The 125000-nt window shown below is 40.9% G+C and overlaps 11 protein-coding genes across 22 annotated transcripts; 5 read left to right on the top strand and 6 right to left on the bottom strand.

Annotated features, from left to right (window-relative positions):
- Positions 1 to 23658: 23658 nt before the first annotated feature.
- ora2 (olfactory receptor class A related 2) lies at positions 23659 to 24701 on the bottom strand. Its single transcript, XM_072452875.1, has one exon. It carries the CDS (start codon positions 24699 to 24701, stop codon positions 23754 to 23756), a length of 948 nt encoding a protein of 315 aa, XP_072308976.1. The 3' UTR covers positions 23659 to 23753.
- A 2662-nt stretch (positions 24702 to 27363) lies between these two features.
- On the top strand, positions 27364 to 28314 carry LOC140365750 (olfactory receptor class A-like protein 1). Its single transcript, XM_072452311.1, has one exon. The coding sequence runs from the start codon at positions 27364 to 27366 to the stop codon at positions 28312 to 28314; it is 951 nt and encodes a 316-aa protein (XP_072308412.1).
- A 1162-nt stretch (positions 28315 to 29476) lies between these two features.
- phtf1 (putative homeodomain transcription factor 1) lies at positions 29477 to 34410 on the top strand. Of its 3 annotated transcripts, none has more exons than XM_072452203.1 (16): positions 29477 to 29560; positions 29718 to 29777; positions 29864 to 29933; positions 30111 to 30269; positions 30541 to 30721; positions 30885 to 30984; positions 31094 to 31261; positions 31325 to 31582; positions 31873 to 32001; positions 32089 to 32358; positions 32475 to 32606; positions 32675 to 32761; positions 32841 to 32996; positions 33082 to 33177; positions 33491 to 33616; positions 33936 to 34410. In XM_072452203.1, the coding sequence occupies exons 1-16, from the start codon at positions 29531 to 29533 to the stop codon at positions 33954 to 33956; spliced, it is 2043 nt and encodes a 680-aa protein (XP_072308304.1). In that variant the 5' UTR covers positions 29477 to 29530; the 3' UTR covers positions 33957 to 34410. The 3 variants fall into 3 exon arrangements, with proteins under 3 accessions (XP_072308304.1, XP_072308302.1, XP_072308303.1); XM_072452201.1 differs by having other exon boundaries at positions 31079 to 31261; XM_072452202.1 differs by having other exon boundaries at positions 31082 to 31261; positions 33936 to 34409.
- Positions 34411 to 36613: 2203 nt separating this feature from the next.
- pfkfb2b (6-phosphofructo-2-kinase/fructose-2,6-biphosphatase 2b) lies at positions 36614 to 43875 on the top strand. Of its 5 annotated transcripts, none has more exons than XM_072452204.1 (17): positions 36614 to 36725; positions 37263 to 37379; positions 37670 to 37795; positions 39013 to 39109; positions 39648 to 39714; positions 39786 to 39860; positions 39937 to 39993; positions 40131 to 40255; positions 40826 to 41033; positions 41370 to 41519; positions 41729 to 41833; positions 41901 to 42030; positions 42103 to 42165; positions 42244 to 42308; positions 42617 to 42805; positions 43225 to 43247; positions 43441 to 43875. In XM_072452204.1, the coding sequence occupies exons 2-17, from the start codon at positions 37292 to 37294 to the stop codon at positions 43508 to 43510; spliced, it is 1638 nt and encodes a 545-aa protein (XP_072308305.1). In that variant the 5' UTR covers positions 36614 to 36725; positions 37263 to 37291; the 3' UTR covers positions 43511 to 43875. The 5 variants fall into 5 exon arrangements, with proteins under 5 accessions (XP_072308305.1, XP_072308306.1, XP_072308309.1 ...); XM_072452205.1 differs by having other exon boundaries at positions 42638 to 42805; positions 43441 to 43873; XM_072452208.1 differs by lacking the exon at positions 42617 to 42805 and having other exon boundaries at positions 43441 to 43873.
- Positions 43876 to 46442: 2567 nt separating this feature from the next.
- On the top strand, positions 46443 to 49038 carry yod1 (YOD1 deubiquitinase). Its single transcript, XM_072452200.1, has 2 exons — positions 46443 to 46734; positions 47226 to 49038. The coding sequence occupies exons 1-2, from the start codon at positions 46527 to 46529 to the stop codon at positions 47921 to 47923; spliced, it is 906 nt and encodes a 301-aa protein (XP_072308301.1). The 5' UTR covers positions 46443 to 46526; the 3' UTR covers positions 47924 to 49038.
- Positions 49039 to 51919: 2881 nt separating this feature from the next.
- Positions 51920 to 53987, top strand: LOC140365653 (uncharacterized). The gene is made up of 3 exons (XM_072452199.1): positions 51920 to 52074; positions 52664 to 52862; positions 52934 to 53987. The coding sequence occupies exons 1-3, from the start codon at positions 51979 to 51981 to the stop codon at positions 53983 to 53985; spliced, it is 1347 nt and encodes a 448-aa protein (XP_072308300.1). The 5' UTR covers positions 51920 to 51978; the 3' UTR covers positions 53986 to 53987.
- A 1833-nt stretch (positions 53988 to 55820) lies between these two features.
- kif17 (kinesin family member 17) lies at positions 55821 to 62549 on the bottom strand. The gene is made up of 14 exons (XM_072452198.1): positions 62310 to 62549; positions 62045 to 62191; positions 61874 to 61975; positions 60985 to 61174; positions 59660 to 60112; positions 58821 to 58909; positions 58565 to 58730; positions 58203 to 58270; positions 58017 to 58129; positions 57482 to 57710; positions 56993 to 57251; positions 56684 to 56736; positions 56492 to 56615; positions 55821 to 56098 (listed from the first exon to the last, which is right to left on the bottom strand). Exons 1-14 carry the CDS (start codon positions 62538 to 62540, stop codon positions 55923 to 55925), a joined length of 2400 nt encoding a protein of 799 aa, XP_072308299.1. The 5' UTR covers positions 62541 to 62549; the 3' UTR covers positions 55821 to 55922.
- Positions 62550 to 63235: 686 nt separating this feature from the next.
- Positions 63236 to 68360, bottom strand: sh2d5 (SH2 domain containing 5). Its single transcript, XM_072452197.1, has 9 exons — positions 67922 to 68360; positions 67766 to 67846; positions 67480 to 67554; positions 67260 to 67406; positions 65624 to 65824; positions 64922 to 65105; positions 64428 to 64530; positions 63858 to 64017; positions 63236 to 63777 (listed from the first exon to the last, which is right to left on the bottom strand). Exons 1-9 carry the CDS (start codon positions 67982 to 67984, stop codon positions 63550 to 63552), a joined length of 1242 nt encoding a protein of 413 aa, XP_072308298.1. The 5' UTR covers positions 67985 to 68360; the 3' UTR covers positions 63236 to 63549.
- Positions 68361 to 68944: 584 nt separating this feature from the next.
- Positions 68945 to 74045, bottom strand: hp1bp3 (heterochromatin protein 1, binding protein 3). Its single transcript, XM_072452196.1, has 13 exons — positions 73911 to 74045; positions 73388 to 73464; positions 72704 to 72878; positions 72119 to 72181; positions 71859 to 72015; positions 71642 to 71785; positions 71496 to 71555; positions 71288 to 71415; positions 70997 to 71090; positions 70758 to 70917; positions 70567 to 70678; positions 70309 to 70449; positions 68945 to 70235 (listed from the first exon to the last, which is right to left on the bottom strand). Exons 2-13 carry the CDS (start codon positions 73452 to 73454, stop codon positions 69674 to 69676), a joined length of 1863 nt encoding a protein of 620 aa, XP_072308297.1. The 5' UTR covers positions 73455 to 73464; positions 73911 to 74045; the 3' UTR covers positions 68945 to 69673.
- A 282-nt stretch (positions 74046 to 74327) lies between these two features.
- eif4g3a (eukaryotic translation initiation factor 4 gamma, 3a) lies at positions 74328 to 109405 on the bottom strand. Of its 6 annotated transcripts, none has more exons than XM_072452189.1 (35): positions 108835 to 109405; positions 104233 to 104305; positions 102798 to 102917; positions 101950 to 102042; positions 101057 to 101089; positions 99866 to 99886; positions 98832 to 99008; positions 95854 to 95962; positions 95612 to 95772; positions 95325 to 95450; positions 93725 to 93929; positions 91768 to 92484; positions 91321 to 91412; positions 89119 to 89392; positions 88920 to 89044; positions 88048 to 88167; positions 87645 to 87800; positions 86912 to 87109; positions 81195 to 81338; positions 80861 to 81097; positions 80319 to 80423; positions 78269 to 78407; positions 77912 to 78024; positions 77584 to 77674; positions 77337 to 77460; positions 77033 to 77256; positions 76826 to 76938; positions 76571 to 76740; positions 76365 to 76490; positions 76181 to 76262; positions 75985 to 76080; positions 75754 to 75900; positions 75594 to 75675; positions 75378 to 75524; positions 74328 to 75246 (listed from the first exon to the last, which is right to left on the bottom strand). In XM_072452189.1, exons 1-35 carry the CDS (start codon positions 108981 to 108983, stop codon positions 75065 to 75067), a joined length of 5271 nt encoding a protein of 1756 aa, XP_072308290.1. In that variant the 5' UTR covers positions 108984 to 109405; the 3' UTR covers positions 74328 to 75064. The 6 variants fall into 6 exon arrangements, with proteins under 6 accessions (XP_072308290.1, XP_072308295.1, XP_072308291.1 ...); XM_072452194.1 differs by having other exon boundaries at positions 77033 to 77250; XM_072452190.1 differs by having other exon boundaries at positions 93725 to 93878.
- A 548-nt stretch (positions 109406 to 109953) lies between these two features.
- ece1 (endothelin converting enzyme 1) lies at positions 109954 to 119370 on the bottom strand. Its single transcript, XM_072452195.1, has 18 exons — positions 118996 to 119370; positions 117389 to 117527; positions 116189 to 116401; positions 115913 to 116037; positions 115686 to 115832; positions 115340 to 115405; positions 114993 to 115181; positions 114785 to 114927; positions 114536 to 114650; positions 113530 to 113640; positions 113353 to 113451; positions 113191 to 113268; positions 113002 to 113105; positions 112593 to 112703; positions 112453 to 112520; positions 111596 to 111786; positions 110822 to 110917; positions 109954 to 110740 (listed from the first exon to the last, which is right to left on the bottom strand). Exons 1-18 carry the CDS (start codon positions 119122 to 119124, stop codon positions 110564 to 110566), a joined length of 2301 nt encoding a protein of 766 aa, XP_072308296.1. The 5' UTR covers positions 119125 to 119370; the 3' UTR covers positions 109954 to 110563.
- Between the last annotated feature and the right edge of the window lie 5630 nt (positions 119371 to 125000).

The following is a 125000-nucleotide window of genomic DNA, read 5'->3' as shown; positions in this document are numbered from 1 at the left end:
CTGTTTGTTTCTTTAAAGTACAAAAAGAAAAAAACTAAATTGGAAAAATCATACAGACAAACACATACAAATGGTAAACATCTGAAACTACAATCTAAATGATAATAAAAATATGATTAAAAAGGTGGGCATAAACACCCTGATTCATTCAGATATCTGTAGATCTGTGTTGGGTATTGCACATTTGTTTTAATGTCCAGTTTGTTCTGATCTGAAATTACTCACTACAAATATCCAAGGGCAGTCGTGAATGAGCTTTCTTAAAGGCTATCACTTCTGCAGAGTGCCACTTGTGCGTCTGAGTTAAATCACAACTTAGCCACTCCACTAAATTACAAGAAACTCAGACTGTGTCTTCAAACCTCAACTCAATTTGTTTTGTGTAGTTTTACAAATGATGCCACTCAGGAGGAAAGAAGATAGTTCAGTTTAAGAGGGACAGGGTTTTGTCGCTGCTACTTGTAACCTTTAACTTTAAACTTTAAACCAGCTACAGATACAGATCTAGCTGCATGCTGGCTCTAGGCATTTAGTGGTCCTATACAAGATTTTGGTTGTGGACAAACACTAAAATCCAGAGGTGGAGTGGGAAGAAAAATGTTCTTCAATTTTTTGGAGAAGCAGGCTATTTAGTCATCAGAATTTACATTATTGTCTTTAATATTATACACACTCATGTGTAAAGGGGGGTTTGGGGTGCTCCCCGAAGAAAATGTGAATAAATCACATGTCATTTGCAGTATTCTGGTGCATTTTAGATGTAATATTTTTCCACTTCATTTAAATAGGCTACACAAAATATTATTCTCCTTATTCCAGAAGCCCGTCTGGGTGCAGCCATACTAATCCGGTTGTATTAGTTAACATAGGGCTGCCGACCTCGAGAGAAAATAAGTTCTACACAGACTAAAAAGATGTATTCTGGGCGGCCCAAGGAATCGGTGCATTGTTGACTTGTTGGTCACATGAATATTGAACATTTTACATGAATTGATCCACTTTATAGCAGATTTTAGTGGCAATGCTTTTCCCTTGTTTTCCATTTAAGGCAGGCATGTCTAAACCACGGCTAAATGCAACCCTCAGACCTATTTTTGTTGGTCCAATCAACAAAAAGTAGTACGTTTTACTGTAAAATTGAAATAAATGAAGAATTGTGAAGTTATACCAACCTAATATTAATGTTCCAAGTCTTATTAAAGGGGTGGAGGCTCATCGAAACAATGTCAAATGCAAAATTTAAAATGATTCACTTCAATGTTGGCTTGTCTGTGACCCTCTGCTCCGTATAAGTTTCAAAATGTGGCCCTCGGTGAAAAAAGTTTGGACACCCCTGATTTAAGGAAATGAGTTCCCGCCTGACTGGAAGTGCGATTACAACAGAAGTGCTGATCCGTGACAAAAAGAGGAAAAAGTGGGCCGGGAGGAATAATGTCAATAGGCTAATTCTTTATTGTACCAAGTATTGTGGAGCATACTATTTAGACAGTACATTTTAACTATGGCGTGTGTTGGGCACGAGTTACAAGTTTATGGTGTTAAAGACTGGGGCTCAAGAGAACCACTGCAAACTCTTAAGTTGTGACATCTGAACGTCTGTTTTGCAGCTATAACAATAATCTACGCTTTCGTTTTCTATAAACAAATTTGACTTAGTGTGGTTTGTGACAATCATTGAGGCAGGTTCTCTCTCTTGCTCTGGTCTGGGCACCAGAGCATGTGGCCCCCCTGGATGTGGCCTTTAACAATTGTTTAGTTTGTTTATGCCCTGACTTCAGTAGGTAAAGTGCTTTACCCTGGAAAAGGAAAGAAACAGAATGTTCACGTGCAATGTTCAAACCAATAACTTTCTGGTTGCTACTGTCACCAACCCCAGACTCTTAACAGGAACCAACATAAAAATGACATTTAAAGCAAAACAAAAAGGAAACACATTGGCGTTTGTGTGGGTTCATTATCTCTTGTCCATAGTTCCTCAAGTATCCACAGTCCTCAGAAAAATGGTTCTACTGCAGCAGGTACTTGTGGAGTTTCCTTCTGGCATTGTACTGTTCATTATTATCGCTCTGCTGTGGGCTTTTACCCGCTAAGACAGCACCTGAGTGGCGCATCCAGCTAAACACAATCTACTCCATGGAAATTACCATAACAACATGAAGCTGCAGTGGAAGGACCCGGCAAAGAGAGCCACATGCAAATACAAGATCCATGAAAAGACGGCTGGAGGCCCAATCAAGCTGTCACAGCCCACAGAATAATAACAAGTGAAAGCCATTAAAACCCCTCACTCTACACTATTACACCTCACTGTGTAAAGAAGGGACTGGAGAGACCCTCATCTGCCTCATTTTCCCATAGTCACTCCTACAGCTGGCTTTATTATACCACTGACATCCATCATCTCCCATCATAATGAGATATTCATCGGGTCTAGTCGTGTGCTCACAAAAACAATGATCAGACCTCTTATCGCTTGTCTCTGCCTTGCGATAAACACATTCACACTATTTAAGATAACACAATAATAATCCAGGTGCATCTATCAGATTGCACTGTAGTGTTTGGTGTGCAATGTTCAATGTGGTGCTTCCAACTCCATTACAGACTTAATGATGCAGCTGCCCATCTTTTTTAAATTACGTTTTATCATACCGGTATTATATTATGCTTATTTTACACTTTACAGTTTACAGTTACGCAAATGCCACAGCATTTCTAAAATCAAGGTGATGGCCCAAAAACCCTTAAAGGTTTGATAACTCCCTCCAAAAAGTGTCTGTAGTCTACGTATTCGAGTTCCCGAACTAAATCCAAGGTTTTTGGCCCAAAATTCTTGGAAATATGTCGGTGTAATCCCTCATTCGTCCAGGCGTGTTCCATAGTAGAAAAAGCTTCAGTTGTAGTCATCTGGACTCAGTTTGAAAAATAGACGTTTCGACTCTCATCCAAGAGTCATTGTCAATAAGTTATTGAGTTATTGACAATGACTCTTGGATGAGAGTCGAAACGTCTATTTTTTCAAACTGAGTCCAGATGACTACAACTGAAGCTTTTTCTACTATGTAGTCTACGTATTCAAATTTGCAATAGTTAATATTGTAAACATTTCAAACGTTTTAGTCTGGTCAGCAATGGTTGGATTCAGGCAAAATTTCCTTCCTGATTTTAAAGATTTTGTGAGGAGCTTTCTACATTAAAGAGATATATTGTGATTTGAATTGCTTGATTGTCATAACAACGAGGACTGTTGCCACAGCTTGAAGCTTGGTCCTTTCTGTGCAGAGTTTGCTTCTCCTTGAGTCTCAACGAGTTTTCAGAATCAGAATCAGAATCAGAATCAGAATTGGAATTGGTTTATTGCCATTATGAAGGAACAGGATTCACAAACGTAGGAACTTGTCTTGGTGATTCAGTGCAACATAAAACAATGAACAATGAATAAGTCAAACGAGAAACAATTTAAATCTGCTATGGGATAAAAATAACAATAAGCTATAAGATAAAAAATGAGAATAAAAATGAAAATAAAAATATGCTTAATATGTACACAAATTTACAGTTGAGTTTACACATGTAGTACAGAAAGTGAACAGTGCAGTGAGTGAGTAAATTATGGTTAAAGTGACAGTGTTTAAGAAGTGTTCATGAGTCCAACAGCAGAGGGAAAGAAACGGTTCTTGTGGCGGGAGGTTCTGGTCCGGGTGGACCGTAGCCTCCTGCCTGAGGGGAGTGGCCTCCTACCTGAGGGGAGTGGCTCAAATAGTCCGTGTCCAGGGTGAGAAGGGTCGGCTTCCGACCTGCTCGTCCCAGAGTCCTGGAGACGTACAGGTCCTGCAGAGATGGAAGTTCGCGGCCGATCACCTTCTCAGCGGAGCATACGATGCGCTGTAGTCTCTGATTGTCCCTGGCTGTGGCTCCAGCGTACCACACGGTGATGGAGGAGGTGAGGATGGAATCAATCATGGCCGTGTAGACATCTCCGCTGGCAGCTTGGCTTCCCTCAGCTGGTTCTCAGGATGCTCTGGTTTACCATCAACCTGAAAACATGCATCATGGGTAAAATCCGCCATCTGAGATCCTGACAACGCTGGGCTCAAGACTGTTTTTTGTGTGTAGGTGAAAAATTTGTATTAGCATTTAAATAATGCATACTAAATGAGTTTGTGTACAATTTCAGTTTCAAAGGTTTCAGGGTCAAAAGATTATTCTAAGAACTGGCAAAGACGTGCCAAACATTCATTTGACTTGCTTTGTTTACTCATTTTATTAAACTGCAAATAATAACAGAAACCCTAATCACAAATTCTTTCCCAGAATTAAACCAAAGCATTTACACATTTTCAAATTTTCCACCTCTGCAAGGTTTTTTTGTCTTTAAAAACTGTGAGGTGTTTAGTGTCAATTTGTAACTGAATTTTGGGGTATTTCACACAAATCTGTGCTGCTCAGTGAAATAGAATAATACATTATAATGAATGATGATAATGTGCGGTTAACAGCTGAATACAAAAAGGCCCTTGAGGATAAAAATACCTCTGAGGTTTTTTGTCCATGAAAATAATGAATTGACCTTTGTCTGTTTGTGGTTAGAATACTCTGTTTAAAGGTTCACCAAGGCGATTGCTAATGGGGATCCTAAGAAACAAACAAACAAACTATGTGTCAATTTTCTGGTATTTAAAATACCTTGAAAACATGCATTCTTACTGCGCAGGCGTCACCTGCTTGTCTCTATGCGGAAAGAAAAGTTACATTTATGTAGGATGGATGTTGCAAAGAAAAAGACAATATTTGCCATGTAAGATGAAATAGGACTAATCTATTAAAAGGAAGAAGAGATAAGTGGTGTCTGGACTTGATGCAAATCTCTCAGTAGCTTTGCTGTGGGTCATTACCTCAGTGAACAGGTGGACACAGACTGCACTGTCAGCTCTTTACAAAAGCATGCAGGGCAGAAAGTGCTCTTTAAGCCAAAGGACTCTGTAGAGATGCCCACAGCACTGTCTGTGCCTAGCATGAATGTGCCTTTGATCGATGGAGCAGGGCAATCGTAAGTGCCCAGCTCAATTAAAGGATTTCATTTTTGCAGCAAACAACTAGGTGAAAAGCCCGTACTTTGTGGCTCCATTCAGAAAACTGCACACCATCTCAGCCTTTCAGACACTATTATGTGAAACAGGACTTGAATAATGTTTAACCTTATTTACATTAAATATTTTGCATGCAGCATATTGGATATTGCAGAGGCCCTAAATAGGTGCTAGTTTGTCCTGGAGCTACTGTATTTTCCGTGTAGGCCACACCAGAGTCATACAGATTACAGAGTTTAAGCAAATATGCCTGCATTCACATGTCTACTGCTCTAATCCTGATGTAGTCATGGTTTGTCCAAGCATAGTTCAATATTAGTTCAAATTATGACCTGCAGTTTTTGTGAAAACAGCCATTGTGGTAAAAGTGTTGATAGTGGGGAGTTATAGAGGTAATAACATTATTTAATACTGTATTTCTGTGATGAAACATGTTGGACTACAACTGTTTTGAGCATGTTTGACAAGGGCTAAATGATTAAATCAGAGCCAAAGTTTTGATATTTGAAGGGTTGTGATGTTTGAGACCTCATCCATCGATCGCAGCAGATCCATTCATTCTAGTTTAGACCAAAATGTGTTTTAATACTGACAGCTCTAAAGGTTTTTAATCACAAAAATCTGTATCCACAGGATCCATCGCCGTTTGGTGGCAAGCACTATCTGTAGTAAAATACACATTCAACACAAAGCACAGGACACAGGCTAAGGAAACAAATTCAATTCAATTCAATTTACAGTAGTTGCCTCGGGGGGTGCAGCACAGCAAATCAAATACCAGGTAATAATAAACAAAAATAATAACAATTTTGTGTAATTATAATACAATAATATATGGACATGGTTACATTTAGACCCCCGTTCTCGGCCAGGAAAAACTACCAAACCCCTTTGGGAAAAAGTAGAAACCTGGAGATGTTTGACAGTGAAGGAGAGATCTGACTCCCTCAGACGGATGTGAGATAGACAGTGGAGCTGGACCCAGTCAGGAGGAGAACCAGTTCTTCCAGGCAGATGAAGAACCATTCATATGGTGTAGAGTGGAGTTTCTCCAGGGAGTTGAGGAGCATCTGGGTCCTGGATCGATGCGCCTGTCCCATTCCCGGCGGGGAAGTGGGAGAAGAAGAAGGAAAGTTAATGAAGGGATTGCAAGTAAAATTAAATGTTAAATATTGTTTGATAGAAAAAGTAGAAAGTAGTCAAAAGCAGAGGATAGTGCTCAAGCTGCCATACTTCCCCCAGCATAGTTGCTCCTAGGGAAGCGTAGCTAAAACTGTAGGTTTTTATTTCTGTTCTTAACTGGCCTGACCATTAGCAATTTCAAAGAGGAACGTTTTAAGCCCGGTCTTAAATGAAGAGACTGTGTCGGCCTCTTTGACATGGACAGGAGCTGATTCCATAACACAGGAGCTTTGTAGCTAAACGCATTACCTCCTACTGTGCTTTTAGAGACTCTTGGGACCACCAGAAGTCCAGCATTTTGAGAGCAAAGAGCTCTGTTTCAATGATAGGGTTCTATAGCATCTTTGAGGTAGAATGGGACCATGTCGTTTATGGCTTTGTAAGTCAGGAGTAGGATTATAAATTTGACTCTTAACTCAACAGGGAGCCAGTGAAGAGACTTGAGCACCGCCGTAATGTGCTCTCTTCTTTTAGTAATGTTAGTAATCTTGCTGCTGCATTTTGAAGCAATTGAAAGCAATTTAAGTAAATAGTCCTGTTCCATAAATATTTTCCTGGCCCTATTGAATGTTCAAGAGAATTATTGCATTCTACTGTATTTCTCATAATTTAACATTATTTAAACCAGGACCAGGACTTCTTGTCCCCAACAAATATAAAATACAGGAGAATAAACAACAGAAATACATTTATAGAACATTTTCATTCAGATGATAAATTGGACAAATTTACAAGCTCAACATATTTATGTTTATGTATACATGAGATTTAACCAATTTGCCTGACATATTTTTGTTTTCAAAAAAGTGTGTATATCTGCACTTTTTGTGTTGACGTTAAGTGTCAGACATTTTGATAGTAAAATGTGAAATAAAGTAGGCAAAACCATATTTTATCATGCGAATCAGTATATTAGTTTCAGAATAATGAAAATGTAGCACCACTGTAATAGCAATTAACAATTCATAACCAAACATTATATCTTTAGGCTGGGAAAAAATCCTTAATATATCACAAACAGGAAGCTGAAGCCCAAAAATACATGCCATTTTGGATCTAGCCTGGCTAATGTAGTCTGCTCTGTAGGAACCCAGGTCTGGTCTTTTCCACTTCAGGCCAACCTTAGACGGAGCTAATAGATTTTTAGAGTAATTTATAATTTAGAACAAAAATCTGACTTTTCAGATTAACAGTGTTTTTAGAGCAGGGTGGCCTAAGCTTTTCACTGATTAGTTTATATGCCATCCAATCACATCCATCAAACATCTGGCCAGAATATATGCGTCAGTCAGTGTCAGCTTTCAAAATAAGATGTACAGGACTTTTCTTGGGCCTTCTCGCTTGGTCAATGAAACTGTGTGAAGCAATCAGGAAAGTTGAAATGAGTATTATGTGGAACTCACTGAAGTTTTGATGAAACGCACGCTGTGTATTCAACACAAAGGCATGCACCTGCGGCTCGATCCATATTTCCTGTTTGTGCAGAAATAATTACCACTTTGACGGGTCTATTCATATCGGACTGTCATCTTCACACTTCCTTATCAGTTCATATCAGCTTAAATCAGCTTTGACGCCGGGAATAGCTGATATGATGAGCGCGTTTTGCCGAGGTGAGACTGTCATACGCAGTCACTTCTGGAGACATGATGACCTGCGCATGCTTCACTGAGAGCCCTAATAAGCTGGTTCACCTCCATCTCCCTTATACCGACCATGTGATCTGCCATGGGTCAGACGGGAGCCCTGTTTGATGAATGAATCATTTCCTCTCATCTGAAATATTCATTCCATGAGCGGATCTCTGGAGGATGTGGAGTGTAGAGAGAGATGGGAGACAGTGCTGCCGGGAATATATGAAAGTTTATACCTCCGGGACAAACAAGCAAGGGAGAGAAAACAAAGTATTTATATTTGACACTGTGAGAAGATTCAAGCGATGCTGCAGGCTTTCAAATCAAATTAGTAAATAATGCAACTGAGTTGGACAATAATGTATATGTGGTGACCAGGAGGTAGGGCTATAGCTTAGACTAATCAACAAATAGAAGACATCCTTTTTATAGAGAGAATAACCGATTTCATAGAGTCAAAAAAATACATTTTCAGATTTACAAACAAAAAAGGGGTTGGGTGCAGGTCTTGAGATAACACCTAAAAACTTACTGTATAGTATACTTTATACTCAAGTTGCTCTCCTATTGAGTGGTATAATTTACTAAATCGACTTAAAAAAATGAATACAATTATTATATTTTAAAATTACTTTTCCTGGTTATTACTTCATCATGTTGGATAAAAATGTGTGTGGTTATTAGTGATCTGGTGTATGTAAGAATTACGGTATGTAAATTGTAAATATTTCAATTTGTAGTTGAATCACTGAGGCTGGTGATTGGTTGTTGGTGTTTGAATGTTATATTTCATGGATTACCTGCAGACCGTTAACCTGCTTTGCCTCTGCCTTTGACTCTGCCCAGGGATCTGAGGAAAACATTTGCTTGTAGCAATCTCTGGTATATAATAATATATTTATAGTGCAATGTCCCCATCAATAGTAATGAGATCTCGACTTGTTTAGGTACCAAGATCTGACAAGATTGGGCATTGAAAAGTATGACCACATACATACACATACAGTGAGCTGGACATTGACTGACACTTGTGGATATTTATTACAAACTAGACTTTCTACAGTATCTACAGTAGTCATCTTGCAGGGTGCACTTTCAATCTGAAATTATAAGTAACATTTTCTTTTACTGTTGGATAACGTGATATCCAGTATCGTTCACCACCGACTGTTTACAAATGTTTGCTTAATGAGCTAACAACACGGTAGCGCAGCAGTTGGCGCTCTCGCTTCACAGCAAGAAGCTGTGAAGCTTCTAGGTGGTGAGGGGACTTGGAGTTTGCATGTTCTCCCCGCGTCTGTGTAGATGAATGAGACTGTGTTGTGAGGGTGAATGCGGGACAATGGATGGAAATTAGCATACGGCTAATCTGGTGTGTTTACATCATGTGTTTCATGTCTGTTCATTAACATGCACTGTCCCAACTAAAAATATATACATTTATAACAGGTTTGCTTGTACCTTGTCGTGTTGAGTTATTTATTTTTAATTGTGACAAAGACATTCTATAAATAGTTCCAATATACATTTTTGGCTGTAAGTTGCATGTCAATTTTGCTTTTGTCTCAGTGGGAAATACTAAAGAAAAGTCCCTTCTGTCCAACTCTCCAATACCCCGCTGTAGTTATTATTAAATGTGTGTGTATTTACCTTTTTTAAAGTATTTTTGGGCCCTTGGGCTTTATTGGACAGATCAGTGTAGTGAGAAATGAGGATGAGAAAGGGAAAGACATGCAGGAAAAAATGTCAGAGACGGATTTGAACTCACGACCTTGCAACCAGCTGCACGTTGGCATGCGTGCGATCCACTAGACCACGGAGGAGCATGTGCGCACGCCCGGATGAAAAAACAAGAAATACTACAACCTGCATGACCATCCAGCAGATCTTTTCTAACATCCACAGCAATTAACGAAGGATTAGATGTGTCAATGAGAGGATTTACAAATGGAGCCGCTTGTACTATTGCAAATCCCCATTTTCATATTATTCATTATAACTTTTATCTTCTCCCAGAGTATCTTCCATAACTCTGCTAATCCCAAAATCTCTCCGCTAAGAAGAGCAGGAGATTTATGAGAGGTTAAGCTGTCACCTCATGAGTCCATTGAAAACTATTTTGAGTTGTTTTTCTCCTTGCAATCTGATGAGTGGATTAGTTTCAACATTTTTAGCAAAGTAATTTTTTTACAAAACAAGACGAAAAAATAAAACCTTACACAACAATATGCACAAGTTGATCACCAGCTTTTTAATGTTGCCCATATTACATCAAATATATTAATAAAATGTAATATTTAACCTAGACATTATACATTAAAGATGCATTGCCTTACTTTTCGAGGGATTGGTCGAAATTAAAGACAAAGTAGAAGTGCTACCTGGCAAAGTTATAAGTCAGATCTGTGGAGAGGCGACCCCGCTCACGCACATGTTTTAAGAAAATCACTTCACACTAATGAAGTACCGGTAATTGCTACACAGATCTACCACACAGCGGAACATTCCAGGCAAAATGTTAACATCTCCATGAAGACAGCTGCCCCACCCTCTTCTAGAAAACTTAAATCACACAGGGCACTTTTAAATGAATAAAACAATGTATATGTTCAATTAAAAATAATCATCTGGGATTGCAGTGCTTTGTTAAACCTCTCCAGTCATACAGTTTGGTCACGTCTTTCCATAACCAGGCTTGAGACCAGAACTATACATTTTCGTCTTTGTGGATTTTTCTTTTCCATTTATTTATTTATTGGATGTTGACATAGCAACATTGGACAAAACATGCATTATTTCATTTTTTTCAAATGTACTAATTTTAAACACCTGTCAATTGGAGGCTTTTAACCCTTGTATGGTGTTCATTGTTTTGTTACTCAGCTGCTGTTCCGGGTCTGTTGGACCGGCTGTATTTTGGGGGTTTTAATTAAACCCAATAAAACAATTTTATGGTAACATACTCAACAGATGTTTACTTTGTCTCAATTAGAAGCAATATAACCATAAAATATGTTTAATATTAGCCCTCTAACTTTGTTATCACACATTTATGAATTAAAGTGCTACTCGTTTTTTTCCCCCGTAAATTCAAGGAAAGAGTGGACAAAATCAAACTAATTTACAAATGAAGCAATGTTTTTCATGGCGATATTACTTGAATTTCAATGAACTTCATTGGTAATCAGGTAATTTTAATAGCAAAACACAGTTTACACAACGCAAGCTGATCACATGCAGTGACCATGTCAGTCTAGAGCCATTGAACACATTGCCTACACAACACATGAGTGACACGGTTTGGTTGTGTGTCTGTTGCAAATGCATTTGTTGCACTTGATGCACGTATATTGGGTCTTCTGGTCCATCTAGGGCCCACATACTTCACAGCATCCCTTTTTCTTGCTGGAGGGGCAGAAACACAAATCACACACACGCGCGCACGCACACACACACACGCACGCACGCACACACACACACACACACACACATATACACACACACACACACAGGACCTTTTAGGTTCCCTGGGTCCAGTAGACCCGAACACCATGTATGTAATATAAATGTGTGGGAGGGTTACGGTGTGCGGTCAATGAAAATTTGGTCTGATATATGTTCTTCGCAGAAAATGAGCCAAGGCCAAGGAGTCTGAGTTTGAAAAAATATTGCATTGAATTATTTTTCTTTTGATGAAAACTGAAAACGGGTCCCACAGACCCGAACACCATACAAGGGTTAACTATCCAATAAAAAATAAATGAATAAAATATTGGCAAAGGTAAGTTGATAATATTACCATAACAACCTGCATTTCCCTCAGAATTAACATAGGTGTAATTCTGCCTTGACTTCATCCACAGTTTCAAATATTTGGCTCAGTCTGCGGTTTGAGGTCAGAGTTAGAGCCTGACAGCCGGACCAGAGAACAGCGGTGACACATGATTTGTGCTGATGTGAAAAGATTGTTTTTGTGTGCTATCCCAATGATCTGATAACGCAAGCAAATTGGTTATTTTTACTCAGACAAGGTTGTTTTGCTGTTATCAATTTCAAAACAAAGGATCATAAAGTGTTTGGAGAAAATTGGAAAAGGAAACCGTGGTGTGAGAATGTGCGAGTGACAAAGCAACATTCTCTGGGTCAGGCACGGTGCTAATTCCCCAAAAGGTCACACCGCATGAAGACTGGCAGCATTAAACCTGCTCCCCTCAGTTCCCTTTCCTCCTTTTCCACTACAATCTGCCCGATTTGGTTTCCCTGCGCTGCCTTTGTCATCGCTCACACCCCTCTCACCTCCACTAATGCCCCTCTTGACAAGCGAAAGGGCAGAAGGGACGATCTCGGTCACGCTCCTCATATCAAATGTTTCTTTAGCTACTGAGGCAAAAGCGCGAGCTGTGTGTAAATCAATGCAACTAGATTGAACATGAACAAGTTCCTATTACTTTTTATTACCTGAGGAGAAACTGTAGGTCGAGGATTTATTAGGGTGTTAGCGTCACAATGCTAAGGCAATTTGGCCATTTGGAGCAGTAAATTGGCTTGTCAGTTAAGATAGCGAAACCGAGAGAAACAGAAAATGTCACGGAGCACATTGAATTATGAATGATGTGAATTATATTAACATTTAAATGAGACAATCACGGTCCAGTGGGATTACAAGTTTTCAGTGTTTATGATGCAGAATGATGTATCACGAGGAAACAAGATATTTGTTTTAATGCTGTTTGTTACTTTGGGGAGTGTAATATGTGGTTATGCTTTAACAAGCAACAGTTTCCTGAACAGAATGTCAATGGAAATTAATGATGAATTCAATTAGAAAGATATTGTTTCTTCTTGATTAAGGAACCAACCCTATATATATTCTCTAGGTTCACTATACATGCAATTTGATCATACTCAAGTGAACAAAAATCCATGTCACAGCACTAATCAAGACAACAATGCAAATATGCTTTGAACTTGAAACCATAGATATCTGCAAAGACTACATATTATCTGCAAAGACTACATATATCCATGATGTGAGGCTGAATCCTTGTTTTGTTTTGTTTTGCTGGATGAAATGATTCTAGATTATGTAAATCTGGTTCGATGCCTGTAGCAGTCATTTCCAAACTGGGGGTTGGCATGGCATGTTAATCACTTCTATTAGGTATTTTATCATCTATACTGCTCATTTTACTAACCAGGAAATAATCACATTCTTCCTTATAAGTTATAGCTTCTCAACGTTTCCTCGGTTCACTATAATAGTTGGTCAATCATGGAATCTATTTGTAATATTAAAATTATAATTATAAATATCCCTGACATTCTCCAACCGTCAATTTTAATCTACACAGCCATTTTAATATATTTAGAAAATTATTGTAATAGTTTTGTATTGTGTTTGTCAGATTTAAGTTCATTTTTATTTAGCTGGCTTTTTTTTATCAAGCATGTTTCTATTCTCCTGCTGTCCTTGATCTGTGCAATGCAACACTAGAATTTCCACATAGTGGGACAAATAAAGGATCTCTTATCTTATTTTTTCTTATCTTATCTTTAATTACAATTATTTACCATAGTACCTCGTTCTTGACTGGACATGAACATGAACAAGAAAAACATCCCTTTATGTAACATCAACAACACACTGATATAAGACGGTGTTTGTCAATGTGTGAATATTTCTGCCGGATCATAAACTCAGATTTCCCCAGGCTCAGTATGAGCAGGTCATAAGCAATCACAGTGAAACGTGTCTATAGGGAACGGGGCCAGCGGAATGAAAGCAGAAGTACATTCTTTGACCTTTGCAGACTCCGAGCATGATAAATGTCAAAGGTTTTCTGTTTTTAATTTGTCAGACTTTCCAGAGACGCCTGACCTATGCTGACTCCACAGCCACACTGTTCCCATCACGCCAGTCGTTGAAGCGGCACCTCAAAACCTATTACTACCCGCCTTTGCCGAGGCTGGTGCTGTCAAAGCTGCAAATTAGCCTATTTGCAACCTTTCATAATGCACTGTAGCAGGGAAAAGAATTATTTTTTTCTCTGGAAGGAAAATGCATGCATGGAGGAGTCAGACTTACAACTAAACAAAAAAACAGAACAGGGCAAAAAAAAGCATAATATTATGTATTTTGAATTGAAGTGAAGTGAATTCGATCATCAGACAGTTTGACAGCAATCTCTGAAAATAATTTGCCCATTTTTGGTGCAAGTGCATGGAAAACGCCAAAAGTCCTGGAAAAATGTAATTTCAACTTGTTGCTTTTCCTGCCCTGAATGGATTTTGGATGTCTAGTACAATAGATTTAGTTTCCAGTGACATCTCAGCCAAAGCCTGGACATTTAAAGCAATTTTGACTTAATGGTTAAAATAGTTTATACAAGCTCGACAAACTGAATGAAAAATCCACCAAAACACAGAAAATGACATGTAATTTGTGCAAAATATCTTGGAAGAGGACCCCCAAGCCCCTTTTGCCTGATGACCCTGCTTAGTCCACCATCACTCAGTTTTAGGAATTTTAGGGATTTCAAAACCAAAGCTTAAACGATGTAGAACCACTGCAGAGAAAAAATATTGGCACTTAGATCCCAGTAGGGAATGATGAGCGATGAGCAGAAGGCGCAGAGCAGGATATGAGATAAGACTCTTCCCCCTGGCGCCTATAGTGGTCAAAATGAAACCTGAAAGAAAATTACTAAACTTCAGCAATAGGCCAAACGGCAATAAAGAGAAAGTATAGGTGGGATTTGACTAAAGCCGTTTAATAGGTCACCCCTGAGAGAGACACACACATGATAGGTAATCCAGTGTATGTGTCCCATTTGGTCAAATTTTAACATATTTGTCCATTGAAAGTAATCTTCTCCATTTCTTGCATGTATAATTATAATGTTGGTTCAGTCCTTGATTGTTTGAATTTGTGTCATCCATTATCTAGCGATGGCCTTTTGCCCTGCTGCCAGAAGAATGTCATTGCATTCATTGCAGGAGTATTGAGGCCCAAAGACATAGATCTGAAATCGAGTGGGATGGTGATGTCTGTAGCACTTTATTGATCTTTTTTTTTTATGTAAAACGTTTGGCTGCAAAGACATTAACTCAGTGTGCTTCTTAGGGGGAGAGACTGGCGCAGGCTCCATTTTATCTCCTGACAGTCAAAATATTTTATCACTTAAGATACTTCTTCTCATCAACACCGATGGCCACCCAAGAAGGCCTGTGTTAGTCAGATCAAAAACTTTTGTATGATTGGAATATCGGTCACAACTTTAAATGTGTTTACAAAGTCAATTACATGCAGATCAGACTTCCCGACATCAGCTCTCAATGTATTCTTCCTTTTCTAATGTTTACCTTCATCTCACACAAGGAAGAAAATTACCCCAATTTCAGCAGTTTTCCTGATGCTTTCTCTTCAAACGTTTCAAACACAAATCACAAAATAAGCTGAGTGGTGACTCAATAACAATAGCAACAAAAAATAAAGTTATTGAAAGAAAGAAGTCAATCCATGAAAAGTATTTCTGCTCAAAAAAGATATAAAAGTTTATTGTAGGATGCAAGAAGAAAGAAGGATGTGAAGAAACAAAAATGACACAATGTCTTAAACTGTGGCATCACACATTAGTAAAGTACAAACAGTGAAACTATAGTTCGTTGGATAAATTTGGTTCAAAGGCTGCAGTGAAATCATATGACAACAATATAATATTGGCTTACTTACAGTGAATTTTGTTCTCATTTGAACTCACACAGGTATATATGAATATGTCCGTGTCAGGTTTTGATCTATAGAAATGGCAGTGGGTCTACTCTTCAAAGCTTTCTACTGCTCAATCAATGAAGTGATCTTTAAAGAACTGGTCGATTCCTCATTGGTCTCCTCAGCTTTATCAATGCAAATACACCTCATCGCTGTCTCCAGATCTGCTAGCGGAGGTATCTAAGAGCTACATGTATTTTCATGTTTCAGAGTTAGGAACTGCAGTGCTCAGTGTCACCTTACGTTGTTGATAACTCGTTCGCTCTCCATAAATTAGAAGCAATAGCTGCAACACGAGCCAAGACAAATCTCAAAAGGTTCAAATACAAACAGTTTGACCTGTCAAGATGTCAAAGAGAGGATATTTCTTCAAAGATGGTGGGGAATAGAAAAGAGCAGTGTCTCCAAAGCAGCAGAGGTCTTCAACATGCAGAGAAGTGTGCGCTGCACCCGCGACCTTCCCCCCTCTCTCCCCTCATGCGGCGGGACGAGGCCGGACCGCTGATTCGGAGACGCTCCAAGGTTCAGGCAAAGGGCCAGGGTGAAGCAGAAGTGAGGTGAAGTGATTGATTGATTCCATTACACTTAACAATATTATGCTTTTCCTCTGGCGTGCATATTTCATGTTTTGAATGCTAAGTAATTTGAACTCACATCGACCAGTTCTTAGCATGCTCAGATTTGAAAGAAACAAAATAAAAGGTATAGGTTTTGACATCATTTTTGCAGAAGTGGCACTTTTGTCAGTTTCGTTGTACTGCTGTGCATCATACCTTTATGTCATGTCAAGGATAACAACTCAGAAAGCTGATTTGGCATGATTTATACCCAGAATATTGATATAATATAATGAATAATCCAATTTAACATTACATCATTTAAGGGTTGTTTTAATCACCAACGCAAACAAATACAACCTAATATTGTTAACCGCAAGCACTCCACAGTAGGGCTGGACAATAGGGTGGACAATAATAGACAATAGTAATATTGCCATTGCGCGATTCAGTCATCTCCTCTCGAATACAGCTATGCACAAACAGAAACCCTTTTTCCCACCCACGCATCGATAAGCCTCAGCAATACTCCATGTGTTTCAGCTTCCTGTTTACAGTAGGCGCCATTTTGAATCATATAGCTGATGAAATATGTTGTTTTGAATTGTCATTGGTGTGGCTTATTTCATCTCTGTGAAACTAATGGATAAAAGCACTGACCAGCCCTCCGTCCTCTATGACTTCTTCAGTTCAGAGGCAGATTCTTCAGCCACTCTGTTCATGCCCGCATCCATCCATTAAGGCCCCTTTAGCCTTGATAAATCCATAATATGCTTAGAATGCACTTCTGTTCATTTTGCTGAGCTCAGCTCACATCTGTCTTGAGGCCTTCACTGTCATGTTCACACTTTTAAATCTTACCACGCAATACACGCACATATCATCATTCATCATATCATCATCATTATAATGAATGCAAGTTGACTAAAACTGCATGGTTCTTGAGCATATTCCATGTTTTATTGGCAATAAAATAACTGTCGTCTGGTCCATGTATAAGCCAGGTGCTTCATTGATTGTCTGCGGTCTCAGACACCGGGTTAATATTTACTCAGGCATGCACAAGTGACACAGGAACATCTATGTGGGATCATGAGAATGGATTCAGTTATTGAATATATGTTGCTTTCATGTCCAGCTTGTCACTTCAGTAGCCTACACTAATACCAAAGTTATTGTCTGGATACGCGTTATCGAACCTCACAGAGGGACTATCCGCACATATAGCTCACACTTATAATTTATAGGAAGGTTTGGTTATCACAGTTTATCGAAATGTATCACAATTAAATCATAATTTAAATCATGATTATTCAAACTTTATTTTGCTTGGAGAGAATGTGGAGCACCAGCAAAAAAGAAGAGAACTATGAAAAGGATATGACGCCAATGCATTCTGTGATTCATGACAGTAGTACTACAAGTGACCATCAGAGGGCAGCGTATTCAAGAGCTGTGCTGATAGCAAATCTTTGGCATCTTTTGGGAACTGGCCCACCTCAGGACTAGAACATGTCTCATTCCTGTTACTTATGTCCCTCTAATGGTGATGAAAGCCTCTGTATGTTGAGTTTTTTCCAGGCTGAAGAACAACATGGACACTCGCTGGTTTGGAAATACCAGCGCAATAAATGTACATAGCCACTATATAATTTGTCATAGTTGTTCCACTTAAATGCTTTGAAGATGCACCATTATGAAAGATGTTCACATATGGAACATTAAGGTGTCATTTGCCACCAACTATAGTAGTAGAGGTAGAATGAGAATGTTCTCACACAGGAGCATTATTTCCATCTGTGGCTATAGAAGATGTGTGTTTGTCACCACTTGTTCACGTTGTATAACTTTACAAGCTTTGCTGCTTTGAGGCATGGATGCCAATCAACTGTAGTCAAGGTCTTTGCTAGTAATTTGGAGAACTAAAGCCTCCTAAAGACCACAGATAACCTCAAAGATGCTCAAAGCTGCATCCACTCAACATGTGTAAGTTAAAGCATGTTTTACTGCTTCAGAAACCTGTTATTAAAAGTGAGGGTGTGTCTTGTGTTTGTCATCTACAGGAACAATATTTAAAAAGGCAGAAGAACGGTCAACCTAGAAAGAGAGAATTAAAGCCAAGCATATTCGAATCACTGTAAGGCTGTCGTTTTTCCTCGAGCTCACATAGATAGCTTGTTGAATCTTTTTGTCAATCATAAATGCCCAATGGCTACAATGGCTGGAGTAAGAGCCCAGCAAAGCCTCCCTGCGGGGTGAATAAAATGACTGGGCAGTGTGGTCATTGACAGGCTTAACCCAGTGCTGGTGCAGAGGTGCGTCCTCCTCAGACCTGCTCCAGCTTGTCCGCATTCCTCAGTGTTCTTTGGGAAGAGCTGTGTGGAAAATTCCACCTCTGTGGCATTTAGGAGGGAAGATAGCAATGATAACAGGAAGGAACAGTGTCATTTCAGTAAAAACCTTCAATTTGTTACATTGTCATTTTAAAACTAAGAAGAATTGCATCTTGCTTGAGTGGGGTTGCCATGAAAACTTCATTGTATTTATATGTATGTATTAAATATCTTTCTTTACACATCCCTTTGCATGATACCTGAAAGAGGATAAAACACACCCAAGATACAAATTAGCCAAACATGCCAACGTATTATTAGTTATTACCATAATAAATCCTTGTGCATTCATTCAGTTGCTTGTTTTTTCAGTATTAATCTTCACTCTTGGCATGTTAGTCAAGGCTTGATGTCAAGTCCCGACAGAGCAGCACATATCTCACCTCAGATGTGCAGTTACAGCAGGGAGCAGCCCAGGGCCTCGGGTGAAGCCCTGCACCCTCCGTGTCCTCACCGATGCAGAGCAGGAAGTTATCAGCTTGTTGTTTCAGTAGAATGTAAAAGGAAAGGTGAAAGGTGATTTTGTACTTCGTAGAAATATATCAGCTTTCCAATCACACCAACACTGCATTGTGCATTGCCTTGCACAATGTAGAGCTTTATTTTTTATAATTAATTATTTAACAAGAACATCAGCTGAATGTTATATGCAGCGTGAGTGACACCAAAACAAGCCAAGCCTTTTTCCCAAAACACACGTGACGTTCTGCAAATTACATAAAATAACATGGAGGCGGTTGCTATATAAATTATAAGCATACGTTTCATTTTCGTTAAGTATATATGCCTATAAGTAAACTAAACAACAATGACATAATTTAATAACAGTTTTATTGATTATGTAAGTGTTGTATTGAAATCAGCGCCCCAAAACACGGCACTCCAAAATTCTTGGAGGCTGGAAATTGAAGTGAGCATAGAAGGTCATATTTAACAGTATTTTATGTTATTGTTTTTGCACATCCATATCCACAATTAAAAAGTATATTATTTTTTTCCTGGTTCCATTTTTAGCACCAAACCAACTCCCGAAACGCTACAATTCCCTGCATTTAGTAATAAAGAAAATAAGCCTTTTCTTCTGGAAATCAACATTGCAATTACAAGTCATTTAAAAGTACTGCCTCATGTTTACTGGGTTTGGTGTAAATCTGCAGCACTCCTTTCAGAGATGCACAGCAGCATTCCGAGGCAAGTTGAAACTCGACTGTGCATTGGTAGTGAAAAAAATCGGTAAAATGTGTTATTGAAACATCACACAACATTTAAACTGATTGAAACAGAGCATCACACAACATTGTCATTTGTGTGGTTAGAAAATAAAACACAAATAATCAAGGCCAAGTACTGGTCACCTGCTGCTGGACTCATCAGAGACATGCCATGCTGATTTTCAAACTGGGGTTATTTTTGCTCATTTACAAATGTCATATCCTTTTATAGTTAAAGTCAAAGTTACTTCATCCAAACTGGGAATACATGAAAGACAAAAACACGCCTTGGGTAACATCCTATTACAGGAAAGGAAGATGTTGTATCCGCAAAATAATGTTAATACTATATAATTTCAAATGAGGAAGCCCCAAGTCAAAAGAATCAGTTGAAAATTGCATCAGAAAGTTTCACTGGGGATGGGTGGATGAAAAAAAAGCTTTATTAATAGCTTTGCATGTCTCTACAATCTTTATTACCATATGGTTAACAGTGAATTTGTTTAATCATGTCATCATTCCAGACTTGCACGTAAACCTGCAATAGCCATTCATATGTCGCTGTAAGTGGAGATTCTTTGTTGAGGGGGATAGGGGCGGAGCACCCGCCAGTTCCTCTGTGAAAAAGGCCTATATTAGGGTGTGGAGGTGCAGATGTGGGCGGGATTTGTGACGGCTGCTGCGTTGCTATTGGTGGAGCCGGGTCACAAAAATGCAGGTATCTGGCCCAGGTAAACAGACTGACAGGAGAAAGGATGGAGACAAGAGAAGTGGCGGGATTGTTACTGCTGCAGCTGTGGACGCCCTTTGACAGCAATTTTTATTTAACTAACACATTTATTTTTATGTTTTTCACTCTTTTTTTTGTTCAGGTTTGTTACAGCTGCAAATCAATTAGATGCGTAAAGGTAGGATTTATTTGGTAGAAACAGATTTGTGAGACGCATGCCGTTTGCAAATACAGATAATAATTGATCTTAGAAAACAACTGTATTTGTACAGAAACTTCTTTTTTTTTATTTTTTTGTGACTAACTTTCAGTATTAGTTTTAGCTCAAGGGGCGAGGGCCATGTCTTGTGCAGGTATAGGCCTGTCTGGCACACCCTTCTCACTCGAGAGAAGATTTTCAAAATTGAACCAGTTTTTATGGACTAATCCTAGTTTTTTTCTCAACAGAACGACTGACATCACTGCAAGGGAGCACTCTTTGTCGACGCTGTCAGTTTGAATGAAGACCTTAATCTGTGTGATTTATCCTTCATTCCACCGGAGTCTGTGTCTAAACCATCAGATTTCAGTGGTGTGAAGGGTAACTCGCGCAGAGCTAGCAACTTTCATATAACCTTCCTCAACTGTGCTATTTGTGCTTCTACCAAATGGTGTACTGCCACTAGTAATACTACACTACTACTACATTTGCTGTTTCTCACTTTGGTTCATTTGTTCGAATACTACTTAATTCAGGAATTGTTTGTTGAAAAGTAAACCAAAGTATTGAAGTAATTTGTGTGATAATAGTTTACAAGAAATAAAAAAAGAGTTTTACACAAGCACTGAAAAGTCACCTCTACCTGCGACATCGCTCGGGCAGCACTTAAGACTGTGGCATCGCGGCGTTGGCAGCCATGTTGTTATGTCTTTTGGACTGCCACTCATCCAGGTTGTTATGTCCTCAGCCTGTCTCAATACCCTTGCTTTTCAAAGACATTGCAATTACAGAACGACTCTGAAAATCCTTGCTCTATCCACAACGCTCACCTGCTTTTCCTTCAAAACCACACAGACTGAAGTTGATGTCACTGAGCGTGCACGTCTGAGAAAATACAAAACTCATATACAATACTGTCTCTGTCAAGAAAGAGTTTAACTTTACTGTTCATGTTGTTATATATTAAAGTTGTTTAATGGGATGCAGCTAGCCCTTGCACAAAGTCATTTTTTCCATCAAAAATAAATACATTCCTGACCTTTAGAAAGAGTTTGTGTCAAAAGGAGACGCGCTAATAAACAAAGAGCAAAAAGCAGGATTAACAGGGATCCAAGTGTAGACTTGTTTCACAGTCGTTTATGTCAGATTAATTGTAGACAATTAAAGAACAAGGTAACTCCTTTCACACAGTTTCAGTGGTTCAAAACCAAAGGAAAAAAATTTACTCAAGATTAACTACTTATAGTATCAGTAACGCAACTGTGCAACTTTCTTGCACGATTTGATTGGCTTTTAGCTCCTTGTGGAAAGAGACAGATGATTTAACTAAATACAGTCAAACAAAATGATATGGCTAGTTTCATTATCACAATTGACATTTTTAACATATTGACACCACAATCAAAAATAACTGAGAAAACTATAGATCATAATATCTGCCTGGTTATAAACAATAAAAAGGTTTACTTAAAAGTACATCATCTTCAGTCATCGGGAGATTAAATAATTCCATTAATTTTGACAGGGAAACTACTTGGAATGAACTTGAATTGAAATCAAAGTCTCCACAGCACAAAACCCTATGTCCCTGATTGTGAACAGGGGTTGAATGCAGTAATCAAGAAAATAATCAAATAAACCAATACTTTCCCCTGCACATACAACATTGAAAACACTGATAGAGAGTGACTAGAGTGCTGTCACTTGTAAAATAATATGCTACAAAAAAGTAGTTCTGCTTTGAGTGAGGACACAGGAAAGTATATACAGTAATCATTGAACATATTACACCATAACACGGCTCCACAGAACAAGGAGACATACAAACAAGTACATAATAGATTGTGACTCAAATTCAGCAAACTGGAATTGCGCAAATTTGACAGTGTCAAAAAATACATAAATGATATTGATTATTAGCGCAGCTGATTAACTCTCATTATCATAAGAATTGTGCAAATTATGACTAAAGCATGAAATGTTTACCAGTGTTAGTACATACCATAAGCTCCATTTTAAGATCGGGAGGTAAGTCAGATTTGACCTCTGAGGTCCATAATGAGGTCCAGGACCTCAATAATTTTTTCACTATTTTGATGCAGTTTGTCTGTTTAGGGAAGCATATAACGGGTATGTTGTCATGTGTTAGTCCATTTATCATCTGGAGAGCCTTTATAAATAATCACAGGATGCAACCATGACAGAACAAGTGCTTTAAATGAGGTCAGTGACCTAAGATCATCTATGCAATCTTAATTTTCAATGTACACTAAACATAGTCTATAAACTTAAAGTAAAGTGAGTTTTACCTCAAACACATGTATAGTACACACCAGTACAAATAATACACACACATTATCCATATATATGCATAGATATTAAGGTGTCTGGGTGACACTGGGTGATATTTCTTAACTATTATGTTAAGGGTGTTGCACAACCCTTATTATTATCAATTATACACTTAGGATAGACTACGAAACGGGAAAAAAAGCATGTTATGGCACCTTTAAGGACCTCAGAGGTCAAATCCAGACATCTGTAAATAACTACACACAATGTGTGGAATATGTAGACACTTTTATTGGAACACAAATGTATGGTTTGTACATTAAAAAAAAAACATGTTTACCATTAAACAATGAGGTCAAACATTGATATTTTGCTATTTTGAGGTCCTGGACCTCATTGTGGACCTCAGAGGTCAAATCTGACTTACCTCCCGATCTTAAAATGAAGCTTATGGTATGTACTAACACTGGTAAACATTTCATGCTTTAGTCATATTTTGCACATTTGTTATGATTATCCGCCGTACTATATGCATTATTACATTCCACTTCTTTTTTGTTACTCTTTAATCTTACTAAAATAAATCAACCTTATTAATAATTTGGTAATTCAGAGCACAATCTAAAACAAAAGAGTTTAAATTTGAACAAAATATCCATCCAGTCCATTCCTCTTCTCTTCACTTTCTATACATTCACATTGTAGAGAGAGTTGTCGCCTTCTCAATTGGTTTCTCAGTCTTCAGACACCTGAGCTGTCCGTGTACCTTCCTGTTAGACACAATAATGACTAACGGGCTGAGGGCTGCGTAGAGCGAGGAGAAGAAAATACGCAGGTCGGACAGGAAAGCGGACTTCATTGCCTTTTTTGCAGTCAAAGTGTACACCCAAATCCCGTTATCAACCCCATACAAAACCACATAGAGGGTCACCAGAGCTACAACGGATTTGGCCGCACGTTGCTCTGCCCCGCCTCCACCGCCAGTGCCCCCACGAAGCCCCTTTACATGACGACTGTGCTTGTACAAGAAAATGAGAATGATCAAACTGGCCAGAGTCATAAGCACCATAGGTACCACGTCGCGCCCCACCTGGCCTGCACCGTTTGCCTGTATGGAGAGTTTGGAGGGGAAGTAGACGTAGCAGAACTGAACATTGATGCCGTGCTGGGCGGAGGCGTTCTGGCTGCCAAAGGAAAACAAAATAGCTGCCGAGCTCATGCAAGTATTAATAAGCCATAAGCAAAAGAAAACAAGACCGAGATACTTTGCGAATAGAGCACGTAAAGAAGCCCAGCGAGAACCCGGTGGGCTGATGCTCAAACACTGATAGGTACTCAGGACAAATGTTAACCAGATAGACAGCGAGCGGGACGTCCGGTAGACAAAAATCACTGTCTTGCAACCCACATCGGTGAGGACTTTAGTGACGTAGAAGGATTCAAGGGTTTCCAGAAGACAGCGCACACCCACAACTAGAAGGTTAGCACAGGCCAAGTGTAGGACAATGGCGTCGGCAGGAAGCAGGCGATTTTCTCGGTAGAGGAGTAACAAAAATGCCATTATTACCGCAACATTCCCAGGAACACCGACCACCGTGAGGGACAGGTAGAGCATGCTGCGGACAAACAATTCGGAAGGCATCGCTGTACAGCAGAGACAAAATACCTCACAAATTATGTCTTGCCATCTGTTGTAATATGTCAAATGCAAGCCATCTGACAGACCTTCTAGGAGGGGTGAGCTAACGTGTGTTTTATACAGGTAGCCTTGTTTGCCACGGTCCATTGATTCTCTTCCCTCAGCTTCCAATTACTTGAGATAAATCCTGATGACTGCAGCCATCTGTCACTTTGCTGTGTGCTAAACAGACAAGATAACGCACCCAAAGGGGATTGACTACGAGTCTAGAGCACTGCAAAAGCAATCGTGACGTGTTAACAATTGAAGTGTTGATCTTGTCACTGATTAAACCAAATCTCCTCTCAGTGACTAATGTCACTAAATGTACAGGTTATTTTTAGTTTAATCTGACTTTTCACTCTCAATTTGCCGCACAAGACCCAAGGAAGCCAGGACACAAGAGCTGGTTCCGTGGATGAGCTGTCGACACTGCGTTCAATTTCTGTTCTTCTGTCCTTTCTTTGTGGATTTGTTTCTGGCTGAGTTAAGGCTATTTCCCTAAAAAGATGGCACATTATACAAATATTCCCGACCGTGATGCAGGCCCAACATCTGAGGAAGGGCCCTTTAGCACTGCACTGTTACATGTAAACAAAGCTTCAGTGCATAAAACAGGTGAACTTTCACCTAAGTGAATTGTTCAGACGTCGTAATGAACAACCCTGAACTTATTAATGGATAAAAACATATTTACATCATCAAGCTGAACAGAACACATGTCTTAGCCACAGGGGAAAATGACCTGGATTTTTCAGCAGATAAAACTCCCTCCCTCGAGAGCAACATGCTTGAACATGCCATTTTAATTAGCTCTTGGAAAGTGTAAACATGTAAAAAAAAAAAAAAAAACATTGAAAAATAACAAATGATCCCTTTACTTATTACAGGAAAGATCCCATGAGGACCCAACTTCTCCTCAAACTTCTCAAAGTCCACTGTTAAAACTTTAAAATGGAATTGGTTAGCGGGGCACTGGGACACCATCATTTTAAAATAAAGACAAAAACATGTTACCACATGGGGAATGTCAGACGTAACGCATGTCAGTGATGAACATTGAAGACATGAATGAATAATGTGTGTCCCTGTGCCCCCAATTAGCACAGGCTTTCATTGTTACGGCCTAATTGCCTCAGTCCTCTGTGCCTTTAACATACTCCCAGGATGTGGAGGAGGAGGCCAGAGCACCAGCTGATCATCTAAAAGCCTCCTGATGGCTTATTCAAGGAATCATCAGGCTGCTTTGGCATCAACAATAACTGTACACTGCTGTCTCCGCAGGGGTTAGCTAACTCTGTGTTTATGCCACAGGACAGTGTAGTTTAATTTGTCTGAAGATTGACATCCTCTCATACAAAGGAAAATTTCAAGGACATTTCAGTCAAGATGTCTATTTACATAGATTTACAAGTGTTATAGCAATGGCCTGTCAGCGCTGCTGTCATGGACGTTATACATGTGGAAGTAGCTTGTTTGGCTTCATTATTATGGCAAAGAACATGACGTATAGAAAAACAAAAACATTGTTTTTGTGTATAATATTAAGCATATTTAGATGATGTTTTCCTCTACAGTCAGACAGAATAAAAGGGAATGAATAGGGAGTTGCTGTATTCCCAGCGACTTGACCCCTCAAGCTGTTCAAATGGTTAGAGCGACTTTATTTTACAGCTGAAATACATTTGAGACAATTTGTGGTAAACAAACTTCCAACATCAGCTAAAAATGATATGACAATGTAAGTAACCTTTCTGTGTTTTTTAAAGGATTTGTTTGCACATAGGCTTTATTACTATTAGGGGGTGAAATGGGGGTGAGAGTAGGGAGACATTCAGCAAATTGTCAGAGCCAGAACTCAATCTCACGACGCAGAGCCTGGCATATCCTGCTGCTTTGACCACTCGACTACCAGGCAGCATGGACAATATGATAATTAAAATGAACATTTATCATGCACGGATTTGTGTCTTGAATTACAAAGCACAATTAATTGATTGTGGTTATTTTTTTGTAGTGACTAATAGTAACAAATGTTTAATGTTAACTTTAATTTTTATTTTTAGAAATCCTACAAAGCAGTCTCAAATAAAACATACGTTTTGAATATTCCCATGACCCTCGGTCCGAGTACATAGTGCCTTTTTTCTGAGAACATTTTGGCCCTATTCTTCTGTGGGTTGAACATTTGAATACTTCCTGGCACTCTCATGGGAAGTGTTAGACTATATAAATGGAAATTACATGGCTCATTAATCTCTCTGCTTCATGCTTCATTGACCACTTCAGGTGAGGTTATTATTTTCAGTCATAGATATTGTTTTTAGAATGCAGATTCAGATTTGTGAAACTTCATAATTATGCATTTTTTCTTCAACACAATGAATTCTTCTGTGAAAAAAGGACATGATTAAAACAATAAAACAGAGTCCAGTATTTTTTTACTTTTTTAAATTTCACTCAATATGGAATATGTTTGTTTTTGGTGGTGTGACATTTATTTTATATGCTAAAGTGTAATTGGTAAGACCCTCATCCCCACTGCCTCTGTGTAATTAACAAATGAACGTATTTTTTTTAAAGTTTTGCCTGTTTTACTTATTATTGCCCTTGCAGATTTGGCATCATGGATCTTTGTGTGACCATCAAAGGCGTGTCCTTCCTCTTACAGACTGGAATGGGCATTTTGGGGAACTCTGTCGTCCTGTTGGCCTATGCCCACATTATCTACTCCGAGCCCAAGCTTCTCCCTGTGGACATGATACTCTGCCATCTCGCCTTTGCCAACCTTTTACTGCTCCTGACCCGCTGCGTCCCCCAGACCATGACTGTCTTTGGCCTTCGGGACCTCCTAAATGATTCTGGCTGCAAGGTGGTGATCTACGCCTATCGAATCGGGCGCGCCTTATCAGTCTGCATCACCTGTATGTTGAGTGTGTTCCAAGGTGTAACCATTGCCCCCGCTGGCCCTCGTATTTCCAGGTTAAAACCAGCTCTACCTTCTCTTGTTTTGCCCACATTTGCAGGCTTGTGGTTCCTAAACATGGCCATTTGCATTGCTGCCCCATTATTCTCCATGGCACCACGCAACGGCACTGTCCCAGCCTTCACTCTCAATCTGGGCTTCTGCCATGTTGATTTCAGAGATAATCTATCCTATGTTGTAAATGGCATTGCTGTATCTGTGAGGGATTTTGCCTTTGTTGCCCTCATGTTGGGGTCAAGTGGTTACATCCTATTTCTCTTACACCGCCACAGTCGCCAGGTCAGGGCCATCCGGCACTCTCAGGGTGCGGAAACCAGAGCAGCCAAAACAGTGGTGACGCTGGTAGTGCTCTATGTGGTTTTCTTTGGAATAGATAATGTCATATGGATCTACATGCTGACTGTGCCAAAGGTGTCGCCGGTAGTGGCTGACATGAGGGTGTTTTTTTCCTCCTGTTATGCCTCTCTGAGTCCATATTTTATTATTTCATCAAACAAGAAAGTTAAGGCCAAAATTATATGTGCAGCAGAGCAGAAGCAACCATCGGGCAACACAAAGGGGGCTAGTGAAGTGACAATCAGCAGTAAATAGTGTGGACTGTGACATTAAAATAAATACAAACTTATTTGGTTTATAAACAAGTCTACATGTTTTATGTCATATATACTACTCTTTTTAGTTGCACTATGCAACTTTACTGTGGAGGGCCAAATACTTGATCCGTGCAATGTTATTGCATTGCCTGTAATGTTATTGCATTGCCTGTAATGTTCCACAGTATGGCATTAGACTTCTGTCTTCATCTCTAGGCCAAGTTACAGGTCAGATCTGTAGAGATGCGACCTTGTTCATGCATCTCTAGATAAAGAGACTTTTCAGCAGTAAAAACACCAGTATTGCCTCAAATACTATGGATAACTATTTGAGGCAAAGCAATAGCATCCACCAGAAACATGACATAGTGCACCTTTAATATTAGGCTCGCAAAAATATAATTGAACTACGTGGCCAAATATGAACCTCACTAACCTGCAATAAATGAGCCAACTCATGTCCAATGTATATAATGTAGGGCTTGTATTTTATTTTATTGCAACAAAATGTTAAACTAGTTATCATTTTGATTTTCAAAGCTTAATGTTTAATAATAATAATACTCATACATAAATCATATTGAAAACAAAATAAAATTGTAACGTCTTTATAATGAGTGACTCTGACTGGTGTTTTGGCCCGAATATTGACCCCAATATTCATATTTAATGATTTTATTATAAGCAAACAGAAATAATAAACTTTAAATATATAAATATTTTGCAGCTATTAGCTAATACACACGCGTCTTCAGCATGGATCTGTCTTCAGTCACCAACGGGCGCGTGGAGCCTGGAGTACAAAAATGAGGGAAAATTCGACTCTATATTCTGCGAAACAAATCCCGGAAATGGGAAGTTGACCAGAGTAAAGTTTTTTAAATATAGAAAATGTATGTTTGAACGGTCACAGTGTGTATGTTCATGTATATGTATCGTTAATATCTCCATTTCCAAATTTCGAGACGATAATAGTCACATGAATGCGTTTGTGATGATTACTTAACACCGATTTCAAGTTTTGACATGCAACGCAAGCCCATTCCTGATCATCAGGTGAGTTACCGACGCTATTTCCATTTGAAGCTTTTTGTCTTCTAACTTCTATTGTTTCCGTCTTATTGCTACTGTCTTGATCGCTTAGCTGTTTTTATTTGCAGTTGAAATAGTCAGTCTCTGCTGTGAAATGACTTGAGCTCAAAGTGAAAGATACAATGGCCCGAATAGCCTGGTATCAGGAAAAGGTAAGCATTTTATACTTAATAGGATGTACTGAGCACGTAGAATTTAATTTGTAAATGTTTGTACAAATACAAATAATACAAATGTAATCCAGCTCTTCTGAGACTTGTGTCATTTGTACATCAGTACCAACGCTAGTTTACAGTGCTGTTCTTACAGATTGGTGCCTATGACCAGCAAATCTGGGAGAAGTCTTTGGAGCAACAAGGTGATTTAAAGGTAAGATAAACTTATTTTTAGTATGTCTAATCTCATTACGCTTTATTCCATGTTTGTGATACAAAGTACTTTTGTTATCTGGCCAGGGACTGGACACCAAACCAAAGAAGAACTGCCACATCAAACCAGACCTCATAGATGTTGATTTAGTACGAGGTAATTGTGTCTTATTTGTGGAATGTTTATTTTATTTTATTTAAAATGGGACAGTGCACATTAATCAACATGTGTTAGTTCAACATGTAAATGTGCTAGAGTTACCCATATGGGTTATTTTTCATCTGTTATGCTTTATGTGTTATGTGTAGCCTACTTAAGATTGTTTTATTTTAGGGTCAACATTTAGCAAGGCAAAACCAGAGTTTCCTTGGACGGCCTTGGCGAGGAAGGGTTTGGTTCGAGTGCTGCTTTTTCCTTTCTTCTTTCAGTGGTGGATCCAGGTGACCTCCAAGTCTGTCTCCATATGTATCCTTGCACTCTACTTAATGCAAGGTTTGTCGACAAAATCAATGTTTGAAAAGAGTCGGGACAGAATCAAAAATGTTATAACCGCTATCCCATCTATATTGATCACTTAATGCTAACTAATATTGTAATTGTTTTGGATGGATGCCAAAATGTGTAAAGATGATGATACATACAAATAAGCAAATTATCCTGTAAATGTGTTTATATTTCTGCAAATTTGTGTTACATTCATACTACGATATTGTCCGTGTAAAATGATCATGATCGAGACATTCAGTTGAGTTGCACTTTTCAGTGGCTACAGTGGTGCTGTATTTGGACGTCCCTGGGGCAAATGCCAGTGAGGTGTTTGGACCCATGTGTCTCATGCTGTTGCTTGGGACTGTGCACTGCCAAATTGTGTCGACTGAGTCCAGCCGGTCGCCTTCAGGCAGTCCAGCTGCTAGCAACACAACCAGCCCAGCTCGCAGAAGGAGGTAGGACGCCATTGTTGAGCGCTGAACACACATTTGCACTTGGCTCAGACACAAATCCACTGACTACACAAAAGCATTCTAACCCAAAGGCCTCAACCCATATAGTGTTCACAATACTCTGGCTTTTATTGTGACGTCATGAAATGTTTTCTTTCCATCTAAGGCCAAGGAAGAGCAAAGGTTCCAAAAAATCTGAGGAAAAGAATGACGGTGGGGCTGTCCCAATACCAGAGGGGTCAAACGGGACTGACAAGAAAAAGGAGGTGTTTACTGCTACTTGTATATTTTTATATAAATGAACACAATTTAAGGTATAATTCCTAATCACTGCACATTATTATTATTATTATCTTCTAGCAGAACAACAATAAGTGTGGCTTTGGAGCCTCTGATGAATTGTCCACTGACGAAGAATATGCGGTACAATCACTGGAGGGCTCTCCGTCACCGCCTGATCGAGAAGATGGTAAATCAACAAATACGTTTTCTGTCAGAAGAAGGAATGTAAAGTCTCACTGTAAACCTGCTGTGAGACCTCAGGTGTGTACAAATGTAACACTTGAATGTATTGTACGGCATTTCTAAATGCTCACTTCTCTTCAGAAACCTCAGGATAGAAATGTGTCTCCTGTCAACAAGAAACCCAAAGAGCTGGAGCGTCTTAAGCCAAACGTAGGCTCTCGTCCTGCCTCAGACACCGATGACACAATGTGGGAGGAGATTCTGCAGGGCCCAGACACTGCGTCCACAGCGAGCAGTGACAGTGAAGCCAACGCGAGGTACAGTGGAGGGGCCATGGCCCTCCAGGAAAGCTCCTCTCAGAGCAGCAATGATGAGAGCCTACATCAGAGCATCACAGGAGTAAGAATGATACTGTAATACTGTTGTTTTGTGCACTCTTAAATACAGAAGCATAATCACATGGGAAATATATGAAGCACGTGTTATTACATATTTAACTTTGGAGCTTATCAGCTTTTTAACAGCTTTAACCTTTGCTTCAACTTAAGCTTTTTTTTGTTAAACAATGGCGCCCTCAGCTGTTTGATTTGAGTAAATGGCTTTTAGTGCATAGTTGCCTCACAGTTAGTATTTAATTTATAGAAAGGAATATTATTCTGTGGAGTCTTACTTTTTTTTTTTCCTCTCAGAACCAACTGTCATGGCTTCAAGCTTGTCATCCATCAAAGGACAAAGTCAGCGCCATTATTTGGGAACAGGGCGAGTGTAAGAAAGCAGACATGTCCGTATTGGAGATGAGTGGAATCATCCTAACACGGGTACACACTTCAATAAAGAGACTTGTTTACAACAATGTATTTAACGTTATGCCCCTTTGTGTCACATATTTGCTTTTTTTGTAACAGGTGAAGACGGTGGAGCAGGGTGTAGGTTATCTGAGGTTTGGTGGAGGAGTTACAGTCATATTGGCACTGCTTCCATTTGCTTTTCGACTGGCCCAGGATCTAGACCTTTCCAACATCAGCGCTCTGTCCCTTTCTGAGGTTTTGGAGATGGCAGTGGGACCACCGGATGCCAAAGCCTATGTCTTTTACTTTATCACTACAGTTCAAAGAATCTGCCTCACTGGACTATTTTTCTTCATGATGTGTGTGGCTGAAAGAACATATATACAGGTGAGAGTTGGTTTCTACTAGCCTCTCCATTATTATTTTTTTCATATACACTAAACTCATTTTATATTTTCATGTTCATAACTTTCCTAACTTCTACACTTTTCTTTTGTTTACAGAGACTTTTATTTGCCAAGTTCTTCAGCCATCTAACTTCAGCTCGAAAGGCCAAAAAGTCAGAGGTCCCTCATTTCCGACTGAAGAAAGTGCAGAACATTAAGATGTGGTTGGCTCTGCGCTCTTTTCTCAGAGTACGTATCAACCGAATTCCACATTCTTTTCATGATAGCTCAAATATTTTAGCATTTCTCTATTGCAGAGAAGAGGGCCTCAGCGCTCCGTTGACGTCATTGTCTCCACCATATTTCTTTTAGCACTTTCCATTTCATTCATTGTTTGCGCCCAGGTCGGTGATGTAGTATATTTGACCTACAGTCTGTGTGGTATTGCTATGAAGACTAAATTTTGTGTTTTTATTCTTTTAGATTTTGCACAATCATAAGACGTACCTGGAGTCTCTAACAAATTGGGAGCTCGTTGTATGGGGCCCCTCGCTCCTCCTCTCTCTTTTGAGATTTGCTACTTTAGGCTCGGAGACAAATAGCAAGTACAGCAACTCCTCAGTTCTACTCACTGAGCAGGTGACAAACAACTCAAAACACCAGCTGCGTGAAATCATTACCGCTTATAATCATTGAATCGTTGAATGTGCTGCTGTTATTTCAGATTAACTTGTATCTGAAGATGGAAAAAAAACCCAACAAGAAAGAAGAACTAAATATTGTAAACAATGTTTTGAAGCTGGCAACAAAACTAATGAAGGTAAGCTTGGATTGGAAAATACTTAACATTTATATTAATATGTACCATTGACTAAAGGAGTGAGTCTCAAACGTTTCACACCAAGTACCACCAAAGATAATATTTGGATTTCCAAGTACCACTAGATTTAAACCCTTGAATACAATGGGATTAAATTAGACTAAACTGTGTAATTCTAAACTGTGATTAACTCAAAATTATCAATAGATTAATCTGTGAATAAAACAAATACCCAAGCAGCAGAAGGCCCTGTGTCCCACCACAGTTTAAGAAACACTGAACATTGTGCTTAAATACTGCGTATCTCTTCTAGGAGCTGGATACTCCATTCAGACTTTTGGGTTTGACTGTGAACCCTCTAATCTACAACATCACCAAAGTGGTCATTCTGTCGGCTGTTTCAGCTGTGGTCAGTGACCTGCTCGGTTTCAACATCAGAGTAAATACCTTTTCATATTTATTATTCAATGATGGGCACGGTTTTCAGAAATATTGATTAATATGTAAACCCAAGGCTTTTGTTCATTTAAAGAAGAATAAATAAAGATGCACAATGCTGCGTTAATAAATGGAATGGTTTGTTTTGAAATTATTTGAATAATAAATTCATTAATCTACATGTTGCATCTACAAAATGCATACGTTTTCTATGAAATTGAACAATTGAAATGAATTCTGTCTATCACATTACTAAGTGCTTTAAGCAGCATCTCAACTTATTTCTCTGTTAATATTTATAATGTGTTTTTGCTCCTCAGCTTTGGAAGATCAAGTCTTAATGTGAATCTGGCAAACGATTATCACTGGAGATGAGGGACCACATGTGCTTTTCATCACTCTATAAATGTGTGCCAACCTACTGACACAATGTCTGTGCCTTCCAACATCCCGTGACAAGACCTTGGACGATAACCACTCACATGACCCACTTCTGGCCGCTACGCTGGTGCACTTTCCATAACCAATGTCTCTAACCCCATGCATAACTATGACCATATGTTTGTATGTACATATGTTTGTATGCAAGTGGTGTTATAGCAGGGATTTGTTGCGGATTTATTAGTGTTTCTGGTTTTAAATTTGAATGTTTAAAGGTATATAATGTTATAAAAAGGAATAAATGTGCCAAAAGCTATTACATTGTGCAATGTTGTTATTGTTAATGTTATTTAGCTTGAGTGAGGATGCTGAAAGAAACACGAATACTGTATTTATTTTTTAATTTGATGGTACTTTATGAGTGACTTTAACTTGACTTTAGATGTCATGAATGCAAACTGGTTAAATAAAATATTTGACAAATGTTTATCGTGTATTCATTTATTATGCAGTTTTGACTTATGAGAGAAAAAGTGAGAGCCTTTCACTGAGCAGCTGTCTTTCCGTGCTATATATATATATTTAATAAATATAAGATAAGATAAGATAAGATATTCCTTTATTGTCCCACATGGGGAAATTTCATTGGTGCAACGCAGGTAGATACAGAGATAGATACAGAAGAACAGATCACTTATAGGAAGTCTGAAAAACACTTTCAGTAGAAGATCTCCTATAAATAAATAAAAACTCCCATAGACAAATAAATAAATAAATACATAAATACCATTGCATGTGATCACGACAGTAATTGCACATGAATATGTGTCACGACAGCACATAGATTGCACATGAATTTCACATGAATTGCACATGAATTCCAACAGCAATTGCACATATGACAGAGTTGCACATCAGTATTAGGTTAGGTCAGTATTGCGAGTGTTCAGTACTAACAGTTTTTGTTATAAAGTCTGACAGCAGCAGGAAGGAAAGACCTACGGAACCTTTCCTTCGCACATCGAGGGTGGATCAGTCTCTCACTGAAGCTGCTCTCCAGAGCAGAGAGAGTGTCCTGCAGGGGGTGACACTCATGGTCCAGCATAGATGTGAATCTAGCCAGGACCCTCCTGTCCCCCACCTCCTGCACCGAGTCCAGAGCACAGCCCAGGACGAAGCTGGACTTCTTGATGACTCTGTCCAGCCTCTTCCTCTCCCTCTCTGTGATGCTGCTGCTCCAGCAGGCCACACCATACAGGAGCTGATGCCACCACAGAGTCGTAGAAGGTCTTCAGGAGTGGCCCTGTCACTCCAAAAGACCTGAGTCTCCTCAGGAGGTAGAGCCGACTCTGGCTCTTCCTGTACAGTGCGTCTGTGTTATGAGTCCAGTCCAGTTTGTGGTTCAGATGAACACCCAGGTACTTGTATGAGTCCACTCTCTCAATGTCCCTTCCCTGGATGTTCACTGGTGAGGGGGCAGTGGGGTGGCGTCTGCGGAAATCCACCACCATCTCCTTGGTCTTCCCCAGTCCACAAAGTCCTGCGCCAGTCCTCTGTATTCCGCGTCATCGTCGTCCGTGATGAGTCCGATGATGGCAGAGTCGTCAGAGAACTTCTGCAGGACACAGCTGTCCGTGTCATGTCTGAAGTCTGCAGTGTAAAGGGTGAAGAGAAAGGGCGCGAGGACAGTGCCCTGGGGCGCCCCCACACTGCAGGTCCGAGTGTCAGACACACAGTTCCGGGCTCTCACAAACTGGGGTCGGTCTGTGAGGTAGTCCAGGATCCACTCTGCCATATATATATATATATATATATATATATATATATATATATATATATATATATATATATATATATATATATACACACACAATCAGGTTAGAACTAGTTGACTAGTTCTTTTTTCATTTTTATTTTACCATTTATTGTTATTTTGTAATTATTAATATTATTATTTTTTGTAATAGTAGTTCAATATTCATTCTTTAAGCTATAAAACTGGCCAAAAATGGCCTGGTTTGTACGCAGCATGGATCTGTGACATTAATATGTAGTTTTAGTATAATATAATATAATAATAATAATGGCCGTGGCTGGAGAGCCGCGGCGCGGTCAAATTGCCGCGCAGTTTCAGGGACCGCGGCATTTCCCTTATAGCCCGTTATAGCCTCATGGCTAACCCTAACCCTAACCCTAACCCTAACCCTAACCCTAACCTTAACCTAACCCTAACCCTAACCCTAACCTTAACCTAAACCTTAACCTTATCCTTAACCTCAACCCTAACCCTAACCCTAACCTTAACCTAACCCTAACCCTAACCCTAACCTTAACCTAAACCTTAACCTTATCCTTATCCTTAACCTCAACCCTAACCCTAACCCTAACCTTAACCTAAACCCTAACCTTAACCCGGCGTGGTCTAAAACGGCGCTAAACCACGGTCAAACAGCGGCGAACATGGCTTTTTCGGCCGCGCGCCGCGGCACTGCATACACTCCCAATAATAATAGATGAGGTCTACTGCTTTAGTGAAGTCTGGCTCTCACCTTTCCGCACTTGCGCAAAGGGGTGACTCTATTGCAAACATTACGGTAAAATGATCGTTGCACACACCTTCAGCGCGCGCGGACAGTGGTCACTCCGCAAGGACAGGCCGAGGTGTGAACTGAGCCCCGGGGACGCGCACTGCGGTGAAGAAGGACCCAAGACCACCGGGCAGGCTTCAGGTACAACCATAGCGCTGTATTCATATTACTGCCGCAGGATGTTCCACTGCTTCTGCGGAATATGACTGCGGGGCAGATGTACTACTGCATTCGGTTTAAACGGGCTAGCGCGTTTTGGACACTCAAAGTCAAACTCGGTTGCACCATTCGCTCCACAGCCCACACCGCTGTAGCCACGGCTGCCCTGGGGTAAACTTACCGAGTCTGCCAGTTTGCGCCATCGGCCCCTCCGACCACCAATCATTCACGCACGCGGCAGATTCATGTAGTGGGCATAATCCGGTTTGTGATAAGATCCAGTTCATGATTTTCAGCTTCCTGTTACAGTATATGCAACATTTGAGGGTTTTTCCTCACAAGACATTGTTTTAAATTGTTAAAAAAACGGTCCTTATTTGTCATAAATCTGGAACCCATAGATATCTACAGTTTTTGTCAGATCCTTGCAGATATATTGTCGCTAAGGGATACTAAATCACATATGATCTTGGATTGAACTGATCTTTGTTGTTATGTTGTTATATTCTTCTCTTTCAGATGAGAAAATGAACAGTTGAACCTCAGACATGTCCAACACTCACGCAGATTCTGGCCCCGCAAACTCCGTGGAGAGAGGGAAGAGAGCAGACATGAGAGTGAACGAGAAGAAATGTTGTAAGTGATTGGCCCCTTGATTAGATTTTACCAACCCGCAGGTGTATCTGACACTAGAGACTAGACCAAGCCTTGATAAATGGTTTTAAAGTGACTTATCGGTAGGGCACCTGCATTATTTACTTACAAGAGAGAGATTTGTAGACAATCACTTAAAAATGTAGGTATAAAACGCACTTTAATCGCACACACTGACCAGAAAACGCACGCCGAGTCCCGTCTATTCCTTCCCCACTCACACGTAAGAGTGTAATTCTTGTAAATGTAGGTCTTGCTTATGTCTGTTGTAGCCTGGGCGTCCTACATGACCAATTCACCAACTGTCATTGTGATGATCGGACTGCCGGCCAGGGGCAAAACGTACATGTCCAAAAAACTCACGCGTTACCTCAACTGGATCGGTGTCCCCACTAAAGGTAACACTGCATTTGTATTTATTTCATCAGTGTAACACAATGCCTTAAAGAAAGGGTTAAAGTTCTTCAAATGTGTTTTAACAATACCCATGATTTTCTCTGGTGAGCTACATGAAAAACAGTGTACCGTATTTTCATAGTTTTTGGCCGGGGTGCAACTTATACTTATACTTATATTTATACTTATACTCCGGAGTGACTTATATGTGATATTATTTGTTATTTTCACACTTGCAACCACATTTCATACTCCAGTGCAACTTATAAATGTCTTTTTTCTTCTCTATTATACATTTTTTGGCTGGTGCGACTTATACTCCAGTGCGACAGTGGAAAATACGGTAATAGGTTTACGCGAGTCTAAACTTTATAATTGTGTTGCGTGACATCCATTATGGTTTAAGTATAAAAAAAAAAACTAAAATAACACTATAAACCGGTGCAAGTGTCTAAACTGGATATACCGGTATGAGGAAGTAAGACTTTCATAATAAATGCAAATCACTCTTTTACATAGAGCAATTAAAAGAGAACAAAACCCAATGAACATAAAGAATAGAGACATAAAACCCCAGTTAAATAAAAGCTTGTCTGAATAAAAATGTCTTTAGCTGCTTTTAAATGGTTCAACATATAAAATGGCAGGGCGGTCCATAATTCCATAACAACAGCCTTTATCAACATCCATATTGAGTGTTATTAATTCATTCATATTACCACATTTTCCGGACTATAAGTCGCACTGGAGTATAAGTCGCACCAGCCAAAAAATGCATAATAGAGAAGACAAAAACATATTTAAGTCACACTGGAGTATGAAATGCGGTTGCAAGTGTGAAAATAACAAACAATATCACATATAAGTCACTCCGTAGTATAAGTATATAAGTATAAATGTAAGTTGCACCCTGGCCACAACTATGAAAAAAGGTGCGACTTATAGTCCGGAAAATACGAAAAGCATTTTTCTTGGTATAAACATTTGAATTAGACTTTTCTGAACGATCACATATGAATAGCTAGAGGACCAAGCGTATAGCCACGAACTGAATTTGGTATGAATGGAGAACAGGTTGTGCAATGTTATATTATTTACATTTTGTTTTCTGTTTGCATGTCCACAATATGCATCAGGGTTTGGTATTACAAGCACTTTTCAAGACGATTTCCGTAGAGAAGTAGATTGTTCACACCAGATTTGTTTTGTACTCCTGCAGTGTTTAACCTGGGCGTGTACCGCAGAGAGGCTGTTCGGGCTTATAAATCCTACGATTTCTTTCGCCACGACAACCAAGAAGCCATGAGGATACGGAAGTAAGTTGCATACATTGTGCAGCAGTATCCTCTCGCCCTGGGGTGATGATGCTGCTGTTCTGTGCTGTGGCATCAGTGACGAAGCTCTTTTGTTTTTTGGACAAGAATCAATAAGTTAGAGCGATTACCGTATTTTCCGGACTATAAGTCGCATAGTTTTGGACTTATATCTATACTTATATGCTTATACTTACACTCCGGAGTGACTTATATGTGATATTATATGTTTATTTTCACACTTGCAACCGCATTTCATACTCCAGTGTGACTTATATATGTTTTTTTCTTCTCTATTATGCATTTTTTGGCTGGTGCGACTTATAGTCCGGAAAATACGGGTACACGGAATCAGTGCTGCGGTTTTTGGCCCAGTTGAAATATTGTAGTCGGCCTCTTGACAGTTCCTCTCTGCAACGTCATGACCCAGATTTTTAGCGCGGCTGTTACTCTAAAGCTGGAGGCCCGTGAATCCTGCCTCAAACTGCAGCCAGGTCATAAATGCACAAAATGTTTAACTTTGATGAACCTCTTTTTGCAGACAATGTGCACTGATAGCGTTAAAGGACGTGAAGGCTTACCTAACAGACGAGGGGGGTCAGATTGCAGTAAGGGTAAACGCTTTATTTTCACCTTGACGTGGTTTATTTGTACTGATTGTGATTTGGGATGAATGAAGGTTTTTGATGCCACGAACACGACGAGAGAACGCAGAGACCTGATCCAAGCGTTCGTTCAGGAAAATGCTTTTAAGGTATGTGCGTGTTGGAAACTGGGACTTTGGTTATAATTAGCTGTGTCGGTGCTGAGCCGTGTGCCCTTTGTGACAGGTGTTCTTTGTGGAGTCTGTGTGTGACGATCCGGAGGTTATTGCTGCTAATATTTTGGTACGATCTTATGTCATGTACAAGGCTTTTGAATGTCACTTTTTGTTGAGGTCGGACTTATTTTTAGGAGCACAAAAGTGTTATGAACAGTGTTATAAACAGGCTCTGTGTTTGAATATTTGAAATTCATATTCCAGGAAGTGAAAGTGTCAAGTCCAGACTACCCTGAACGACACCGGGAGCGAGTGATGGACGACTTTCTCAAAAGAATCGAGTGTTACGAGGTGACATACCAGCCGCTCGACCCAGATGACTATGACAAGTAAGACACAAAAGCATTTCAGCGTCTATGGTGGCACAGGCAATAGTCATTGAATAACCTTTGGTGTAAGTAGGTCACTTATTGCCTCTGCTAATCAAAACCGGACTGATTAAAGATTAGATAAAGTTACAGTTTAGTAGTTTATATTTATAATAATAAGTACAAGTGTTACTTTTTATATTTAGATATCAGCTCAATTTGTTTAGTATGGGGGTGAAAACTAGACAATGGAGGGTCCCCATCGGCATTTTATTATTGCTCCTGCTTAAGGAAAGTAATAAGTTACAAATAGTGTATAATGTAACACACACACGGGTCTAACAAAAACATATTGAGAGTGGCATCCTTTGCCTAGTCACTTGATATGTTTGACTTATGACACAGAATCACCATTCTACAGACTGCAGCCTGAGTACTGCTCTCTCCATTGACTCAAGTTTACTTTATATTAAATTGCATGTAGTTTTTATTCTTTCTTAAACTTTGGCACACTAGTACTAAATGATTCTTATAATTTAGTTCTTGTGCTGCACAATACACAGCAAACAACACAATGCGTCTCTCCTGCAGGGACCGGTCTTTTATCAAAGTGATAAACGTTGGCCAGCGGTTCCTGGTGAATCGGGTGCAGGACTACATCCAGAGTAAGATCGTGTACTACCTCATGAACATCCGAGTGCACTCCCACTGCATCTACCTGTGTCGACACGGAGAGAGTCGCCACAACCTAGAGGGAAGGATCGGGGGAGACTCGGAACTGTCCCCGCGAGGGAAACAGGTACAGGAACTGTCATGGTTTACATCACTACATTGTATATTATACAGTGAATTCCAATTCTGATGACCTGATAGAAACATGATTCACGTGCAATCTAGCACCATAAATTCTAATTTACAGTAGCTTAAAACTGTTTTTATTTTATTGAAGTAACTAAAGGCTGTGACAACATAGCAGACTGCTGGATGTGCTCCTAATCAATGCAGTGATTTAAGTTATTTCACAGAAATGTTTCCTGAAACTAGTTAATTACAAAATGCTCACCCATTTATTTTGTTTGGATCCAGGTTTGTGTTTCTCTGGTCATTTTAAATAAATGGTCTCTTCTCTCATCAGTTTGCCCATGCATTGCGTGACTTTATTGAAGGAGGACAGACGTTGCCTGATTTGAAAGTTTGGACGAGCCAGCTGAGGCGGACCATACAAACAGCAGAGGAGCTGGGAGTTCCCTATGAACAGTGGAAGATACTTAATGAAATCGATGCTGTTAGTATTTTAGTTATCAAAGGTCCTGCATCACACAAAATCTACTTTTGTTATGTTTTTTCTTCATCAAATGCAACTAATAAACGTTGCCGTTAGCTGCAACTATACGCAAACATTAGCATTTGACTAAATATGTATTGTAAGTTTATTATTTTGTATTAAGGGCCTTCACATTGTAGTTGTGTGTGTTTTGTGTGCTCTGTTTATAGGGTGTATGTGAGGAGATGACCTATGAGATGATCCAGCAAACTGTCCCAGAGGAGTTTGCTTTGAGGGACCAGGACAAATACCATTATCGATATCCAGGCGGAGAGGTGCTTATGTCGGCCATATCAAAATATGGCCCCTTAAAAACTTATCATGTTTTTTTTCTTTCTTAAGTCCTACCAAGACCTGGTCCAGCGACTGGAGCCTGTCATCATGGAGCTGGAGAGACAGGGCAACGTGTTGGTCATCTGCCACCAGGCTGTCATGCGCTGTCTGCTCGCTTACTTCCTGGATAAAAGTGCAGGTCAGATACACATAACCTGCTTTTTATGGACATTTTTAACTCCTACTTATTGAGTAACTAATAATTCTACAGAAGATCTACCTTACATGAAATGCCCACTGCATACAGTGCTAAAACTCACTCCTGTTGCATATGGTATGAAAAAAGTCATCACGTCAATACTACACTAGGACATTGTAGTACTAGTAATTGGTCTATGATGGTATTTTTCAGGTTGCAAAGTGGATATGTCTTACTTAAATGTGGAGGCAGTGAACACACATCGCGACCGACCACTTGTAAGTCAAACCGAGTGGTGCTTCGGAGTGAAATGCTTTTAGTCTTTATTACTGTAAAAAAGGTATTTCCTAAATAAGTATTAAAGCTCAGATTTTGTTATGTCTGTTAGCTCCATGCATTAGCCGTGCAAATTCCTATAGTCACTGATTCTTAGAAAACGACCTTGGCCTTGGCTCTAACACAATGCCTAATGCTGAGCATGGCTTCTCCCTGCCTTGCTTTGCTCATATTATTTCCAGTCCCTATACTGTATATATATCTAAGCTTAAGGATCCCAGCTCTTCTGTATGCATGTTTTTAATCCCAGTGGTATCTCACTTCCTACCAGGGGACCATGCCAAGGGATCCTTCTCTCATTCACCGAAGGAATAGTTACACTCCCATGTCCAGTTACGACCAGTTCAAGCGTCCCAGGCTCTACAGCGCAGGGAACCAGCCCTGGCTGCCCCTGGCTCCCACCCCTGCCGCTCTGATGCCAGAGGGACGGCCAAACCAAGTTAGTGATAGTGACAGCGCTGTCATTGGCTCATATAATCAGTGCCACAGCTCCCTCTGCTGTCCATGTCGTTGTACTCCCCTAACTTGGAGTGATTTGATGATTTTACATACAACACTTGTGGAATCATCTCTTGTCTCAGGATGTTGTTTCATATTTTTGGTTTGGTGGTTTCCTAAATTTTTCCCAAATGTTGCATGTGGCTGTTTCTGTCGCATGAATTTGCCGTGTTCAACACACAACATCCCGCCCAAAAACAAAAGACACACATACATGAACATGTGTTCTATGTTCACATTGAAACATATCAGATCCAGAACAATGTCTTGTAGATTCATGGTGTCTTGTTTTGCCTTTGGTGATTCATGCTTCTCTTGTCCACATTTCTGTCTGTTCTGTTTTCCATATCTGTGTTACAGAATTGGATTGGAAGCTCTTGCCTGTGAGTATTTTAAAATCAGAATTGTTTTTGTTGTTTCTTTCAACTCACTTCATTGTATCCCTTGTAGCAATAGGCTATGGTCACTAGTGAGCCTATATTATATGTTATTTTGTTTAACTATATTTAATCCTTCTAATGACATCAGATGTGTTGATAATGATTTTGTTTGTCTTTTTATTTTGTTATTTTGAAGGAATGCCTGTCTGAAGGAGCCGACGGTGACAGCCCAGAAGAAGCGAGTGATGTTGTCTGCTTCTGATTGAAGAGGACAATCTGATGCCATAGAAACTTGTATTTTATTAATTAATGCACTAAATTGTTTTTATATGCACTACAGGAAATACAGCATAAGTAATATTGTTCTGAATGAATGCACAAAAACTATTCTAAATATTGCTTATCATTTTCTTTGTATTAAGATGTGTTCTCATTGTTATTAGAAACATTGACATGGCATTACAATTAGAAACATCAAAACAAAAATTGTAATAGTCTATTACTTGTATGCAACAAATATATTTTTTGTTATTGTTTTACTCAACCATCAGCTTCACGCATTTACTTTGGTTGACAGTAGGTTTGCAAAGGGAAGGCCTGCATTTTATTTAGGAGCCCTGAATACATAGCCAGATGTGAATATTAACTTATGTCTGTGTGTGAAGAAATATCTGATTTGGCATTATTCATTAAAAAATAATGGTAATTAATAAAATCACCAACACTGTAGCCTATAAATTGTTCTCCCTCGTTTTATTTTAGTTCATAAATTGGATTACGTCCTGAAAAAACATTCTAGAACTTTACGTGATGCTTTTCCAGGTTCCACTGCAGGACTTTACGTTTGAGCGTGTTTTTGACCTGATGACGTGACGGATGACGCACAATAGGAGAAAACTATAGACACTATAGAAGTAAACGGAAGAAAAATATTATACCATGATATAATAATAGATTCATGTTTAAGATGCACAACTACAGCAGATGGCGGTAAAGTAACACGTGGATAACAACCGCCATAAAACACCAAACAAGAAGAAGAAGAAGAAGTTGCCAAGTCCGTTTTTTTGTAGCAACCTTGAGCTTCTTATTTTGGCATTTCATACATCGTAAAAACAACAACATTTTTGCACTTTAATAGACCCAGTATAACTGACATACAAGATGTCAACGTTTTACAGCAGTTATTGATGTTGAATATGCTTTTAAAAAATAATACACATCTGATTAAGTTGCTCATGTTTGTGGGACTGGTGCATAGATCTATTATATTATCAGACTGGTGCATAGATCTATTATATTATCAGACTGGTGCATAGATCTATTATATTATCAGACTGGTGCATAGATCTATTATATTATCAGACTGGTGCATAGATCTATTATATTATCAGACTGGTGCATGGATTATTATATATTATATTATTGGACTGGTGCATGGATTATTATATATTATTACTGGACTGGTGCATAGATCTATTATATTATCCATTATATTATCGGACAGGTGTCGCTTGTTTTGAACGTTTCCCTGGGCTTGGTCGCGTGTTTCTTTCTGTAAACCTGGCGCCCCTGCGCACTGGCTGTTTATTGTTTGGAGCAGTTGTATTGCAGGTAGGAACTAAATAACTAACGATTAAACTATCCGTCATGGCAATCCACCTTTGAGTCAAACTGGTGCGAATACTTGGGCCCAAACCAAACGAAAAGCGGCTTGTTTTGGTGTGTTTGTGTCAGAGTTTGACCAGAGGATTAGCTTGCCAGTGTTAGCATCATGACAGACGCAAAGATAGAAACATTTCTCATTTCTGCTCGTGCCAGAAAGTTCCAGATTATGTTTCATGTGGTTGAGCCGGTCCTGAATGACACAGCCTGATGTCGGCTCGTTTCCCCGGTGTTTAATGCCATTAACTCTCATTGGGTTTTGCAGAACAATGAACAAGTACAAAGAGATTTCAGCTCCAGACTCTTCTGCTTCCATCAGCAAATGAATTGTTCTGTGTATTTTGCCCACAGGCGTCTTTGCCGTTACTATGGAGACAACACACTGTTTGGAGGGGTCTAGAATGTTACAGTGGTTCGGTTGGACTAAAATGGAATTATGTTGAATATGTTCCTGTTACATGCAACATTCTGAGGACTTTTTTGTCCTCCCAAAACATGATTCAAAATCTTTTGTCAAATGTGAATTGTTATGGCAACAAACCCACACATTCCCATTTCAGAATGATGGAACATTAGGTATGTTGCCATAATGATTGGCCATTTAAAGCAAAATATGACATGTTTTAAATGATATTAAGTCCTCTGAATGTTGCTTGTAACCTGAGGCCACAGCTATAATGGGATTGGGCAGCGTCATATTAGAACAATGTGATATTCCATCATCATGTTGGATATGGACCAGGGCTGCAACTGATATTTATTTGAGCGGTTCAGAGATTATCTATTGGATTAGACAACTAGTCAAACAATCATTTTGTTATAGTAAATTGAGTTTTTTTTTAAATACATTTCTAACCAAATAAAGATTGAAATATGGTGACTGGAAGCTTTTAGATTGAGCAAAAGGATTGTATTGTTGTTGATACCAAAAGAAGATTGAATTCTGTCAACTGGACAAATAAAGTCAAGGGTGGAAGAACGTATATATGAAAATCAGAAATACATTAGTCTTTTTTGACGTTTTGATTTAATGCTGCAGTTTTTGTTATGATGGTCTTTTAGCACATGTTTTAGAGTGTGTATAGTCCATATAATGAACAACCATCAAAACACAGCCACAATTACTTTAATTGTCGACTAGTTACTTATTCAGATGAATTGTTGCAGCCCTAGCAATATACTATTATTATTGTGATATTTAAACCTGCAGTAATTACAGGCTAAATCTACTACTAAATCTAGTAAAACACATTTTACATGTTTATATTTGTAATAAAATATAAACCTCTGCCACTTGACTTTAGCTTTACCCACTACGATATTTCATTTATTGTGGTATAAAAGGCGAATGGTCATTTATTTAGCACTTTTCTAGTGTACGCTGACACTGGGAGTGAGACGGGTCAAGTGTAATGCCCAAGGACACAATGACCCTATGCATTGGTGGCAGCTGGGACTAAACTACCAACCTGCGGGTCAGTTTATTGGACTGCGCTATCTCAATTAACACTGGGTTAAATAACATTGTGTAGCCTAAGTCTGAACCATGTAAACTAAGTCATTAAACTAAACCCTTAATTGTATTTGTCTGCTAATGTGTTGTTGAAATGTTACAGGATGCTAAAGCTACGCTGTAAGACCAAAAATGGGAGCCATATAATGCAAGGCTTGACTCACCAATCATGTGTGCAAGAGTTGAAGAGCAAAGTGGAGGAGCTGACTGGGATACCGTGTGATGTGCAGAAGATAATGCTGGGTTATCCTCCATCCAACCTGGATCTTCGAGATGGAGACGCTCACCTCAAAGATTACCCAATCAAATCAGGTCAGCCCCCCTCCTCATCACAGTTCTGTCAAGATCCGGTTAGCTATCCAGACCCTGCAGTTTGTCCAATGCAAAGTCCTGTAACTAGTTTATATTAAGACAAGACGATGCAGGTGAGAAACTTCTTGTGTAGTTTACATTACATAAATTACAGGGGGAAAAAATATTGTAAGTTTTTCGTCATGCAATGTTTTCACATAAAGGCATTTTATGTGTAAAAATAGCCTAAAATGTACATTAATGTGACATAAATCTGAAAAATTGACATAGACGGGTTTACGTTTGTTGGTACATTTTATTAACATAATACATTTTATTTTTTTCATTTCTTTTTTGAGTTAAAACTAATCAATTAGGCTTTAATTAATTAGATATTAATTCTTCTCAATGATCCATCAAAATTGTGTTATGTACAATTGTAGAGTCTGGTGCTACTTAAAGGCTCAAAAGAGTTTTTCCTGTAGTTTCTTAACTGCTACTGTTCTTTCCAGGAGATACACTGATTGTTGAAGAAGAAAAGAACAAACCAAAACCTCAGGATCATTCTACTGTGAACAAAGCCCCTCGCCTGGACGCCACGCCTGTGCTGGCCCGTAGAGTCGTTCCCGCCGACAACTCCTGCCTCTTCACCAGTGTATACTACGTGGTCGAAGGCGGCGTGTATGACCTCGCCTGTGCGCCCGAAATGCGTCGCCTTATCGCCCAGATCGTGTCCAGCGACCCCGACATTTACTCTGAAGCGGTTCTGGGCAAAACCAACGAGGAGTACTGCGCCTGGATCAAACGCGGCGACACCTGGGGCGGAGCCATCGAGGTGTCCATCATGTCCAAGTTTTACCAGTGCGAGATCTGCGTGGTGGACACTCAGACTGTGCGCGTGGATCGCTTCGGGGAGGACGCCGGCTACAACAAGCGCGTGCTGCTGATCTACGACGGCATCCACTACGACCCGCTGCAGAGGGAGGCGGCCGGCTCCGACGCCCCGCCCCAGACCGTCTTCTCCACCACAGACGACGTGATCCTGGCACAAGCGCTCGAGCTGGCAGACGAGGCCCGCCGCAAGCGCCAGTTCACAGACGTTAACCGCTTTGCCCTGCGCTGCATGGTCTGCCAGACGGGCCTGGTGGGGCAGAAGGAGGCACGGGAACACGCCAAGGAGACGGGCCACACCAACTTTGGGGAGGTGTGACGCCCGCTTTTTGGAGTTTTCAATACAACCGCCACTATCTCCGTGTCCATGTGTGACAGTTTTCATGGTCCGTTTGCTTGTGCGGTCCACTACCTCACATTGTTCAGCCTCTGGTCTGTTCAGTATTCACTACAAATGAATTAGGAAAACTGTGTCACCGGTTATTTTAGATGTTGGGATCATGGAATCAAAAATAATGGACAAATTACATGCCACTTTATCTGGCAACAATCTATCACACTTATTTTGTCTTAAATGATATGTTTTGACTGTTATTGCACAATTTTAAGTAGCAAATCCAACTTATCAAGGATATATCAGTCTTCAATACACCAGTGTTTTTTTTGGTATAGCTAGAATCATGCTCTTTGACCAAAAGTAGATGTAGTTTTCGAATACATTGAAAGTGCATTTCAGACTAAGACGTGCGTTTACTAAGAAATCTGCTGTGCATATTTTAGCTTTTAAATTTTTTTTAAAATAATGGTGCTTGATACATTTTTAGTTTTTAGCCTAACACATCAATAAAACACACACTTTGCTTTGCTAACATCTTAATTTGACTGTGTCATTAAAATGTACTTTGGTTTGATTGCAGTATGTTATAACGATGCAGTACACACATAACTTTTACTTTTGCTTGTTGGTTAATACATTTAGTATTAGTAGTGTGAGTGTCCAGTAGTTTGGTCTTAAATGAAGCATGTTTTGTTCAGAACTAGACCTGGCCTTGACAACACTGCACCGTGCACTTAAAAATCACAACTACAACTATGTAATGCTTTGGGTGTCATCATGGTTATGTACAGTAACACTGTGCCTCACCGTGTGCATAAAAGTGTGTGTTTGCCAAAAATGGTTTTGGGTGGTGACGAGTGAATAAATGCATTTTTTAAATTTTGAATGTGAACTATAAAGTATATAATTTTCCTATCATGTTACTAAAGTGGTTTACTTATCATTTGATCTTGATTATTACATCTCAAGGCTATGGAAATGACTGATGTATTTTGTATTTAGTTCTCACGATTCTTAAACAACAATGAATGTTCAGCGCACATCACGACAAAACCACTGGAGTTACTTTATTCTGTGTCATTAAAAACTAAAGTAGATGTCATCGTGTCTGAGGCATTTTTGTATCATTTGTTTCATCGATATGAATTCATCCATCCTTTATTCAATTACATTTATTTTGTAGAGCCCAAAATCTTAAAAACAGCTATTGCCTCGCAGGGTTTTACTAAATTATAAACAGTTTAGAAAATCAAACTATGAAACAGCCATGGATCAATAAAACATTATTTATCAACCAAATTAAAGTTTAAATATGGTGACTGAAGGCTTCTAGGTGTAGCACATTTACAAAGAGTATTCTTGATTATTATCTTAAATAGCTTACTTTTTTGACATTTTGGTTTCGTAAAATACAGGGGCATTAGAGTATTTGCATGTGTGTTTGAGTGTCTGTATTGTCTAAAATACAACTACAATAATTTTTTATAGTCGACTATCGTGATTCTTTTTTGCAGCCTTATTAACTTTTACAAGAAACAAGCAAAAGGATAAATATGGGCATCTTTTTTGTCAACAACAAAAAAGATTTTAAAAATGCATGAATTAGGCATTGAGAAAAAATCTATTATGTTGTTTTAATACTTAATCAATACTTCATAAACCAAAAAATGTATAGCCTAAAATTTTGATTTGATTTGATTTACTTGCCATAAAGTGCATGAGCATGTAATACATAAACATAACATAAACAAATGGTTGTAAACATATATATATATATATATATATATATATATATATATATATATATATATATATATATATATAAAATCACATGTAAATACAATTTAAAAAGCCAGGATAACACAAAAAAGCGCAAGCACTTATTTCCATTGTGGTCCTTGTATAATAAAGTAGAAAGGAAATGTAAAACATGTTAAATACATACAAGTTTGATTCCTGGCTATTTAGACATTCAAATAAAAAGGTTTTGACAAGAGATTTAAAATGAGACTTATTTTGAGCATTCTGTACAAGACTAGTTAATTGATTCCAGGCTTTTATTCCAGTGTATAAAAAAAGTGGATTTGCCAATAAATTGCCCCCATTTAGCAGACTGAGAACGTTATTGAACAGCTGGCCAAATCCAGTGGTCAAAGTTGCGTTGTATTGTCTGATAAAGTGTATATATAATGCAATAGCTGAACACAAAGTTGCCTGGGCCGCTGGTTAGTTGCCTGGGCCGCTGGTTAGTTGCCTGGGCCGCTGGTTAGTTGCCTGGGCCACTGGTTAGTTGCCTGGGCCGCTGGTTAGTTGCCTGGGCCGCTGGTTAGTTGCCTGGGCCGCTGGTTAGTTGCCTGGGCCACTGGTTGGTGATGTAATCTGCAGTAGTAGTAGTGTCCAGAGAGCGTCTCGTCTTTAGCAGAAGCGCGCTCTCTGATTGGCTGAAGGCTTAGCGCACAAAGTCCTGGCGCAGGTGCAGGAGGCGAGTCTGCGGCAGGACAGGAGCCGCAAACAACCAACACAGGTGCGTCACGTTTTCTGTTTATTTCACCTTTATTTGAACAGGTAAATCGAAGGTAGATCGACTGAGAACGAGCTGTTCCAGAGGCAGTAGCACTTAGTTTCACTTAGTTTGTCTTTAGTCAGCTCTGGATGCAGTGCCAACACAAGATTCTGACCTTTTACGTTATTTCACAAGAATAACCTTACTAAAATGACCGAAATGCACTGATAATATGGTAGTTATTTAAGTATAAATGCAGATAAGTAAAATGTGAAGTGTTTGGATGCACGGCAGACTACAATAGACTTAGAAGTAGTCGTAATGAAAAAAAATCAAGACAACAGACACTTTTGCATCAAAAACCATTGACATTACATTTACCCAGTGGTTCACAACCTTTTTTCCCCTTTAAATCCCGGGCAAAACTGTAGCCACGACAAATGCCTTACATGATGAAGAAATGATTAGTAACAAGCATTTATTTCAAACAAACAAACAAGAATAGTCATGTTTGTATTCACACACACACACTTCTCACACACTTTAAGTTGTATTTAGTTTAATTTGCACATTTTACTTTGATGACTTGACCCTCTGCCAGACAAACCTCTGGGGGCCCCTGCAATCTCTGACTCAGACAATACGACCCAAACTCAGCTAAGACATTATATTGACTTGTGTGTGATGTACTGATAGTTTCCACTGCATTTTGATTGCAGGGATTTACAGACTGTAGTCAAGTAGCCAAGACACAAATAGCTATAAATAGTCTATAGGATATTTTTTCAGATGTTCAAACTAACTTTAAACTAACTTTTGGATCATACTACAGGCAAAAACCGAAACCGTTTTGAATCCCTCCTAGAGTAAATTCACTCTGCTATATTGTCATTAATAATACACAATATGTAGACAATAGTAACGGACAAAAACGTTACCAATTTTCACAAAGAAGATATCCATTTTTGCAAAGGAACTCTTCAATGTTGGCCTAACATAAATGACCAGGTTCAGCAACATAATGTAGAGCTACAGATCACACATTGATGCATAGAAGTACTACACTGGGCTACACCTTTATAAAAACGACAAACAGTATAGGCTATTCTTCCACTGTCGTATCTATTAAAGGTCCCTTTACACTTAGAGCTAATTGGGAGCCAGAGTAGTTAAACAGCGTGGTCAGAGGAGCAGCTATCGAGTGTCCCGCTGCCATATATTCCAGCAGATTATTTATCGCGCCCTCCACTACCTCCTGAAACTGATCCCATTCAGGAAGATTAGGAGTGGCGTGTGCACTGTAATCCGAGTCACATGCAGAAGGACCACTAGTGAGAAAGATATCTGTCACGCATTCAGGGAGGCTCGAGCTTTAACTCTGTGTTGTACCGTTAAACATCCATCGTGTACATCCATTTACCCCCGGCTCTGTGGCTTTTGATGCAAAGTTGTATGTAAAATTGTGTCCATGTTTGACGGATAAAATGTCTGCGTCATTCGTGCATTTTTGTTTCTGGTGAAAAGGGTCCGAAAGATGCCCAAAAGTGACACATGGCCGGGTGGCACTGGACTGGAGGCCATCGACAGCTCCGGCAGCTGTGACAGTGTCCTGAGCACCAACTCTGGATTTGTAAGTGTGGCTAAAGTAGAGTTACACTTTCTTTACAGTTAGAATAAACCAGTTTTGTCAGTTTAATTACTTTAAAATGTCAGTTTTGTTACTTTAACTAGTGTTACTTAAAGTGCATAGGGGAGGTTTTCATGTTTTTCTGTTCATTACTTTGTTGTACTTGTAGTGTCATAGTTTAAATCAGTCAATGGCGGTTTGTTAAGAATAGTTGATCGAATATGATGATGAATAGTTGTTTTTTTTATTACAGGAAGTAAAGTGGGGTTCTATTGCACAAAATTTACACACATTTTTTTTTGACAGTTTAAACATTAATATAACAAAAATAAAAAGGTGTTTTCATATATTTCTGTTTGTCAAATAATATCTATTGTGTAAATTAGACAATCTTTGGCTTTTACCATGTAATATGTATTGAATAATGAATTTCTGCCTATGATTAATCTAATCCATGTCAAACCGGGAATTCAAATGATTACTATACGTGCACTTCAACTTAAGAAGGGCATAATTGTGAAATCATTGCCAATCTATTATGCAAATCACTGACTGGATGCTAATAATTCACATTTCATCTTCTTCCTTTCAGAGTGATGACAGCCTGGAGTATCTCTCTGCTGAGGAGAAGGCCTGCCTCATGTTTTTGGAGGAGACCATCGACTCTCTGGACACCGAGGACGACAGTGGACTCTCGAATGACGATGAGACTGAACAGAAGCCTGGTCCTGGAACTGTGGCCAGCAAACAGGCCGAACTGACCGCCTCTTTCAACAGGAACGCCACCAACAGTGAGCAAACGCCGCCATCTCCGAGGTGATAAGATGTTGGCTTGTGCTGACGATTCTCTTCTGTCTTTTAGGTGAGCAGAAAGCAAGCGCTCAGCACTCTGTTAAAACAAACGTAGAAAGAAATCTCCCAAGCTACCTTGTTCCTACGCCCTTCGTCGTCGCGAACAGTTCTCAGTCGTCTACAGCTAAACCAAGTGTTGCGCCAAAAAAGAACAAAGTCTCCAAACCGACATGCGACATTTCTGATAAAGAAGTTGGTGCGAAAATCTGTGCAGCGCCTCCTCCAGTCCCATTAGAAGTCAACGTCTCCATTCCTCCTAAAACACAACAGCACTCTGGGAAAGCGGTGGATGTTTCTTCACAAAGAGGCCCTCTATCGTACGATGCACTGGTTTACTTGAGGAAGAACGCGTCGGAAAAGAAAACGCCACTATGTCCTTCGTTGGATCACACCGTAGAGTCTGTAAACCGGCACACTACGACTGCCGGGGATAACGGTCCCGTCCAAAGTAACATATCAAGATTCGATCGATTTCACCCCGAGTTCTCACAGTCAAGGACCATTCCGCCTGCGGTGCCTCCAAAACCAAAAAGGACGCCCGGTAGCTCCGAGACAAAAAGCACTTTAAGTTCAAGTCATTCATTCAGTGTCAAGCGCACGCCAAATCCTGAAATAGTGAGACAAGAGGCTTTGCAGAAACTGGGCCTCATCGAAGAGTCCAACGAAACGCCTGCGTCTACGTCGACAGCAAAAGCTCAAAATAGCCTGGCACCCGCTCGCAGCAGGTTCGGCAAAACTCCGACCAGCAACAGCCCAATGAGGGGCCCGTCGTTTTGCGTCACTCGTTTGCCCAGGAGCAGGGGTCTCCAGAGCAGCGCCAGCTTCCATCACGCGTCCCGACCCGACGCGTCTTCTGCAACGCGTCATCGAACCAACGGACTGAGCAGCAGCAGGAACGGGCCGCATCGTCCTGTCCAGGCTGAGCCCCAAAAAGGCCTAAACTCTGCCCAGTCATCGACCCCCAAACCGTCCAGCGCAGTGGGCTACACGGTGATGGTGGTCCCTGGGATGGGCGCGGACAGGAGGGAGGCGCTGAGGAAACTGGGGCTGCTCAAAGACTGAATCAAATCAAGATGTTTGCAAGGCTCAGGAGGAGTCCAGCGGATTAAAGGATTTAAGAAGAATTTAGCACTTGGCACTTTGGCATTGGCATAGTAAAACCAAGAGGAGTATAAAGGGCAAAATATACATCTGTTCACAGGATGTGTATCGTGGCACTGAAAGTATTTGGCTGGTATTGTAGTTTTAGTTCAAAACAAGTAGGGCTATAACTTTTCACGTTTAAAAGCAAAACAGCAGGTTTTCTAGAGGGTATTTTAATCTACTATTTTGTTCTTACTGTACATAGAAAATTGGATAATGTCACCAATAAGAAAAACTATTAAAAAGGCTGCAAAAAAGTGTTATCAAGGAACATGAACTTAAAGTGCAACCTTCCAATCAAAGACAAAGTGATATTTCTGCATTTTGTGGTTAGTTTTACAGTCCGTTCTCATTTAGTGCGAGACTTGAATTGCAATAATATCATCTGAACATTGTCATTGGGTCTGAAAAACAAAACACAAAATTGTACAGCACTGTGTATTATTTGTGACTATTGCCCACCCCTATTTTTTTAAGTATCAATCCTTTTATTGAACTTCTTAAAATTCTCTACATTCTTTTGCCTCTTTTTGCCTCTCTACAGCATCACTCACAAAGTGCCTTCTATAGAAAGTATACAAAGCCTCAGATTTGCTGCTGGACAAATTGCACAAATGTTTTACTGAATCAAATGTTTAGTTTAATACAACTAATTACTTCAATTGTTTGTATGAATGCGGCCTGAAAAGCATTTTGCTTTTTTAATGGAGGTAAACCACTGTAGATGTGCAGACTTTTGAGACGTGTTCTCTTTTTTTCATTTGAATTTTAAACTATTTTGCCACAACAAAGAGCCCTGTGATGCAGTTGCCCTTCCTGTAAACCTTTAGTCAGAGTATCAGTCATACAAGCGCTCATCTTACAGTCCGCACACCACTCGTTTTACAGACCACTCAAGTGACGCAGCCCACTCAGCTTTTCGTTCATCATCTCATCCTCCTCAGCCCCCGATGTCCCGTTCATGTCCCATGTTTACTGTCCTTGCTGTGTTTTTATATTCTCTATTGTTAATGCCTTCTACTGAAAGAGTTTGTGTGACAGCCTTAATGGCGCCGGTGATCGAGTGGGTTCAAGATTTGGCTTTAGAGCAGATGATTTGTGCAGTGAGGCTCTTGTGACAGTGTCGGTGTCTGATGTCTACGCTCCAGCCAATTACAGCGTCACGTTTTGACTGAGAGACAAATCCCGTCAAACAACGGACAAAGGAAATCAGACCACTTGTGATACTTGGCCTCTGCTCTTATGTGAAAAGGACCAGCGACTCAAGCCACCGATTGTGTTTTACTTTGTGGATCGTCCCAGAGAACTAGGCAGTGGGAGTTGCCTTTTGCATCCAAATGTTATTCAACTTCATCTGATACATGTGCGGGATGATGAGAAACGCTGACAAAGCACAGCGTTTTAGTGTGTTTGGTCAATGAGTAAAATACATGAAATAAAAATATCAGTTTCTTTACCGATCATATCATATTTGTGTTAAAATTCCTTATGTAGTTGTATGTAACGTACACCTGTAACTTAGACCTCACTTCGTCATGGCAACAGGCTCCACCCTCTTGTGAAAAAGACAACTGATGTTCATCCGTTCCATTTTATTATTAGACAAAGGTTATGTGTCAATAAATATGTGCATAGTTGTTTATAGTAGTTATTATTAGAGCCATTATTAACAAAGTGTGCAAATTTTGCATAATTAAATATACATTTAAAATACAATAACACTCAGCTTTTTAAAAAAAATAAAAAGGTACTTTGTAGACAAACTGGAAACCTAAAATATATACTTTTTTATGTTATAAATCTATGCAGGTGATCATGTGACATGACTGAAGAAGCAGATTATCACATAGAAGGATTTAAATGTGAGACTTTCCCTTTTTCCGTCTGACTTTACCATTCGAAACAGAGACGTCCAGAGACTCCAGGCGAAAGGGGCGGGGCATCACAGAGTCCGGGCTTATGGACGAGTTCAAGGGGGGGCTGCTCAGACTCAGGCGGGACGTCCCATTATAGAGGCCAGTGGCGTGCATGACTACACAAGACACAGCCCTTTCCAGTTAAACATCAGAAGGAAACGGTGACGTGTGGAATCAACCAAATGTATTAACGTTTAACGGTTAAAGAAATACTTTTCTGGGGAATGGTTTGCTACCTGCTTGTCATGTCACCGCTTTGCCCGGAATGTTCCACCATATGGCGTTTAACTTCTCTACATCTCCATGGAGACGAGCAGGCGGTGCCACTTGGCCAAGTTACTGATCAGCTCATTGTATCAACTTATTTAATTTTTAAGCAAAAAATAGAAGAAAAAAAAAGCAAAACAATTAGGTTAATGCTATATTTTGAAGGATTCCAGGCAAAGTAATCAGACCACCACCAGAAAAGTTACATAATGCACATTTAAGTAGCAGATTTGGCCTCTTACCGTGCCCCTTGCTTGGTTCAGCTCCCAGCAGCTGGACCGCTCTTTTGGATTTAAAATAACTGCTGGCTATGTTTTCACTGTCACTGCGGTTGAGCATTTCTTTAAATCGGTCGCCTTCCTCCTGCTTACAACACAACACTGGCAGCACATGGATGATGGTGGCCTTTCATTTGCATTTTTGTGTAAACTTACTTCTTCTAAATCTGCAGAAGAACCTCTTCTAAGTGGCAGTTTTTGAGGGACAGCTATGAATAGAAAGACAATATGAAATTAAATAAACGTTTGGGTGATCACAAATAAACCTGCTAATATCTGAATGTGTTAATGCAATGAAAATAAATACAGATCTGATAATATGAGGAGGGGAACTAAAAAATTATAACAAAGGGAATAAAAAGAGGACAACAAACTGATGGTGTTTCCTTTCTCGGTCCTGTCCTAAACTCTTCTGTCGTACGTTCCATTATGAAGAGAGGATATAGTAACAGAAGCTGTTCAAACCTGAAGGTAGTGTCGTTTTCTGCACCATGACATCAGGTAGCCTCCAGGTGGCGCTCTCCTCATCCCAAACAGCTTCCTTTTTCAGTCGGTCCAGGTTGCTGTAGTTGCAGTCCCTCCGGACCAGTTGGACCATGCGCTCCAGCAGACCCCTCATGAGCTGGCCGTCCCGCTCCAGTCGGCGGATCGTGGCCAGATAGTCGTCTCTCTCCACCTCGAACTCTCCCTGAAGGTCACGGATCTCCAGTTTTGCTGCTTTGAGCTGAAATATGCACAAAGTATGAATCAAAACACAATTTTAACTATGGTAAATTAAAGTTGACATAAATTGTATTAGTATTTTTTTCTTCTTCAAATGAACACACTCCTTCTGGCAGAGGAGTTGCCATGGTAACTCTGCACTTTGATCACAATCCTGAATCACTTATTACTTTTTTTAAACACTATTCTATTTATCAGTGCATATATTGGTCAAACTACTGCATTACTGACCTTTCCCTGAACTTTGAGCAGCATTTGGCTCTTGGCATGAACCTCCTCCTGAATGGAGTTGTACACGTTGAAGAGCACATTCTCACTCTGCTCACTGTCCTCGGACAGCGCCTGGACCAGCTGGACTTGTCTTTGGTCGGCTAGTTTTTTCCTCTGTTGATGCCTCCGCCTCATTTCCTGGTTCCGGGCCTGTTCTCCTCCAACCACAGCCTGTTCCAGCTGCTGCAGCCTGGAGGGAGGTCACAAGGTCAAATGAGTAACGCCAGAGGAAATGATCAGGTTTTAGGATTGTCAGAATGATTGTAAAAACAGATATTTTGTTTATTTTCTGCATGAAAATTACAAATATAATAACAATACCACAAATCATCCAACAATAACATTCATAGTAATAATAATAATACAAAAATAATAAATAATTAAAAAAAAATTAAAATTAAAATAAAAACAAAATTAAAAAATTAAAAAATAATAATAATACAAATACTACTACTAATAATAAGTAATATTAATGATAATAGTAATGATGAGTGACCTTTCTATAATGTCTTTCTGGTCAGATTGTGTTGAAGCTCCAGCTGACTCTGTGACCTTCTCTGCGTCAGAAAACGTTGCTTCCACCTCAGTACCTGGGCTTTTAGTTCCTCTCTGATACCAAAAACAAGAACAGCTTTACAATCACTGATCTTTCGACTGTAATACTTGTTAATGTCAGAGGTACCGTGTTGTTACTGCTGAGCTCATGTGAATCCTCTTCCACAGAAGTGTGCTTGCTGCTGCTGTGACTCACTAAATGGAAAATGCACAGAAAATGTAAATTAATCACAGTGAGGTTTGTGTTTGAATGCATGACTTGTTTTGTAGCCTGTAAAAGTTGAATGGAAATAAAACAATAAAACAGAATTGAGCATAAAACAGTGACAAATGTTCCTAAAACTATTGGTTTGGCTGCTATTGCTCATGGCTGTCACCAAATTCTGGCTCAAACCTGCTGACAAGGCAATCACACAGCACAGAAATAATAACGTTTGTATATTTTAGCTTGTTACTAACTGCACTGTCAGGTATTAGGATCTGGCCTACCATCGTTTGGCTTGGCACTCCCCCTGGTGGTAGGAGCCTTCTCAAGATGCGACAGCTTTGATTCATAGGACAATCTTAACACAGCAATGTCTTCCTGCAGCTTTGCTTTGGATTCTTGCTCTGCGTTGTAGTCAGCCTGCAGCTTGGCGAGTCTCCCCTCATAGTCCTGTGGTGAAAGCAAAGAACCTCGTAAATCCCCTGCTCCTACTGAGAACATGTGGAGGTGTGGAGTGTGTGAACAGGAAAGTTAAAGTGCCTCCTTAATCTTGTCGGTCTCTGCTTCAGTTTGACTGGACAGGGGCCTTGAGGAGACTGGAGACGCCACAGACTGAGCCGTCATCAGAGCTGCAAGAGCAACGAGCACAAGACATAAGAAAAGGCAACATTCTGTAGAAATCTGTTATAAATAATACTGCGTTAATTTTACAATGCCTGGTTTGTGAATGATATGTACATTTTAGAATACAATGAAAATGTCCTTGTTGTCAGTGAATGAGGTCAATGTAAGACCAAATGAAACAATCCAGTTATGAATACATAAGAATTAAAGATTTTTTTCAATCTCACTGGGACTATAAACCCTTTAAAATATCATGTCATCAGATTCAGAAATGGAGGCGGCTGGAGGTGAAAATAAGTAGAACATTAAATATATCAATGATTAAGTGACATCAGACCCCAAAGTAATGGTTTTAAATCTTTACAACAAAAAGTGAACAACGATTTTCAATTTCCAGGGTAGAATTATCACTTAACTTTTCTACAAAAGACAAAGGATGGAAAAAATACTATGTTCTTGCCTCAAAATTGTATAATTTGTGGCATGTCATGTCTGTAGATAAAATTAATTAAATATCGGTCTGGGTATTGCCCATTCGATATCGATATTTTGAGTACAGCCCTAATTAGAGCCCTTTGTCTATAATGAACTCCTATTAGATAAACAAATACTGCAAAATACAATGGGTGACACGGGATATCCACAGGGTTTGAGCTCCGAGGGGGTTTCATTTCTAATACTGTGGTTTTCATAGTTTGTGATACTAAAATGGCATTATGTTCCACTTTACTTTCCCCTACAACACTGGCACTTACTCAACAAGTCAGTGGGTCCCAGCCGGCCCGAGACGATGGCCTTTAACTTCTTGATCTCGTCTTGGTACTGCCTCAGCAGGGCGTCTTTCGGGTCCTCGTTGATCCTCGGCTTGTTCTGAATGCTCTTGGCCCGGTTGGCATACCTCAGCGTGCTCAGCGTCTCCTCGTAGTTGTAGTCGGCCGGAGACAGGCAGGCGATCATCAGGGTGCGCGTGTTCCCCCCGAGCGAGTCCTGGAGCAGGCGGGTGAGCTTGGAGTCTCTGTAGGGGATGTACTTGGAGCGCCCGTCCACCAGGGCAGAGATGACGTTCCCCAGCGCGGACAGGGACAGGTTGATCTTGGTGGCTTCGCGGAGGCGCTCGCCCGTCGCTCCGGTTTTGGACTGGCGTTCGCTCCCCGCCAGGTCCACCAGGTTGAGTTTACCCGCTCGCAAATGGTCCCGCCCGTCGTCATCTGAGGGAAGAGGGTGCAAACGAGCAAACGAGATTGATGTTCGATCATGCTGGTCAGGGATGCGTGTTGTTGTGGAAAAATATAATCTGGCCCTTTGCTTTTCAATTTTCAATTCTATTTCAATTTGATTTAGTTCTAACACACAAAGTCACAGCCTGACACAACTCCTCTTTGCCTGGAAATGTACATGTCTGGACATCCTGGAGTGAGTAGGAAGTCCCAGAGCTAGTTCCCCGTTTTTTTTCACACTAGGACAAAGACAGCAAGACCTGTGAATTGAATTAATGCAAATGTTATCTACTGTCTCCTTCTTTAAGCCCCTGTTCCTTTGTCTTTTTGTAGCCGAGTGACTGGTAACTTTCCGTGTGTGTGGGGTCATGTGACTAATGTGTATAAATGAGGAGGACCTGGTACGAGGGGGAGATTCTGATCATGTAATGTACCAGAGAGAAACGCCTGATTAAATCACCTTAACATTGAGACAAAGCAACTTCCTGGCCTTACTTCTGCCATTACAGTGTGTATGACGGATGAAGAGTAGCATTGAGTGGATTATTTTAGAAAATCAATTTAATCCAATTCAAATGGCACAAACGTCAAATTGTTTTAATTTCAAGTGTCTAAAAAAAAAATTAAGTTTATTTTCCATTTGATGAGCAATTTATGAAATCTGTAATATTTCTGCAGTTAGGTTTGAAATGTGTCTTTTATGCCATTTATATTGTGATTTTACATTGCGTTTTTGAGGCATTTGTTGTGATTTTTAAGGTATTTGAATTGCATTTTGTTCAAACTGTGCTCTTAAAAAAAAAAGCACATTTTGATTGATGTGTTTGATTCGACATCGGTCCCGTTTCGGAGTGACCTTTGACCTGTGGTGCAGATCTCCAGGTGGATGGTGAAGATGGAGTGAGACCGGGAGGAGTCCTTGTTCATCAGAGTGTAGCCCACGGCTCTGTTCCTCCAGCCGTGCTCCAGGATGGCCTCGCACTCTCCCACGCCGTGCACCGTGTTCATGGAGAGGTCCCGCACGTACACGCCGCGCTCGGGGTGCTCCTTCAACTGAAACACACATCACACACACACGGCAACAAACGTGAACATTAAGACAACTGCGGCTAAGACAAACATTCTGCACATTAATGACAGCGACTCATGAGAGATGAAGGAACTGATGAAGGAACCGTATGTTGCCTCTTACTGTTCTAAAAATGAACCAGAATAACTCAACCACAACTGGATTGAAGCTTTGAAACTGACAAGCCAAAAGAGAGACTTGTGTGAGGCTCATTCTGCTCTCTGATTGGATAATCGTCCTGAAACCCAAAATACCAAATGATAAACAGATTAGACATCACGCCCAATGCTTTTGTATAAGAATAAATCAATGCTGCAATAGTCATCAGTAAAAGCAATATTTGTTTTTAAGTTTGAAGGACACATACACGGTCATGTATATAAAATTTAAAATCAAAATCTTGAATACGGTTCCTTCAATTACAGTTTTAGTTTGTTTTAATGACAACTTAAAAGTCATGTGGTGCTGGCAGATGTGGAAGTAGTACTCAATTGTGTTACTTAAGTAAAAAAATGATAATAAAAGTAAATGTGGCTAAAAAATTAAGTAAACGTTTAAGTATGTGAAACATTTTAAAGTTGCTCCCCTTTAAAAGCATTCAATGTGGTGATTTCAACAGTAGCAATTAAAAACGATCAATTATTTCTTAAGTGTATTTTCTGTTCAAATATATAATGTCTTACCTCCAATTTATTCTTGGCTTCACTTCCCAAAAGATCCCTTATTTCTTCATTGTAAATCTCCAAGTATGAAGCTCTCACCAGGAACTTGGTATTTTCTGCACACTGGTTCAAACAGGGGCTTTAATGTCAATGTTTCGGGCTTAGAATAACCAAAGTCATGACGTCACACACCTGTATAGTCTCAAAGATGTGCTCGAAAGCCCGAGGAATGACCCCCCTCTGACCTGCAGGTACTGGGGTGCCCTGCATAGTGAAGGATTTGCCACCTCCAGTCTGACCATAGGCAAATATCGTGCCATTGTAGCCTTCAGTGACTCCCTAAGCGGAGAAAAGAACAACAAAATGACTAAATCATGAGTTTTGCAGCATTTAGAAATAAGATCTGCAAGTGTCAAGTGTCAAGTGGCGTCTTGTGTTTTGCATGATCAAACCTCACCTCGACCAAAGGATACGCAATCTCGTTGTACATTTGCTCAGTGGTGTGGTCAGTGAAGTACGTCCCGTCAAAAGTGAACTGTTTGGGAGGCTCGTCCACGGCCCCGGGTTTGTCCAAGAAGCACTGGCAGCGCTGCAGGTCCACGGACAGCACCATTTTGCACTGCAGAGACTTCTCCCGGTCACTGAGCGGCCGACAGCGGATGACCACCTTCACAGACTCGGACCCCATCCCGCTCAAGTCACATTCCAGGGATGTAACTCACTAAAGTCTCAGTTACAATGCGCTGTACAGCAGTTACAGAAGAGCAGCGGTCATTGTTTTGCAGTCGCGGCGTTAGTAAATCGCTTAGCAACCGTCAAGTCCCGTTCACGTCGCGATATCTGACCTGAGCGCTCACACCTGCACGTACAGGTGAGGCGGCACTGCAGTGACCTCTAGCGGCCACAATGTGACACACTGTGACCACACACTGTGACCACACACTGTGACACAATGTGACACAATGTGACACACACTGTGACCCACAAAGCCACTAAAAAAAAGCTACGAGTGGCTTAGTTTATAGTTTATTTTATATTTTGTTTAGTGGGAAAATGTGATTATTTCTTCCTTTAGTTCACTCTACATTATCAAATGGTCAGAGTGAGATTCATAGAGCGATGCAGAAAGACATACAATTATATCATATAATAGGGATATATGCATTATCTTGATAGCCTGATTGTGGCATTATATCCTTCTGTTTTATATGGTTCCTAAAGAATAATCAAGAACAAATGATGCAACTAAAACAAAATGACCTTTTAACTTACATCGACGAAGAAAATCAATAGGCTGAAGGAAGCTTGCCTTTTACGTTTAGATGTGTATTAACATGTATCCGACCACTTTAAACAAACAGTCAACAATAAAGACCAACTGTTAGCAATTGGAACAAATATATTTGCACACATCGCAAATTAAAAATATTCATGGCATCAGTCAATAGAGGAAAAATAAACACTGTACAAGTATAGCCTTTAAGACACATAAAAACAGACTTAAAATACTAAAAAGCAGCATAAATATTTTAACCATTTAAAATTGTTGACTAAAGTACCTTTAAAAGGGAAGTGCTGACATTTTTAACACCTCGTTTCAAAGTGTGCAACAGACCACCACCAAAAAGACCTCAACACAAGAACTGTTGAAGATACAAGTGCAAAAAGAACAACATTAATCCAAATAACATGTTCGGTCAAAGCTTAAACATGAGTCCAGTGTCAGCCCTTAAGTGGGTACTTTTCATCCTTGTTTTGTTGATGCTGTGGAGAGTTTTAAAAGCTTGTTGTGGTTTGCTGGCATCTTCCTCCCACTCGTAACAGTGATTCACTCGGGCACAGCTCAGCACACAAGGAAGCTCATCCGAAGTCTCAGTGTAGTGTTCAATTAGTTCAGCCAAGGATGTGAACTCCTGTTTACCCTTCTGTAAAAGCAGCACATGACAACTGTTCACACCAGACCATTAAAAACAACATTGGTCTAAAAATACAAACAAGCCGTTACCTCAAGCAGCAGTTTTCCTTTACGGGTATTTTCTATGAGGTGAGTAATCAGGCCGGAAGGGAAGCGAATGATCAGACTGCCACATTTGGATTTTTTCGGATGTGGACACATGAGATATGCTCCCATGACGTCGTCTGCCAGGAGGGAGTAGCTACTATCACTGCAAAAAGAAGAAGTCACACTATATATACACTATATATCCACCAGCACAGCACTAACTACAGCAGGTCCAGTTGGTAGATTGCAATTTACGCTGTATCCTCATAGAAAGCTTTGTTATAGAATATTATATTAGTCCTGGTTTGGGGATTTACCCTGAGCTCTGTGGAATATTGGGATGAAAAGGCCTGGTCTAGATAGTTATTGACAAAGGGTCTCGCGGGGTTCAGGGTCACAGGGTCATGTGGGAGGAAAAGGGGATTCCACACAACTGCTCTTTGTCGCAGCAGCAGTATCTGAACCATCTTTAGTGAATCATTAAGACTGCTCTTCATTGCAGATAAAAGAACTAAAGACCAAGCCCTGAAAAACCGGTGCTGCAAGTAACTGCCTGAAGTGTGTGGCACTCACGTCGCGATTCCAGCCCAAGACCACACCGCCTGGGCCAGCGCTTCTTCCGTTTCGGCCAGACTCGGGGCTCGGGACCTCTTCTGTGGGGCTTCGATTTCCTTTGCTGTTCATCATTGAGGAAAAGAACATTGAACATAAGAATACTAGTAAGGATTAAAAATACTTAAATATGATCAAACCTTTCCCAGTGAATGCAGTGTACTCAAACAATCACGTGACATTAAATTGAGGTGCATTTATATTATGCTTTTGTGTGTTTCTGAAATACCGTGGTATCAATCTTTCCAAGCTGAAACCAAAGACACGCAAAAACTCAAACAAAAACTCCACCGGTGTGAACATAAAATGAAAAGTGTCCATCTTATTCCCATTCTCGTGCACCAAGCTTAGGACCCACACACACCGCTCTTTAAGTGCAGCCCACCACTGAACACAAAAACTTTACCTAATCAACTCTTTGAATCTGGACAGCGCCCTCTGAACCGTTGGCCCACCTGGTGATGACTTTAGCTGCTCCTGAACCATGCGCTGTTTGAGAGGGGTAAAAGTGAAGGAGCGGTAGGCCCCAGAGTGAAGGACTTTGGTGTGGATGGCTTTCTGACGCGTCAGTGACGGGGACAACGTGGGGAAGACTTCCTCCTGGCTGTTCGGCTGGTCATCGGAGGATTTACCATTCTTCTACAGGGAAAGAACTGTTCATTTGTGCAATTTTAAACACTTTTCTGAGGTTTATCCCCATTTGAGTGTTGCTCCCTTACGAAAACCTTGACTTTTGTTTCATTCAGTCCAGTCCGGGCCTTTTTGTATGCAGAAAAAGCTGTGCGGAACTGTTTTTAGGTGTTACAATATAATAGAAACTTTTTGCTCACTTACGGTATGGACAAAATACTAAAAATGCCAGTATTTTAAATTAATCTATGTAGAATAAAAATAATAATATTAATAAATTGAATAAAAAATAAGGCTGTGCAATTGATCAAATTTCCAGAATCAAGATCCATTGACCAGCTTTGGGGCGAATGCCAAGCAAAGCTGTTCGAAGCAAAGGAAATCAATTAAAAACTAGCACTCATTATCATGTTGATGTTCACAGAATTAAGATTCAAATACATGTTTTATGCCTCATAACCCAGCTCTACAAAAATATATGAAAAAAAAAGTAATGTAAAAATCAGACAAAAGTAGGGCCACTGCACCTTTGAGCCGGGCAGCCACCCTCTAAAGGGGGCTCTTCTGAAGGACACCAGCGCACTGACGCTGAGGGGGAAGCCGTGGTTGAGAAGAGACGGGTTTCGGCGAGGGGCGGGGCCAGCGGAGTCCTCCTGGGCCTCTTCTGGGTGCTTCTCCAAATACAAGAGCTGGAAACATCTGCACAGGAGCAGGTTCAGGAACTGGGCCTGCGGGACAGAGACTAAAGCTTTGGACTGGGCCTGCGGGACAGATACTAAAGCTTTGGGACAGAGACTAAAGCTTTGGGACAGAGACTAAAGCTTTGAACTGGGCCTGCGGGACAAAGATTAAAGCTTTGGGACAGAGACTAAAGCTTTGGGACAGAGACTAAAGCTTTGAACTGGGCCTGCGGGACAAAGATTAAAGCTTTGGGACAGAGACTAAAGCTGTGGGACAGAGACTATAGCTGTGGGACAGAGACTAAAGCTGTGGGACAGAGACTAAAGCTGTGGGACAGAGACTAAAGCTGTGGGACAGAGACACAGAGACTAAAGCTGTGGGACAGAGACTAAAGCTGTGGGACAGAGACTAAAGCTGTGGGACAGAGACTAAAGCTGTGGGACAGAGACTAAAGCTGTGGGACAGACTAAAGCTGTGGGACAGAGACTAAAGCTGTGGGACAGAGACTAAAGCTGTGGGACAGAGACTAAAGCTGTGGGACAGAGACTAAAGCTGTGGGACAGAGACTAAAGCTGTGGGACAGAGACTAAAGCTTTGGGACAGAGACTAAAGCTTTGGGACAGAGACTAAAGCTGTGGGACAGAGACTAAAGCTGTGGGACAGAGACTAAAGCTGTGGGACAGAGACTAAAGCTGTGGGACAGAGACTAAAGCGTTGCACACATTAAAGACAATTAAAAGGTTCTGTTTTTTTGCCTTGAATGCTCCACAGTACGACACTAACATTTCTATCGCTATGGAGACAAATGACACCAGACCAAGTTACAGGTCAGATCTGTGGAGAGGTGACCCCGTTCACTGCATGTTTTTACATTTTAGCAGTGGAAAAACTAATTCTTCCATAAACACACAGTAGATAAGTCTAACGCTTTACTGTGGAACATTGCAGGCAATAACATCTCCATGGAGACAAGCAAGTGGCCGACACAAGCAGAAAGGTTACACTGTGCACCTTTAACATTTGTGATACAATGACAAGCCAACGCTGAGATATGAACTGCTAAACTAATGCAAGAGTCCCATGAATTTCAAAGCATTTTTGTGGAACTCTAAATGTTTTTTCTATACATTTCCCCCCATAAAGACAAGGATATTCTGCCTATAGAGACATTCCAGCAGCATGAATATAAATATAGAAGAATAATAAAGAAGACTGAGTTACAACTATAAGTGGGGGATGTATCGATAATATGCAATCGTTCCTTTGAATCAATGCAAAATTATAATATTGATTACACCGTCTAGAATCAAACGTATTCAAAATGACCTCAAAAAGAGATAGAAACGTGGTGTAATCTGGCGCGGCGTGAATGTCTCTCCTTTTGTGTTTAATGTTACGATCCGGTCCCATTTTGTTCCATCTTGAACCTCAACAAAGACATTTAAGTGGCGTAAATATCGTCTGAACGTGGTGATAACTTACAGCCCTGGCATGTCGGGCTTTGAACACGTGACAGTAGAGCTGTGCGTCGGCGCTCCCTGGGTTGTGGGATACGAAGGCAAACTGGGAGTTGGCGGGCCGAGCGGTGGACAGGGACACTCGGCGAAGGGCGTGGGCCATCAGCAGGATCTACAGGTGAGGAACACGTGTCGGGTGAATGAGACGCGCCCGGACACCAAACCACCCGAACAATCGCACTTACGGTTTCATCCTCGTCGTACATTTTCACTCCTTTGATGGAAAACTTGAGCGAGACGAGGCGTTTTGATTTGTATGCCTGGTGGAGACAGGTGGGAGACAGAGGTGGGAGACAGAGGTGGGAGACAGAGGTGGGAGACAGAGGTGGGAGACAGAGGTGGGAGACAGAGGTGAGAGACAGAGGTGAGAGACAGAGGTGAGAGACAGAGGTGAGAGACAGAGGTGAGAGACAGGTGAGACACATCATCAGAAGAAGTGTGGTAAAACTACATGCACATTTAAAGTCTTACCCTGAAACATTTGAGCTGTGCGTGCAGTTGTTCGATTTGGTCATCCAGGCAGCTGTCATCAACAGGAAATGACCCCACATACTGAGCAAAATGGTCAAATATGTCAAATAATCAAGCAAATTAAATTAAAGACACACTTAACGTCCTGGGCCTTACCTCAGCTGTGCGCGTGACCGTGCCCTCTCTGTCCGGTGCCTCCCCCATCATCATTTGGTGCATTTATCTCAAGAAAAAAGAACCTACTGCTCACTACGTTTCAACTGCTGTGCCAAAAACAAAAACGTGTCCAGCAAGAAGTATCGGACTCGAAACGCGTTGTCCTACAGAGCCATAAATCAGATCATAAACCAAAGCGGTGCGTCCGGTACTGAACCGAACAGAGGTCAAGTTCTGCAGCGCGTTGATCTTTACCAAATGTCAAAGGGTCCGAGGGGAGAAGAAGGCTTTTCACACTGAACTTAACTTTAAAAATAAAACAGTCAAAACGTACCTCCTGTCTGCGTGTTGGAGCGGGTTCCTCCTCTCCCGTGTCGCGCTCCTTCACCGGGCTCCGGACTGCGCTCCGCGCCGCTGATCCAGGACCAGGTGTGCGCCGTGACCCGAGGCGGAGCTTCAGTGACGGGGGCCCTTAGTGACGGGGCCTCTTAGTGACGGGGCCTCTTAGTGACGGGGCCCCGGGGCTGCAGGAGGAGGAGGCGGCGGCGCGGGAGCTTTAGATGAGCACAAATAACATGAACTTTCTGCTCTTCTCAACCCGGGAGAGTGATTCAGATTCAGAGTCAGTGCGCCTCCCCCCGTGTCTGTCTGTCCCGTCCCAGAGTTCCTTTCCACACATTCCTGAACATTGCGAAACGTCTTCCCCGCGTGCGTCCCACCCACTGCACGCCCTTTGTGTCTGATATGTGCAGTGTCATTACTATCAAGTCTCTCTAAACACTATTAGACCGACTATCCCCAAAGACACGCGTTAGGTCCAATTGGCAACTTTAAATTGGCCCAATGGACACGTGTTGATTTAATTACATATTCTGCTGTAACACTTAAAACATTGTATCTGGTTCGTCCAATGCTATGTCCTTATATAAATCAATATTAAGATGGCACAGTCCAGTCATATGTGCCCAGGATTGCCATATGCGACTTTGATGACGGTCATTAACAAAAACAGATGAAGACATGTTACAAATATAGCCATTTATTAATGACTTAAGAGAAAAAAGATGAACACCACAAGGTATACATGCATGCAGAGTATGTATTAAGCTCTTGGCCTCCTCCGAGTTTTCATATTCACAACACACACTTCTCAAAGTTTCTACGGTGATCCACTGAAATGACATCTTGTTATGTATACATGTTCCAACACATATAGAAAAGACATTTCCTCAAAGCCATAAAATTAATACTGACTTTCGAATTTAAGTCAATCACCCGGCACCTGCAGGCACACATTTTTTTTCCAGGGGTAATGTTTTAAATAAACTATTCGATGCTTTTACAAGACAAAACATTAAAATGACTAAATATAACTAAATCACTCTGGACAGTTCCAACAGAAAATTAACTCATTTCCCAGTGAAATTGTGTAATGTTTGCGGATGACATCTAAAGGGTGAAGGGAAGTATAAAAACAGAAGTAACCTCATGTCTCTAGTTACATGTTGGGCCGCGCTACATTTTCTCCACCTGTTCATAGACCTGTTTTATAAAGCACTAACTGAGCTTTCTACGCACAGAGATTAAGAAACACTGGAAACTCTTGATGTACAGTTAACTTAAAAAAGTAATCTACTCTACAATAGAAATAAAAAAACTGCTGCCTCGTTAAAAAAGACAGAAACTGATCAAAAGAGCACTGGTACAGATGCAAACTGCTGTTCTTGTAGCGTGGCTCCCTTTTGTGGACGTTTAGCGCTTTCCTCTCTTGGACTTTCGACCCGACTGAGCGCTACTCTTCGCCCCCTTTTTGGCGGCAGGTTTGGACCGCTTGGGCGCAGCTCGGGAAGCCCCTTTGGTCGCATGTTTTTTAGCTGGCGGTGCAGGAGATTCTTCTGGTTTAGAGCGGCTAGACCGTCCTTTTGCGGCCTTTTTAGGGGTTTTCACCTCCTCTTCTTCCTCCTCCTCCTCCACCTCCTCTTCTTCCTCCTCCTCCTCCACCTCCTCTTCTTCCTCCTCCTCCTCCTCCTCCTCCTCCTCCGAGGACAGATCTCTGGGTGCGGGTCGCTTGGCTGCTCTGCTGGCCATCTTTTTAACAGCAGGAGTTGCAGGCTTTTTTGCAGCAGACCCTCTCTTCACAGGGGTGGCCTTTTTCACAGATTCCTTCTTGGAGGCGACTGGTTTTCTTGCCACTTTCTTGGACGAAGCCGCTTTCTTGACTGGAGACTTCTTGCCGCCTGTGGATTTGGAGCGACTAGTGCGTCGGGATTTACTTGGTGGAGGACGTCGGGCCTTGGGTGGAGGTCTCTTACTGCTCGAGACAACAACAAAAATAGTTTCAGTGGATATGTAGGGAGGTCAATAATAAACAAGTAAATGCTACCCACCGGATCTGGACTTCATCTTCTGACTCTTCCTCTTCTGACTCTTCCTCTTCCTCAGACTCGTCGTCAGATCTGGCCTTCCTTCGTTTTGGAGCTGGCGTTTTTTCAAGATCTTTAAACCGGTCTGGATACAAAATCGTTGGACTGCAGAGCAACACAACATTAGTAAGACTTGACTTCCTGCAGTGCGCTCATTCCTTCAGTGCTACATTTGTCTAGGGTATAAATGCTCAGACTCGCAGGTCCAAAGCCATCACACACCTCGGGTGGTAGGGGAACGAGAGCCGGTAAGTCCCTGTGAAGCCGTGACCACTGATCTGCTGCATCCAGCCAAGTATTTTGCACTTTGTCAGAGTCCTCCTCAGAGAAGCCACTATTAAAAGAGAAGAGCAATAAAAGGTCAGTAAAACATCATCATCAGCAGGTTTAAAGAAAGACGGACAGCACGTTACCCAGCATGTGTTCCTTCTGGTCCTTGTTGGCATCTACGAGGTGTTTGCGTAGAATAGTGGTGCTGCAGGTCTTAGGTTCATTCATGGCTGTGATTGCAGCTACAATGGCATCATCCAGTGTGCTGCCTTTCAACTGGATTGGGTTGCCAAGCCGCTTCAGCTGTAAAAAGGAAGTGGATGTTTAAAATAAAGGTTAAGAGTAAGAAAACAAGCAGCGAGAGTTTTAAATTAATATATACCCGAAATGTTCCAGTCGCTCCTTTCCTCGTGATCCGTTTCAATTGGCCCTTTTCTATGGCTTTTGCCAAAGCTGCTTTAAGAATATGGTCAGATCTGAAAGCACACATTTTCATCATATTATGTAATAAAACATTCCCTTTGAAAACATATTTCATCCTGTAAATGTGACTGTTGTAAATGTGGCCACACACTGAATGATAGTAAACAATTCACCAAACACCCAGGAACAGCCTGCTCACCAAAGACTAAATCTTTAATGGTAGCACATATAAAATATAATTAAAAAGTACCTTTTCTCAACATTGAGAGCAGGAAAGTGTAGCATCAGATACTTCTTAATAAGAGAATAAGAGGCTTCTTTGGGCTCACAGAGGCGTGTGATGATGAGGGGCAAGGCATCTCCCAGAGACTCTGCATTCTGTGATGTTTTTAAATGAACATTTACATGACGTCACACAATGACAACAAATACACAGATCATATCAGAGTAACACCTACCTTTGATGCTGGTCCCCCTTTTCCAATGGCAAAGGTTCCTGAGAGGCCTTTACCCTTCAACTGTGTAAAACAAAAACAGAAAGATGAATCAAGGCGATGGGAACAATTCACTGCAATTCTTTATTGACCATTTAACAGGCCGTTACCTGCTTGATGGCACCATTCCCCAACTGTTTCTTCATGGCTTTTTTGATAAGAAATTTCTTTTTGTCAACTTCAATCCAAGGGTATTTTTGAAGAATATATTTAAATAGTGACTGGTATGAAACGCCAGATCGGGAGTTGAAAGACTGCAAACGAACAAAGCATGTGTTATACTCAGATCTGAAAGCAAGAGTTAATAGTTCTCAGATTAAAACACACCTTTATAGCTTCAACAAGAATGTTATCCAGTTTGTGATGCGTCCCTGCATAGTTTGTAACAGGGAGCTTTTTTTTGGAGGCAATGCTTGCCCAGGTCGGAATGGTCTTTTTCACCTTCTTCGCTTTGGACTTTTCATACTTGTATCCATCCTTCAGCCTGTCGCCAAAATGAGCATATATGTTTGAGTTATGCTTTGTAATAAGTTGAAAGCGATATTTCACTGTGATTGTTACCACCCTTATCTTTATCACATCCTCACCTTAGTAGGAGAACATAGCAGTGTGTGGTGCAGTGTCCAGCCAAGCAGTCCTTGCATTTGTCACTTTGTCCATGTGTCAGCGCCGGGAGAGACAAAATGACAATTCAGAACATCCGTCTTCATGAGCAGCAGTAACTGAACTACACTAGTCAAGTTCTTTTGTGTAACAAGTTTTATCCATTCATCAATTCATCACACACATCTCAGCCCAATGGCCAAATTTCACAGTAAACCACTAATGTATTCAGTTCCGTTATACTCAATTCATCAATTTTAAAGACGTCAAATGCAGAGGACAGATTTCCCAACAGGGACAATAAAGTCTACCTTAACCGTAACCGTATTTAAAGAACATCTATTCACCCAGAAAACCATACTATTGACTTTGAGACTGCCACACAGACCGTTACTTCTGCATGCACTTGAAGTCTGAAGCGTCATGTATTTTGGGGGAAATTTGTTGTAGTCATGAGGCTAACGGTGAACTGTTATCCAGCAGAGGCAAGGATAATAAAAACAGATAAAAGTGCTATCAAAGTGAAATATCGCAGAGCTCAAGAGTTGGACAGATCTAACAAAACTCACGCTTTGTCGTCTTTCCCGTCCTCCGTCGTTCCTTCTTCGGGATCCTTCTCCCCGTTCTCTGTTGGTTCAGACTCGTCGGTGGATTGGCCCTCCTTAGCCTCAGCGTCCGGGGCCGATGACTTCACTGGACTTTTATCGGCTGGCGCGGATTCTTCTTCTGGTTTTGACTCGTCGTCTTCTAAACGAAAACGGACATCTTTCAATAAACGATGCATAGTGTAACCAATGAACAAACTCACAGTTAGAGAAGTACCATTTTTCTAGAGACGCTCACCTGCACGATTCCATGGAAAGTTAAACCATACTTTGGAACATTCTTCATGGATATACAGTAGGTGTGTTTTATGCCATATTGAGGCTTATAATAACCAAAGGAGCATTGTTTCCATGGATACAAGCAGGCGGAGGAGCCAGTTCACAGTAAGGACACAGGTTTGAAATATACACATTTAGTGCCATAAAACATAAGAAAAAACTATAACTTGCTCTAATGTAAGTTGATTTTATTCTTAGCTAAAAAGTAACACAGCGGGTGTTTTAAAGTAGACAGGGGCACGACACACAGTCATAAGTGGGTCTGGAGTGATCTTAGGGAAACATCTTGTGACCTTCGGCCCTAAACAGAGCCGTCTCAGGGCTCGTGCGCCGTGAAGGGCCCGTTCCATCTGTGGCGGAGGCCTTTACCTTTCTCCGCCGCCGCAGAGGGGGGCTTCTCCTGCGGCGGGGTGGCTGCTGCTCGGCGAATCGGCATCACTCCGAACCTGACCTGGGTAAAGACAAGAACATCCCATTTTCACGACGATGAAGAAGAAGAAACGCGCGTCTCCCCCGCTGAACCCAGATGAAGACAAAAGTGCTGCAGCCGAGCCTCGCGCCGCCTCATTCATCGGGTTCAAACGGGACCAGACACAAACCGCGCGCGCGCTTCGTTATTTACTCTCGGCGGTTCCACTCGGGCCTCTAAGTGCTGCAACCGACTGTATTTGGGACGAGCCCTGCATTATCAGCGCGGCTACAAAACGACGAATTGTATTTTCCCCCCCAAAATTTCGCCATTTTGTCGTTTGGCATTGCACACACAGTAATGGCGTCGCACGAGCCAGATACACAAAAAAAATGATTTCGAGCGGCTCTTCGCGGGTTTTTCCATAAACGCGCACATGCAAACGCGCGGTGAGTCGATACGTTACCGATGTGCAAACGAAACGAACCTTTCTATTGTCGGAAGAAAAGTAAAACACTTTGAAGTAAATTTCTGCAGCGATCCTTTATTTAGATTCGGCCGTTTGCGTGCCCCGCCCCACTTACGCGGAGGAGCGTGACGTCATTACGTCAGGCAGGAGGTTCCCACAGTCCGTTTGAAAGACGCGGAAAGACGGTTCCAGCAAGAAGCACTAAATGTTAGAGGTCATTCCTTTATGCTACTATATACATCACTGCAGTACGTTAGTGCAAAATCACTCTAGCGGGAAATGCAAAGAAAATTGAACATGAAAATGGCCCCTGATTTTTGCATCTTAATTTCTCAGAGTAGCTAAGAATAAGGATGTAGTTAATATACTTGCCTGAGTCACAGCAAACCAGAAGAAAATGCGCAGGTGACAAAGAACACGTTTGAAACAACTTAGCAAATAGATTTTTAGTCTTTATTTACAAGGTTTTCATTTGCTCTTAAGTATTATAAGCATATGTTCAGTAACCCTGGCCATGTGATTTAAATGTTGCTTGCTGCTCATTTCATTTGAATGCAGTTTGTCCTTCTGGAGGGCGACACTTCTGACTTGCTTCACTTCTTGAATGCTCTTCTGCATCGCTAAAAACGTTAATGAACATTTCACATACAGCAAGTCGAGCCGAGAGAGCAATTTACGGACAAGTTTGCGTCTTTCATTTATACTTCCCCTTAATCCCCAAATAACTTTGGTTGATCCTGTTTTAAATCAAACAGTGTGGAGTCCAGGGAAGCTATTTTTATAACAATTATTATTTTGTTATTATAATTAATGTTTGTTTTCAGGTTCTCCTTTGAACATCTGCAAATGTTAAATAACTTTCATATTTGCAGTCCTTAAAAAAATAATAAATTAATGAGTCCAGGACCTATGTATTTACGTCTTTCTTAAAAAGTAATAAAACAAAAGTTAAAATTTAAAACAAAAATATTTTCTATGTATAATACAAGTATTTAGTGCTTGCACCGTACGAATCCAAACTCAAAATGGCGGCATGTGTCAGAACCGTACCGCAGAAAATAAATTCCAGCCGTAATCATGTTGTCTTGCTCATACACCCATTTTGAATTTAGTTTGTTCTGTTGAAACAATTAAGTTTGACTATTTCAAAGTCCATGGTTGCCTCTTGTCAATTGTCTTCTGACTCTTCTTCGGCTTCACGTAACCAGGTAAAAAATGCAGTCACAGATTTGAGGGCCACGCCTTTGCCCAATTGCTCTGCAGGGTCTTTACTCGACTCCCACTTGTAAAACGCATCCTCAGAGATGACGTCCTCATCATACAGACAGTCAAAGAACATCCGGAGGAGATCTGAAATAAAAAAAAATAAAAAAATTGGATCAGAGAGAAGCTTCTCGATAAAAAAAAGAAAACTGCAATGTTACAGTGCTAAATACATGAGAAAGTGGGTCAAAAAGAAAATGCAAAGTTTACAAACTTACTTGGTGGCTGATCGAGGGACACTATCAGTGCCTGAAGTGCATAAAGTGCTTGAAGCTGTCGCTCTGTGTCTGAGTTAAGGTACTTGAGTAAAACAGGAAGTCTTCTCTGGATGGTGTCCGTGTCTACACGACAGTTAGTGTTCTCATCTGTCCATCACAACATAGGGAGGTCAGTTAAGCCATCTCATTTAAACATAGGGTTTGTGCACTGATTACCTTTGACAGCTGCTTTACACACGGCCGTCATTAAAGCCCTCAGGAAAGGAGACGAGCTCATCTGAGAATCATCCAGGTTGGCCTTTACAAACCAGAACAAACAGCAAACACATTAAAAACGCAATTTTTGATTCCATCAGTGTAATGAGCCAACTCCTACCTCAACCCAGTCAAAGATCTGCTCATCACTGGCCAAATCCTCCAACAGCAGCTTCTCAAACTGTCTGTTCAACTCAACTGGAGAAAAACTCTTTGTCGATGTGGGTGACTCAGATAGAGATGCGTCACACGTGACAAACTGGAGTTTCTGTCGGTAATGAGCACAGAAGAAAAACATCCGTTACCAAAAAGCCGTGATAGAGTAGTTTATTCTTTTTTGACTAGGACTAACCTGCTGTGAGATAAATGACTGAACATCGTCTCCTGGTAGAAAGTCTGCCCAGCTCAGACCGGATTCCCTCCACAAAGACCCCACCGACCTATGGCTCTGTAAAGACGTTATAATTATACGTATTAGAAAATGACTTAGTGACCACAAGCACATCCTTACTATCATAGCTCTTCATAATATTTGTATAATTGCTTACCATGTGTTTGCATAGTAAGTGCAGTATTTCAGAAATTAGGATCCCAGCTCTTCCCACAGGAAGCAGAGGTTTGCTTAATTCACTGTAAACAGACAAATGACAGTTCAGCAAGTAAGAATGATTTGCCTTCATTGAACAGGCCTATGTACAAATAAAAAGTTGTGAATGACAAACATTCCTGTACCTAAAGAGATCTCTCATAGAGAAGCCTCCATCTTTTAGCATTGGGCAGAGCATTTCGGCAAGGTACAGCCAAATGTGGGGAATGTCAATGGCCATGTCATCTGTCTGCTCCAGCGTGTCTGAAAATCTGTGAACATGACACAAAAAAACAAGGTTACAACAGGTTTAAGGAATAATGAAAGTATATATTCAATATGTTCTACTGACCCTTTATAGACCTCAGATTTGGGCAGGATCCCCTGATGCACAAGCTGGAAGAAGAGCTGCCCCATGTGGTCCCGTGTGATCTGACTCCGCTCTAGAGTCGACTCGACCCCGACACGAACAAAGATGTGCAGCTGAGAGGAGTCCAGTTCACCCACACACTGGACCGCCTCCTGCAGAACACAGATCCAGCACGTTAGCATTTGATCACCGACTTTAAACCAATTAACAATCATTCTTAATACTGTAAACATTTACTTTGTAGTCATTAATGTGCAGAAACTCATCAATAATAGCCTTGGATTTTCTTTCAAGCTCTTCCTCGGACACGCCAGTCGGCTCTGGCGCAAGGATCACAGCTTCAGGCTTAACTGTAAACATATAATTTAGCATTTACAAGTGGAAATGTCCTTAAACATTGTAATACAATATGTGTACAGTTGGTGTATTATTGCATTTGCCCACCAGGATCCCCGATTCGGTTGCGCTCCTGCTCGGGTTTGTCCTCAGTCATACTGAGTCTTCTGGGCTCAGTGCTCTCTCTGTCCCGATCTCGCCGAGGCTCCTCTGAGGCCTGGGAGTCCTGCAGCTCTTTGGAGCTTCCTCTTCGGACAAACGGACTGGAGCGGGATGATGGGCCGGGGATCAGTGGCTTGTCATTACGCTCTCTCCCTGACCCTGTGCTGCTTCTACAGTAAAACAAAGTCCATCAGTCATTCCCTTAAATCACTAATAGATCATTTATTATTCAACAAAACAGTAGCGTTACCTTCCTAAAGATCGCCTTGAATCAAAGTCTTGGTTCTGGGGTGGTGTGGTGGAAGACTGGGCTGTGGGTGTCGGTTGCAGAGCAGAGTAACGATTGAGGCTAGTGTTCGACGCGCGTGACATTTCTGTTAAAGTGAGAACAAAACAATACTGAAAATGTTTGGATGGGGGGGGGGGGGGGGGTGACTTACTATGAGTTGTTTGTTATGGGTTATGATAAGATGTAATGTAAGATGCATATAGTTTACCTGAGTCACTGGCCTTGGCACCTCCGCTGCTGCCTTTTACCCATGTGACTTGAGCCCGTGGACCTAGTTGTATCTTTTCATCCATCTGCGGCTGTACATGGAGAATAAAAAGCTTTAACAGATGACAGACCTTGGCTGTAAATAAAGCAGTAGAGTGTGCAGCAGTGTGTGAAGGAACAGTTGTATGTGTAGCACTACCCGTGAAGTCCACTAGAGGGTGCATGTAACATTTTGAGCCCTAACACCCCAAGTCAGGTTAGGTCAGGACAAGTGTCACAATGTTTGCATTTTGATGAACTGTCTTCACTATTCACAAAGGCTGTCTGACCTTGGATATCTTTGGGATCTTTGTGGGGTCGATAGTCCTGCTGTTCTTTGTCATTGGCACAGTGTTCCAGGTCTCTTCTCGCTGCATGCGCTGATCCCTCTGTTCTCTTGGATCTGTACAACAAAAGAACACAAGAAATATATAAAATAAACAGTTCGAACATTCACAAAAGTCCCATCAGATACTTTTACACAGATGATTCTATATCTAAAGTACTATGTGTGTCAGTCACATGTACTGTGAAAGGAGTATTCTGTGTGGGCATTTCAGACAGGAAGTGGGCCCGATTGCACACCGACTGAGTGTAGATGTGCTGATGTGACTAAGCCTTAAAGAGGATTTGAGCGCTGCACTGACCTGGACGTCGCTTGTTGTCCTTGGAAAGCAGTTGCTGGTGTACTTTCCTCTGTTCTTCCTGCTCCTCAATTTTGGCTTCTTTGTGGATCTGTTCAATGGTTTTGGGGCCCTGGTCAGCTCTCCGGGACACCCAGTTGTGCTAAAAACAACAAGCACAAATTGATACACGTAAAATGCAATACGAAAACACATTTTAATCTTCAATTAAAGTAGTTGGCATTACTCCTGGCTTGTCTGTATCTGATGCATTTGAGATTAGAAATGGTAATGTTCAAGTAATTCAGCAGTAAGTACAGCATGATGTCGAACGGGATCGACCAGTCCATCTCAGAGGGGGTCGATCCCAAGCCCTGTTTATCTGAACTTTATTGTCAGACTAAAAGTGACCAGGGCTTAACACGCTGAATGACCACGAAGGTTCACACGGAGAGAACGTCACCTGTGCTGGGGACCACGAGGAGAAATTCTACCAGTTCACGGTTTTGTCCTTAAGTCCTTGCGTTGTGGACGTGAGTCTCGAGCCCAGTTACCACTAACAGAGAGAGCCTAAAAGCATAGCTACACCTGAGGCGCTGGTAGTTGTGGCCACTGTATTTGATTAAAAATCAATCAATCAATCAATCAATCAATCAATCAATCAATCAATTGTGTTTAAGGGTAGGCATCTTAATACTTACTTTTTCTCTCCTAGTTTAAATTAAATACAATTTTATGAGTAGTATATTAAAGTAGGCCTATATTGTGTTGCTATTGCCTAATTATGTTTAATTAATAATAAAATCCCTGTTAAACAAAAATAATAATGCATGATAATATGTTTTGGGGTTTTTTGCTCAATAAAAAAATATTAAGAGCGAGAATCCTACAGAAATTATCTTGTGCTTTTAAATTTGACCTATAAGTTATTGTTAAGAAAATGTACTGGAAAAATATAGTGCGATAGTATTGGCTGCAGGTGTTTGTGATGTCAAACGTCATCTTAGGCCTTAGTTATTTTATTACTTGGTTTACGGATCCGCAGCACTTAGATTATTGATTTCTACTGCAATTACTGTGAAATTCATGTGCAATCCATGTGCCGTTGTGACACATATTCATGTGCAATTACTGTTGTGATCACATGCAATGGTATTTATGTATTTATTTATTTTTATCTTCTACTGAGAGTGTTTTTCAAACTTCCTATCAGTGATCTGTTCTTTTCCTCTCCATCTACCTGCGTTGCATCAATGAAATTTCTCGATGTGGGACAATAAAGGATTATCTTATAAATAAAATAAATTATCAATTTTTTTTTATAAAGTACCGCCGACAAAGCAAAATAGCTTCAAATGAAATATAAAAAGCGGTATTAAGTCAAAAGATAAGAGCGCGTGAAGCAATTTTTCGTCAAAATCCTGCGTGAGAGCATAAGACGCACGCGCCCGTCTCTCTGTCTGCTAGGCGCAGGGTTAGCAGACACTAAACACTGAAATTGAAATTATATTTAGCCCGCCTGTTCAATATATTTCATTTAAAAATCAGTAAACCAAGTAATAAAATAACTGCGGCCTTGATAGAAATAAATACTCCTAAGGAGTGTGGGAACCCAACGTTAGTGATGTTCTTTATATTTTGGACACATTTTTACTGCACCATTGTGGATTTGTTTGTATTGTACAATGGTTTGGCCCAACATATGATCATTATGACTGATTGAACTAACCTCAAATCACGGTGCATTGTTTATTGGCTTCCAATAAAATTTTTAATAGTTTATCTCCGATACCGATTTGATACCCATCTCAATCAGACAGACCCTCCTTATTTTGAGATCTGACAAGATTGGCAATGACAAGTTAGTGTGGCCGAGTGGTATGACTGGGCAGAATGGGATTGAAAATCCCGTCCCATTCAGGTCTCTACATACTGTATATATGAGACTCTGTCTGGACAGTCCTAAAAACTCCTTCAAAGAACAGATTTCATCAGCTCAGTATTGATGAACTATGAATTGACCCAGAGAGGGTTTTACTAAAAGGTATTAAAAATCTAAATATAACCAACTCACCAATCTTAGGTCTATTATATCCTGAAGCATAAATCGTATTCTGGATGATGTCTTTCTTTCCTTGACTATTTTCTCCATCTGATTGAAATACTGATCCATTCGAGGCTGTAGAGACAGAGGTTATGAGTTAAAGGTCATAGTGGTATTTTAGATGTACAGTGTGTGTGTGATCAGGACTGTTATGTTAACAGGATTCTGTAACCATAAATATAATAGTTGTAGCTCAAATATTTATAAATGCCCAATACTATGACAAAGGTAATAATAGAACACAATATAAGGAGAGGCATCGCCTCAATAACATAATCATTTAAATAGGTAATTTTACTATAAATGTGGTACTTTGGCCCTCATTTACCATTGACACAAACTAGTGTAATGCATTAAGTTAGCCATTAGCTGAGCCTGATTGCATCCAGTTCATGGATTGAAACCTGTATTAGACTAATTGTTTATCAAATGCTACATGCAACTGCATTCATTAAAAGGATGAAAGGATGTGTATTTTAAGAACTATTTAATGGCATTTGCAAACTGCGCACCTTGGCCTTTTCAAAATCCAGGTCTTTGCCGATGGTGGTGAGTAACCTGCAGAGGCACTCCAGGGACTCCTCGTCGTGGTTCTTGAGAAGCTTAACCACGCAGTCGTGCATAATGGCCTCAGTCAACATCTTGAGTTTGAAGAGCTCCCCTATAAATTTAATATTGCCAATGGAGCGCCGTCGAGCTTTGTCCTTGGCGTCCTCCAGCTCTTCTCGTAGCCTCTCACGCTCTGTTGTCTAAAAGCAAACAGAGAAAATATTCCAACTATAAAACTGACCACATCAGCAAAGGATATTCCTGTAGAAAACGACATTGAAATGTAGTGTGTCTTACCGATGCAGCAGAGTCCAGCTCTTTTTGTTTCCTTTCAAATACTACATCATCAACTTTGTCCTTCTCAAACTCTTTCTGGCACCGGTTAAGAAGTAGTTTGCGAAAGTTCACTGTAGTGTTGGGTTTGTCTGTAGGCACTCTAAGCTGGAAACACATTAGATCAAATTGAATTTAGATCAAGTCAAACAAAGGTCAGGTCAAACAAAGTATACATTACATTTATTGTGGTTTATATGGCAAGTGGAATTAAGAAGCGTTATTTGTAATCTCATGAGCCTTTAAACCGGCACTAGAATATTGGTTAGCAAACGTAGGATCTGACCTACACAGAGCGCAGCGACATGGACACAGACTGACCCACATCCTGCCCACGCAGCAGGAGAACAGTTGTGACCGTCAGAGAGCTTGTCAGTGAACCAGGTTCAGACTTATGTCACCATATGCAAAATGTCATAAACACCATTACAGTAGCTTAAATGTATAGATTAAGAGCTTATTTCTCAACATTCTATTTGTAGTCTACGCAGACACACACACACATGCGAGCGAACACAAAAGGGCAGGGGAGGTGGGGGTGTAGATTGGGTGACCCATAAGAAAAAGTAAGCAAACCAGATTTTTTCATGTTTAGAATAATGCAGGTTTAGAGAATACTCCTTATAGTGCATCGGCTGCACTCACTCTGCTTGGATTTGACATTAGGACATCATCTACAGCACGGGTCGCCAACCTTTTTAGGGTCGAGGGCTACTGGTCAATTAGCCTAAATGGGCCTTTAATGACATTCCGAACCAAACTACATAACTAATAAGCTGTGAGTAACTATTTGATGAATGTGCTGGGCATTTATGTGTATTTCTCATGGGCAACAGAGGCTACAGCGTTGGTGAATCATGATCTACAGGTAACACAGTGTGAACGACCAATGGAAAAAAACAAATAAAGTTATCAATTTAAGCACAGTTGTAATGAACACAAATTAATGACAAAAAATAAATCTATATATGGCCTTAAAAAACTAGGATTTCTACCTGTGACACATCTGAAACAAATTTAAACTGAGCTTTCCAGCGTTCAGAGCATGATGACCTTGTAAACAGGATTAATTAAAAGCTCAAAAAAAGTAAATTTAGCAAGAAATATCCCCTTAAAGGAGACATATTATGCAAATTTGACTTCTAGGACTTTAAACCATATAATTGTTTTTCCTTCTCTTTAACTCACTCAAAGTTGTATTTAGATTCATGCATATTTGAGGAATCCCTCTTTCTGCCCTTTACTTACTTTTACAGTTTTATTTTCTTAAGGATTAAGAATATTCAACAGCGTTGCATAGCCATTTTGGCACATACAAACAATCTGCTGCTCGCTATTGTGAAATGCAGCTCTCTGTACGGCGACAACGTAAAAGGACGGAAAATGACCACAATTTTCAACTCGGAAATAAGAGGACTCATTCTTGTTGAATTTTAAATGTCCAAAATCCATGGGTGTCGTAGATTAAAACTATATAGCAGACAAAAGCGCAATAGGTCTTCTTTAATACAACTTTTATGGTTAGCAAATACGTTATGCAGCAGTAAACATGATAAAAGATCTTAAAAAGTACCTATTTAACATGCCATGCATTAATTTTCATTCAAGAAATCTAGTTTGGTCACCTAGGTTTGGCAGCATTACTGGTAATTTTAACACATTAATAATAGATAAACTTAAGTCAATCCCGACTGCTTGGGGCCAGAGACAGGGCAGATCAAAGGAAGAGTTAACAGATTCCCTGACAATGACTATTCACGAACACATTTATCTATGCTGCAACATTTAGGTTTATACTGCAACTAGGGGTGGGAGGATTACCCATATTAAGGCATAACGTGGTATTCAAAAGCCATGGTTCTAATATTGTATGCATGTGCTTTTGACTGTATCGACAGTTATTTCCCTGGGTCTGTGGAAAAAGCAGCACTCCTCACAGCTTAATGAACAGATGACCAGAAATGCAGATTTAAACCAAAGAGCAGTCCAAAAATACATTTGAATCCATGTACAGTATGCCTATCCTAGTATATCGGCATTGTAGGCTTTATGAAGGATGTCTTAAACTCTTATGTGATTTCTGTCAAGTCTTTGTAATTTTAATGCATTTTTCCTGTTGTGCACTTTGAATTGCCTTGTGTACGAATTGTGTTTTACAAATAAACTTGCCTCATCTTATGTTTGGCCTAATAACTTTTAGTTTTCCCAACCAAGCAGCATATCAACACCTTTTTAGTTTGAAATGACAGTGACACCTGGAGAGGGGTGATCGGGAAGAACGGCTTCCCCGATCTGTTATTGGACTTCTGTGCTAGCCACGGATTGTCCATAACGAACACCATGTTCAAGCACAAGGGTGTTCATCAGTGCACATGGCACCAGGACACCCTAGGCCGGAGGTCAATGATCGACTTTGTTGTCGTGTCATCAGACCTCCGGCTGCGTGTCTTGGACACTCGGGTGAAGAGAGGGCCAGAGTTGTCAACCGATCACCACCTGGTGGTGAGTTGGATCCGCTGGCGGAGGAGGAAGCCGGACAGACTTGGCAGACCCAAGCGCATTGTGAGGGTCTGTTGGGAACGTCTAGTGGAGCCCTCTGTCAGTAGGGTATTCAACTCGCACCTCCGGGAGAGCTTCTCCCATGTCCCGGGGGAGGTTGGGGACATTGAGTCCGAGTGGACCATGTTCTCCGCCTCCATTGTTGATGCGGCTGCTCAGAGCTGTCTGTGATGGCAAGGTCTCCAGTGCCTGTCGTGGCGGCAACCCCCGAACCCGGTGGTGGACACCGGAAGTAAGGGATGCCGTCAGACTGAAGAAGGAGGCCTATCAGGCCACTCTGGCTTGTGGGTCTCCAGAGGTCATCGACAGGTATCGGCAGGCCAGGCGAGCCACGGCTCGTGCTGTCGCAGAGGCAAAAACTTGGGCCTGGGAGGAGTTCGGGGAGGCCATGGAGGAGGACTATCGGTCGGCACCAAAGAAATTCTGGCAAACCGTCCGGCGCCTCAGGAGGGGAGGCAGTGTCTCACCAACACCGTTTACGGTGCGGGTGGAGGCCTGCTGACCTCGACTGGGGATGTCGTCGGACGGTGGAAGAAATACTTTGAGGATCTCCTTTAATCCCTCAGTCACGTCTTCCGAAGAGGAAGTAGAGACCGGGGACTCGGAGGCTGGCTCATCCATCACCCAAGCTGAAGTCGCTGAGGTTGTTCGCAAACTCCTCGGTGGCAGGGCTCCGGGGGTGGATGAGATCCGCCCTGAGTACCTAAAGTATCTGGATGTTGTAGGACTGTCTTGGTTGACACGTCTCTGCAACATCGCGTGGCGTTCGGGGACCGTGCCTCTGGACTGGCAGACCGGGGTGGTGGTCCCTCTGTTCAAGAAGGGGGACCGGAGGGTGTGTTCCAACTACAGAGGGATCACACTCCTCATTCTCCCGGGTAAGGTCTATTCCAAGGTACTGGAGAGGAGAATCCGACCGATAGTCGAACCTCGGATTCAGGAGGAGCAGAGTGGTTTTCGTCCCGGTCGTGGAACACTGGACCAGCTCTATACCCTCCATCGGGTGCTCGAGGGTTCATGGGAGTTTGCCCAACCAGTCCACATGTGCTTTGTGGATCTGGAGAAGGCTTTCGACCGTGTCCCTCGGGGTGTCCTTTGGGGGGTGCTCCGGGAGTACGGGGTCCGGGGCCCTTTGCTCAGGGCTGTCCGGTCCCTGTAAAGCTACGTACAGACCGCCGCGGCCTAATCGCGCCCGACGCAGAATTTGAGTGCGTGTACATTTGAAAGGTTTACGCACCGGACGCGCGCTATCGACGCCCCGGCCACTGTACACAGTGCGGCGCTTGAGCTGTCTGCGCACATGCGCAGTAGAGGTGTTGTCGCATGAGCAGTGGAGTTGTTTGTTCATTGTGTAAAATGGCGGATATCAAGAGCGTTTTTGGTTTTCAAAACTCTCACACGGAGGCGCCGGGCTCGTTTCTGTCTCTGTATTCCAACGTGAATACATCGTACAGCTCCTTTCTCCCACAAACAGCCACAATCAGTCTTTTGTCTGCCATTGTTGACGAGCAAGGAAAAAGTGGCGCTTCTTGGGGAATTCCACGGGGAATACCGGAAATGCGAGGGGCAATACGTACGTACGTCACTGGAGCGACAGCTCTGATTGGCTGCTGCGGCTGCTGCTACGCTTCAGCTGCCTGAGACCTCAACATATTTGAACGCGTCGCGTAGCCGCTTTCGTCGCCTCGGCTGCCTGATATGCGCGCTCAAAGCGTCGAGAGCGTAAAAAACGCACCAATCGCGCCGCAAAAACGAAGAAATCTCGCCGCGGATAACGCACTACGTGCTCGACGCGCGTTTACCATAGACTTTGAATGTAAACTGGACGCTTCGGCCGCGGCGGTGTGGACGGGCCTTATGACCGGAGCAGGAGCCGTGTTCGCATTGCCGGCAGTAAGTCAGACCTGTTCCCAGTGCATGTTGGACTCCGCCAGGGCTGCCCTTTGTCACCGGTTCTGTTCATAATTTTTATGGACAGAATTTCTAGGCGCAGTCAGGGGTCGGAGGGTGTCCGGTTTGGGGACCACAGGATTCCATCTCTACTGTTTGCAGACGATGTTGTCCTGATGGCTCCATCAAACCCGGACCTGCAGCATGCACTGGGACGGTTTGCAGCCGAGTGTGAAGCGGCTGGGATGAGAATCAGCACCTCCAAATCCGAGGCCATGATTCTCGACCGGAAAAAGGTGGCTTGCCCTCTTCAGGTGGGTGGGGAGTCCTTGCCCCAAGTGGAGGAGTTCAAGTATCTCGGGGTCTTGTTCACGAGTGAGGGAAGGATGGAGCGTGAGATCGACAGGCGGATCGGTGCAGCGGCTGCAGTGATGCAGTCGCTGCATCGGACCGTTGTGGTGAAGACGGAGCTGAGCCGAAAGGCAAAGCTCTCTATTTACCGGTCGGTCTACGTTCCTACCCTCACCTATGGTCATGATGAACTTTGGGTAGTGACCGAAAGAACAAGATCGCAGATACAAGCGGTCGAAATGAGTTTCCTCCGCCGTGTGGCTGGGCGCTCCCTTAGAGATAAGTTGAGGAGCTCGGCCACACGGGGGGAGCTCGGAGTAGAGCCGCTGCTCCTCCACGTCGAGAGGAGCCAGCTGAGGTGGCTCGGGCATCTGTTCCGGATGCCTCCTGGGCTCCTCCCTCGGGAGGTGTTTCAGGCATGTCCCACCGGGAAGAGGCCCCGGGGAAGACCCAGGACACTCTGGAGAGACTATGTCTCCCGGCTGGCCTGGGAACGCCTCGGGATCCCCCCGGAGGAGTTGGAGGAAGTGTCTGGGGAGAAGAAAGTCTGGGAGTCCCTGCTCAGACTGCTGCCCCCGCGACCCGGCCCCAGATAAGCGGCAGAAAATGGATGGATGGATGGATGTTTATAACTTACATTATTCGAGTATATTATTGATGAGGAAAAACAATGGTTAAAAGCTCAAAAATATATATTATACATTATAAGTCAAACGGTGGTGTTTTTGGTCACATTAGCTATTAAAAAATCATAGCGTCCCATCCCTAACTGCAGCCTTTAGAGGAGAGCAGACATGTAAAAGACCACTCAGGACAGTTAGTACATTAGAATGCGTAAATTATCTTGGGCCATGACATAGTTTACGAAATTTCAAGCTTACCATGGCAAGACAACGGCACATGTTTCCATAGGCAACGGAGAAGCTGGGCTCGTCTATAGCCTTCTCAAAGACCAGGTCAATGACCCCTTTAAGCCTCTCTTCAGTGTCGATAGTCAGGTCCGTCACCTGTTTCATCAGCTGGTTGAACTTCTGAGGCGTGAGTTTGTTCAGGATGCTGCGGACCTTCTTAAAGAGCTCCTACAAGAAAATAAGAATTAAAGGAATAATTGAGGATTTTTTTGCAGATTTGAGAACTCGAGCAACTGTTAGTCCCTTTTATTAAAAATGCGCATGTGCGCACTCATCCCCCACCCTCCTGTTCTTTCTACCATCAAACCTCGTGCGGAAGCATGCTACAGCTCCGCTGCTACAGGTGCGTTTGTTTATTAGCGTGACGAATCGCATCTCTTGTTCCCGCAGATTTCCGTCTCTTCTGAGGAGCTCGAACACAATCTTTCTGTGTCGTCCCTCGGCCATTTTCGTACTGTACTCGCTGCTCGCTTTACTAAACACACACCAGCATATCGACCACGCATGCGCAGCCAGGGAAACGTGCTGCGATCCTGGGAACGAGGCAGCAGGTGTGCCGTAGCACGCAGGGAATGATTGACATGTGGGAGAACTACTCGGCTGTCCATGCCACGAGGAAATGAGATTCAGATTTGGCGCAAAAAAATCTTCTATTATTCCTTTAAATATGGTGACAAAAATTCAAAAATGGCTTTTTGTTTACCTGTGTATCAAGTGTATCTGGGTTATCTGGGGGGGCCTCTCTCTTCATACCAGGTTTCCAGGCATTCTCAGCCTTTTTCAGTTGTATATCATCATTAACCGACACGTTCATGATGATTTTCCTGGGAGGCGGCCGTCGAGAGCCAATGTTCATGAGCTGTAAAAAGAAGTCATACGTTTGAAAAATACAAGAGCAATGTGCACTATTCTGAGCATTTACCCACAGCAAGAGTGTTTGCCTCAATAGTCAAATAAACCTGATGTTTACCATGAGAATATAATTATGTATGAGGTACAGAGCAGGTAAGATTTTGTGTTTGTGATTCATTGTATGAAAAAACTGAGGGTGATAATAGTTTTTGTAACTCGTGATGAGAAAGCTGTTGTATTTGTGTGTCACTTACAGCGGCACCGCGGCCCCCACTCATCTGTCGGCCAAAATCTGCAAAGGCGGGTGTAAAATCTGGTCCTCTGGAAATCACCCTGGAATCCACCACTCGAGTTGGCAACTTATTTTGGTTCATCTGCAACATGCCACAGACAACGTGCATATCATCATCATGGACAGCAGGGGGAGCAGTGAGCTAGCCCAATGGGTTAATAGGACTAGAAGTACCAGCAAAGACACAAGCATATTTTCTAAAGTGCACTATGTAACTTTTCCACCACCAGCTTTTCTCCAAGAACCTGCTGTTGCTTTTCCTGTAAAAAAAAAGTGTTTATCCCTCCACCAGAAAAGTTACACAGTGCACATTTAACAAGAAAAATGTATTTCTATAAGTATGGAGATTATTTGGGGGAAACTGATGAAACTTCATGTCTTTTAGTTGTGCGTAACTTGAAAAATGAAGAATACGTGAAGTGTACACCGGCCCCATTTGCTGGAGTGCTGGTCTGGTTGTCCTCTTTACAGATGTGGGGGTGGGGCAAAAAGTCTTTAGCACTGCCAAGCATGACATAATAGCAGTGGGATTTTAATCAAAACAGTATTTCTACTGGCCATAGACTCCACCCTAAGTAGTGTGAGCCAACCAAATGCATCTACATCTCACAAGACATTTTTACCAAATCATGGGTCAAGAGCCTGAAAGTACGGTAGGTCAAAGTTTCACCGCACCAACTAAAACAAATTGTGGTTTGTTTTTTAAAATGAAAGTCAATGTAAAATGTGAGTAAATTCTTCAGGGATAAAAATAGGTTAGGAAAGCAAGTAAAAGACAACTTACAACTGGAAAACTTACTATAGTCCAATAAATATGCCCTAGAACATACTCACCTTGTCTAGAACAACATCACTGATTGGTGGTAGGCCCTCAGGTTTCTGTACACATGCCGGCATAAACTGGAAGCCTAATAGGAAATCTCTGTTATACTGTCGCTTTCCAGTGGCCTCAGTCAGGTCTGGGGGAGTTAGAAGGTAGGTTTAGATAAACATAAACTGTACTGTAAACTATTTTAGCACAAAGGACACCCACCTTCTATCTCTGGAGGAGCCTCAGTGGAGCTCTCCTTTTCCTCAGGTGTCATTCCACTGTCGCTGCTCTCAGTTTCAGATATGTGGCCTGCTCCGTTCCTCATTGGCTCAATTTCAGCGTTACCATTCTCCTCCGGACCAGCAGGGTTTCCATCAGGGTCTGGGCTGCAGTCGCAGGGGGTAGAGTCAACGACTGATGGTACTGGGCTGCTGCTCAAAGTATCCGACCGCCCGCTCTGCTCTCCAACAGACTCCTCGACTGGGCAAGCTTCATCCTGTGTGCAGAAAACATCCAATTACAGCCTTTCTGGTTCCATTTCTGTTTTTGCAACGCGGCAAAACAAGTATCTAAGAACAAGAAATGTAACTTTTAAAAGGTCACTGGTGATGCACGGAGAGCATTGGACCTGGATCCAAAGAAGCCTTTATTCTCAGACATGAACAATATCCACCACACAAATGCAACTGTACCCGTCATCAATTGGAAATACTTCATCCAAATAATTAGTTGTTTAAAGTGAACAGCTAATGATCTTTCCTCATAGTTGGGGACGTAGCAATATGCAAATCTCACTGTATTAATTGTACTACATGCATTTTTTGTTTCTGTCTGCACTGAAATGGAGCAAAGGATCATGGTCACTAATAGGCAGACTCTGGTCCTGATCCAGACCCAAGTGCAGCCCCAGTTTTCGTGTTTCCTTCAAGTCCTCTCTCTCTCCCTCTCGCTCCAAACACGCAGGAGCCCGGCCCGCGCCCATGAGCCCGGCCCGCGCCCATGAGCCCGGCCCGCGCCCATGAGCCCGGCCCGCGCCCATGAGCCCGACCCGCGCCCATGAGCCCGACCCGCGCCCATGAGCCCGACCCGCACCCATGAGCCCGACCCGCACCCATGAGCGCAGCACAGACTGATGACAGTTGCAATAATAAACTGTTACGCTATTTAGAGCAACGAGAGGAATGCAAAGGTTTTGCATGTAACAGCAATCAGCCAATCACATCGGCGCATTGTGGTTGCAGAAGAAAGTCAAGAGTCCAGTGTGTGATGTTCTGTTCAGAACAAAAGCAGAATTCTGCTCCACATCTCATGTCAGATTTATATTCTACCTTAAATCAACTTTAAAAAGAGCAAAACATTTTTTTTTATTCATTTTGAAATCATCCTTAGACTATTTGATATATTACATAATTGGTCAATTGTGGAAAATAACAAGGCTTATTATAATACTCTTTACGTATGTTATAACATAAAAGTGGCAGAAATGCCATGATCTGGGCTTTTGGAAATTTTCTCTAATTGGACCTCGTTACAATGCGACAAAGTGTATACCGGTGATCTACTATATTGTAAAAGCCTACAATATTACTCTGCAACATCACAATATTTCTGTCACTATTACATCCCCACTCATAATACAAAGCAGAAGAAAGCTAATAAGCGTAGCATCATTATTTGTTAGTGGACATTACTTTCATAGTGAGAAACCCCAAATGGAGACCAGAGTGGTTGACATATAGGGGGAGCAGGGAGACGATGGATAAGTACTTGTGTAATTCCTGGACAATAACACCCTCAAGTCATTTTTGAGCACTCCCTTCACCATACATGTGGAAACGGTTTCCACATTAACCATTCCCATTGTGTGCCATTAGTCTGCTCAACGAAACCTCCATTCTGTCTTTGATCATCTGGTAAAGGATTCATTCTGTGAATTAGACAGGCTTTTTTATGTGGTGATGAACAGACAAACACATATTACAATGTATACTTAAAGGTGGAATGGACGATTTTTTTCAGCACATTTTTGAATCATATTTCCTCGTGGCGTGGATAAATCATTAGTCCTGCCACGTACCAATCATAAAACGCACCTATCGCTCACCTGCAGCCGCGCGCGGTTCGTCCCCACGTTTCCGCGTGCCTAAGCGCATGGATCTATCATAATATAGTTCCCTAAGTGTACGGGGCAAAATGAAGATGAGAAAGACAGTTCGCAGAAGTGGACAGAAATCTACGGGAGACGAGCGATGCGATGCGCTCCGTTGCGCTAATAAACAAACGCACGTGTGTTCTATCAGTCCGCACGGGGAGTGCGGATGCGCACTTCCGCCTGCGTTCTCAAATCACCGAAAAATCGTCCATTGCGCCTTTAATTAAAGAAATGTATTTTCTCTGGTGGTTTGAAATAAATGTTTTCCTTACGTCCTCTTCATTCTCAAGTGTCTCTGCTGCTGTAGAGATGCCTTCATTTGGTTTCGTCCAGGTCTTTGGTATCGTAGAAGTAGTCTGAATAACTAAAGACAAGTATTGCATTTAATATGGTCAGTGAGGCTCATTCAACACTCTTTGAATTCGATAGGTCTGTAAATCTTAAACAGCTAACACGTGCCAACAACTCAATGTCTATCTCATCTTGTTGCATGCTTCTTAACTTAAAATATGGATATTTAAGATTAAGTTATTGTCTCACAGTAATTAAATTTTATTAAAGATAAAAGAAAACACGTTGATGCCAATCTGTTCCTGGAAAAACACACGTGTTAGGATTTTCTTAAGTGTACTTTTATGTGCAAGTGATAACACAAATGAACAAAAACACAAAAATAATCACTTTGCTTTGGCAAAAGTGATACTGGAGCAGGCTTGTACCTGTTATGGGGCTTGTCGTGGTGGTAACTTGTGGCTGGAACTCTGTTTTGCTTTCGGAGATACTGTTGCGAGCCTCTGTACCCACTCGAGGGGTCACGTCTTTGGAGTCCAAAGGCTGGCGAGGTCCATCTGCCTCTGACGTGGCCTGCACAAGAGGTGGTAGGCCCGGAGGAAGCATCATGGGTAGAACAGGGGAGGGGCTGGAGGTGACCGTGACTGGCACAACAGACACCGGTGCTACAGGGGACAACACAGCAGCCACAATGGGAACCTCGGGCCTCACGTCTGGGGGGAGAATATCAGAGGAGGCCTCTCTGAAGTCTGGGGCTGCAAGCTGAGGTGAGAGGACTGAAGATAGAACCGGCTCATGGGCTGGCATGTCCTCCTCAGCCACAGGGTCAGGAAGGCCATTTAACGTTTTAGGAAGAGGAACTGGAGAGGGCGTCAGAGTCCGTGGAGGGTCTGAAACTGGTTTGTCTGTATTAGGGATTTGTTTGGGTTCTGCTCCCTGGGGTGAGGGTGAGTGAGAGAGACGGCTGTGGGAGGCCGTGAGTGAGACGGTGGTCTGAGGTGCGGGGAATGAAAGCTCAAGTTGCACCGTTGCAGACTGCTCAGGTACAGGAGCATTAGCTTCAAGTCTTTCAACAGAGACTTCAGACGAAACGAGCGATGGTGAGGAAGACTTCTGAACAACTGGCTCCAGCTTTGACGTAGCATCTGGGGGTAATCAGAATCAGAAACCGCAAAGTGTTTATTAACATCGACAGTGAACAGAATTCACAAACTAGGAACTTGCTTTAGCATTAAGGTGCAACATACAACAGTGAATAATAGTATCAAAATATATGAAAATCAGAGGTGCTCCGATCGATCAACCGTTGATCATGATCGGGCAGATCTGGGCAAAAATCACATAATCGGGTTATCTGCCAAATGGGCCGATCAGACGCATCGACCACACTTTAAATTGCCATCACATTTGCTTTGTGGTAGATGATCCGTAAGTTATTGCAGTAGCGTTGTTTAAGCTCCTTATAAAACCCTCTTGGTTAAAACGCTCTGATGTGGTCCTTTAAGTCTCGATGTATCCACCGCCTGCTCCCGCTCACACCTTGCCTGCTCCTGGAGTAGACAACAACACAGAGCACCCGCTTGTTTCTGTAAACACACATGGAACTAGGAGCTCTCCTACTTGTCTTCTAGTTAAAAACATGGAGGTTCAGCGCCAAATGTGTCGTCTATCAGCCGTATGTAGTTATGCACTCAGACTGAGCCAAATGGTTTCCCATTGTATCCACAGAATGCACGTCACTCATTTACAGGTACGCACACACGCTGGTGATTTACTAATTAAAAAGTGACCATTTCATGCGTGCCTTAATGTAAAAAAAGCCATGGGCCAGTGAAAGTTCTTGCGTCTTATTTTGTGGAAGAAATGTGCTTTTTGAATGGTTGCATAAGGAAAGTTAAAATGCAAAGCACTTAATGATTTTTGTCAACGGTTTAAAAGTGGCACCTCACAAACCCTGTAGTTATCCTCGCTGCTCTCTTCTGCACGTTTCCCTTCCTCACACTGTCCAAACTGCTCAGAGAATGAAAGCCTGCTCCTGCATCCACTCTGGCTGCACGCTGCGCCATATGCGCACTGCTGCATGACGCACGAGTATTCATTTAAAGGCTGGTTTATGCTTCTCCGTCAAATCCACGGAGACCTCCCCAACAAAAAGAAAGCCGGATGTTTTGCAATTGGCTGCATCGGGTAGTTCTGCGTGGATTTGACGGAGAAGCATAAACCAGCCTAAACCCATGCGGTTGATTGATGACCAGACATTATCAAAAGCCCCTTTTCTAATAAATGATGTATATTTAATACATACATAATTGCATAACATAATGTGAAATGTTAGATGAAAAAAGCATAATGGGTCTTCTTTAGAAGTAAAGATTTGAGTCAGACCTGGGGTTGTTTTGACATCTGAAGCTCCAGAAGCCATGGGTGTTTGAGGCCTTGGTAAATGTGGGGAGTCCAGCGTGAAGCCTCCAGAATGGGCCTGCTGCGGCTGTGAGGGCTGGGACTGCTGCTCCGGAGTCTGGCTGTTGCTCGGCTGCTGCTGTGTTTTGAGGTAGAAAATGTGAGGATAATGAGGATGCGGCCATAAAAACTAGCAACACAGAAAACCAGAACGATAGGCACAAAGATGTAGCAAGTGCAAGAACAATGTTCAAGCAAGCCCAATGCCCAAGATAGCAAACAATAAGGAGTCCAATGAGGTATGGGACAAGGAAAAAATTGTAAATAAACAACAACAGAAGGAAGAAAAAGTCAGAACAATGCCAAAACAGAATGAAAATAAATAAATAGAATAAAGATAGGGTAAAAGAATAGGAAAAGAGAGGAAACACTGTTAACATCCACAGACAGAGGCAAAAAGAGATCACTAGACCCAGCATAATATTACTCCACTGTGTCGCCACCTTTATGAAGTTATTAGGATTTAGAAGGATTTATTTAGAGCTCCAGACTAACTTTTGTTTTAGTTACACTTATACAGACACTTTGCAGCGGTTTCGAGTTATGAATAACGACAGGACTTGATATTACGCTGCCCATGATGAAACAAAGCTAAGGGACAGTCACTGGCAATTGCTCCCAAAGAATCCAAAACAGAGGCGAGTTGGTGGGGCCACGGTGCAGGCTGTGCTCTAGCGCAGCACTGGCTGGGGAAATGAGGAGGTTGTGACAATCCATAACGAGTGACAGTAGAAAGTTTGAGCTGGCAGTGCAGCGCTGGGCTGGTAGCCAGAGTCTATTTATTTATTCTTTATCTAACCAGGATAGTCCCACTGCGATTTTGAATTTCATTTTTTAGGGGAACCTATACAACATCAATGGTAGGGGATAGGAATTCATTTTTTCACTAGGTCTATGGAAACAGCATCACTCCTCATAGCCTTAAGTTAACAGATAAGAACATGGGTTTTCCCAGTATTGGCATCACTTGTTTTGCCCCGATAATGTATTGTGTTTTTCAAAATCTTTGCAAAGTGGTACAACTAAGAAGCATATGAACACTTTTTTAGTTAAAAGTACTTGTTTTAAGCATTATAAAATACACAAACTTGGTCAAGGTTATCATACCATGAAGATTTCCCCAATAGGGGAAACCTATGCAGACATGAGGAGAACATCTAACCTCACACAGAAAGCCCTCGCAACGCCTTGGAGTCGAACCAAGGACCTTCTTGCAGTAAGGCGAGCGTGCTAACCATTTTAAACCGTGCGGCCAGCATTTAGACAAAAACGCACACTGACAGTCACCCACAGCATATGCTAACAAGGTCAAATCTTAAGATTTAATTTAGTCGCACTAGCCTAATTTTTGGTGCCACACTCTGGTGCCTTTATATTCTAAAGAATGTGTCACTCCGCTATATGAAACTTGGATGTGATATTAAGAAAAAAGTAGCAGCTGTACTGGAAATCATGAGGTGTTCCTTTGTTGCTTAAGATATATTCTGTTGGATATGACCAACAGTCATTTTAAGAACTTATGTACCTGTGGAGGGGTTGGGGTTGAAGGTGGTGGACCAACCGGAGGTGTTGAATTCCTACTCCCTGTGCCTCCAGCCATGATCTCCTCGGTGATGTCCCTGCCACCCTGATTGGGGTCACGGATACGGATCTGGGAGAAAAATGGAACAATAAGCAGAACTCAATAAAGCTCCAAAGTCTTAAATAAAAAATATCTAGTGTACTGTATCTATACTATAAGTATATTATTACAAATGCCAATTGTGTCAATTCATCATATTTTAATTATTCAGAAAGGAATAAAATACTCACTGTTTTCTTCTCTCGCTTAGCTGGTGGAGGTTGCTGTGGTGTAGGCACTATAATGGGGGGCGAAGGGGGGTATACAGTCTGTCCAGGGTAATAGGGGGGACCCGCGGTGGGCACAGGAGCAGGGACCGAGGGTGAAACAGGCGGATGATACCTGAGGGGATCTGCTTACGAAAATGCAAGAAAACATTCTGTTATGATTGGACAATACAGTGTGTTAGGTTTCATAATATTAGTAAACTCACGGTATGGGGTAGAGTACTCCCCTGGCCCAGGACCAGGATAAAACGTGCCGGACCCTGGAGGCGGTACAGAATACTGCTGAGGTCCCACATAAGGCGTACTGGGGCGATACTAAAAGAAAGAAAAAACAGAAGGAGAGCAAATTAATACTTGCCCCTAGTCCAATATTTTTAGCTTTTTACTATGTTATTCCTTCATCTAAAAACAAACTAAATTAATTTCAAACAAATGGCCCTATAATATATGCATGGAATAATATCACTTTCATATTTCTGACAGCATGGGCTTATGCAGCTCCCTCAACCACAAAGAGCATTGGTTCACTTACAGCCAAGCAATTAAAACCGTGGATACCAGTTCTAAAAGCTTCCGTCATATATGTTTTCTCAATTAAACTTTCAAATATTTTAACAATCTGGCTACTGAAATGAGTTATGAAAAGCACCTCAAATCAATACTAGAAAAGCCCACAATTTTGGACAGTCAGCCCTTTACTATCAAAGCAGTAAGCTGAGAACTCACAACCACTGTTCCCTCTATTGTTCCTTGTGGGCTCCGCGCACAAATTAAAAAATCCACTCTGAATTGAAAATAAACTAAACACATTAAAATCTATACAATGTGATTCAGTGAGTGACAGATAAGGACTAGACCCTAACCCTGGCATACAGGGATTTTACTGGTGGGCTGATGGCTAAATGGGCCTGTGTGGGCCGAACTGCGCCGCCGGGCCCCGTCAGCCCCTGCCTTAGCTGTGTCGGCCCTGACTAGAGACCTGTGGCGGCTGGGATTGCCCACAGGATCAGGCAGATTTGCGTGGCAGTGCGCGCGGTGTATGCGTGACCACTCGCAGGTGGAGATGGGAGGAGGAGAGCTCTGCATCAGGTGGGTGTGTTATCACAGGACACTTGAACCATGTGAGTAGAACAACGCTAGTGAAACTTTATGAATGAGTGTCATACATTTCTCGCTCCGTTTCAGTGGGATTAGTTCAATTCAGTTTATTCATCTAAAGACAGTCCCGTGCGGGTCTCTAGCTCAGAGCTGTCTAAACATGGGCCATTCCCAGACTCATTGCAGTAATGAGGGCCATAACCCTCAAATACTAGGCCTATTTGAAGCTGTACTCTGTATTGTGTATGTTAAAGTCGGTTTAAAGCAGTGGTTCTCAAACAGGGAGTAGGCTATAGGCCCACAGAACGTTAGGCTCCTCAGGTGAAATGAGGCAGTTTGATGATTAAGGTGCACCATGTTAGATTTCTAGTTGAGGGTCCTTCACCTGATTTTCTCATAAAATTGTTCTTGCTTTGTCTGGAAGATTCCATAATATGATATAAACTCATCTATCTTTCATTAATCTAGTTAAAGGACATTATACAGGATATCATATAACTCTGGCCAACCAAGAAAAAGTTAATAAAATATCCTACATTATAAGTCAGGAACAACGCGGACACCTAAATAAAGGACCCCAAGATGGCTCCTGCCAAGAGACCATGGATCTATTATATTATTGGAAGAGACACGCTTACTACGCAGACTTTAAACTCTGGGCCCAAGTGGCCCGAGCTTTCACGAAGGCCGGAATCATCACTGAACTGCCGCGTGACTCGGAGATGGATCCTGGGATGTACTGCATCTAGCCCAACTGTTAAACTTGGACACTGAAGATGAAGAATTTGAGGGATTTGTGGACGAGGGAAGAACTGAAAAAGTGAGTGTATTGTGTTGTATTTTACATGTTATAAGTGAGCTGGTCTGAGAATGGTTGTGAATACGCTAATGTGTCTTTTAGCGACATCAGAGTGTGTTAAGATGTTGAACAATGTTGATCTGATGTGTTTAATAAAGCTCGACTGACTTATCCGTCTGTTGAAAAACAAAATTGAAACATCAACGCAACCACTAGTGACGAGCGGGTCTTTTTTTTTTTTCAAACTCATGGACCCCACAATGTTTGAGTTCTCTGACCGCTTTGCAACATAGCATCCGTTTTATCAACCCACCAGCCCTGCAAATATTAAAATGTTTAACTATGTTATTGAAATGCAATGTAATATGGACAACAGGTTTGAATCGGTCTGAAAAAGTACATGAAAGCTCTTAAGTGGTGTAAGAAAGATCCACGTGGAGCGTGCGATACGGACAACACTAGTCCTGACAGTCCACTGAGCGAGTTGTGCGGCATCTGTGCAGCATCTCCGCACATACATGCCTAGGTGCACGTGACCTGCTTGACAGCGCAGTGTCTATTCTATGCACTTCCAACTTCTTCCTCTATTTGTGCGAGAAGAGTTCTGAGTGAGAGGTGGGGCAAGGTTGCCAGGCGGCACACACAGGCACAGAACTGCACTGCGACCAAGCGTATGCATGGAACAGGCAGACAGTGGTCAAATACGTGTACCGTACTTTCCAGACTATAAGTAATAATAATATAAGGCCAAAGTTTTGGCCAGGGTGCGACTTATACTTATACTGCGGAGCGACATATGTGATATTATTTGTTATTTTTACACTTGCAACCGCATTTCATACTCTTTTCTTCTCTATTATGCATTTTTTGGCTTATACTCCGGAAAAGTAAGTGTTTCCAGTAAAACATTTCACCAAACTGCTGTAAAGATGCAGAAACACTCCAATATTGTTGGTCCTGAATTGTGAATGGAATCAGGAATCAAGAAGCCTTAACAGGGAGTTGGGGACAGTGCATTCATTTTATAGCTGGTTGCACCACTTTTTCAGCACACATAGTTTGGTCTCATCCTAAAATGTAACATGTAATGGCAATTCAAGCTCTTTCTTCCAGGGTTACGGTATATAAATGCTCTAGAATTGGATGTAAAGCACACTGATTTTGTCCCAAAGTGCTGCTTTTACAATACATTGTATATTGTAAATTGGGGAACACAAGGAAAAGGCTCCAGCTTCAAGCAGAGTTTGCAAAAGTCAGTCAACTAATTGGATGTTGAGTGAAACTGACCTGTGGGATGTAGTACTGTGTTGCTTGTGGTGAGGGGAAAGGCATAGGTGGCATGGTCATCATGATGGGCTGATTGGTGGGATAGACTGCAGTGGGAGTTTGCGAGTTGGGCCGTATAGAGGCTGTGTTTGTGGGTATGGTAGGCCGTGTACTCTGCATCTGAGCCCTCTGGAAAAACTATAGGAGAGAGACAGACAAAATACTGATTAGAAATCATTGTTTCATTGTGATTCTTATAAACACCAACTCTATATTACAGTACACAAAATAAATGGTAAAGAACGTATTTATCGCTTTCTGAACAAATACTTGGTGTAAATGTCCAAACTGAAGTGAACAGAATATAGAGAAATTCTATTTATAAATTGTAAAATTTTATAAAATAGTATGCCTTGCCACCACAGCACGATCCATCTGGTGTGACTATTACATTGCGACTCAAGTGGTTTATTCTATTGTAGAAACCACTCTCTACAGAGTGAAAACCCATAAATAGGGGGTTCAATCTTATCAGAATGAACTAATTTCATGTAGTTTGAATCTTTAAAATAAGTCACTAAAGCCATCTGCTGCTTCTGAAAGTTTGTGCTTCATTGTTATTGTAGAAATTAACCTTATTCCAGGTGTGGAGCCGGCAGTTAAGTGCAGGGAAAAGCATTACACCGAAAGCATTGAAAATACTGCTGTACACTATATACACTAAATATGATAATATCACCAAAATAGGTGATTGACAAAGGGCCCAAGATCACAAATAGCTTTTTATTGCCATATCGCCCATCCCATAGATATGTGTTTTTCTTGTGTTCATTTCATGCGCATAAATTGGCTACAAAAATGACCCAAAATATTAAACTAATTATGGCCCTACAACACAGTGAACATAGGAATATGACGGTAACAACGGCCTCTTTGAGCGTACACTGACTGTAGGAGCAATGAGTGGAGACAGGGGTGGTTTAAACAGGGTCATTTAAGGACAATTCCCATCATGCCATGCACATCTGCAGAGATTTGAGACAGAGATGAGTTACCTGGATGGGCCTGAATCCTCCCTTGTGTTATGAAAGCAGGAGAGAGAAAAGAACCAATAGGAGACTCTGGCAATCACTCAAACATTACGACAGGAAACCCCTCAATTATTATTTCAAACTATTTGAAACAGATACTGGGGTCAGTGAATGTGCTGATCAAAGAGTTTAAATAACACAAGGCAAAATGCTCTAAACAATTGTTAGATTATCTCAGTGTGGGCAGTTGAATAAAGGAAGCTTTCAACAATGAACAATTATCCATCAAAATGTTGATATACAAATGCAACTCTTTCTTGTGAGACTACTTTACTAAAAAGACTCTTTGCAGCGACATTGGACCAAGTCGCCACCTCTAGGGATGACGTGGCAACTGATAAATCTACAGGCAGCGGGTTGCTCCACATTCTTGTTATGAAGCTCTGTGTGTAAGCTAAACTGAGTCTAGTCAGCTCTGTTAGAGAAATACAAAAATTATCACAGGGTTGGCACAATACTACAAACAAATGTTATGTGCTGTGACAGTAATTCATTTCCGCTGGGTTTGCCTTTTATATATTGAATGCAGACTTAACCAACCGCCATGATGACGCTTGTAAAATCGGAGTTGTGTTTGAATTGTTACAATTAATTTCAGCTTTAAAGTCGCCGCTTTGCATTAAGTGCAATTCATTGAGACAATGGTTGTTTTCTCTGACAGAATAAAGGCCTCTGTTCAGTCACTGTGTGCTTTGCATCTCCACCTCAGTGATGACACAAGGTGGTGCAGCGCCAGTTAGTGACAGCCAGGGTTTTTGTGGCACACATTTGTATATCATAGGAAACTACCGTAATCAAAAGGTCACGGCAGGGTGTGCTCAGTGCCTAACGATATGCTGACTTGCTCATGCCGTACGAGGGACATGACAACCAGAACCAAGTTCTTCCCAGAACATAGAACTCTGAAGTTAAATGTGCAATTAAAATAGGAATGATTAGATAAAATAGGAACTCCATCTGTTCCATCATTTGTTACACCAAACTGCATCCAAGAAGCTCCTTTAACTGGCCACTATGCTTGAAAGTGTAAACTCCCATACACTTAAAACGGCCTTCACATCTCACACACAGCAGTCTTTGGACAGCAGTAAAACACTTTGACAATGGCTATGTAAGACAAGGAGCAGGAGGGGAGATCAGGAGGGGTATAATTACCTGATGGTGGGTTTGTCGAGGGCCCGTAGCAAACTGGAGGGGAGGAGAGGTCCAGCAAACAGATTGAAGTAGCGATGGTTAAGCAGGGAGGAGAGAGAACATAAAGACACACATGAGATGAGAAGTGACGACAGGTGGTACACAACAAACTGCAGTGGATGAAGCTCCAACATGGTAGGCAGTGCAGAAACAACAATCATTGTCTTCTCCAAATAATGAGGACTTTTAACTGTAATACCGGATAATTCGGATTCATTCTTGACTCATTCAAGAAGGCTCACAAGGGAACATGTTTTTGGGGATGAGCTGCAGCGGCTAAATAGTAAATAATAAATAAACAATTCAAATAACTTTTCCCTTGTTTATATTTCATAATTATAATATTTTTCTTTCCACTGTATTTTACAGCCAGACTCAGCACAATAATGTGTATAATATTCTTTATACCGTTACTCATATTACTATATAATTTTATCTCGGCAGCTCATTTGTACATACATAAAAAGTGCCAAAATGTTAACTTTGTGCCTTAAACCGTAGATGTCTACGATATTATTCATTTATTTATTTAAGGACATAGCATTTACATTGGACGAACCAGATGCAATGTATTAAGTGTATGTAGCAGAATATGCTAATTTTCAACACCTATCCATTGGGCCAATTTTGAGTTGCTAATTTTGCCTAACACATGCATGTCTTTGGACGGATAAATGTGAAGAATAACAATAAAATCCTGCAGCAGACCTTTTACAGATTCATACAGGTTTAAGGATACTAAATTAAAGACATTAAGAATTGTATATGAAAACAAGACAGTACACAAACTATTAGCTATGGCTAAGTGCATAACTGAACAGAGCCAAAAGGAGGCACAGGAGAAGGTCACTCACGGAGCGACTTTGTTGTTGTGCGCTCATTGTCTGGGTCTGTGGAGAATACACAATGGTAGCAGAGCCAGCATTTTGTCCAGGGTTGTACGGAGACTGGAGAAGAATTGAAAAAAGATCAAAAGAGTGTTCAGTGATATAAGGTAAGAACCTGTACAAGTGAAACTGATAAGTCTAAAATTAACTACCAGTATATGTTTTTCATGTTTGGTTGCTTGGAGTGTGGACTGTGCCTTATATATATTTTCTGGTCCAGCAAATTGAAAACCAAACACCTACAGCAGCAACATCTGATCTGGCCACAAACAAGTTCACAACAGGCCGGCAAACGCAGAAGTAAAAAAAAAAAAACTACAACAAGCAGCTACAAAAGCGAGCCAAAAAGGGTCAGGATAGTGACTCTGGAGGAGTAGATGTCTTGTTTTTTTGGGACTGACCATCAGCTTACTGAAAATATTGCTAAATAAATAAAATAAACATCAGTAACTTATAATACAGGACCACATGGTGGACATTTAACAATAGTAAGTATATATGTATGAATGAGTTTGTGTTCATGTACGGGAATAGACCTTTTATTAAAGCATAATGTAAACAAGGTTTACTTGTATTACTTCCTGCAACAACAACATGTTGTAAACTGAAGAGAAAAGTAATATATTTTGTCACAAGCTTGAAAATAAAAATCAATCAATGTTTAAGCAGTTGCAATATGTACTCTTATACCATTTAGTATTCCATAGGAATAATACAATGCAACTCTTATTACGGCATTTGTCAAAACCGCATCAAGTATGTTTTGTTCATGTTGAACAAACCTGAGTGTAACCATGTGTAGCCAGTGGATTTACCTGAGAGAGCGCAGGCGAGTGGGCATGACCTGGTGGTGTGCCCGCCAAGTTTGGATGTCCCTTTGTCAGGTCGTGCGCAGTGTAAGGGCCAACCTGCCTGGCTACCTGCATTACAGAATACTGTATACGAGACAAAAAAACAAAACACAAAATTAATGAGACATTGAGCAGCAACAATAATTACAGAGTTTAAAAATATAAGAATAAACAAGTACAGCCTTTTCAATGTTTGATTCAGAGGAGAAGTCAGTTTCAAATTTCATAATTAATATCAACACTCCATGTCCATTGATAGAAAAATAATTGTATTCAGGTCTAGTTCAGAGCATTTATGATCCGCTGAGCTTCATGGTGTATGGTGGGAATGATCTGTGGAGTTCATATGTAGGTCAAGTAATTAAACTACAATCGTACTCATGTGTGACACAGAGAACCACAGAGTCATGTTAGACACGCATTCTCAGTGTGGCTGCATCATGGTTGTAGCACCAGCACGAGCACTCACTGCCATTTTACACCGACTCCACTCGTGGTGTTCATGGAGTGCCTGAGCTGCTGCAGCTGTGAGAGCCTCTACTGCAGGTGTTGCTCAATACTACAACTAAGCTTAATACAATGGTGTTTAAAGAGAACGGTTACACAGAGATAATAGGGAGGCAGAAGAGGAGACCGTGGATCTTGGGCAATGTGCTGTGCTTTTTAGGACTCCAAATATACGCATATAGACAAGACTGCTTGGACAATATCTTGAGATTTTTGAGGATATATCTGGTTCATTTCTGCTTCTGCTCTGTGTGGCCCACTTTCCTCAGATGACCTAGGATAAAGCAACTAATCTGGCTGCTGTTGCAAGAGGAGGAGCCTGCAGCGCTTTAGGCAACTGAGGCTGAGGACATGGTGATGGGCTGGGGGAGGGGATCGCTGTATAGAAGCTGTACATGAGGAAAGAGAGAGAAAGTAACCCCCATGTATCGACAGGAAAAAGGTCTCACACTGAGGGCAGCTGCTCTTTCCTCTCGTGTTCTCAGCACTAAAGCTTTACTGCTTTAAAACAACCTGGAACACCGACAGGAATGTCATAGAACTACATAAATCTTTACAATACCTTTAAGTAACCCACCATTTCTGGTTTTAAACACAACATTAAGAGGTGCTTATAGAAAACAGTGATTATGAAAAAGTACCAAATGCTATTAGATTTTTGGCTTATACAAAATGTTGTTTGTTTCATTGCTATTAGATACTTGTATTACTTTTATATCAGTGAGAGAAGGCCACAGCAGACATTAAATACTGGTATTTAGCTTTATTCATAAATTGTCCTGACCTAAACTTTGTGATCCACTGACAGGAGCATTTTAGTAAAGCACATTTAGAGAGTTCAGTTGCAGTCCAGCAGGTTTGTGTTTGCAGATAGGAGTTTGTAGTGACTCACGCTGTAGACTGCAGCCACTGCCGGCTGTGTGGGAAAGATTCGCTCGTCCAAGGAAGGCTGAACCCGAGGGATTCTAGGAGACGCGGGTTAAGGAAAATCCAAAAAACATTAAAATGACTGTGTAAAGTTTTTAGATAAGGATAAAATCCCACAAACAAACTTTTCTGAGCTGATATGAACTATAATAAAACACCTCAACCTAAAAAAAACAAAGTAGTACACTTGTTGCAAGTGTTGTAGGGAAAATTCAAAGTAGACTTCTGATCTATGACTTTAGACAGGAATAATGGTTAGTTAAAGACACTTTTAAATGAGTATAGTATAGTATAGTAGCAAAAATGTACACACTTCTTTAGCAATATTGCAATACTTTTATGATCACCATGACATGAGCCACAAAGTGTTACTTTGTAATAAGCATTTGAGAAGGTAAAGGCAGAAATACAAAGTTCCTTAAAAAATAAAATCACTAAAGTGCCACCTGTGAGGCAAATGAGCTGGAGGCGTGTGCACTGTTGGTCACATGGTTTAGGGGAAACTGGATGTCTGGCCTTCTTCCGTCAGCAGAGCTCACGCCTCTTTTTCCACTAAACTTGTCATCACTTTTGGACTTCATCCAGGAAATCAACTCATAACCAGAGAAAAGAAAAGAGAAAGTAAACTGTTTTGCAAGAAGGCAAAGAACGGCAAGATTAATTGGGTTGAAAGACAACAATACTGTCAATCTATCCAATGGATGACATACTACAAGCTGATCTTTCTCTGTTGAGAATGCTCCAAAGTATGGTTTTAACTTCCCATCTCCAAAGAGTGAGGCAGGTGGCGTGCTCGCTGCCAGGAATCTTGCGCAAAATGCTTGAACAGGTCAAGATCGTGGGAAGATGGTTATAAATCAGTAGGACAGCTGAGAGGCAACCTGATCTGTCTGCAGGACATATAGGGACAGGCAAGTCGGGGAGTGGCAACACAGGGAAAGAGGTGCAGGGTTCACAGTGCCTTGTCACTAAAACAAACCAACATGGAGGTCAGTGTCACATGGAGACAAACATGAGCCTGTTGCTTTATGAGAAGTGACTTGCGTTATGTCAGATGATAAAGCGTACCTCATTGTGCGTGTGTGCATGCGTGAGCCAAGAAGAACTTTAGAAATCTATGCCCGATATGCCTGTATGGTTGCACAATACCTGCAGTAAAGGTACTGGTAATAGCTTTTTTTTTTTCTTTCTTTTTTTAATAGCCTGCATGACACAACAAAAAACAAATACAAAATAGATTGTTAAACAGATCAAGAACAGAACAAAAATCAGAATAGAAAAGAACAAGATCTTTCCTTAAAACACTTTAGAATTGTCTGAATCATCTAGATCAGAACTAGTGTAGGACCTCATGATAATATTAAGGAAACTACTATCAGTTTGTGTTGAAAATTCTATTGTCTTAAAAAATGTCATGTCATTATCCTGGTGGTCAAAAACAAATGGCTAAAAAAAGAAAATCACTTTTGATAGTCAATTAAGATTCAGAAACCCATTGTCAATGTGTCAAATATTGTTTTTACCCAAATAGAACATATTTTAAAAGCAGCATTTAATTATTTGAGTGTTTTTTTTTTATCTCAAACTTGGAAAGAGCTGTATCATTGCTAGGGGTGCGCAGTCACTCCTAGTCTGACTTCTTCACTTTGCCATCAGAAAAAAGCTGTTCATGTTGCCATTAGATATTCATGCATTGAACGCAAGTGAGTAGCCATAGGGTTTCTAAGAGCAAGAAATTAGTTAGAAATTATAATTGTTACAATCATAAATCATCCTTTCACGGTTTGAAAATCACATGCCCCAACTTTCATTTGGGCAAATACAGGATTGGATGCATATACTGCTCTTTGCTATGTGGGTGGATAAGTAACCCCCCTTCCACAGTCCACGTCAGTGAACCAGTGTAATATACAAGCTTGCATGTGGCTCAGTGCACTAATTGGACATTAGAAATCTTCATTAATTTTCTGCTTGAAGAGAAAAGGGAATCTTCATGTCAAACTGGCAAGAGAATTGCAACATTAGAAACAAAGTCAACCAAATGGAACCAAAGAACTGGTGACCCAAACTCATTAGATTATTCAGAGGGACTTTTGTTGAAGCCCTGAAAACACAAAGTTCTAATGGCTGAATCTGTTCAACACTTCACAACACTGGTATATTTAAGCCTCATTTAGAATAGAGAGGCAGCCACAACACCATGCTTAACCAAAAAAATGGGAAACGTTTCTTAATATTGTGACTGCGAGAGTCTAAACTTGGCCTAATTGTGATATTGTAAATCTGTTCTTTAAATCTACACTGTTGGTGTAAGATGACCATCCCCTGTACAGAACTGAAGCACAGGAAGAGAGAAGAGACAGCCCAGATGGTGCCGACACAAACCTTCCTTTTCCCCCACTTGACTAGTGCCCATTCTTTCACGCACACGCACACACTTAGATAAAAGCAGAGCTAACAAAGCTGTCACTGCCTGCCTGCTGGTGCTGAGGCTGCTTTTTCACGACAGCCCAAACAATAGATGGAAAATTCAACCAAACTTACAATCTCAATGATGAGACAAAACATACAGCCTTGACTTCAACGTGAAACATGTAATCAACTAATAGATTAATAAAAGTATACGAGTTCCATATTCATATATAATTAATTCAAATTATTATCATAATCACTCCGATACCAATATGCTAAAAATATGTTTGTTATTGTTATTTGAGACGATAACTCAAACCCATAAACATCTAGGAATATTCTACAATCCATCTTGCAAGCACACAAAGATCTTCATTTTATAATCAAAATCCTAATGGGAGCATGTTCTGTTGTAGAAGCTACTGTATCCACACCTGTTCTGAAATCACACGTGTGAGCTGCACGATCGGCTTGTTGCTGAAAAATAGCAACACACTGCAGACTAGAGGAAATGGTATGGAAGAAAATGGGTAGGACCATTAATAATCGGGCCAGATAAGAGGCTTAAGTTCAACTAAAGAGAGGTTATAATTTGGAGAAGTTCATAACTTTCTCAGCTGTGGCTGAGATGAGCTCTGGGGGCTGGACGGAAATGAGGGAGGGCTAGTCAGGCGGAGTGACCTGAGCTTTTGTTGGCAGATGGTGGGAAGCACCACCTTGGCCTCTCGCTCTGAATGTTAAGCAGTGCTGCCATTGTCTGGCAAGTGCAGCAGCAGACGCATGCGCTAGGTGTTTCTCCGGCAACCAGGAACAGAAACAAGCGACCCCCCCTCCATGCACCGCACATGCCTCACTATGCAGTCTCATCTACACCAATGCCTCTTCATCAAGATTCCCAAACACAACAACATGATGCTAGCCACACAAGACTTGCACTTCTGTGAACGAGTGACAATTAAAAGGGGCTGTTCTTTACACGATGTTCTTAAAAAATCCAAGTGCAGTTATGAGCCACCGTTTGGGCAGATTTAATTTGTCAATGGAGTAAATAACAAAAATGGCCTATGATAATTAGGAATTAGCAGATCAGGTTTCTCATCATGTTTCAGGAATACTTTGGTAATACACAGATGCAGTTAGGCAAATCAGCCAAAACAATATAAAACACAAAAAGCCGCATATGGGTAAAGCGGGGTAAATCGAGTGTCCCATTTAATCTATTTTATTTTCTAACTGGTCCTGTGCACATGTTCACAGCACCTGCAATAACACAAATTGACAATACATTATAAAGACACCAGACGCCATAATGTCATGAAATGAGGCAACTCTTAACGGCCGCAACACAAATAAAGTTCACTCTATATCTTCAAGATATCACCACTCCTGCCACCATACTGTAAATAAAACAGGAGGTGACATAGCCACTGTGACTTTATATCCTGAAGGATAGACCCATGTAAATGCAACTGGATTCTGTGGATGCCAAAAGGTTATTAATTTGCTATGAATACATTTAGAAATAAATATATAAAAACACATTATTGCAACGCTTGCTATAAGTATTAAATAGGTGTGGCATGTCAGTAGCCTAAAGCTGCATGTAAAATGTGAATGCAATGTTATATATATTATTTCCAAACAGGTTTAAAGATTAAAAAGGAGTCCATTTAAAATAAAGGACCAACCATATCGAATGATGTTATGCATTAGATGAAAATGATTTCGCTTGAGTAGTAACTGGGCTAATTGATGTTAGCCAAAAACAATAAATGAACAAAGCCGGTCACCGGTAAGAAACGGAGCTCAGCTTGACGATTTTTATGGTCTATTTAATAACAATGGGTTGGATTAGTCGTATTAATAATATGTAGTTAGGTAATATGATGCATGACATTCCTACATCCTGACAGACATTTCCGTTCGTTTTTTCAGTTCCAGTCATGGGGGCAGCAAAAGCCAGCCGGCTCTATAGGCTAACGTTAGCATCATTTTAGCATGCTGAGCTAAAATGCTAAGCTGATGCTAATGGTACCCTCCCCTCAAAGAACCCCCTCTGCCAAACCAAGATGCCCGCATTCAGCCTTGTGTTCCCCACCAGTAAAACGGATGTTTGTACGTGCAAGTGTCTCACATGGCCCGTGTCAAAGGATACTGTTGTGGCGGGACAGCACCGGGCTGTGGAGCCGCTGGAGCTCCCGGCGGCAGGGAAACCCGTTGTTGGCTAGACGGAGAGGGGCCACTTCCAGGTCCGCTAACTGCGACAGCGGTAGGCTTAGACACCACTTTCGGTGGCAAACTCATCGCAACAAATAAAATAATACCCACGGATAAATACAGTTATAAAAAACGCCTAGCTCACATGTATTGAGCAATCTTAGCAAAAATTTTTAAGGCCCCAAATCCCTATAACGAACTGGGATAACGAAGCTCAAATAGCAACACAAACGTTCTTTTTCATGAAAAGTCGCTGTTCGGATCAGCGGTGCTATTCATGGGGACGGCGGGAGGTTTAGCCTCCCTCGCCCGTCCGGAACCTCAGCGGATCCGGTCTGGTTCGTTTCTTGAAAAAGAAATAATCGCCGCGATCTTCAGTCCCACGGCGATTTACCTCTTCCTCTCAATAAGTGTTGTTTCTATCATTTTTCTCAACGAGATGCGAGACTTCGCCAACATGGCGTTGCGGCCGCTTCCAGCAGTCCGGGCAGGACAGATGATTCGGCAATTCTCGGCCAATTACGGATACACTCGTCCCATCCACTGAAAATCAGTCAAACCAAGATAAAGTATATTTACTTGGCTTTTAACCTCTCGGGATGACAGAAAAGACTAGTTGAAATATTTATTGAAACAAATAATAACAATTATATAATAATAATAATGATAGGAAGAAGAAAATAATAATAAATCATTATTATCATTATCATCATCATAGGAAGAAGAACATAATAATAAATCATTATTATCATTATCATCATCATAAAATAACGCGATAACTTGATACGCATTGCACTGTATACAGCAAAACCGCAGGCCTATATAAGCAAAAAGTTTGTCAATTATATTACAGTATATAATATAAGCGTACATTGTCGGTGGACCGCAGTCCCACCGATGGTAACACCATCGCCATCTACTGTTTGTTCTGTATCCTAACACTTAAAGCGTTGATTGTTTTATTTGTTTTATTATTTTTGTATGTGACTAAGATTATAATTATTATATTGATAGTTTGAAAAGAAAGAATAAATGACGATCAAAATATCTTTTCAAGTACAAAAATAATTTATTACAAATTCACAAAAAGAAGGGCACATATGCAACTAAGCAAATTCACAACTCAAAGTCAAGACATTTGTAAAAATGTATTAACAATGTCATGCTTGAACAAATGTGCTTTAAGCTGGTGTCAAGTAAGACATTTATTAATAAATGGTGCATAAAGTGGCCATATTTGACATTCAACCTAGAACATGTTTTGGTCCTTAAAACATAATTAAAGTACAGGCCAATATCAGCATGAACTATTTAAACAATAAAATTATGTTAAGAAATATAGCACAGTGACAAAAAAGGAATATAAACAGTTTCATTTGTATATCACAATGTCAAAGACAAGCAGTGGCATCCATCAGTCATCAAGCTGAAATAAAAAGCTGTGTTCCAGTGTTAAAAAGCATTTAAAGCATTTCCAGAAACCATCCAAAAACAATAAGCACATTAGCAGTAGCCTAAGCCCCAGTCTCCCAAACAGAACCACCACAGTCTTTGACATTATGTTGTAAGGCTTTTGAGTGGTACACACATTTTCTGTGAGGAGAGACTACATTGTCTGGATGACCATGTCCCAAATGTCCTTTTCATTCCCTTGCTGACAAACAGCATCACCAAAGTTCACACTTGTGTTTAGGGTTCATCGGTGCATTTGCTTTGCAGTCAAAGTGTTTTGAAAATTCAGGTGAATTTGAAATAGACCCAACAACTCTAAATCTAGACGGGCTGTGGGGGTCTGTGATCACTCCTTCGTGTGAACTTTCTGGCGTCCTGACCGAGCACCATACCTGTATAATATTAAAAGGAAACAATGACAATTTACAAACTACATGACAAGTAATGTGTATGTTTGCCAATTTTATACAAACCTGGGCAAATCCAACAAAAAACAGTTGGTGGTTTGTCATTCCAAGGGCTGGTAGTGTAGGCTCCTCACCATGTTTTTCAATCCATTTTACATAAGCCTAGAAATAACAGAAATAGTGAAGTTACACACAGGAAATGTTTAGGTTTATATGAAGAAAGTGTTTGGCTGCTTTGGTTGCAGAAGACTGACTTCATCTGACTCTCTATGACCTTTGATTACATGGAAAGAATGTTTGCATGAGAAGTAATCATAGCATGACTAGGCCACTCAGAGCCACCTGTTACACTGTATTTAAGGCTTCCTAATAAATCTATTATTATTATTATTATTATTATTATTAATAATAAGTACCATTACTATACAATCAAATAGTAAGAGTATAATCATTCATCAATCAATCATTTTCATAATGTATATGCACAGATGGTACTGGTCTCATGTTAAAACCATAACAACTTGCCAGTGCCTGATCTCATTTGATCTCAGGAGCTAAGAAGGAATGGGCCTGGTTAGTACTTGGATGGGTGTCAGCTGGAATACCAGGGGCCACAGTGTGGCTACACTGGAGGCAAAGTGGGTGAGGACAAGACCATAGACACAAGTATGCTGGTGTATGAATGAGAGTGTTTGTGAGAGTGAAAGTGGGACAACTGATACAAATTAGCCCATGGCTACAATCCGGTGTGTTTAATGTATGTTCATTAACATCAGACCATATAATATTTACTTAACACAAAAGTTGTCTCTTTCTCACGTCGCATGCATCAATACAAACCTTGTAAGCAGATTTAAGTCCACCGTTGTCTGCAATGTTCTCTCCTAACGTGTGCCGTCCATTTAGTGGCTCATTATTGATGCTATAGTTTCCATATTGCTCCACCATACACTGGGCCTGCTTCTTAAAAGCCTCTACAGATGAATTTTTCCACCAAGAACGGAGGTTTCCATCTTTGTCATATTCACGACCTTCAAAACAGAATATTGACATGTTGGCATTAGTGTGTACCATAGCAGTTTAGTATTGTTTGTTCCAGAAGATGTTCATGGATCATGGATCATGATTCATGAAACAATTCGTATCAAACTATTTTTAAATATTAAAATAACTTAAATGTAAATTGTTTGTTCATATTCGGGGGATCTAGTTGATTAAAAATAAATCCATTATAATTGTTCTGTTTTATTCTATTCTGACCTTATCTTTATTTTCTTCCGGTGGTGAGTTCCATGTCTCTAAGGAAAATTATTTCCCCTTAGGGATGAATGAAAGTAATTCTTATTTTGATTGCAATATTAGTGTTATGGCATCAAATGTAGCAGGTTGTAGCACAAATGCTAATTTCCACCTATAGCCCTTGGGCAAGCTGATGTTATAGTTCATAAAATCAGACATTCAAGGAACAATGGCTTTACAATTACCTGCCCTAAATAAAATAAAATTCTGTGATAATATCATAAAGGGAGATTTGGATATCATTAAAATCCTACACAATAGCATGATGCTTGCCAGTATTCCTGTGTGGCTCATCTGTATAACAATGTTGCTAATGCCTGATGGTATAATTTTACAAATGTTTTATTACAAATGGTAATGATTACAGCTCTATTAAAAATTGTTTTACTAAAACTGACCTTGGTCATCAAACGCATGGGTCAGCTCATGTCCCATCACGACTCCAATTCCTCCAAAGTTTAGAGCTCTGTAATTGGTGTGCAAAAGTCAACTTGGTGTGAGTACATTAATAATATTTCACGGTGATTGTACAACATACTTGGGCCATGTTCGGCTGTAGAAAGGTGCTTGAAGAATCCCTGCAGGCAAAACCATCTCATTCTTTGTTGGATTGTAGTATGCATTCACAGTTGGGGGGGTCATGCTCCATCTGTGGTTAAGTAAAGCCAATGTCAGTGTTAAGTACAGCAAAACAGATTATACAGTTTGTATTGCAACTTTCTTGCGTTGTTTATTCACTTGGGAACATCTGATGGTTTATGGAGTACATTTGAAATTGTATATTGGAATTTTAGAGTGAAGAAAAAATTTAAACTATAGCAATTAACAATTCAAAACTAACGGTAAATATTTTTTGGAATTGTGTAAAGTCCTCAAAAATGTGCACATTAAAGGAATCAATAATATCAGTTTGTCCTTATCTAAGCTTGCACTTTTCACCAACTTACTGGTTTCTGTTGGGGGCTTTTCTCAACTGGTCAGCCGTCACTCTGCCTGAGAAGTTGTAGTATTGCATAACATTTTGGAAATAAAGATCAGAGACCACTTCAAACTGAAAGAAATACAATAGCTTTATAGTTCTCAAGATAAATGAATAAAACATTTCATTTCCCTGGTTGGTACAGTCTGTTACCTACATCATTGAACACTTTGTCCAGCTTTGTGGCATTCATTATAAACTCTGGGTATCCAACCATATTGTAGATTGCGTCTGCCTTTGAGACAAAACATTAAAGTTTGTGAAAGAACTGAGACAGCAGGTGGCACTACAGTGTTCATGGTGAAACACAATTTCCCACCTTTTCTTTTGCAGCTTTTTTAGTTTCTACATCCATCCAGTTCACGTATTTGAGACTATCCTCAAATGCCCATTTAATTTCTCCAACCATATTTTCAGCCTGAACAAAAAAATACAGTGAAATCAGAAGGTTATCATCTGACATGAGACTAGCAGCAGGTTAGCCAACAACACTTACAATGGTTTTGCTGTCTTCGGCAAAGGTAGCTTTGACAAACATGGCACCAAGAGCAAATCCAAGGGCACTGTCTGTGTCACTAACACACAGCTTCCAACGCGGGGTACAACTCTAAGAAAAAGGAAAATGGTTCAAATGAAACTGAAAATCAAGTACCGGTACATTTTTGTAACAATTTAAGCAAATTGTATTCAGACTTAATTTGAAAATGGAGAATTTCACTAATTGACCAAATGGGCCAGTTTCCTTGGACTACATAATTAATTAATTGCAAACTGTTGGCATGTTTTCTCTCCCGCTTTTTTATATTTTGTACGTATTATGTTCTATGTATTGGTTAAAAAAAAAAAAACGCTGCCCGACCTTGACCATTTGCTAAAGGTCTACTCAATGCCCTCTACTTTCTCGCTCTCTATTTTTCAAAAAAGTGTAAGGGGTTCTCCTTTTAGATACCAGTTTATGCCCAATACCACCTACAGCAAATATGAATTATATATTACACATATATAATTCAATAATAATATTTATTTTTTATCAATGTGGATACCCAGAGAGAAGATGGACTGCATTTTCTGTTTTTGCATAAAACAAGATTGTTACACAAACTGTGGATTTGATTTGAATACGAAACTCCTCATGTTGATCAAATGTAAGATCAGGATGAAACTCACACATGTTGAAAATCCTCTAAAAATACTGAGTGATTTTTTTTATGACAATCAAACATCCACAGACAAAATTATTAGAATGTATTCATCCAGATCACATATTTCCCTTAACAAGGCACAAGGGTGAACACAGCCTTTTCCCTGCACATCTCAAACAAGAGCAGTAAATACAACTCAAATAGGCTCATTGGAGATTGGTAGTTGTACTTCAAATCAAACCAAATAAACCTGATCTCAATTATATTATTGGTACATACTACAAACTCTTCTCTGTGACACCCCATTGACGACAAAGTTTTAATAGGATCTTTGTGAATTACTTTGCCTCAAACTCTCACCTTTTTGGTTCCGTACATGACTTCAAGGAAGCGCTGCTCAGCATCCTGAAACTTTTGGTCTAAAATGGACACCATCTTCCTCACCACCTTCATTACCATGTAGTTATTTAGTAAACTGAAAGAAAAAAATAAACGTTTTGTTGTTAGATCGTATATAATATGAACAGTATGTATAAAAAGTTATTTATAAAAAAAATCTTTAATCATTTTATTAATAGCTTTACAGAATTACAGTCACACACAAATAACCTTTTATTTGTTCTTTTTATGAGGTCAGACATTTTCTCCAGATATTCTTTGGCATAAACAACAACAGGCTCAGAGTCATTGAGCGGCACTGGAGCAAACACATCTTTAAGGTATGGCATCCAGTCCACCTCAGGAGCCAATGTCTATAAACACAACACACCAGTTAGCGACAGACAAACATCCAACTGCTTCTGTGTGAATTACTGACAGTTAGATTTTTGGCCTCCATTTTGTGGTAGATTAGCTCCTCGTCCCTCCTCTCGTCCTGAGGGATCGTAATGTTGGCCAGGGTTGTTTCAAAGTCCACAATCTCCTTCATTAGCGTCTCAGAGGTTTCTTTGGAGCCGCCCAGAAGAACACCTAATTCCACCAGGAAGTCCAGGTATGCGGTCAGGTACTGTGAAGGGTTTAGGTGACAATGGGGAAGGTAGAGGGCACAAATAGCAGTTAGAAAAGCTAAAGCACAACACATTTGCTCTATGCTTTGCTAAAATGGCTTGTTTGTGATTTTTACTTTCATTGCTTCTATTATTGTCGTGTGCAAAGCGTTCACACCTTTTCATTTGCTGTTTTGTTGAGGTAGTAATCCCGCGAAGGAAGTCCGAGGCTTGACTGATCCACCTGGAATTTTGAAAAAGACACATCCTTTGAGTTTCCAGTGCCAAGACAAAAAGAGGAAACTTGCCAGAGATTTTAATCATTTGCTACGCTCTCATGACTTTGTACAAAAAAAGATACATTCTTCTTGGCTAATCATCAGTGTAAATATGGAACCACAGTGATTTAGTAGGGACATAGCACAGATAATTGTGCCCAAGACACAGCCGTTTGTAGACAGGCCGATCCATTTCAGATGTTTAGTTGTTTACGCTGGTGTCACAGACGTATTTGAGCCACTAACCTGGATAATGTTGGTGTTGGAGTTTTTGGAGTCTGTGCTGACAAAGACTGTGAAGAACGGCGACGCGCGATAGTGAGCAGACACCATTCTCAGCACTTCCTGAAAATTGTCTTTGTCCCAGGGTCCAGTCAGGGCCCAGCCTCCCAACTGAGAGACACAATTCAAATCATACACAGAAAATAAATAAAGTCAATGATATGTTTGATGATTGGAGAAAAGCATCAAACCTGGTTGATTAGTTCCTGTAGCGGCTTAGCTCCTAATTCCTCAATCTTGACTTCATTCATGCAGGCCTGATAATATCGCTGGGCTTTTTCCTCGGCGTTGCTCAGATCTTTCATTGTGGTATTCTCTGCCCAAATAAAAGACATGGTGTAAAGTTACAAGAACAATACTAAGCAGCATTCATGACTATGGGAAATAGGGTAACATTCCAGAACACCTTTGCCTGAGGTGAAGGCAAGTAAGGATACACAGATCAGCCATCACAGAAAAGCCCATACCTAGTAAGTGCTTCATTATGAGCATGTTGTGTTCCCAGAGGTTGCTAAAAGGCCCCCAGCGTGACTTGCCCTCAGGGAGAGGGTTATTCTTCACCCAGCCTCCGCAGGCAAAGTTGTAGAAATCATGGCATGGGTCCACGGATCGGTCTATTGCTGCCATGACCGCACTGGCCACAGAAATGCATGGCTCTGAAAGGCAGTGGCCTGGGTGAGCTGAAAAACAGGTTTATTAATTTTTGTGGGAAAGATTTTCAGCCGCTAAAGGTCATTCTGAGATCAGTAGTTCACAAATGCAACGTTTTTATAACCATCTGGATGATGTTACTTTACAGGACAAATAGACAGGATATTGTGTCATTATCTAAACTATGCAGTTAACCATTACGGATGTATTTTTTCTGGTTTGTGACTGGATTTTCCCCAGCCTCATCTAGCATGGGCTCAAGTTCACTAGTTAATGGAAGAAGCAGAAAGATGAATGCTCTTCAATTCATGTTTATTCTTTGTTAATCTAAAAAAATAATAGAAATGAGATTATACAGAATAAGGGCAACTTTCAACATCGTACCACATACATTGCGTGTGAAAGGCTGTGAATCCACTATTGTTCTTTTTTTTTGGAAGTGTGAGAAGTGTGAGACATACGCTCCTGAATGGGAGGAAGTGGTTCTATGTTTCCCTTGATAAATCTGAGGAAACTGCCACAGACACTGTCATGATGTGATCGTAAGATTTACCAGCACAATGACGTATTTAAAATATACACATTTATTGGAAAGTATGACTGTGTATGAAGTAAAAGGTTATGTTAAAACACATTAATCCAGTGTTGATATTTTTCCCGTCGTATTCTATGTTTAAAATGATTATTATGCAGACAGTGAGCTGCTCTCTGGTGTTGATGCTTTTGGTTTTCACAAGGGCAGACGGATTATACATCTCCTCAGCACTACTGATATCCGGATATGCAGGAAACTGTTTATTACTTCCTGCTCTTGTACAAAGACTTAATGATGGGAACTAGAGTTGCTAAAAATAAGTTTATCATTCAATGAATGAAAGTGTTTTCAAAGATGGTTGAAATACTTTCCATGTATTTGTCCTATAAATTACAGTGGGTATAAAGTTGTCACATAAAGTCAACACAACACTCATAGAAACAAAGAATAACTGTAATATGACAATGAAAGCAAGACTTACTCTGTTTGTAGAATACCCCAGTTGTGATGAGCGATATAAACAGACCCACAGATAAAAGGCAGAGTAAAAGAAGCAGTCTCCTTTCACTCTCTGTCTTATTGGACCAACACAGGGGGCCACGGCCCGGAAGAAGGGTCACCTGCACAGACACAAAATATAATGTAACGTACAGGTAAATACAATGAACAGACACTACCTGCAGAGGATAATATTTTCATTTTGAAAGGCCAATTCAAGATCGATCTGCAGAAATATAATTTCAGATTACAATCACTAGAGAAAAGGGGCAAAACAAAAGCTAACCAATCCAACTCAGGCCACTTATATAACAGGTTAAAGTGTTGTTAATAATCATCTAGGACCACAATAACTAATAACTAAGAGCTGGGTACACACAGAAAGACATTTGTATACTTAACTGAGCTAGAATGTAAATGTTTAGTATTTCTCCAAAGGCACACACAACTAAGTGATGACAATCAGATATCTAGATATCTGGAGCTGTGGTCGACTAAAGACATGCTCTGTGCATCCATTAGCCAACTAAAAGGGGGTAATGTGCTTGCTAAAGCTCTCAAATTGAATAAGTATTTTTATGAGCTGACCCAAAGAGCACTGCCAACACTCTAAAATGGCAGGAGTTCACCACATAACTCAAAACCATTGGTAAACATTTATCAGTAAATCAGAAGATTAAAACTCTCAATTTAACTTCAAAACTAACTACAAACTGCATCGAGTTCTGAAGGATTTTTAATAACAAATGTACACAATGCAACCTGTTATTATTTCGTTTTGACTCATTGAGTTTTATTGCCAGTCCATTCTCTATTGGTTATAAGAACTACATGTACATCCAGAGTCCAAATCATTTCCTTTGCAATCAAGTTTGTCTAAGTTGAAGTCTAAATTGGTTTACCTAGAATTGATGACAATATTTGTGGATTTTGGTTAATGTTTGCACAAAGAACAGTTTTACATAAAAGGTGACTAAAGTGAATGCTAGAGTCCAAATACCTTTAAAACTCCAAGTTTATGGTTTAGTGGTTTAGTGGCAGTTGCCAAGTTGTTCTGTTTCCATCTGGATCTCATTTCTTTTTACTTTTATTAAGGCTCTTAGTTTTGAAGTTACATAAATATATATACACACACACACTATCTACCTTGAAACACAAATAAACTAGGACAAAAAAAGAATGAGGCAATGTAACAAGTCTAAACATTGTGTATTTCCACAAGGATTATCTCACAGCAAAGTTAACTTAACTGGTGATAGTGAGACTTTAAACATTTAAAGAACCTTTAAACACAGAAATCAGAATCCGTTCAACCAAAGGCCAGACCAAGTTTTGTATGTCACGGTATGTCACTGGTCTCTCTCATCAAGACATCCAATACATTTTCTAATGTCGACTTAAGAGCATGAACTCTATTGAAACTAAACCAGGCTCAATCCAGACTAATATGATCATTAAAACAGACTCTAAACGAAAGTAACAATGACCAATGCCAAGTCATATTTAGAATTCACATAGTTTTGCAGTTTCACTTCCACAAGTTCAATTTTCACATTGAAGTTAACGTTTGACATTTAGTGGTAGGTTCACCTGCATCGGGTGCGAGGGATAGACGTCGTCCCCAGCGGAGTCCACCAGGTCCTCGTCGTCCAGAGTGGCCCTCTTGTACGTGGACATCTGAAAGGTTAAATGCAGAAAGGACTGTCTGAGTGCTTCCATGCTCTCTATTGTGCCGCGCTGACGTCTGTGAGCGTGTGACGTCTGGATTTCTGAAGCCGCCGCGGCTATATAGGATCCAGTTTCCCTCCTAACAGCATGGTAAACAATCCAGTCTTTCCACTCCAATCCGTCCTGTTCAAGTACTATGTAAAGCAATGCTCGCAATAGAAAAGTGTCACTCTGGTCCGTTTAAGTGAACTTTCATAGTCTTTTCAACTGCAGCAACAATAATAATCCGCTCCAAGGGCTCTGGCATGATCGCTCTGAGCAAAGTCTCCAAAGTTTATAACATTTTCTTGTGTCCTAACACTCTGCTCTTCCCGGGATTTTTCACTCCCCAGACTTCCTCATCAGTCTGGACTATGTAAATGACAAAGCGGAACTAGTGAAAAACAGGAAGACAGGCTTGACAATGAGACTACTACTGAGAGTGCAATTCCCCAATGTGTTTTCACTTAGATTTTGGGAGGGAGGGTGGCCGTTTTAGTGCACACCCAGGGTCTTTTCTATAGGACATTTTAGAGTCGTGGGTGGAGTTTGGGGGGAAAAATGTGCTCCTCCCACTGAATGTTTGTAGTTGCTTCTCCTGGAAACGTTACCTGATAGCCCTGGTGTAGAGACTAGTAAGAGACTCAACAAGTGAGGCTTCCAATCTACACCTCTGACTGCCTCCGATACTGCTCACTCGCACATTCAAACACAAGCGAGGGTGGCGAAGTGCCTTGCCCGAGAACACAACAACACGTCGGTCGTAGCCGGGATCGATCGGAAAGCTCCAACCACTGTGCCGTTACTGGCAACTCAGCGACAGCGTCATGTCTTTTCATTTTGCTCATGTTTGGACTGTAAAAGTCCAAACATAAGTAAATAAGTATAAATATAAGTATAAGTCGCACCCCGGCCAAAACTATGAAAAAAGGTGTGACTTAATAGTCCGAAAAATACGGTAATAGAGAAGACAAAAACATATATAAGTTGCACTGGAGTATGAAATAAGGTTGGAAGTGTGAAAATAACAAATAATATCACATATAAGTCGTTCCGGAGTGTAAATATAAGTATATAAATATAAGTATAAGTCGCACGCCGGGCAAAAATATGAAAAAGGGTGTGACTTAATATAGTCCGGAAAATACTGTAATATTTGTGGAAGAAGGATTCTGCTGCTCTGGCTTGCATCATCCTGTGTAAACACATCCAACACGGAACATGCAACAGAGACTTGAGTAATATCCTGCAGACGGTGTTGAACCACAGTGCTGTGCTTTATGTGCTTCTCATTTGTGTCGCGTAAACACAAGACACAAGAGTTCTGACCAACGAAGAGCAGATCCGTAGCTAGGGTTGCAATTTTTGAAGCGCCATCACTTATACCACATTTACTATCAACAACTAACTAGGGGTGTCGTGATTATTCGGTAATTGATGATCGTGATTGTTAAGGTCTCAATATAATCGTAATGGTGACAGTTTTCGAAGCAGAATTAAGTATTTTTTGTTCAATATACAGCTCGAAATATAGATTTATTTTTTTATCTGGCTGTTTTGGTCACATTTAACCTTATTTTGTCTTTCAGAAAGTTCAATTTTGTAAAGCCGGTCGCGAACATGAGGAACAGTAACATGTTAGACCACGGGAATGAAAGAAAATGTTTAATTCATTGCTTAATTTGCTTGGTCACAGTCTCAATAATCATGAAAAAACGTCAAATCATGATGTTTTTCCTCACAATAATCGTATCTCTAAAATGTAATATTGTGACATCCCTACGACTAACCGTGTACTTTAGACCTGTACAAACATGTTCTGAAATAAATGTGATTCTTTCATTCGTTTGTGAGTTAAGCCTATTTCAGTGGTGTAGATATTAAAATGTGACCCTGAGAATCATATTATTAAAACATACATTGCAAATCTAATCACCATTACAATACTTGCCTGAAAACTCACAATTGTTTCCCAAATCGTGCAGCCCGATGAGCAGTTTGTCAGCTTAGCACAAAACACTGACGGGGCTGAAGTGTTGCGAGATGGCACGAGGGAGGGGGCGGAAAGAGGCCACCAATTGTTTTTAGGACATACTCGATAACATAAATAGTCTCACATGACATACAGCTGAAAGCCTGTCACCTAATAGGATACTGATGGTTTCTTCCTCTCAGGTCAAAGACAGACCAGACATTTAACAAAAGCTGGGGGATTTTTTTTCAGCTGTTTATGATCAAAGTACAAAATACATAATAAGATATTCCTTTATTGTCCCACATGGGGACATTTCATTGATGCAACGCAGGTAGATACAGAAGAAAAGAACAGATCACTTATAGGAAGTTTGAAAAACACTCTCAGTAGAAGATCTCCTATAAACAAAAACTCCCATAGACAAAACCTATGTGGATGTTGATGCAGTATCTTTCACTTTTCACTCACTTTTCCATCCCCCCGACCAAGCGTCCAGACTGCACACAAGGCCAAAGCGCTGCTCAAGTTATGACGCTTACTGACTAACAACACTTTATTTATTTTTTTACAATCAGATAATTGTGTCACTCCAGGTACATCACCATGGATGTACATGTACATCACTGTAGTAGATATATACAGTCTATGGTGTACATGGAGTCATATGCATTTGACGTTTGTTACTAGACAGTTTTTAAAAGTAATTAAAAAAAAAACAAATGAGCTATCCGCAAGTGAAGGAGATATATTATGCTATTTTGAAGCCTATAATGCAGCGCAATACAGGATTACTCAAATATGCAATCAAATACAACACTGATTAGCGGTAAGCTAATGATGAGAGAACGCCTTCATAACAAGATTAAAAGCTCATTAAACTTGATTTCTCTTGTGAAATTGATGTGACTGAATTGTAGCCTACAAGACAAGAGTGGGGACAGTTTGTGGCCACTGTGGGACCATGTGAGAACAAGATTTAAAAATATTTCTAACAAATTGTACAAAGGCTCAGTATTGTACAGGCCATGCTTTTCCAGAGCAGCTGTAAACCACAAACATACTGTAGGTTAGTAATACGTCTCTGATCCTTCAAAGCCCATGATTATTTGTAGCGTGAAAAGCATTCCTCCGAGAATAACTGAGAATGTTTGTGTTTGGGATTGGCACACTGCACACCTATCAGACTGTTAGTGGAGAGACGTGTGTCCTCAATAAATGCATCTAAAGCAGGGGTTGAGCTGGTCACACAGACGTGGATACAAACCACCAGTAATTACAGACCTCACACCCCAAATGCGAGCCAGGCCTTTGCATTACAGAGACGTTCTGAGCCAAAATTTGCATTTCAGTTCATCACAACTTATCTGGAGTCACATTGCCAAAAGATGAGCAACAGGAAACCGGTGCTCCACAGGAAACAGCCTGTAGCTATCAGTTAACGCTGTAGCAATTGTTATGCTAAAACATTCCTCAAATACCACAAAACCGTATGCAAATACAACCACACTTTTTACTTATTATTTAGTCATCAATAATTCAACAGACCACAAGTCGGTTTGCCTCTCTGCACAGCAGGTCCACGTGCTGCCTGTGTGCATAAAACTAACAAAACAACACATGACAAAGACGTGTCGCGCAGGGTCATAGCTGTGAGAGAGCTGATTCGCCTGTACACACCCCCGAAGGCCACAGATACAGGCTGAGCTATACCAGGCTGCAGCTTGTGACCTCCAACGTCAACAGATAGGGCCTGTTTCCTTCAGAGTAAACACCCTGATAATGCTGTCTTAACCAAAAAGAAGAAAAAGTACTTTCCCAGGCAAACTGCTTTCCTCTTGGTGGGATCGTCAAGCTTTATGACTGATTTTTAGGGTTTATTTTTAGCTGGGGGGAAAAAAAGAAAAGCAACACTTTCTGACAAATTGATTCTGCAGGCCTAAATTAGTTGAGATGTTTGTTGGCGTAAGTTTTTTATGCCAGAATACTGTAAAAGTTTAATTGTGACATGTTATAGAGACAAAAAAGCGGTGTGTATTTAAAGGTAAAAACCCCTGTATTTTTTTTTCAACTTTAAGGGAGATCTGAGAGGCTCACTGGCCCTCGCCCTGTCTGAGTTTCTCCGGAGGCAGATGACATGAGATTACCTGTTCTTGCTGTTGTTATGGCGCCCTGCAGCTTTCGCACACTCACAGCGACACGTGACCTGGGTAATGAGTAACTGTCTATACGCAATATGATTAAACCATTCATTTCTCACGACCAAAGTAAACTGTGGCAGAGTGTAAACCTGTCAGACTCAAAAACACAGAATATGTTTTTTCTTTTTTAAAATCTTGGACAGATTTAAGCTAGTCCAGGGAAAGACTGTAATACATGTATTATTGTTGTTGTATTTGTTACTGCAATACAATGAAAGGCAAGGCAAGCAACTCTTCCAGGCAAAGATGACTATCTAGTACACAAACACATGGCCTACATAGCAAACAAAAAGGGTGACATAAAGACCTATATATTGAAATAGTCAAATAAAACCTATTGTACATCATTGGCAGAGGTGGGTAGAGTAGCCATAATACTCAACTAAGAGCAGTATTACTTTAAAATAATATTACTCAAGCAGAAGTATGAAAGTAGTGACGCAAATAATCACTCAAGTAAAAGTAAAAAAGCACTTTCAGAAACTACAACTTGAATAATAAGTCCGATGTAAAATGCATGAATAAGAACCAGATTTATTACTTATGAGCGAGTTTGATCGGACAGAGAAAACATTAAATATTGCACGGATTGTGGCATTTCCAAAGAATAGGGACAAAAGAAAATTGTACATACAAATCATTTCTGAAGGCAAATGATCAAAGTTCTTTTGTCACTCTTATGTCACTTTTTTGTCACTTTTTTGTCACTCAAAGCGGGAAGAGGAACCAAACCTTTACTCAAGTGGGAGTACTGTTACTTCAAACTAAATATGAGTGAAGTAGAAGCAAAAGTATAGTGTCAGAAAGTGAAATGTAACGGAGTAACACACAATTACAACAAATAAAGTGTATGTCCTTGCAACCTACACAGCTCTGTCTATCTTTATTGTGACTAAAGCCCGAGTCTCCTGAGTCCGTTGCTGTGACAGGAACAGCAAATAAAATGACAATAAATAAATAACAGGATTTCCCGCACAGACCACTTAACAATGTTTGAAATGTTCAGCGATGGAGGTCTAATTTGACACATCATGCGAGATCCACTTGAGGTGTAAAAATCCCCGTATGAAAGAAACTGGCCGTGTGCAAATAACGTGGGAATATAATAGAATACTGTCAACTCCAAACCTAGATTAAATGAGGATATTTCTTTGCCACATCACGGCGCTCTAGATGCGCACGAAGATAATAAAACGCATTGATAATGGATTTGAACTATTATCACACGAAAAACAACGTCTATTTATATGACCAAGTCTGACAGTGTAACGTAGCATTGAAAAAGAAAACGGGCTTCAAGCGAACAGTTGTTGTTTTGTTAAAGTAAACACGTTAGGACGCTTACCTTTCTGTCAGTGCGTCCAAGGACAGCGCCGTGACTCCAACGTGATATGTGACCGCGGACAGTGACATGTCTCTGCTCTCCAAAGAGAACAACCTGCGCCTCCGCGTCAAGATACGTCTCTCACACCACTGCTCACGTCGTTTTGTTTTGTTTTTTTTTCACTCCCCACAATCCGGAAGTTGTTCTGCTTCTGCCGTGATTTATTTGAAACGACTGCAGTTTTATTTTCCCCTTTCTGGGCCGTTGTGAAGTTAATCTGAGACGCATACTGTGGTGGATTACAATTGCTTCATGTTTGACTCTAGCAAATTACACAAACATTCTCAACGTGAGTTACATTTTCTGTCAGTGACCTCTAGTGGAGAAGTTG

This window comes from Eucyclogobius newberryi, unplaced genomic scaffold (assembly GCF_026437365.1).
Source record: "Eucyclogobius newberryi isolate DKJ021-1_F unplaced genomic scaffold, fEucNew1.0.hap1 SCAF_19, whole genome shotgun sequence".
Lineage (NCBI taxonomy): Eukaryota > Metazoa > Chordata > Actinopteri > Gobiiformes > Gobiidae > Eucyclogobius > Eucyclogobius newberryi.
This window is presented reverse-complemented; position numbering and strand designations above follow the sequence as displayed.

Excerpts from the sequence above, each read along its gene's own strand:
- hp1bp3 (XM_072452196.1), bottom strand. The coding sequence starts at position 73,454 with ATGCCGATTCGCCGAGCAGCAGCCACCCCGCCGCAGGAGAAGCCCCCC. Across the intron at positions 71,556-71,641 it reads GGAATGGTGCCATCAAGCAG|TTGAAGGGTAAAGGCCTCTC; the intron begins GTAACGGCCTGT and ends TGTTTTACACAG. Across the intron at positions 70,679-70,757 it reads CCAGAAGGAACACATGCTGG|TGGCTTCTCTGAGGAGGACT; the intron begins GTAACGTGCTGT and ends CTCTTTTAATAG.
- phtf1 (XM_072452201.1), top strand. The coding sequence starts at position 29,531 with ATGGCCCGAATAGCCTGGTATCAGGAAAAG. Across the intron at positions 32,002-32,088 it reads GTGGAATCATCCTAACACGG|GTGAAGACGGTGGAGCAGGG; the intron begins GTACACACTTCA and ends TTTTTGTAACAG. Across the intron at positions 33,178-33,490 it reads TGGCAACAAAACTAATGAAG|GAGCTGGATACTCCATTCAG; the intron begins GTAAGCTTGGAT and ends TATCTCTTCTAG.
- LOC140365653 (XM_072452199.1), top strand. The coding sequence starts at position 51,979 with ATGCCCAAAAGTGACACATGGCCGGGTGGCACTGGACTGGAGGCCATC. Across the intron at positions 52,075-52,663 it reads TGAGCACCAACTCTGGATTT|AGTGATGACAGCCTGGAGTA; the intron begins GTAAGTGTGGCT and ends TCTTCCTTTCAG. Across the intron at positions 52,863-52,933 it reads CAACAGGAACGCCACCAACA|GTGAGCAGAAAGCAAGCGCT; the intron begins GTGAGCAAACGC and ends TCTGTCTTTTAG.
- LOC140365750 (XM_072452311.1), top strand. The coding sequence starts at position 27,364 with ATGGATCTTTGTGTGACCATCAAAGGCGTGTCCTTCCTCTTACAGACT.
- pfkfb2b (XM_072452204.1), top strand. The coding sequence starts at position 37,292 with ATGTCCAACACTCACGCAGATTCTGGCCCCGCAAACTCCGTGGAGAGA. Across the intron at positions 42,031-42,102 it reads CTTCCTGGATAAAAGTGCAG|AAGATCTACCTTACATGAAA; the intron begins GTCAGATACACA and ends ATAATTCTACAG. Across the intron at positions 42,166-42,243 it reads ACTCACTCCTGTTGCATATG|GTTGCAAAGTGGATATGTCT; the intron begins GTATGAAAAAAG and ends GGTATTTTTCAG.
- eif4g3a (XM_072452189.1), bottom strand. The coding sequence starts at position 108,983 with ATGAGTTTGCCACCGAAAGTGGTGTCTAAGCCTACCGCTGTCGCAGTT. Across the intron at positions 92,485-93,724 it reads AGATGTCAAAACAACCCCAG|ATGCTACGTCAAAGCTGGAG; the intron begins GTCTGACTCAAA and ends GATTACCCCCAG. Across the intron at positions 75,676-75,753 it reads AGATCTTTGACTGGGTTGAG|GCCAACCTGGATGATTCTCA; the intron begins GTAGGAGTTGGC and ends TGGTTTGTAAAG.
- yod1 (XM_072452200.1), top strand. The coding sequence starts at position 46,527 with ATGCTAAAGCTACGCTGTAAGACCAAAAATGGGAGCCATATAATGCAA. Across the intron at positions 46,735-47,225 it reads AGATTACCCAATCAAATCAG|GAGATACACTGATTGTTGAA; the intron begins GTCAGCCCCCCT and ends TGTTCTTTCCAG.
- kif17 (XM_072452198.1), bottom strand. The coding sequence starts at position 62,540 with ATGGGGTCCGAGTCTGTGAAGGTGGTCATCCGCTGTCGGCCGCTCAGT. Across the intron at positions 60,113-60,984 it reads CCTGGAGATCTGCACCACAG|ATGACGACGGGCGGGACCAT; the intron begins GTCAAAGGTCAC and ends CTCTTCCCTCAG. Across the intron at positions 58,130-58,202 it reads AGCTCAGCAGTAACAACACG|AGAGGAACTAAAAGCCCAGG; the intron begins GTACCTCTGACA and ends TTTTGGTATCAG.
- ora2 (XM_072452875.1), bottom strand. The coding sequence starts at position 24,701 with ATGCCTTCCGAATTGTTTGTCCGCAGCATGCTCTACCTGTCCCTCACG.
- sh2d5 (XM_072452197.1), bottom strand. The coding sequence starts at position 67,984 with ATGCACCAAATGATGATGGGGGAGGCACCGGACAGAGAGGGCACGGTC. Across the intron at positions 67,407-67,479 it reads TGTACGACGAGGATGAAACC|ATCCTGCTGATGGCCCACGC; the intron begins GTAAGTGCGATT and ends CCTCACCTGTAG. Across the intron at positions 65,825-67,259 it reads AAGCCCGACATGCCAGGGCT|GCCCAGTTCCTGAACCTGCT; the intron begins GTAAGTTATCAC and ends TCTGTCCCGCAG.
- ece1 (XM_072452195.1), bottom strand. The coding sequence starts at position 119,124 with ATGGAAGCACTCAGACAGTCCTTTCTGCATTTAACCTTTCAGATGTCC. Across the intron at positions 115,833-115,912 it reads TACAGGAACTAATCAACCAG|TTGGGAGGCTGGGCCCTGAC; the intron begins GTTTGATGCTTT and ends TGTGTCTCTCAG. Across the intron at positions 115,406-115,685 it reads CCAACACCAACATTATCCAG|GTGGATCAGTCAAGCCTCGG; the intron begins GTTAGTGGCTCA and ends TCAAAATTCCAG.